The 144,179-nt window shown below is 44.1% G+C and overlaps 1 protein-coding gene and 1 non-coding gene across 2 annotated transcripts; both read left to right on the top strand.

Moving 5' to 3' along the window:
* The first annotated feature begins 59,004 nt into the window (after positions 1–59,004).
* PMEPA1 (prostate transmembrane protein, androgen induced 1) lies at positions 59,005–129,907 on the top strand. The gene is given in 5 exon segments (XM_038750309.1): positions 59,005–59,400; positions 121,818–121,972; positions 129,045–129,098; positions 129,300–129,533; positions 129,535–129,907. Coding segments are annotated over 5 exon segments (864 nt in total). The 5' UTR covers positions 59,005–59,291; the 3' UTR covers positions 129,847–129,907.
* A 7,042-nt stretch (positions 129,908–136,949) lies between these two features.
* On the top strand, positions 136,950–137,087 carry LOC119931920. The gene has a single exon (XR_005452221.1). It is a non-coding gene; the product is annotated as a small nucleolar RNA SNORA7 (small nucleolar RNA).
* Positions 137,088–144,179: the final 7,092 nt, after the last annotated feature.

Below are 144,179 nucleotides of genomic sequence, written 5' to 3'. Positions count from 1 at the left end.
AATCCAATCGTATTTGTTGAGCGCTTACTGTGTGCAGAGCACTGTACTAAGCGCTTGCAGCAAAAACGACTCAAGCTGTCAGATCTACTTTTCCTTTCGTAACCACTGGTACCCGAGCAGTGCTTACCCAAAAGACAAGGGGCCAGAAGGGGTGCAACTGCTGTATTTTCTTGGAGCCTGTGTGCAAGGGATCATCTCTGTGACACTCCCACCCAAGAGTCTAGTCTCACCCCATCAGCGGTGTCATCTTCAAATGGAAGGATAACTTTACATTTAAAGCATCGCAGTGTTTATTCCTAAATAGTCCTCTAGTGGTCAGAAAGTTAATACATCTTTAAAAGGCACATAACTGATTACCAAAGGAGCAGTTAAAGCACAGAAAGACCCCTTGCAGGAGGTTTTGCTAAAGCTGGGAAAGCACGGCCCAGTTTCTGCTAAAAAAGCAAAGCAGAAAATTTTGGCCACTAACGGAGAAAAGGTCATAAATATCTCCCTTGTGCTCCAGTTGCCCATGACGTTCAGCAAAAGGCGACTTTTAATAATAATGATGGCATTTATTAAGCGCTTACTATATGCAAAGCACTGTTCTAAGTGCTGGGGAGATAACAAGGTGATCAGGTTGTCCCACGGGGGGGCTCCCAGTCTTTTGTGGGAGAGGAGGCTTCCATGTTAAACTACCTCAATCTCTGCTTTATCTTCCTGACAGCCTGCTCTGATTAAGGCTGAGAAGAAGAGAAGCAGCATGGACTAGTGGATAGATCCTGAGCCTGGGAATCAGAAGGACCTGGCTTCTAATCCCGGCTCCACTTGGGCAAGTCACTTAACTTCTCTGTGCCTCAGTTACCTCATCTGTATAATGGGGATTAAGACTGCGAGCCCCATGTGGAACATCTACTGTGTCCAACCTGATTATCTTGTATCTACCCCAGGACTTAGTACAGTGTTTGGCCCAGAGTAGCCACTTAAAAAATGCTATTAAAATTTAAAACAAAAGCCTGAAACCAAAGAGCAGTGGGGAAATTCTGACTCCATTGAGTTTGGAGTAATTGAGTCTTGGGATTTCCATTGCTCCCTTTTCTTCTGTTGCTCCCTCCTCCCGCTTCCCCCAGCAGCTCCCCTGTGCTTCTCCTGAGCTGATCTTACCACGAGCCTGCTCGGCAAGCTGCTGTGACTGCCAGGACCCCGTGGGTGTGGATGGAATGAAGCAGAACTTGGAGGATGAGGGACAAGTTCCAGAGCCAGCCCTGGGTGCCCTCTGGGAATGCTGAGCTGTAAATGTGGCCTAGTGGAAAAAGCACGGACCCGGGAATCAGAAGACGGGGGTTCTAAATCCCAGCTCCGCCACTTGTCAGCTATGTGACCTTAGGAAAGTCACTTCACTTCTCTGGGCCTCAATTACCCCATCTGTAAAATGGGGAGTAAGACTATGAGCCCCATGTGGGAAAGGGACTGTGTCCAACCTGATTACCTTATATCTATCCCAGTGCTTAGAACAGCGCTTGGCACATAGTAAGCATGTGGCTTAGTTGAAAGAGTCCGGGCTTGGGAGTCTCAGAGGTTGTGGGTTCTAATCCAGGTTCTGCCACTTATCAGCTGTGTGACTTTGGGTAAGTCACTTAACTTCTCTGAGCCTCAGTTCCCTCATCTGTAAAATGGGGATGAAGCCTGTGAGCCCTACATGGGACATCCTGATTAGTTGGTATCTACCCCAGCACTTAGAACAGTGCTTTGCACATAGTAAGCACTTAACAAATGCCATCATTTTTATAAATACCACAATTATTGTTATAATTACACCCAATGCACAACCTGCTTGGAACTCTGCTGTGGTCAAATGCCCCAGAAAGGTTAGCACACATTCTGCTCCTTTCGGGAAACGGCACTTTCCTCCAGAGACGATGAGGTCGTCGGCCCAAAGCCCACTCTGGAAAGACCTCGGGCTACACGGCCCCTCGCCAACTAATCCTCTCAAATCAAGCCCTGGAGAATCTGCTGTTCATAGCCAAAGAGGCCACTACCAAGCCAGGAATAAAACTTACGGCATTCTTAGCCAGCCAAGCAGCAAGCATTTATCAAGCTGCCTTGGGGTAGCTCAACCCCAAGCTACCCTCTATGAGGGTAGAGGGCCCTCGTAGAGGCCCTTGGGGTCCATGTCAAAGAAAGGAGCGCAGGCCTGATCCCTGAAGGACTTATAGTTTCAGAGGGGTGATAGGGCAGACGGATGTGTGGTCTATAAAATATAGACAGATGGGTGGTCGATACGATATGTACAAATGGGTACAGTGATTAAATTCTTGAATTGAGCGAAGGAGTGAGTTAGGGAGGGTGCAGGTGTTTTGAAAATGGGAGCTATTAAGCAAGGCCAGTTTTCTGGAGGAATTCTTGTCTTTTTTGGAAGGACCAACAGGCTAGAAATCCCCTCCATGTGCTCTGCTTGTCATCCAGGAGTCATTTTGACTCTCCCGCATTTTTCAAATAAGACACTTGTTTCAGGAAGGAGAGGGATTTTCAAAACCTTTTGTCTCTCTTCTAGGATCCCATGAAAGACATTCAAGCACTGGGGAATGTACGCACATGCAAAAGAAAATAAATGGTAGAATAAATGAATGAGTAAAGAGGATTACTCTTTACATTTGAAAGGTAAATGAAGGCTTACAAGTTTAGAAAATTTAATATATTCCTCATTCAATCTTCTTTTTAATCACAAAAGGAACAGAATATAACAGTAATAATAATATTTGTGGTATTTGTAAAGTGCTTACTTATGCTAAGAACTGTGCTACACACTGGGAGTAGACACATTATAATAGTAATAAGAGTGTCTGTTAAGCATTTACTATATGCCAGGCACTTAAGCACTGAGGTAGATACATGATAATCAAGTTGGATATTGTCCCTAACCCACATGGGGCTCGCAGTCTAAGTAGGAGGGAGAACAGGTATTTAATCCCCATTTTACAGATGAGGAAGCTGAGGCCCAGAGAAGCTTAGTGACTTGCCCAGTTTCATACAGCCAGCAAGTGGCAGAGATGGGATTAGAACCCAGATCCCCTGACTCCCAAGCCTGTGTTCTTTCAACCAGACTACACTGCCCCACTATAACCAGACTGTGTGGGATTTGCTTTAATTTCTCTGTTAATATATACATAGGTTGGCTTTTGTGGGGACTATGTAATTGTTTAGCATGTTGCTCCTAGAAAATTTTGATGGAACAATGAGTGAAAGCTGAGAAGGGGTAGCCTCTTCCAGCATTCAAAACTCCTTAGAGGAATTATACAGCAAAGTGCATTCCAATTACACCCACTCAGGGTAGGAGTCTGGCCCTGGAAATCAGGCAGGCCCACCCCTGAACCTTTCCATTATAATTTAGATTCTGAGCTCCTAAATGAAGGGGGCCATGTCTGTTTAGCTCACACTGTACAGTGCCCTACATGCTTCCAGCACAAAGGGGTATTTGCTCAAGGCTTTTGATTATGACTGTCCACCCCGGGAACAAGTCTTCCCAACAAGGAGGCAGTGAACAATGCTCTCCCAGTTTCATATTGGCTTAGGTTTCAATGGTCAAATTCAAATGCCTCCCTGAGGTTCTTCCAGAGAAGGCATGTGGGAAGCAGTATGCCTAGCGGATAGAGCAGGCACCTGGGAGTCAGAAGGGACTGGGTTCTAATCCCGGCTCCACCATTTGTCTGCTGGGTGACCTTGGGCAAGTCACTTAACTTCTCTGTGCCTGTGCCTCACCTGTAAAATGGGGGCTAAGACTGTGAGCCCCATGTGGGCCATTTACTATTGAAAAGAGCACGGGCTTTGGAGTCCGAGGTCATGGGTTCAAATCCTGACTCCTCCACTTGTCAGCTGTGTGACTTTGGGCAAGTCACTTAACTTCTCTGGGCCTCAGTCACCTCATCTGTAAAATGGGGATTAAGACTGTGAGCCCCCCGAGAGTCAACCTGATCACCTTGTAACCTCCCCAGTGCATAGAACAGCGCTTTGCACATAGTAAGTGCTTAATAAATGCTATCATCATCATATCCAATCTGATTACCTCATATCTACCCCGGCACTTAGACCAGTGCCTGGCACATAGTAAGCACTCAACAAATACCATTAAAAAAAGACTCCATTACAGCTCCAACAATCTGTCAATGAGCAGCTCACTAAGCCTCATGGCTTCCAACCTTTCTAGGGCTCTCCCCACTTCCCGATGCAGACACTTCTGAGAGCAAGGGAGGAGGGAAGTCCAAAGCTGGAGGTGGAGCCAGCCAAAAAGAGAACGCCTTCTCCTCAGCTAGTCAAATCCCTGTCCGTAATTCCAGGCCCTTGTCTTTCTAGGGCTTTCCTCAATCTTTCCCCCTGGTGGCCTCCCTGCTGATGCTTATGTCCCACCCTAAGGAGCCTGTCCCAGTTGGAACTGGGAGTAATGAAAGAAGCGATGGAACAGATAGATGGGAAGAGAGAAAATTTTCCTTAAGGCAACAAAATCAATACCCCTTGAAGGTAGTGAGCCAAACCCTAAAAGGGTGACAAACCCCAACCCCTCCCTCCCCTACTAGTTTTACCCTGTTCCTTCCCTCAAATGCCTTTTCTACACAATGGGTCCCTAATTCCATATTCCCTAGCCGGAGGAATTTACACCCAGAATCCTGGGAAAGATCATATTGGCAGGGGCCTGACCCCTGCTCCTCAGAGTATGCAAAACCTAAATTTTTCATCTGAACAGGAAATCAAAGGCTCACGGTGAAATCCAGGACTTGAGGCCAGAAGTGCAAGCTTCCGTCTCTGTCCCAATCCAACGCTCCCTGTTAAGTATATTTACTTTCTTCTTAATTTTAAATCACTCTCAGTGTTTTAGAGGTTGTTCTGCTCACTGCCAGGAGCAAAGAGCATTTATTAAAGGAGGCATTCCAAGTGTCAGCAAAGTCTTCGATCCTCAGGACTTCACAGAGCCCAGATAAAGCAGCTCTGCTTGGTTTTTAATGGTCACTGCGCATAGGTGCTGCATAATTCTTCAAGCTTTTGTGAGGCCTGAAGAATGGGAATGTCCTTATCATGGCCCCTCCCTTCCCTTCCTTTCCAGCTCTAGGGCAATAGTTCCTTCACCAGGACAATAATTTGTAGATCTGTTTCACTTACGGCTTTACGCTGAAGGGCAAATCAATATTCCGAACCATTTTCATTCTGTTAAACCTGTGCCACTTGAGATCTCTTTCCCAAAGGTTTGATGAGTTTTGTTTTTTTCTCTCAATTTTTTTTGGTAAAGATTTTTATTTACAGTCACCGTCTCATGAATGCTGCCCCAAATCTAGACACCATCATCCAAGGTCTCCCAGCCCTTACCCCGGCGCTTTAAATCAGACTGAAGCAGGCCTTTGGGTGTCTATACAATCAATCAATGAACCAATGGTATATACTGAACACTAACTGTGCACACAGCACTGTACTAAGCTCTTGGTAATGTACAAAACAATAGAGTTGGCAGACATGATCCTTGTCCATGAGGGCCTTACAGTTTACGGGGGCGGGGGGGACAGATATTAAATCATTACAGACAGTGGAAATATAAGGATATGTACTTAAGTGCTCTGGGGGGGTTGGGGTGAGTATTCCAGTGCTTAAGGGGTACACAGCCAACTGCATAGTCATCACAGAGGGGAAGGTGGATAAAAGAAATGAGGGCTTAGTCTGGGAGCTGAGTTTCTCAGTCTGCTGGGAAAACAGATCTCATCAGACTGCCAACCCCAGGGGTCCCGAGCCCAAGCTGATGTGGTGAATCAAAGTACAGGGAAAACCTCCTTGTCTGGAGAAACACACTGCACGCCCGTATTTGCTCAATTAAACTACGTGCTGCTACTCTGGAGAAAAAATGCATGTTCCCTTTCTATTTTCTATCCCCTCCCTTCAGTGCTCTTTGAAAACTGCAAATATTTACATGCACGAATCAGTGAGGCAGACTCCCTCAGCCCTGAAACTACCTTCTGAAGGTGACTGCTCTGGCACTTTCTGCTAAATAAAAAAGCTAAAGACAATCTGGCGTAATGGCTCTCTGGGGAATTCCTCTCGCCGCGCACGGCTAGACACCTTGCAAATGAGCTGGGGGAGAGATCCGTCTGCAGATCTGTCTGCCTCTCCGGGGCAGCAGCCAGGGAAGCTCTCCCGGAGCCCATTCCCCTTTCTTTCTTAGAAAGGTGAGAAGGTTATCTTTTCTGTCCTCTTCCTCCTCCTGGGCCCCAGTCCTTCTTCCTGGCTGCCCACTGCTAACTCTGCCTAACCCTGAGTTCATACCAGGCTGTGCTTTGTAGCTGCGTGTAGAAGAGCATTTTCAATTCTCATTCTAGACTTTAATCCAGGCCTTGTCAGGTTAGGCTGACCGAGACGGTATAAATATTAATTCTGGGTATCAACAGAGATGTTGGGAGGTTTAATTAGCTGTGGCCTATGGAGGGATACACTCCACGTTTGAAAGGGGCTTTCATCTGAGGTTCGCCAAACACTTAATACAAATTAATTCCATCAATCCTGGTGACAATCTTGCAAGCATAATGAAGCATGAGAGACCGAGGTTCAGAGGGTTTTAAGAGTGACAAATTTGAAGCTGGTGGCTTTTAAAGCTTTGGAGATGAAATTTCTCTCATTGCGTGAGGCGGCAGGACAGAAGATGGAGGTAGGAGGAGGCACTGTTTTCCCTGAGAGAATGGAATCACCTCTAACACTAGCTGGCAGCATGCTTATTGTGGACAGCTGAAGTACAGACCTTGTCCCCTCTCCTCGGAGAGAAGCCTGCTCAACTCCAACACCGAGATGCAGAAATGCAAGAATTTTGCTTGTCTCTGATCCAAAAAGAGACTCTCTTTTGCAATGTCTCCTTCTCCATGCCCTCCTTGGTGTCTTTCAAGATGAAGAACACTCTCAATTCAGAATCCTGTCTTAAAGGGTCACACTCAACCCTGGTTCTTTCAGTTTCCCACTTAGCAGTACCAGCTGTTGAAACCACAAAACTTGAACTGGGAAACTTGAGCATCCAAAAATGCTTTCCCCTGCAAGGAGATGAAGCCCAAATGATCCAAATTTATCAGCACCACTATTCTTCTCATGTTAATAATAATAATGGTATTTGTTAAGCGCTTACTGTGTGCAAAGCACTGTTCTAAGCGCTGGGGGGGATACAAGGTAATCAGGTTGTCCCAAGTGGGGCTCACAATGTCAATCCCCATTTTACAGATGAGGTAACTGAGGCACAGAGAAGTTAAGTGACTTGCCCGAAGTCACACAGCTGATAAGTGGCGGAGCCGGAATTTGAACCCAGGATCTCTGACTCCCAAGCCCAGGCTCTTTCCACTGAGCCACACTGCTTTTCATGCTCCCAGCTCTCTCTAGCCATGTGCCTTCTTATTTATTTACTTGTTTATTGCCACAACTCCCTGACCTTGCCTCTGAATGAGAAGAAATAGAATAGTGTCAGGGTTCTGCCCTCTCTGGGCAGCCAGGCAGAAATGAGAAATAGGAGAAGAGAACTGTCCAAGCCCCATTCCTCGCCACCAGTATCTCTGACCTCTAACCCTGACAAACTGAAATCCTGGGATTTTAAGCAAAAAGCTACAGTAAAGGTGCTGAAAGAGAAAGGCAATTACTGGAGCAACTGGATTTGCCAAGGTCTCAAGGTCACTGAGATTTTCTATTCATTAAATAAGGCTTGATAATGCACCTTGCATTCCTTGGAAGAAAACAGTGACACATTTCAGTCCACTCCCTGTTTTCTATGGCAATCAACGGAGGCAGGTAGAGCACGGAGAACTGAAGTCTTCAAAGAGTCCAATAGCTTTACATCAATCAATCATTTCAATCCCTTCTCCACCAAAGAAGGAGCCAAACTGACTGCAAGAGTTCTATTCACTTTCATTTCCCCATCCACCCTCCAATGACTAGGCTAATATGCAGTGAAGTGGTCAGAATCTAGGTAGATTTAATGTGAAAAAGAGAAAAAGATGAGAAAATTGGATAATCTGAATTGAATATAGAATTATTCTACAATCGATCAATGACATTTATCGAGAGCTTACTGCAACAAATAATGAGCCCAATTTTCCCAAATGAAGCTCTCCAAGGGGCCAGGACAAATCTTTGGGACCTCCAGAATGGAAAGGAAGCTCATCTGTTTCCCCACTTATTCTCTGCTTGAAGCAGGTGTAGGGCTGTGCCCAACAGAGAACTGCATCCTGGGCAATAGCGCTCTCTGTTCCACCTCCCAATCTGCCCCTTCCCAATGCAGTTTATTAACCTGCAGTAAAAAGGTGTTGGAAACAGCCTCCTGCTGATGGAGAACTGTCCCAGGCCCTAAGCACCAAAATCTCTTTGGGGTGGGGAGTTGGGGGGCAGAGGGGAGGGGGAAAGGGAGGGAGTGAAGGGAGAAAAACATCGCAACGAGAATATCTACCACAACACTTCACAGAGTATCCATTCCCAGGTCCCCGAGGGAGAGGAAACATGTCCCTTCCCTGATCTCTTTGGTCCATGGAGGCATCCTTTCATGCTCTCCTCCTTCTACTCCAAAATTGGGAGACTAGGTCACAACAAATTAATAGGCCATTTAGAAAAGAGAGGATTAGGCAGGCTATAACAAATTCCTCCAAGTATAAGATGGAGAGCAGCGGCCATCCATTTCCATCCAGTAAGAATGGTATAGGAGCCAATAGGTCTAACTCAGAAAGGTGGGTTGAAGGAAAATAATTTTCTGAACTCTATGATTTGTGAGAACCTGAGATAGGTCATCAAGGAATCACCTTCTATTGACATGTTTTAGATCGGGTAATCAGCTCTCTGGATACATTTAGGCACAGAGCATAACGGAAAGAGCATGGGCGAGGGAGTTAGAGGACCTGGGTTCTAATTTCCTGTCCATCTCTGCCTGGTCTATGACCTTGGGCAACTCACTTAACTTGGTGCCTCAGTTTCTTCTACCGTAAAAATGGGTATTCAATACCTATTCTCCCTCCTACTTGGACTTTCAGCCCCATTGTGTGTGACCTGATTGTCTTGAATCTACCTCAGTGCCTAGAAAAGTGACTGACACACAGTCAATACTGAATAAATACCACTGTCATTATTATTTGTACGATTATTATGAAAGCGCTGCAAATGCCAGGATCAGGACACCCCTACTCCCAGCTGGTTGGGGAGAGGACTGAGAGATAGTGAAGAGCAGGACAGAAGTGAATTTTATTGGTTATAAATGATTTGTTTATATTATATGTTCAGCTCCCCCCTCTGGACTGTAAGCCCTTTGTTGGCAGAGGACACGTCTGCCAATTCTGCGGCCTTATACTGTCCCAAGAGCTTAGCGTGGTGCTCTGCATATAGGAGGCACTCAAGAAATGCCACTGACGATGATGAGTGGGCACACCTGGCCATGTGAGGCTAGCAAAGTTTCCTGCTGCTCCAGCTTAGTGAAGGGAGCACGCAGCTGTCCAGCTGGATGGCACTGGATGGTAGTGCTAAAATGCAATACCCGTGGCAGAATACAGTCAGGGCCAAGTCACCAACACTACAAATCCCCTAAGCCTTTTTTGGTTCTCCCTGAAACAGGGCACAGCATTGCTCTGGAGGCTCCTCAGCTGGTCCTGCACTAAACCACTGTGGATTGGAATTAAGGCTTTTTTTCCTTTGTTCTCACACATTTTCTCTGAGTCTTCGTGACTTGATCGTCACCTTCCCAAGAAAAAATAAATCACCCAGACTGAATCATCATGTTAATCAAGCAAGGACATTTAGAATGTTTTCCTGATTATTCTATCAACGTGATAAAAGCCTCCGAAACTTGGATGGATTTGAGAAAATTTGATGAGATTAAGTGTGTTCAAAGCACAAAATATTTCATTTGGATCCATTCGATATCAGGTTTTTGAGGGTTCTTTAAGAAAAATAGGAAGTGAGTTCAGTTTTTCAAAGCAGAAGTCTTGAAAGCACATTTTCTCAAACCCTTCCACCTCATCTAAAGGCTTTTTAACCCAATGGAGATTTGAATATCATCTCGTACACCTCTAAAAGGGCCAGTTGTGACAACAAGGCCAGAGTCAGTCATTTCCTCTTTCCTCCTACAGCCATGGAGAAAAAGAAACAGACTTCTGGAAGCCTGAAGAGTGATGCAGCTTAGAAACTAATACACTCAGGAAAACACTGGTCCAAAATTGGATTGAAAATTTTTAAAAAGCACCAATAAAACAGCCCTAACATTTTAGACTCTGTGTACTTATCAGGGCCAAGAATGTAGTTTAAGGAATTTGAGCCACACACCAAATACCACCATTTCTTCTGAATATACGCTGAGGGATTCTGTAGCTAATTACACTCTGTCCACAACCCCAGTCTCTCAGTGTTTATAGTTGCCCTGCCATTCAGCCCAGTTTCCAAGAGCCCCTGTGGTTGACGCAAAAATGCTGTACTGGTGTTGTATTGGTTTGGTTATTTTTTTACTGTAACTGTATTGTGTACAGATTTTTTGGCATTTTTTTCAGCCTGTTGCTGACAGATCTAAAGCGACCATATTTTTCAAAGGGCAAGAGTGTGATGGGGTGAGACCTCTGGCAGTCAGACCTCTAGAGGCAGGGTTAAGGAAGACAGAAAATGAAAAGAGTGAGAGAGGGAAAGTGAGTGAGAGAGAGAGGGAGAGTGAGAGAGAGAGGGAGAGCGAGAGGGAGAGAAAGGGGAATAGAGAGGAAGTCAGAGAAAATGAGAATGGGTTGACAGTAGTAGAGATGGGGAGTCCTGTCCCCTAAGCAAACAGTTTGTTTGGACTCCAGGAAAGGCCCAGAGGCAACTCAGGGCAGCAGAGAAGTGGAGGGAGCAGGCCGAGGAGGGGAAAGTCTGAAGTGCCGCTTGTCAGTCTGGCAGATTGGCAGATGTGCTGACATCAGGGTTCCTGAGGCAGGACCAGTGTGATGTAGTTCCAAAAATACTGGTCCTGTCTGCACATCGCAGTCCCAACTGATGTTAGCTTTGGCACTTCAGATTAGGTTTCCCCATGCAAATTATGGTGAAACTATGACTTGTCCACAAATATTTTGCCCACATGCAACTCTCTGCCACTGAAAAGTGCTTTAAGATTTTCAGCATTTATTCCTAGCAATGGCTATATCAATGGTGGGTCTATGTTTTTCTCTCATTTGGGTTCCTAGGTATCTTTTCATGTCTCTGATTCCATCATTAGTATTTATGTTTGTTTGTAGGTTTGGTCCTCTCTCACCTCCAACAGATGCTAAACTTGTCTAAAGCAGAGTCTGTGTCTTCTTTCCCTAACTTCTCCTCAGCCGCCACCATGTTTCCACCCAATGAGCATGGAAAAAACCTTGTTCATTGACTGTCTTTAGAAGAAAGGTTCTTTAGAAGAAGTAGACTCCAGCCTATACCTTCTAGGTAGAGTATTGCAAGTTGAGTAAACAGAAGCTGAAGTGCACTAGTCTTAGTTTTAGCATAGTACGAAAGCTTATTCCTTAACAGGAAGAACTCAATAGTACAGCATCCACTCATGCAAAGGCCCAGGAAAGTAAGTGTAGGTTAATTTCTCACCAGCTGCTCTGCCAAATTCATTCCATCGTATTTATTGAGCACCAACTGTGTGCAGATCACTGTACTAAGTGCTTGGAAGGGTACAATACAACAATAAACATATACATTCCCTGCCCACAATGACCTTACAGTCTAGAGGGGGAGGAGAGAGACATTAATATAAAACATAAATTACAAATATGTATATAAGTGCTGTGGGACAACTGGGAAGGGAGGAAGAACAGAGGGAGCAAGACAGGGTAATGCAGAAGGGAGTGGAGAAGAGGAAAGGGCAGGGGGCTTAGTCAGAGAGGCCTCCTGGAGGAGACATGCCTTCAGTAGGGTTTTGAAGAGGGGGAGAGTAACTCTCTTTGATGTGCAAACTTCTGCAGGTACAAAGTATATCTCACAGAGTAGAGACTGTCAGTCAAAAGCAAGGGAACACCATTACAACCAGGCTAGGACAGTCATAGGGAGAGGGTGAGGATTGATGACACACTCAGCTCGTTTTAACCAGTCAGTTAGGGATTAATTTGTGCCAGAGTCTTGTTGGGTCTCAGCCTTGGTCCCTGTGGGCAAAGCCCTAGCATTCTTGCCCCAGGCTGGAAAGATTATTGCTGGGGGGAGGGTCTCCTAGCTCTCTCTAGTCTTCTACCCTCTTCCCTTTTTCTTCTTCCCCTGCAGTCTGTGCCCAGCATTTTGGGATCCAACCCTCTGCCAGGGCACATGAAGTGCTGTCACAAGGGAAAGGGCAAAGTTAGACCCTTCACTGTGGCTCACGGTACATGAGAAAGGTTCTGATGCCATCTTTCTGCCCTCCTACTCCCCACCACCTTGGAGATTAATTTTTCCAAAATTTTTGCTCAGCCACATCAGTGGACAATGTTATAAAGTTCACCTACACACACACACACACACAAACAAAAGTACTAGCGAGACAGTGGTGAGGTGGTTTGTTTGTGTAAGATGAGGAAAGGCAGAGTTGGCTTTCATCTTAGATGTCAACCCAGAAAAATTCCAGTATTTTTTCCCAAAGTGCTGAGGAACTTGGAGTTCCAAGGCTAAAATTATGGGACACCTCAATCCTAGCCTTTCAACTGCCTCTGTAAATCCAAAATACAAGGCTGTATTGTTTTTCTCCTCAGCATCTTCCCAGCACACTGAAGATATGACAACTCATCTTATTCGACAGCTGGAACAGAGAACAAAGCATGCCAACAATTTGCATTTAGATCTGCAGGTGGTCCTTTAATGGCACTTGGCACTCCCCCCCTATCAGCCTTTACCTTTTCAAAGGCTGTGGTCAATGGAGAGGCAGTGCTTGCTACATTCTCAGATAAAGACGCAAGGTTGGGTGAAGCATTCGGTTTACACGTGGGTCAGAATACAGGGTTAATTCTGGGGCAAGTCAGTTCAGGGTTCTTGTTTTTAATGTTAACCAGGTGCAGATTTCGGGAGGCAACTTTGCCTTATAATGGGAAAGCGGTTACAGAAATTCCAATAAACCAGACACCCTAGGGAATCTCCCAGTTGGCTTGTACTAACACGTTTAAACATCCCAATTTCCCACATTGCTGCCCTGGCAAGGGAGAAGTGGAAAAATCCCAATGCCTGAGGTCATTTTCACTTCCACAAGGAAGGTTTGCGGAAAAGCCCTGCTCCTCCGGGAGGCTCGGCCTTACTGGCTCTGGGCATCCCTGGATACGGGAAGAGCGTGTTTGGGAGTCAGGCTAGCTGGGCACTCCTCTGAAGGTCTACTCCCTAACCCTTCACCCGATTGCCAGTCCTAAGGGGAGAGAATTCTCTGATAAATATTCCTCCTGTCAACTCTTGAATTACAAAAAAGGAGGGGAAAAGGGGGTCAAGGGACTGGAGGTAAAGGACAGAGGAAGTGCAATGAAATCCAATATGTTTGCAATATTTGGGGAGCTTAGTTTGCTCCTGGAATTCAAGGAGAATGCACATTAACTCTTTCAGGCCAACCACGAGGGTCGGGGAACTATTTTGTACCCGGGCCTGAGAGAGTTAAGAGTTAATGCATCTCCCAGTAGAGAGCCATTGGCTTCTTTCACAGGATGAAATTGGCTCATTTGTCTATTGACGACAGAATCACGGCTTGGATTCACATTCAAGGCCTGGCAACATAGTCCCCTTCAGCAGGTTGAATTAACCAAGACCCCTAAGTCACCAGGACCTCGGTTAGTCACTTTCCATTGGCAATCCCCCCATCCAACCCCTAACTGTGAGCTTTTTTCTAATAATTGTGGTGTTTTCCACCCTGATGACAACCAAACTCAAAATGTCCAATACCAAACTCCTTATCTTTCATCATCATCTCCTCTTTCTACCACTCCCATCACTATCATCCAAAGCACCATCCTCCCTGGCTCCCAAACTCACAAATTGGAAATTATCTTTGATTCCTTTCTGTCACTTACTCCCCACATTCAGTTATTCTCTAGATCCTCAACCAACCAATCAGTCATATTTATTTAGAACCATTTATTTAACGATGATGAGGCTGACAATGATGATTATGATGATAATGACCTTGACAACAACCCAGGCACACGTTAATTACTCGCTGCAACACACTGGTCACCATGACTTACAGCGAATTGCCATGAAGAGTCAAAAATAAGTCGCCCCTCCCTCTAGACTATAAGATCCTTGCAGGCAGGGAACATGTCTACAACTCTATTGTATTGTACTCTCCCAAGCGCTTAGTCCAAAGCTCAATGAATGTCATTGATTGATCAAAGTAAGTCAAACCATGAGGTCTACAGGTTATTTAGTCTGGAGAAAAGAAGCATTAGGAGAGACTTTCAATACCTTCCTTTAAGCAGAGGTGCCAATTTTTTTCATTTTGCCAAAAAAGGGGCAGGGATTTTGGAAGGGATGAGGGGAAGGAACAGAAAGGATTCCAAGAGTTGGCAGGCCAGAAAGCCACCATTTTGGACATTTTCAGCCCTGACTAGAAACTCTCTAGATCTAACAGAGCCTGGGGATGAGGGTGCCTGGAAGCCCAACTCAACATTCTGTTCCATCAGGACCCTTGTGGTCCCATGGGGCTGCATGTACTTGAAGACATCGGTGCCAGCTCCGCTGGTGTCTTCAAGTACAAGAAGAATTTCATGAGGAAGATGCTGATGGACCAGTTATTCTCCTTGTCCACCAAAGACCAATCACGATATGTACTTCAGTTGCTGCAAGACATATTTTGGTTGGGAGAACCTTTTGACTACTAGGATTACTAAACACTGCCTTGATAAATTCTGTTGAAGGGAGAAATTGGTGAAATCTTTATCTCTGGGGATTTTAAGAAATAGAATAGATAACCACATGCCCTGGGTGTTTTAAACTTTCTGCAGGAAAACTGAAAGCTACTTGAGGATATGGATCATATTTCTTCTAAGTCTACTGTACTCTACCATGTGCTTAGTTCAGTGCTCTGCACACAGTGGGTGTTCAATAAATACTAAGGACTGACATTTTATCTGGAGGTGGTAAGTTAGTAGACTAGCTGAATTCTGACTGTTCTTTTAAGTTGTAGAATTCTGATTCTAGAACAGTGTTCTCTGGGCTGAGGGTCCATATATCTCAACCTTCATCATCTTTTCTCTCTTTTTCCTGTGTCTTTAACCCTCTACCATTCTAAGTTTGAGTAGAGGACTGACTCAATTATAGTGAGTGACTGAGATGAGCAGAGAAGAAAATCATCACAAGCTGACAATCACTGGGAAAGTAATAATAGAAAACAGAGAAGCAGCATGGCCTAGTGGATATAGCACAAGCCTGAGAGTCAGAAGAATCTGGTTCTAATTCCTGCTCCTCCACTTGTCTTCTCTGTGACCTTGGACAAGTCACTTAACTTTTCTGGGCCTCAGGTACCTCATCTGGAGATTAAGACTATGAGCCCCACAAGAGAAGCAGCATGGCCTAGTGGATACAGCATAAGTCTGGGAGTCAGAAGGACCTGGGTTCTAAACCCGACTCCACCACTTGTCTGTTGTGTGACCTTGGGAAAATCACTCAACTTCTCTGTGCCTCATCTGCAAAATGGGAAGTAAGACTGTGAGCCCCATGTGGGACATGGACTGTGTCCAACCAGATTAGCTAGCATCTACCACAGTGCTGATGGGCCAGTTATTTTCCTTGTGTTCTTGGCCCATAGTAAGAGCTTAACAAATTCCATTAAAAATAATCAACTTGAAAACTTCCTAAAAACAGACTGCTCCTGCTAAGTAGGCATACAATAAATTATATGCAAAACTCCTCCTATTGCATAAATTTGGATGTGGCTAGAGGTGTTTCCATGAAACTACATGAGCCAACCAAAGGACATACCCAGGCTGAAATCCAGACATTGTTTTCCCAACCTTAATTTTCCAAAATCTGGGTGGTGTCCAACTCTCTGCTATGTCTCCCTCGGGCCTCTTCACTCTCCCTGTTGGCCAAGTGACAGACAGCAGCTGTTCAGAATCAAAGAACAGCCCGGTGCTCTTTGACAGCAGTTGCTTTAGAGACTCAGAAAGAAGGAAAAATAAAGAGCCAAGCTGCACGGCAGGAAGGGCCAAGCTGCACGGCAGGATGAGTCAAGCTACAAGGCAAAGTCCCTTTCCTGCTCCTAGCCCCAACCAAGCAACCCAGTGACCCTCTCCGCCAGAGAGGCACCCAACAGCTCTCACCCTGTGGGAAAGAAAGGAGGGGATGCACAATTGCAAAGATAATGTCCTATTTTATTTTGCAAAAGGCCTGAATCCTTCATAGATGGCACTTGCATACCACCAACATTAAATTCTCCTCTCTCCAAGGATGTGACTAAGCCCCCCTCCCCAAGCAAGTAGACGAAAGTAATCCAGAAGGCCACAGTTTCATTTACATAAAATGCATTGATTCTCATATTTTGGAAAGTGTCAGTGCGGCTCAATTGTAGGGCAAAGATGAAAAACATAGAGATATCATTGGTATGTTCTAGTTTACCACCCTTTTGCCATACTATGTCCTATGTATATGAACTTTTACACCTGTCCCATATCAGAGAATCCAATCATTTGCATAAAATATGCATCTGCCTACATGCGTTATGTACTTTCATCTCAGGTAGGTTTCCGGTTGCCACACTCATCAATCAATCAATGGTACTTATTATGGTGCTATGGTATTACAATACGATGGCATTTAGAGAAGTAGCATGGCTTACTGGAAAGAGCGAAGGCTGGGAGTCAGAGGATGTGGGTTCTAATCCTGCCTCCACCACTTGTCTGCTGTGTGATAAGCCACTTAACTTCTCTGTGCTTCAGTTACCTCATCTATAAAATGGGGATTAAGACTGTGAGCCCCACGTCAGACAACCTAATTACCTTGTAACTATCCAGTGCTTAGAACAATGCTTGGCACATAGTAAACGCTTAACAAACACCATAATAATTATTATTACTGACAGCTTACTGTGTGCAGAGCATTGTACCGAGCACTTACAAGTTGGTAGACATGTTCCCTGCCCACAACAAGCTTACAGTCTAGAGAGAGACGGACATTACTATGAATAAAAATTTTATAATATATAATTTTAGATATGTACATAAGTGCTGTGGAGTTGAGGGTGGTACAAACAGCAAAAACCCAAAGGTCAAGTTCCAAGTGCATAGATGACACAGAAGGGAGAGGGAGTCAGGGAAAAGGGGGCTTAATTGAGGAAGGCCTGTTGGAGGAGATGTGACCTTAATAAAGCTTTGAAGGTGAAGAGAGTGGTAGTCTGACATATATGGAGGGGGAGGGAGTTCTGGGCTAGGAGAAGGATGTGGAAAAGTGGTTGGTGGTGAGTTAGATGAGATCAGGGCACAGGGAGTAAGTTGGAACTGGAGGAGTGAAATGTGCGGGCTGTGGTATAGTTCAGGAGATCAGTGAGGTAAAGTTGGAGGTGGGACAAGCTGGTTGAGTTATTTAAAGCCAATAGTAAGGACTTTCTGTTGGATGTGGAGGTGGATGGGCAACCACTGGAGATTCTTGAGGAGTGAAGAGATATGGACTAAACCTTTTTTTTAAGAAAAATGATCCGTGCAGCAGGAGTGAAGTATGGACTGGAGTGGGGAGAGACAGGAGGCAAGGAGGTCAGTGAGGAAGCAGATGCAGGAGTGAAGGAGAGACAGGATGGGTGCTTGGATCAGTGTAGTACAGTTTGGATGAAGGAAAAGGCAGATTTTGGCAATGTCATGAAGGCAGAACTGAGAGGATTTGGTGTCAGACTGATTATGTGGGCTGTACGAGAAAAATGTGTTGAGAACAACACCAAGATTATGGGCTGTGAGATATGGAAGATGTGGTATTGTCTACAATGATGGGAAAGACAGGGGGAGGACAGAGCTTGGGTGGGGATATAAATAGTTCTGTTTTGGACATGTTAAGTTTGTGGTGTAGGCAGGACATCCTTGTAGAGACGTCCTGAAGGCAGGGGGAAATGTGAGACTTTGGAGAAGAGAGGTCAGGGCTAGAGATGTAAATTTGGAAATCATCCACTTAGATATGGTAGTTGAAGCCATGGGGGTAACTGAGTTTTCCAAGGGAGTGGGTGTAAAGGGAGAATAGAAGGGCCCCAGAACTGAGCCTTGAGGGACCCCCACTTTCAGAAGGACAGGAGGACAACCAAGAGACCACAGTGTCAGTGAAGCCAAGGTTGGATAATGTTTCAAAGAGAAGGTGCTGGCCCATAGTGTCAAAGGCAGCTGAGAAATCTAAAATAATTAAGATGGAGTAGAGGCTGTCAGATTTAGTGAGAAGAAGGCCATTGGTTACCTTAGAGAGAGCTGTTTCTGTGGAGTGATGGGAGGGGAAATCAGATTGGAGGGGATCAAGGAGAGAGTTGGAGGAGAGGAAGTGGAGAAAGTGGGTGTAAAAACTCTCTCAAGTTTGGAGAAGAATGGTAGGAGGGAGAGGAGATGGGGCAATTACTGGAGGGAGCCATGGCATCAAGGGAGGGTTTTGTGGTGTGGTTTTTTTTTAGGATAGGGATACATAAGCATGTTTGAAAGCAGTAGGGAAGAAGCTGCTGGAAAGTGAACAACTGAAGATGGCAATCAAGGAGGGGAGAAGAGAGAGGGCAGGTGTTTTAACAAGATATGACAAACACTAATGTTTGTTTTTTGTTTTTATTTTTCTCTTACTCTTCTCCCACTCATTCAATAGACTTTGGTCCCCAGTACCAAAAACTTAAATGTCAGACACTGGGGAAAATATGCAACACTTTGGGACAGTGAAAGTACAAGAAATTTCCATTAGCCCATCAAGAGCATTCAAAGAAATGCTGTTTAAAAACACTGGTCTAGGAGTTAAAGCTTCTTAGACTGGATGAAATACTGAGTAATTGAACTTTCTCTTTCAAACAAGGGAAACCAGGTTTGGAAAGTGAAGAAAGAGAGCTAGAGGACCCACTAGAATTTATGTGTGAAACTTTTACCACTCTGTTCTTATCTCCTTTGAACCTCTCCAGTCTTTATAATACCACCAAATAGGACTTGACCCTTGACTCTGAGACAATGCCACCTCCCCTTGATTATGCAGTCTATTTCCATGAGGTATGACATCCTTCCTATTTTCTCTCATAGCTTCTGTGGTCCACCCTTCAGACACAATAGGCTAAAAAATGGGTGGTTGGAAAGGCACAGGATCAGAGCATATACCTGCAGGACCTTGCTGTCTAGCAGCTAGATTTCACAGGGGCTGAATTCACGCTTATCGATGAGAAGTCCAATGCTTTACTGGTTAACTACTCATCATCTCCTCAATCAGAAATGTGAAATGCAACCAATTAATAATAGCCCACCGTGAACTTCTCTGGCAACTCATGGCAACTCAATTCAATTAACATTTCTTGAATGCCCACAGAGAGCACAATGATGCGCATTATAACTCTGTACTAGTTGCAGGAAAAATCTGTAGCCATTTTCACATTGGCGAATGAAGGCGTAGCTTGGGAAGAAGGGAGCTGGAAATTCCCATAGGGGGGATCTTTCAGTTAGAACGGCCTAATGGCATGAGCACAGACTTGGAAGTCTGAAGTCATGGGTTCTAATCCCGGCTCTGCCACTTGTCTGCTGTGTGACCTTGGGGAAGCCACTTAACTTCTCTACCTCAGCTACCTCATGAGATTGAGACTGTGAGCCCCATGTGGGACTGGGACTGTGTCCAACCTGATTGCCCTGTATCTTCCCCAGTGCTTAGAACAGTGCCTGGCACATAATAAGCACTTAGATACCATAATTATTATTATTAGTTAGGTCAAACAAAGATTTCAGTTTCTCCCTCCAGCCCAAAGCCCATCAGAGCAATGCTGGAACTCAATAGGTCAATCCCTCATTTGGAATGAAAACAGATGAGGCTTCAGCAGAGAAGTGAGCCACAGAGTTCAGAGCTGACGTAACCAGCCCATTATGAAATATTCACCAGTTATTTGGGTTTACTTAGAGTTAAGTGAACACCCACAGCAGGCGTCTATCACGTTGAGGCAGGTCTCGCTCTTCTAACTTCTACCATTCCACAAAGCAGATTCCAAGGAAGCTCTGATTAACATCTTTGATTCCTGGCACAGCAGCTGCAGGATGTGCCTCACTGGTTTTTCCAAACCCACAAACTCAGGGTCTGGAGTTTTTCCTAGTACTTCTTCTGCCCAGCTTTCTGCTTCCATCTTTAAGTTAGGGGAACACCACAAGCTCCATTCTCCTTCTTCTTCCCTGCTTGGGGCAGCTCTAAAATTGACGTGAACTTGGCCTGGGGAGAGAGAAGGGGGTAAGAAGAAGTGCCATCTGTGGTGATGGGCAAAGCAAACATGTCTTGACTTTCTAGACTGTGAGCCCGTTGTTAGGTAGGGACCATCGCTATATGTTGCCAACTTGTACTTCCCAAGCGCTTAGTACAGTGTTCTGCACACAGTAAGCGTTCAATAAATACAATTGAATGAATTGAATGAATGAATGTGAGCCCATTGTTGGGTAGGGATTGTCTCTGTTGCTGAATTGTATTTTCCAAGCGCTTAGTACAGTGCTCTGCACACAGTAAGCACTCAAATACGATTGAATGAGTGAATGAAAGCCTAGGACTAAATGCCTAGTTAGCTCCCCATCTGCATCAATTTCCCTGCTGAGGGCCCTGCCAGCTCTCCAAGCATTTTAACCTATTATAGTAATAATAGTAATTATGGTATTTGTTAAGCTCACTGTGGTAAGCATAAGTGGAGAATTGGTACCAAACCCCCATTTTGCAGATGAAGAAACTGAGGCACAGAGAAGTTCAGTGACTTACCCAAGGTCATTCAGCAGGCAAGTGGTAGAACCAGAAAGAGAATGCGAGATAACCTGCCTCTCAGTTTTGTACTATTTCCACTAGGGCCACACCACTTTCTCTAACCTCTCAACTTCTTCCTTTTGTCTCTCTCCCGGACCCACCTCCAACTCTCATGCTTGAGGGTGGGATGTTCAAAGGTGTTATTGCCACTTAGTGTTGCAGTTTGGCTAGCCTCAGCCTTGACAGAGGGTTGTCAAATGGAAGAAGAATCCAACTGGGTATTATTCTAGACTGTGTGCCCACTGTTTCTAGGCTGTGAGCCCACTGTTGGGTAGGGACCGTCTCTATATGTTGCCAACTTGTACTTCCCAAGAGCTTAGTACAGTGCTCTGCACACAGGAAGCGCTCAATAAATACGATTGAATGACTGAATGAATGAATGAATCAGCCCGTACCTGTCATCTTTGCTCACCCTAGGATGTCAGTTGGTTTTTGACAAATTACAACACAAACTCAGTAAGGATGCTGTGTAATAAAAATAAGAATAATAATGATGGCATTTATTAAGCGCTTACTATGTGCAAAGCACTGTACTAAGCGCTGGGGAGGTTACAAGGTTATCAGGTTGTCCCACGGGGGGCTCACAGTCTTAATCCCCATTTTACAGATGAGGTAACTGAGGCCCAGAGAAGTTAAGTGACTTGCCCAAAGTCCCACAGCTGACAATTGGTGGAGCCGGGATTTGAACCCCTGACCTCTGACTCCAAAGCCCAGGCTCTTTCCTCAGAGCCATGCTGCTTCTTACTTCTTGCCGGTTCTATATGGCACATCAACACATCGTGGGTGTTCAGTCGTTATCCACTACTTAATAATGCATTGCAAATATTTACCAAAGACGAATATTAAACACTTCATCGTTATCACTATTGATTTCACACCCACAGCATACTAATGCTGGTACAGAGCAGGACACAGAGGCCCCATTACAGCACAGGGTGGCACAATGAAATGAAGACACAATAAGCCGATCCCACTTCCTTCTGAGTTGCCCTTGAATTTGGATTTGCATCCTTTATTCACCCCTCCCTCAGCCCCACAGCACCTATTTACATGTCCATCATTTATTTGATTATATTAACGCCTGTCTCCCTCCTGCCCGGACTATAAACTCTCTGTGGGCTAGAAATGTGTCTATCAACTCTCTTAAATTGTACTCTCCCAAGTGTTTAGTACAGTGCTCTGCCCACAGTAAGCACTCAATCAATACAACTGATTGACATGGAAGGAGCCCCTGGTTTACTGTTACTCTCCCAACACTTTTTGAGGTTGGTCTAAAGCTGTGCTGAAAAGGTCTGTCCCCACAGGTGAAGAACCCAAGGGGTTCCCACCTGCTCTGTCAGGTGCCACAAACCAAGAAACCCAGGGATTCAGGGTTGGTCCATTCTCTATCAACCGTTTGGGTCTCTTTTGTATAGAGTGAGGGCCTGAACCAGGCCAGGCTGGGTCTTTCCACGGTGGTATATGAAGTGACAGTAACACTGCTTTTTCAAAAGGACCTGTGGACCTGTGACCAAGGATAGAGAACGAGCTTCTTTAGAAAAGTGCCAAGGGATATAGAGCTGAAATGGATTTAAACTGCATTTGTTCATTTAGTTGATGGCAATAAAATTGCCCAGCCTTAAATTAACGCCTGTTGATCATAGAAACCTATAGGATAACAAACACTCTGAGGCTCATCAAGAGGACAGGTCTTAAGTGGTTATTGTAGACTTTCAAGTGGCTGATTGTGCAGCCTGGCCCACCGCCCCCAAGCCGCCACAAATACTCTGGACTGTTTCTTGCTAAATGGAAGTTTGAAGAGTTCAGAATAAAAGGGCCCGGATGGAGCCTCGTGAGCATTTCCCAGGGTGAGATCAGCCAGTCTTGCGGGTCTGCGGTTCCCAGGAGGGGGTGGACGGCGGAGGGAAAGAACATCCTCAAGAGGAGGGAATCAAGGGACTGCCCATGGGAAAGAATGAGGGAGGGATGGGGGACGTGAGCAGATATTTTGAAAGGAAAAAAGAGAGACGGTAAACTTTATGTTGAAGAGAGGAGGGAAAAGCAAAACAATGAAACACTGTTGTGAAAAGCAAAACAATGAAACTCTCAGCTGTGGAGCAGAGAGGGAGATGAAGCAGGGGGATAAAGCTTGAAGCAGCTTCCAGACTAGGCTGATAACACTGGTGTTGATTCAAGGAGAATTAAGCCATGCCCTTAGATGGCCCAGATTTATGAAACGTCCTTAGCTGGTGTTACTAGGGCATTTCTGACCCAGGCTAGAGAGCAGGCAAGCAAAGATCTGCACAAGTCCCAGAATGAATTATTGGTCCGATATGTTTTTGACTATGTACTCTCCAGTGCTTTTCTACACACTCGCTTCCTGGAGGGGGCATTCCCAGCCTAACTCCACTTCACCCATTCACGTTTGAGGTTCCAACTTCCCCAATATCAGCTACAGTTACTCCAAAGATGTCGCATCAAATACATCAAATTGTCCTTGGGAGTCAAAGATGGCACTCATGATGCTGAAATCTTATCCATGTGTGGCTGAAAAGACCTACACTGGATTAACACTCCAGCAGGTAAGTGGCATAGCCAAAACGGGAACTGAGTTCTTCTGATTACCTGTCCTACTAAAATCATATCTCCTCCAGGAAGTTTGCCCTGACTAACCTTTCATCTCCTCACCCTACTCTCCCTCTCTTCTGCGTCACCTGTGTACTTGCATCCATACCTAAAGCACTTTAATATTAATGGTATTTGGTAAGCACTTACTATGTGCCAAGCACTGTACTAAGTGCTGAAGCACTGTACTAATATTCACCCCATTCCCACCACTCAACATTTATGTACATACCCTTATACTCTGGTGCTTCCCCTATCTGTAATTAAAGTTAATGTCCATCTCCCCCACTACACTGTTAGCTCCTTGTGGGCAGGGATCGTGTCAATCAAGTCCACTGTAGTCTCCCAAGCACTCTGTATACTGCTCTGCACAGGGTAAGTACTCAATAACTTTTATTGATTGATTGATTGGTCCCGTGTTCTTTCCATTAGACACTGACTTGGTCAAATTACGAGGAGGGTCTGGATTCAGTGTCAGAGGGAGTGTAATGAGGGGTAGGGAGGTTTGTATGCAAAGAAGAAAATTCAACTCTTTTCTACACACCTTTCCCCAAACACAGACACAATCAATCGTATTTATTGAGCACTTACTGTGTGCACAGCACTGTACTAAGCGCTTGGGAAGTACAAGTTGGCAACGTATAGAGACGGTCCCGACCCAACAGTGGGCTCATAGTCTAGAAGAGACAGAATTTTAGAGCATGGACTTGGGAGTCGGAAGGGCATTGGTTCTAATCCAGGCTCTGCCACTTGTCTTCTGTGTGGCCTTGGGCAAGTCACTTAACTTCTCTGTGCTTCAGTTCCCTCATCTCTAAAATGGGGATTAAGACTGAAAGTCCTAATTGGGACATGGACTGTGTCCAACCCAATTAACATTTATCTACCCCAGCATTTAGTATAGTGTCTGGCAATCAATCATTTATGGATCGTTATGTGCAGAGCACTGTACTAAGCACTTGGGAGAGTACACTACAACAGAATTAGCAGACATGTTCGCTGCCCATAATGAGCTTACGGTCTAGAAGGGGAGACAGACATATTTGGTACATGGTAAGCGCTTAACAAATACCATAAAAAACAGATTAAAAAATTAATTTTTCCAGGGGCCATCAAAATTCTAATGTGAGCCCCTAAGAAGGATCTAATGATTCACTTTGGAAGATGGAGGCAGGAAGTTGATAGAATCTAGTGACTCACAGTAGAAAATGGAGACGGGAAGTTGGAAGACTCTTGTGATTCATTATGGAAGATGAAGGCAGGGAAGTCAGGAAATTGAAAGCTTCAGCATTCCCACGGTCAAGAAAAACAATGACATACATCCTTTATTTTTTTAGCTGGTTAATTATCAACATAAACTGTTTTAAAAGCAGGACTTGCTTTCGCTAGTGCAATTCTGTGGTGGGCCAGATCAAGACTAGACCAATATCTTAACTCTGAGTCCCAAAAGTCACTCTGCTAGGTATACTTCAGAGTGCTAATAGCAAAATGACTAACACCCAAACAACATCACTAATGTCCATTCATTCATTCAATTGTATTTATTGAGCGCTTACTGTGTGCAGAGCACTGTACTAAGTGCTTGGGAAGTACAAGTTGGCAACATATAGAGACAGTCCCTACCCAACAGTGGGCTCACAGTCTAGAAGGGGGAGACAGAACAAAACAAAACATATTAACAAAATAAATTAAATAGAATAAATATGTACAAATAAAATAGAGTAATAGATACATACAAACAAATATACATATATACAGGTGCTGTAGGGAGGGGAAGGAGGTAAGGCGGGGAGGATGGGGAGGGTGAGGAGGGGGAGAGGAAGGAGGGGGCTCAGTCTGGAAAGGCCTCCTTGAGGAGGTGAGCTCTCAATAGGGCCTTGAAGGGACGAAGAGAGCTAGCTGGGCGGATGGGCAGAGGGAGGGCATTCCGGGCCAGGGGGATGACGTGGGCCGGGGGTCGATGGCAGGACAGGTGAGAACGAGGCACGGTGAGGAGATTAGCGGCAGAGGACCAGAGGGTGCGGGCTGGGCTCTAGAAGGAGAGAAGGGAGGTGAGGTAGGAGGGGGTGAGGTGATGGAGAGCCTTGAAGCCGAGGGTGAGGAGTTTCTGCCTGATGCGTAGGTTGATTGGTAGCCACTGGAGATTTTTGAGGAGGGGAGTAACACACCCAGAGCATTTCTGGACAAAGACAATCCGGGCAGCAGCGTGAAGTATGGATTGAAGTGACGAAAAACAGGAGGATGGGAGATTGGAGAGGAGGCTGATACAGTAATCCAGATGGGCTAGGATGAGAGCTTGAATGCGCAGGGTAGCGGTTTGGATGGAGAGGAAAGGGCAGATCTTGGCAATGTTGCGGAGGTGAAACCGGTAGGTTTTGGTGACGGCTTGGATGTGAGGGGTGACCGAGAGAGCGGAGTCGAGGATGACACCACGGTTGCGGGCTTGTGAGGTAAATATCCTTAGCTTTATTCTCAGAGCTAAGTGAAGCAGAGAATCAAGGGAATGGTTACGGACAACTAATTGGCATTGAGTTATTTGTTAGTGATTGAAGAAAAGGGCCTGATACTACCAACCCAGCATGTTAAACAAATGCAGATTGTTGGGGGAATTATAAAATTTCTAAACAGCTTGGATTAACTTGCTTGCTTAGCTTTACATCAGATCCACCCCTACCACTAAAACAAATTTCTGTTGGTATATACAGCAAGAAAAAGTAACTTGAGAAGCAGCGTTGCCTAGCGGTTAGAGTGTGGGCCTGGGAGTCAGAAGGACCTGGGTTCTAATCCAGCTCCGTCATTTGTCTGCTGTGTCACCCTGGGCAAGTCACTTAAATTCTCTGTGCCTCAGTTACCTCACCTGTAAAATGGGGAGTAAGACTGTGTACCTCATGTGAGATGTGACTGCATCCAACCGGATAAGCTTGTACTTACCCTAACATTCAGTGTAGTGCCAGCACATAGTAAGCACTAAATACCATAAAACATTAAAAAAAAAATAGACTGCAGGATCTCCATGCAGAATTGGACAATTACCACTAGACAACGAAGAAGAATCAGTGGTATTTATTGAGTACTTACTGTGTGCAAAGGACTACACTAAATGCTTTAATAGCAAAAAGAATGCACAAAATAACCAAATAAAGAGCTGCTTTTTCTATAAATGCTCTTTTGTTATTGTGCTCCAGAATGAGCTTCCCTGATCTTTCCATCCTGCAATTATAGCAATTACAAGGTACCATTTACAGAAGGTGAAGCAAGAATAAAATGCAGGACAGTGTGAACCCAGAGAATTTGGACAAATCTTCATCTTGCTCCATTTCCACCACCCACTCTCCAAAACTGAGCCAGGTTGCAGTGCCTTGATGACACTTCGCTTTCTCTGTATTACAGGTACTCTTTCACTTTGGGATCGGACTCTGGTCCACTCGCAACATGCTGACACATTTCGCTACTATTTTTTAATGGAATTATCACTTCAATCCTTGGAGAAACCATAAAATATTAAAGAGGAGGCCTAATCAATCAAATAATCAATGATATTTATTGGGAGTTTACTGTTTTCAGAGCACTGTACTAAGTACTTGGGAGAGTACAATATAACAGAGTTGGCAGACACATTCCCTGCCAACACTGAGCTTACAGCCTATAGATGAACAATTGGATACTTCCAGCACACTATCAGTTAATCAATGAGAATTATTCAGTGTTTATTGTGTTCAGGGCATGGTACTAAATGCTTGGGAGAGTACTCAATACAATAGAGTTTGTAGATAAGATCCCTGCCTTCAAGGATCTTATAATCTAATGGAGGAGACAGATATATGAGCTGTGTTGCCAACCAGAGTTGTGGCATTTGACTCTATAGAAACTTATACTACAAGTTTGCTTTGGTCTCTGTGCTCAGTACATCTTCTCCACAAGGCTCCACATATTGCATCACCACTTTCCACCCAGGGCGTAGCAGCAGTTCATGGAGTCAAGTTGTATGCATGGGGCCTGGAATGAACTCTGGGCTGTCCAGAGCTGAGTCCCTGAACCATGCAACAGTCCTCCCCTAAATACCCCATTTTCAAGTTTCGTGTCCAGAATCCGAGTACCCTGAAGAGGACAGCACATTCTGGAGAAAGTATATACATGGAGTCACTATGAATTGGAAACCACTCAATGGCACTTAATAACAATAATAAACCTGAAGCAAAGATGAGGCAATATGACAGTGATGACTGAAGAGAATTCTTTTGGGCAGTAACTAAAAAGGTTAGGAGCAGATAACCTTTTGAACACACTTGAGTGTTTTGTGGTATTTCAGTCCTGGCCACCCTTCTCATTACCACATCCAAAGATATCTCTGCCTTTGGCCAACGTACTGCTTCTTTCCTAAAAAGGGGAAATGAAAATTCACATGGAGCATAAGCCATATAAGCATAAGCCTTTCTCCTCCCCAAGTCATTTGGACTCCTTTCCTATTCTGCTGGGGCCTAGGGGAACACCACTATTAAGGAACCCAACACCTCCTGCGCAGTGACTCTAACACCCTTCAACCTAACCCATTGGCTCAGGAAGCTGATTAGCTCATCAGTGCGTGTGACTTAGTGGAAAGAGCACAGGTCTGGGAACCAGGTCTCCTTGTTACTTATACACCCTACTATTTAAGCACTTGCTCATCTATATATCCATTTTTCCCTTTCTCCTCTTCTAAATCTAAATTATTTTGTGTTTGTCTCCCCTACTAGAAAAGCAGTGAAGCAGTGTGCTTTAATGGAAAAAACACAAGCCTGGGATCAAGATGACCTGTGTTCTAAGCCGGCTCTGCCAGTTGTGACCTTGGGCAAGCTTCTTAACTTCTCTGTGCCTCAATTCTCTCATCTGTAAAATGGGAATTAAAACTGTGAGACCCATGTGGGACAATCTGATTACCTTGTCTACCCCAGCACTTAGAACAGTGCTTGGCAAATAATAAGCCCTTAACAAATACCATAGTTATTATTACTAGACTGTAAGCTCCTTGAGGGCAGGAGTTGTGTCTTCTAACTACTGTACTCTCCATAGCACTTAATACAGTGCTCTGTACACAGTAGGCATTCAGTAAATGCTGATTGATTGATTAGCTGGGCTACCAGCATCCTTGTGGCTCCCCACACCCACTGTGAAATTCACTGGCATTCATATTTTTATTGCTCCCTGAGAGAAAGGGCAGTCTGCTTCCACAAACACACTCCCATTTTCACCCCTTACCAGGCCATGAAATCACTTTTTTATCGATACTGTCAACAGCCAAAAGGACTGTAGAAAACAGCTGAATTGATCAATGGCATTTGAGTGCTATGTGCAAAGCACTGTACTAAGCACTTGGAAGAGTACAACAGAGTTGGCAGACTTGTTGCCAGCTTGCAATGAGTTTACAGTCTAGAGGATGAGTTTACAATCTAGACGACTAACAGCTCCGTGTAGGCAGGAAGTACGTCTACTAGCTCTGTTGTATTGTACTTTCCCAAGGGCTTAGTATGGTGCTCTGCACACAATAAGCACTTAATAAATAACACTGATTGACTAATACCTGAAAAATATTATAGAAGAGGCTTCAACTGGATTGCTGGGTTTTTGCACAATTCCAATGACTGGTATTTGTTTCTCTATTAAATCTGGAGCTATGATTCATCAGAGGAATGAATGTCAGACAGGATCCTCCAGCTACAAACTCTAGATATAAATCTTGGAGACCAAGAAACAGTGGCCCATTGTAACGTTAGGTTACACACTCTTACAGGAGGAGTTTCACTACTTCTCTAAATTCCTGGAGAAGTCTCAGGTGGATTCCATCCAGCTCCAGTTTACACCCAGATCACTAATTTGGCCTAAACAAGCCCTCCCTGCCCCCAACAATCCATTATCATCATCACTGATATTTATTGAGTGCTTACTGTGTGCAAAGAACTGTAATAGGCGCTTGGGAAAGTTCTATACAACGTAGTTGGAAGACAGGTTCCCTGCCCACAATGAGCTTACAGTCTAGAAGGGGAGAGAGACAGTAATGTAAATAATTTATAGCTATGTACATGTGTTGTGTGTTAAGGACGGGTCAAATATCAAATGCCCAAAGGTCATAGATCCAAGTGCACAGACAACCGAGAAGAAAAGAGGACTTAATTGGGGAAGGCTTCTTTGAAGAGATATGACCTTAATAAGGCTTTGAAGGTGAAGAGAGTGGTGATCTAATGTATTTGGAGGGAATTCCAGGCTAGAGGGAGGATGCGGGAAGGGACTTAGCGGCAAAATAAATGAGATCAGGGCACTGTGAGTAAACTGGAATGAAAGAAGAGAGACAGTGGAAGTCAAAGAGGAGTGAAGTGTGCAGGCTAGGCTGTAGTAAGAGATCTATGAAGTAAGATAGGAGGGGGACAACTGATTGAGTATTTCAGAGCCAATGGTATGGAGCTTCTTTTTGACGCAAAGGTGGATGGCTCTATTGGAGGTATCCAGGGTGTGATCCCTCTGGGCCTGCCTGCTACAAAAAATAAATTTCCTAATCAACAGAGACTGATATTAAAAATTCACTGTGCCTCTCAGTGATCTCTGTGTGGATCACCAAGTGGTCTCACTGATTCCCTAGCCAGAGCCCTCCTTTTCTTAATTTAAGGACTATTTTGTTAATAGCTCAATTGTCATTTGCAGGGGGTTTTCAAACTTCTTCTTCAGCTTCCTTATTTCCTGATTGCACCTGTCCACTCATTCTTTATGGATTTTCCTATTCCTCTCAATCAGGGGGAGGGTTCAATTTTTTTTAAAGATAACCTTTCCCCCTCCAGGAACTTCTCTGATCTTGCCAATTAGCCATGCTGGGTTCTGTTTGGTAACTTTTCAGGGGAGACATATTTTATCTGTGTCCCTAAAACAGTGTTTTTATGCTGTCTCCCAGCTTCTAGAAATTCAGTTTTCTAGGTATCTCTTTCAGCTTTGCATAAACTAGATCCCTCTCCCTGCAAGACTACTGAATTTGATCAAGTTAGGTTCACCAATTTGGAGTAGCTCTCTCAGATGTGTCATCCACTGCTTAGAACTAAAATAGTCCACCATCTTTCCCGGTAGGTTTTTGGACCACCTTTCTAGGAATAACAATAACAACTAGTATTACTATTATTATTATAGTAGGTATTATACTGAATCAATTGTTTAGTCTTTTCAAACCCTCTCCCTCCCCTTTTCATTCTGATAAGTTACTCAACCATTCCATACGAGGATAATCAAAGACTTTCCACTATTACCAGCTCTAACTGCAGTTTCCTAAGCTCATCAAATACATTTCCTGATGTTCATCTTGGGCCGGTGGTCTATAAAACATGCCTACTATGTTATTTTTGTTTATGTGTGGAATGTGAATTTAAAGGAATTTCAGGGTACCTTCGTTATTTAAGATTTTTATATTACTTGAGTATGTTGTCATTCATTCAATTGTATTTATTGAGCACTGGGTGCAAAGCACTGTACTAAGTACTTGGGAAACTACAACATAATAAGCAGACATATTCCCTTCCCACAGTGATCTTACAGGCTCTCTCATATAGTGCCCCATCCCACCCATGGACCCATCTAGACCTTTCCTTTAGTGTTTATAACCTGGCATCACTGTATCCTATTGATTTTCCTCCCAACACCAAGAGTCAGAGATGCCAATTATGCCAAGGTCCTTTTGCTAAGCCACTCAGAACTCTGTTTCACCCAATTGGCTGTTTAGACTCCAAGTGATAGTATCAAGTGTCTGTGTAATTTGGCTTTGGGTTTTTGCCAGTTTCTACATCTGCCAGATCTTCCATCTGAAGGGCAATCTAATCTGCCTGCATCATTTTCCCCAACTCTCCCATTTGATTGTCCTCAAACGCTCCTTGCCCTCTCTCGACTTTGAACCACTTCTCTCCTGGGAGTTGTGAGAACTTGGGTCTTAGTTCAAGGTAGAGGTGGGCAGTAGTTCGAATAGCAGAAGCTCCTTTGTTGTGGTACTGAGTGTAGCAGACACAGCTGGGATATGTGACCTCATGGGCTTGCTACAGCACTTGGCTCCAGGAGTGAGACTGAGGTGGCTCCAGTCACCCCAGGAATCTTTCTTTTTGAGGAACCTGCACCTAAACCTGCTTCTTCCTACGACACGGTGTGCTGTATCCAAACAGGCCCGTGTTGATGAAGGAATGCTCTCACATTCCCTTACAATGTTCTAGCCAAAACATGGAGTGAAAACACATACTATGGGAGAGCTGTGGGCATCATTCCCAGCCTCCTGTAGAAATCAAATGACTGCCAGGTGCAAGGTGGGGGATTTTCCTTGGAAGCCAGTTCACTTCATTTACTCAAAAGTAGTTTACCTTTCCCCTCTATGTGTAGGGACAAGGCACTAAGAACAGTGGGAAATTTCAAGGAAAAAGTAAAGCCTCATCTCTGTCCTCAGGGTGCCTCCAATCTAATGGGGGAAAAACAGAACAGACATAGGCACATAAACTTACTATTTCTGAAAACAATGCATCTACCCCGGCACTTAGCATATTGTAAGTGCTTAATAAATGGCACAATTACTAGTTATATTACTACCCTTTACTGTTAAGAGCAAGTGATGGAGGCTTAGATCATAAAAGAATAAAGGGTATTAACAAAGGAAGTCAACTTACAATTTTAAGTGTTGGTGGTTGCTGGGGAGAGACTGAAGTCAGAAGGGGTTTTTAGGGAAGCCTTCATGAAGGAACATGAATGGGGATGAACAGAAAGAAGCCTTCTCATTTACAAGAATTAAGCTACTGTCAAGGCTTAATGCTTCCAAACCATTTCTGGTAAAGAAATTATTTTCCTGTATTTTCATTACAGTATGTACCCAAAGCATGTCACTGATGCTGTCTGCATTCGTCACCCTGAAGCTATGGGCAACAAAATCCAAAGTCACATGGATTTGATTTCTAAGTTCATGTGTTGCTCATTAGAAAGATTGTCTCTCTTATTTGCTGCATCCCTGCTGCTAGAAATTCATTAGTGGAGACATATTCCAAATATCCCTAACATTGACAATGTAGATGACTATATGTACTACTGGTAGCTGTTTCTGAGAAAGAACTGGTGCAAAAGGCACCAGAACAGCATCCTTATACCTTTGTTAGTGAGATAGGTGAAAAGCACTGAGTAGGGGTTCAAAAAAATAAATAATTAAAAATATACCTGGCAGAGGAGAAAACCCTTAGACAGAGGATAGATGAATATCTTGAGGCAGTGCAGGGGTAAGACTTTGAGGCACAAAACTGGGGTAGGGGGATTGTCAGGAAAGGAGGGAGAGTGGACTGCAAGCTCTTTGAGGGCAGGAATCTTTGCCTTTGAATGCTTTTCTAGTCTCCCAAGTGTTTAGCACTGTGCTCTATACACTAAATAAATGCTACTGATTGACAAAGGAAAAGAGCAAGTGAAGAAAGGGAGAAGGGAAAAGAAGAAATGGAAGGGGAAAGAAAAGAGATGAAGAGGAGGGAAGTGGAGAAGGGGAAAAGGAAGAGGGAGGAAAGAAAATATTCATCTTCTGCTGTTGGGTTATCAGCACCACCGTTGCCCCTGCTGCTTCTAGCCACTGAACAGGGCAGAGTGCCAGGACAGGACAGTCAGCTGAACTGGGACTGCTCTCCTTGAAGTAACAGCTAAAAAAGGAGAGTAGCCTAGCTTCAGAAATCATCCAGTGGCTCAGCAGGCCCTGCAGGTTTCCAAAGCAGCAGCAGCAGCTCCCCCTGAAGCTAAGCACAGTTTGCCCAGACCATCCCAACAGACTCTCTGGGCTGGTTGGGGGTGAGGCAACAGGCTAGGGGCTTGGCTTCAGGGGAACCCCTGACCTGGCCTGAATCTAGTCTTGGAGAAAGTGACCCAAAGACTCTGGGACTCGGTAGAGCCACTGTGGCCTGTTGGCCAAGGGCTCCACTTCCAGCCTCCATTGCCTCCAAGAAGCCCCATTAGCTGTTTTAGGGCCATCTCCTTGTCCCCTTCAAGATGGGGCCCCTGATCTCTCATTAACAAGGAATCCAGAACATAAATCCCAGCCCCCCACACCGTTAATCCAGCACTGAATGGAGGAGGTGTATTTTTTAAGAGACTTCCTGTCCCTACCATCTCCAAATGTAATACTCTCCAGCTCCTGCTTCTAGGACCAACATTATTGAACAGAAATCTTACCCCAAACCTGCTCTCAGAGTCAGTGTCAGACTCCGAAGTTAACAGTCTTGGCCTGCTGTATTTCTGTAGGAAAAAAGCAGCGGATCTGTAAATGCTAATTGATTTAAACATTTTGGATTGCTTTTTCATAGATCTTGTCAGGGTAGACATGTGGTAAATGAAACAGATGTATATCTCCATATATTTAAATACATATATATGCATTACATTTTCAAATTGGCATTTCTTCTGGGGGAAATGTACTTAAAGGCTCCGTTGGAGAGATCCTTCCAGAGACGCTTAAACTAAAATTGAGCCTCAAATGTAGGTCCGTTAAACAGTCGCGAGTGCAAAGACTGTCTCTCCATGTCTTTCAATAGCGTGCAACAGTTCAGAAAGTAAAGGTGGACTGGATTTTGCAAGTGGTAAAGTTTACATGAAACAAAAACATACCAGTTTCATCGTTACCAAGGAAAGTATATCTGAATTCATTTTTTTTAATGACTGAAATACATTAGCAGAGGAATCTGTCTCTGGAAATGTTTTTAGGGGGTAGATAACTATCTCTCTTGAATGGTTTAAGTGCAATTCTGCCCAGAGGCTGGGGGACGAACTAAACGTCCCCTTAAGGTCTCTTCCAACCCTGGGATTCTTTTAACATGCTAACAGTGTGTTAATGTTTCCCGTTAACTATTTCCCTGAATTTAAAACAACTAATGTTCACACTAGAATCAACACTTGACTAGTCAGGGGCTGATTCTCCAATCTGTAGATTATCCAGTTCTCTTGCTTCTTCCGTTCCTATCTCCTCTGGCCTTTCAGCTATTTCATGGCTTATTAGCACCCCTCCAGAGGGAGGGCAGGGAAAGGAAAGGAAGTGAAACTCAAATGATTTTATTTTAGTCCTGTTAACCCCTCTGATGTACATTTGATGGGGGAAGAGGTTAAAGCAGCGTGGTTCAGTGGAAAGCGCACGGGCTTTGGAGTCAGAGCTCAGGGGTTCAAATCCCAGCTCCACCAATTGTCAGCTGTATGACTTTGGGCAAGTCACTTAACTTCTCTGTGCCTCATTTACCTCATCTGTTAAATGGGGATTAAGACTGTGAGCCCCCTGTGGGACAACCTGATCATCATCAATAGTATTTATTGAGCGCTGTGTGCAGAGCACTGTACTAAGCGCTTGGGAAGTACAAATTGGCAACATATAGAGACAGTCCCTACCCAACAGTGGGCTCACAGTCTAAAAGGGGCTCACAGTCTAAAACCTGATCACCCTTTAACCTCCCCAGTGCTTTGCACATAGTAAGTGCTTTATAAATGCCATCATTATTATTAAAGCTATTGACAAAATTCTGTTTGGAGGTTGTCCGAGAATGGCATTTCTCCCTGGCCTGCCTGCATGTCTTTCAGGGCTGACTTTGGACAGTACACGGGGTAAGCAGGACCTTCTGAAGAGGGCTGCCACATGACCCTTCTCAAAGAGGGCCCCGATGCAGTTTCTTTCAGAGATTATGGTTGATCGATTGATTACCGCTTGCTGTCCTTCTAAAATATGGTGGTGGGATAGAAGTGATTGGTTGGGGGGGATAGGGAGTGTCAAAGAGACAAGCCAGATGGGGAGCTCAGCTGAGAGGTGGCTGTTCCACAGATGTTGCGAATGATGTCACAGTGTTATGGTGCATGTGCTCAGTGTGACGTGATGGGGTGAGGCGGGACATAATAGGCGTGGAATGTCAGGAGCCGACCCTGACACCTTTACTGACAAAAATTTTGAGAGGCAGCATGGCTCAGTAGAAAACAACACGGGCTTTGGAGTCAGGGACCATGGGTTCAAATCCCAGCTCTACCACTTCTTGGCTGTGTGACTTTGGGCAAGTCACTTAACTTCTCTGGGCCTCAGTTACCTCATCTGTAAAATGGGGGTTAAGACTGTGAGCCCCACCGTGGGACAACCTGATCACCTTGTAACCTCCCCAGCGCTTAGAACAGTGGTTTGCACATAGTAAGCGCTTAATAAATGCCATCAAAAAAAATTAAGAGTTGTCACCCAGTACTGTTATAAAGTCTGCAGTTCATGAAATACCCCGTTTTCCATAAACCAGTTTAGTACTCAGTTTGTTGTTTATACCAACAAAACCTATCTAGAAGGTACTGCTTTTGTTTAATCCTACACACTCTTTCATGCTGCACGATTTTTTATTTTACAAATAACACTGAGTTTTAAACTCATTACCAGCAGATGGCTAGAAGTCTTCAGGGATGAGTTGAAGATGCAATTGATTTATCATGTCCTGTCTTAACCAAATGACTTGTTTCTTAAAGAGTTTTTGAAAATGCATTTTTGTTATTAATGAATGATCTGCTGGAGTGTACTTATTCCCCAAAGAAATGGCACACAATGTATACTAGGTATATGTGTGTGTGCGCATGTACATATACCTATATATGTTTGTTAGTCACATTTTGAATTAAAATGTATAAAATGATACAATAGCTATAAAATGAAGACCTCAAATTAGCTTTCTAATTGTTTTAGAATTAAGATTTGGTACAGTCTGCACAGCATGCCGGTTTCCTAGGAAACATTGGCAATGTATTAGCTGCATAAAATAAAAGATTTGCAAAAGTAAAGCCCCGGGTCTTAACTGATGCTGTAACTCTTTTCATTTCAAAATCAGATTGATGTGAGGCTCCTGGGAAGGAGGATTTTTTTTTTTCCTCCTTCCTTTTGTTCTTTTTAACCACTAAAATGAATCATTTAACAAATTACCAATACTGTTTCATTAAAAAATGAATTCAAAATGAATATCACAATCCTGATCATGTGTTTTATATAAATCTACTTTTACAGAATGCACATTTCAGATAACAAGCAAGCAGGGATTTGCTAGGCAGAGACTATGCTGGCCTGGGGTGATTATTTTCCACATATTAGAACACTACCCAGTGCATTCTGTTACTGTCCTCAAGTAGCTTAAATTTTTAAAAAACAGTAAAATCTTGGCATCCAATTATATGAAATAAATAGCACTTCTGTTTATTATTTATTCACTACTATCTTTTGAATATTTACCGTGGACAGGGCATATGTACTAGACACTTGGGTAAAAACCAAACACCCGTCTACATGTTTCGTCACCTGTCTACATGTTTTGTTTTGTTTTCTGTCTCCCCCTTCTAGACTGTGAACCCGTTCATTCATTCATTCATTCAGTCGTATTTATTGAGTGCTTACTGTGTGCTAAGTGCTTGGGAAGTACAAGTTAGCAACATATAGAGGCAGTCCCTACCCAACAGTGGCCTCACAGTCTAGAAGGGGGAGACAGAACAAAACATATTAACACAATAAAATAAATAGAATAAGTATGTACAAATAAATAGAGTAATAAATACATACATACATATATAAAGGTGCTGTTGGGAGGAGAAGGAGGTAAGGTGGGGGGAATGGAGGGGGGAGGAGGGGGAGAGGAAGGAGTGGGCTCGGTCTGGGAAGGCCTCCTGGAGGAGGTGAGGTCTCAGAAGGGCTTTGAAGGGAGGAAGAGAGCTAGCTTGGCGGATGTGCAGAGGGAGGGCATTCCAGGCCAGGGGGATGACATGGACCGGGGGTCGACGGCAGGACAGGAGAGAACGAGGCACGGTGAGGAGATTAGCGGCAGAGGAGCGGAGGGTGCAGGGTGGGCTGTAGAAGGAGAGAAGGGAGGTGAGGTAGGAGGGGGTGAGGTGATGGACAGCCTTAAAGCCGAGGGTGAGGAGTTTCTGCCTGAAGCGTAGGTTGATTGGTAGCCACTGGAGATTTTTGAGGAGGAGAGTAACATGCCCAGAGCGTTTCTAGACAAAGACAATCCGGGCAGCGGCGTGAAGTATGGATGGAAGAGGGGAGAGACAGGAGGATGGGAGATCAGAGAGGAGGCTGATACAGTAGTCCAGACGGGATAGGATGAGAGCTTGAACAAGCAGGGTAGCAGTTTGGATGGAGTGGAAAGGGTGGATCTTGGCAAAATTGCAGAGGTGAGACCGGCAGGTTTTGGTGACGGCTTGGATGTGAGGGGTGAACGAGAGAGCGGAGTCGAGGATGACACCAAGGTTACGGGCTTGTGCTGTCACCCAACCTGTAGTCATGGCCACCTGGGTCCACTGCCCCTGGGGTCCATGTTGGAATCCTCTATCTTGGTCTCTCCATTTCCACGTGGCCGGGGTCCGGGTCCTGAGGGCTGGGGAGAAGAGAGGGGCCGGGGTGAGCTTCCCACAGGACTCCAACGTGCCGGGGGGGCCAGCTCCTATTCCCCGCGCCCACCTGGGTGATCTCTGGGTAGGGTTGTTGGGTTGTTGTTGGGTAGGGACCGTCATGTTGCCAACTTGTACTCCCAAGCACTCAGTACAGTGCTCTGCACACAGTAAGCATTCAATAAATATGACTGAATGAATGAATAAAAACAATACAACTAAAAGATCCCATCTCTCTATTGATAAGCTTTCAGTTTAATGGGTAAAATAGAGACACACACAAATGGTAGATGCACAGTGGGAGCAAAAGAAAACTATCATACAACTGGCGTTCATATGTAAAAATGAATAGAAAAATGAATAGGTAAATCAATATAGGGGTACAGTAGCAAAATTGTGACTTTTTGGAGAAGGTGGGTTTTCAAGAACAGATGCAGAATTGAGGGGAGAGAGAGAGACAGACAGACAGACAGACACAGTGTTCCAGGCAGAGCAACTGACTCTGAAACAGGAGAATCAAAAACAAGATACAAGAAAGGTGGTTAATTTGGGAGAAGTGCAGAGTATAAGCTGGGGTCTAGTGCTTGATGAGAGGAGAGTTGTACAACGGCAAAAGTTGGTAGGGAGCTTGAAGACTATGGCCAGCAGTTTCTCCTTGATGCAGACGGGCTTGGGTGACCATGGGGGGTAATTATAAGGATGCTTTTCAAACTCTTTTAAGAATAAAAAATATTATTCTTAATAATAGTAGTAGCAACAGTACTTATTAAGTGCTTACTGTGTGCAGAGCAATGTACTAAGCGCTGGGAGAAAACAAACAGGTGGGACGGCTTAGTGGAAAGAGCACGGGCTAGGAGTCAGAGGTCATGGGTTCTAATCCCGCCTCCACCACTTGTCAACTGTGTGACTTTGGGCAAGTCACTTAACTTCTCGGTGCCTCAGTTACTTCATCTGTAAAATAGGGATTGAGACTGTGAGCCCTACATGGGACAACCTGATTACCCTGTATCTACCCCAGCTCTTAGAACAATGCTCTAGACTGTGAGCCCGTTGTTGGGTAGGGACCGTCTCTATATGTTGCCAACTTGTACTTCCCAAGCGCTTAGTACAGTGCTCTGCACACAGTAAGTGCTCAATAAATATGATTGAATGAATGAATGCTCGACATAGTAAGAGCTTAACAAAAATCAACATTATTATTATTATTATTATTATACAGTCTCTGTCCTTTGTGGGGGTTTACTATCTATTACTTCTACTAATACTAATGCTAATAGTATTTGTTAAGTGCTTACTTTGAGCCAAGCACTGAACTAAGTGATGCGGTAGATACAAGAAAATCAACTGCACCCCAAAGTCAGAAACTGGTTTTAGAGAAGTACCTTAAGGGTCTGCCCAATTTGGGCTAACTTCCCCCACCACTCAGAGGTCTTAGGGGCAGCCCACATAAAGAAAAGGGCCAGCGAATCTGATAACCTCCTGTATGGCGACCCCAAGGACTGGCTCTGTGGGAGTGAATACTGGCACCTGTCCTCTGCTGCCACTCCCAGCCCCAGGCTTGGGTGGGAGAGGAAAGTGGGAATGAATAGTGAAGCTACTTGAGCTCCTTAAACTGCCCCACCCAGGTCGGGGTGGTTCAAGAAACCATACCAGTGCTCCTACACACACACACACACACACACACACACACACACACACACACACACACACACACACACACACACACACACACACACTCTACCCACCCCGCCCCTAGACTGGGACCACGAATTGCAAGGGTATCTTTGGGAGCCAAACTACTAGCGCCAACCCTGCCTGTGGTCTCCAAGTTCTTCTAAAAAAAAAACCCTGATCACATACAAACCTCTGAAGTAATATGCCCCTCCCTACTTCCAGCCCCTATTCGCACCCAGACCCACATAAAACTTCACAATCCATGAACCCATCAATCTAGCTTTTTATCAACCACCCACCATGAGCAAAGTATCGGACTAAGCACTTGGCAGAGTACAACAGAAGCAGAACACATTCCCTTCCCTCAAAGAGTTCACAGTTTGGAGGGGCAGGGCAAGGGGGGAAGAGACAGAAGACCACAAATGGTTTACAACACAAAATGGCTCCCAGGAGCCATTCTTCTTTCTGAGAGCAGCAGCAGAAGTAGCAGCAACAAATAGAGCAGGGCCTTGCAATCTCAGGGCACTGATGAGCAAGAGACTTCTCACATGTTCTTGCAGCTGTTACTTCTTTCTGGTCATTCCCAGCTTCTATTACCTTTCCTATGCACTGTAATTCTTCAACCCTCTTCAGTACTTTTAATACTCTCAAAGGTTAGACTGAGCTGTATTAAGCTGGTAAAAAAAAATGGCAGTTCCCCTTCCACAACCCCACTGTTTCTGCAGTCCCCCCCACGAGCCACGGAGGAGTTGGGGAGGGAAGACCTGACAGCAGCTCTCTCACCCATCATCCAGTCCTTCCCTCCATTACAACATTACATTAGAAAAGCAGTGTGGATCAATAGAAAGAGCACGGGCTTTGGAGTCAGAGGTCATGGATTCAAAGTCCGGCTCTGCCAATTGTCAGCTGTGTGACTTTGGGCAAGTCACTTAACTTCTCTAGGCCTCAGTTACCTCATCTGTAAACTGGGGATTAAGACTGTGAGCCCCCCGGGGGACACCCTGATCACCTTGTAACCTTCCCAGCGCTTAGAACACTGCTTTGCATATAATAAACACTTAATAAATGTCATTATTATTATTATCTGCAGCTGTCCTAAAAAGACCCCTGGCTAAGAGAGGAGGAGGTGAATGCATATTCCCGGGTGGACTGGGATGAACTTTAATCAAGGGAGTGAGGCCAGCCTACAGATCACCTCTGCTGCCTGGGGCTCACTACCTGACACAGAAAAGATTTGCTTCAAAAGTTCTTTGCATGTGACTAGGCTGTAAGCACCCTGAAGGATTGTGTCTATCAGCTTGCATTATACTCTCCCATGTGTTTAGTACAGTGCACAGCACTGTAAGTGCTTTAAAATATCACTGATTGATCCTAAATCCTTTCCCCCTGAATCTGTCCTCCCTCATTTATAATGCAAACCACATGAGGGGCAGGGGCAGGGACAGGGCCTGAACAATTTTGCATGTGTTTTCCCCAGTGTTTAGCACGGTGCATATTCAATCTATCATTAACTGAGAAAACCTCATACAATGAACTCATAATGATTTCTAAGAGAAGAAGCAAAGGAAGATGAGACAGGACAATCCTGCAGAGATCAAGCAGGAAAATGGTGAATGGGTAAGGAGGAGGTAGAGAAAGGAAGGAACTAATTTGCTTTTGAGGTTTTCCTGAGTTTTTCTCAGCACAAGGAAAGTCCTGGGCTCTTTCAATCACCACCTCTCCCCCAAGGACTGTTTGAACAAATAAACCATCAGGGGCATGCCTCTCTCCATGATGTAGCTCATATCTTAGTGCATACATGAAAGAGGACATCCCCAACCAGCATTCTGCTGAGTGTAAACTGTGTGGTTGCCATCAGGTTCACTTACCAAGCCCAGCATGTGGTCTGGATGTCGGGGGCTTTGGCCATGAATGAAATTTGTAATTATTAAGTAATCAAATGAAAGAAGTAACTGGAAATGGTAGAGCTCAGCCATGCTGGGAGCACATCTGACAAGACAGTTGATTTTTCAAAATGGTTAAGGTTTATAGATATCAAACCCAAAGCACATTTAGTCAACAACTTCCTCCCTAAATGTTTAAACCCCAGTGCATTTTAAAAGAAATTTAATCTCCACTTTTCAGAGCATCTTTGAAGTGATTGAAGTGTGGCTAGGTAAAGACACTTGATGTCTACGAAGCCTTATGAGCCCTTCTTTTAAAAAACCATTTCCCTCAAAAACAAGATGTTGCATTTGCCAGGAGTAAATGAAATCCAATACTACAAGTTTTGATTTCAGCTTGGAGCTGGGATTGGCTTTTTAACATGGCGAAATGTCTTCTCACAAGTTCCTCCTTTCCAATAAACACAGCAAGAAAAAGTTTCAAAGCCAAAAAAAAAAAAGTAACAGGGCAATGGGAAAGCAGTGAGAAAATGGAATTTTAGGTTGCCCTTCTGGGCCCTATGTATATATTGCAGTCTCAGGCAGAATATTTTGCTCATTCTGGAAATGTAGATCTGCCCTCATGACAGGTTTTGCCAAAGTACCACCCTTCATTTGATAATTACTTAAGATAAATGCATTATGTCAACATGATTTTTTCATTCATAGCATCTAAAAATAAATTATGGGAAAACCCAAAAACTTACTTCCATGGGTATAGATGTAAAATAAGACACCAGTCAGTGCCCTCAGGGACCTTAGGACACAAAACAAGTCCTTCAAATCCCCTGCGTTTTGTTTTTGAGAATATAAAATGATTGCGTACAACAATAATAACCACCATTGTGGGATTTGCTAAACGTTGACTATATGCAGCACTGTGGGCTAAGGGCTACTGCAGATACAAGAAGATCAGATCAAGCAACAGCCCTGTCCCAAAGGGGGCTAACAAGTTTAGAGAGAGGGAAAACTGCTACTGAATCCTTATTTTACAGATGAGGAAGCTGAAATACAGACTTTAATCATTTAATCTAAGCATCTAACCTATCCCACTTCGATTACTACATCAACTTCCTGGCTGACCTTCCTAATTCTCCCCACTTCAGTCCATACTTCACTTTGCTGCCCAGAAACTAGAGAGGGAAGTGATGTTTATGAGGTTCATATTATCTTGGATTGTCAAAGACTGGCTATCTAATTAAGGAAATTCTTGCTCAGGAACATGCAATTTTATTTATACTGGGACATCAAACAAGCAAGCAGCTTGACTTGGATACAGCCCAGGCCTGGGAGTCAGAAGGATCTGGGTTCTAATCCCAGCTCTGCCATTTGTCTGCTGTGTGACCTTGGGAAAGTCACTTCACTTCTCTGTGCCTCAATTACCTCATCTATAAAATAGGGATTAAGACTGTGAGTCCTATGTGGGACAAGGACTCTGTCCAGCTTGATTTGCTTGTATCTATCCCATTGCGTAATACAGTGCCTGGCACATAGTTAGCTCTTAACAAATACCACAGTTATCACTATTATTTTTCTACAAAACCATTCAGTCCAGATTTCCCCATTCCTCAAGGATCTCCAGTGGTTGTCCATCAACCTCTGCGTCAAACAGAAACTCCTTACCACAACCTTTAAAACATTCGATTTATTTTATTGGTATGTTTGGTTCTGTTCTCTGTCTCCCCCTTTTAGACTGTGAGCCCACTGTTGGGTAGGGACTGTCTCTATGTGTTGCCAATTTGTACTTCCCAAGCGCTTAGTACAGTGCTCTGCACATAGTAAGCGCTCAATAAATACGATTGATTGATTGATTGATTTGATCACCTTGCCTCCTCCTACCTTTCCTCCCTGATTTCTTACTACAATCCACACTTCATCCTCTACCTATAGTCTACACTCTGTTCCTCAATCTTGTCTATCTCTCTGCTAACCCTTCTCCCATGCCCCATCTCTGGCCTGGAACTCCCTCCCTCTTCCTATCCAACAGACAATCACTCTCCCTATCTTCAAGGCCTTATTAAAAGCGCATCTCCTCCAAGAGGCCTTCCCTGACTAAACCTTCACTTCAGCTTCTCCCTCTCCTGGATTATCATTGCACTTGGATTTGCACCCTTCACCCACCCCTCCCTCAGCCCCATAATACTTATGTACATATCCGTAATTTATTTATATTAATGTCTGTCTCCTTCCTCTGGACTGTAAGCTCATTGTGGGCAGGGAACTTGTCTACCAACTCCATTACAGTACACTCTCCCAAGCGTTTAGCACAGTGCTCCACTCATAGGAGACACTCAATAGATATGATTGATTTGCCCAAGGTCACACAGCAGGTAAGTGGCAGAACCAGAATTGGAAACCAGGTCTCCTGACTTCCAGCCCCAAACTTTCCACTAGGCCATGCTGCTTCTCTAACAGAATCAAACAACTGGCATCTGTGACCTAGACTGTGACTCCCCCTTCTAGACTGTGAACCCGTTGTTGGGTAGGGACCATCTCTATATGCTGATGATTTGTACTTCCTAAGCGCTTAATATAGTACTCTGCACACAGTAAGCACTCAATAAATGAGATTGAATGAATGAATGAATTACTGGGCTGGAATAGACGAGAAGTAGCCATTTTCCTTTTCTCCCTCATCATCTGAAGCGATGTCAGACACTTTCCTCGGTTGCTAATGAAATACTCTCTTTACATGAACAGAAAGTGGTCTCAAGGCTAAGCAGTAAATTTGAATTCAGAAACACACATGGATGGGCCCTTAATTTAAAAAAAAGTGATGATAATAATAATAGAGGTATTTATTAAGTGCCTACTATGTGTTAAGCACTGTACTGACTGATGAGGTAGACACAAAATAATCTAGTCCCACATGGGGCTCACAGTCTAAGAAGGAGGCCTTCCCTTTTCCCTTCCCCTCCCCACAGCACCTGTATATATGTTTGTACAGATTTATTACTCTATTCTACTTGTACACATTTACTATTCTATTTATTTTGTTAATGACATGATCTAGCTTTACTTCTATTTATTCTGATGACTTGATACCTGTCCACATGTTTTGTTTTGTTGTCTGTCTCCCCCTTCTAGACTGTGAACCTGTTGTTGGGTAGGGACCGTCTCTATATGTTGCCAACTTGTACTTCCCAAGCACTTAGTACAGTGCTCTGCACACAGTAAGCACTCAATAAACACGATTCAATGAATGAATGAACGAACAAGTACTGACTCTCCATTTTGCAGATGAGGAAACTGAGGCACAGAGAAGTTAAGTGACTTTTCCCAAGGTTACATAGCAGACAAGTGGCAGTGCAGGATTAGAACTCAGGTCCTCTGATTCCCAGGCCCCTGCTCTCTCCGCTTGGCCACACTGTAATGTTGAGCATGGGACTGGGAAGTCGGTAAACCTTGAGTCCCAGCTTCATCACTTGCCTAACTTTGGGACTTAGGGAAAGTTACTTAACTTCGCCGTACCTAAGTTTCCTCACCTATAGAGCGGGACTAAAATGCCCGTTCTTCCATGTGGGACGGGGACTGTGTCCAATTTGATTATTTTATGTCTACTCCAGTGCTTGGACCATAGCACTTAATACCATTATCATTTTTCTGAAGATGACACAAAAAGAAGCTCTGAAATAAAAATAAAATATGACCCAATTCACAAGGTAGTCACCCAGTTTCAGTCGTGTTCTTGCATAATGAGCATACATTATTTTAGATCTGATGTGCCTCTGGGCACCCCCCCTGCTTTCAAATCCTCATTGCCAAGGGCAGCAGCCACCCTGCCTAACCTACAGGGCTCCCTGAGCTTTGAAACGAAAGAAGTCACCAAACGGGAAGGAGACAAATGGTTCTATATGTGCAGAGTGTAAATACAACCCAACAGGAGGAGGCCCCATAATACCTTCCAGACGGGAAGTCTGGTGATATATAGCACATGGGAACTAAAGCATTTCAGATTTTTGCTTTTACTGCTTTAAAACGAAGGGAACAGACAGAAGACCGACCATCCGAGCTGTTCCTCCACCAAATTCAGATTGTCCAAACACCACACACTGCCTGGGTGGGAAAGTTCTGTAGACAGACAGCTCAAACCTGACCCTTTTGCGAGGCGGGAAGAGAAAAAAGGAAAGGGGTTTTGGCAGGTTGGTGATTCCAAGTGGTACTGGTTTACTGGGTGAGGATGTGACAGTCAAATACATCACTTGGTGATCTCCAAGAACCAGAGACTATACAGGGGCAAACTCTGGGCTACAGCAAGTAGAGAGGGAGCTGTACTCTCCAAATGCAGACAATGGACCTCGGCTGGTGAGTTTGTGTAGGCCATAGCGGGCTTGGCTGATTGTCTACTGAGGCCACGCGTGATCGGTCAAAGAAGAACCCAGCACCTGCAGGACAACCTCCCCAACTCCTGGCCCCCTTCTTCATTATTTCCCCTTTCCTCTGCTGTAGCTCCCTTCACTTCAGCACCCCCCTTCCTTTCTTGCTAGGGGCCTGCACCCAACCAGGCTGGGGGTTTAAGAGGCAAGCGGGAGAAAAATATGAAGGAGAAAGGCTGCTTGGCACAGTTCTGGGACCCTGTCTCCCTTCCCCATCACTACCCCCATCCCCATATCAACCCTACACGCAGCCACCCCAATCCAGAGTATCTTTCCTCCCCTTTACAGAGTGGTTTATCGACATTAAAGAGCATTTCAGGACTTTAAAAGCAACTGCATTGTTTTAAAGGGGAGTTGGCTTAGTGGAAAGAGTGCGGGCTTTAGAGTCAGAGGTCATGGGTTCAAATCCCGGCTCTGCCACTTGTCGGCTGTGTGACTTTGGGCAAGTCACTTAACTTCTCTGGGCCTCAGTTACCGCATCTGTAAAATGGGGATTAAGACTGTGAGCCCCACGTGGGACAACCTGATCACCTTGTAAACCCCCCAGGGCTTAGAACAGTGCTTTGCACATAGTAAGTGCTTAATAAATGTCATCATTATTATTATTATCATCATCAATCGTATTTATTGAGCGCTTACTGTGTGCAGAGCACTGTACTAAGCGCTTGGGAAGTACAAGTTGGCAACATATAGAGACGGTCCCTACCCAACAGTGGGCTCACAGTCTATTATTATTCAATAGCGCTGGTTAGAAGAAAGATTGAGTCCCCCGGGGCTAGTACATTCTTTCTGGGCACTGGTGGACTACAGTAGCCTACTTGTCCGTCCTAGTGAAGATGAGATAGCGCAGTTTAGTCATTGGGAGTGAAAGTGGGGCGAGGAGGCGCCCAGTCAGATTGTATTTACTCACTTTTTGAACGATCCCGCTCAGTGCAGCTTGGAGGGGGAGGCGGGGGGGGCGTCTGCCTGGGGGAGCTTACCTCGGATTCGCCTCGGCTGCCTGAATGCAGCTTGGCCAGAGGTGGTAACAAAGGGGATTCTGTGTCTTTAACGCGCCTGGTGGAGGGTGAAGGAGAAGCTGTTTATGCCTTTGTGATAGGCCTGGGTCAAGCTGAGGTTACCCTCTTTTACAACAGCCCTAATTGCCAGGGTAATGAATTGTGTCTGGGTCTAGAGACGCCCGCCCGCCACCACGTGGATTTAAAACCCACATGGAGAGCGGGGGCTCCTTCCGCCTCGTCTGTCATTGGCTCCCGCCGGGTTGACTGGCGACCAATAAAAACGGCCCCTTCCTCCATCTCGATCTGCGATTGGTCAATTGGAGATGCCGTTTCAATGTACAGCCCTGGGGATGTCTTCGGAAAGTGTTTAGAAACCCTCACCGCCCCCCATCCTCCTGGGGGGCTGCACACATTTAAAGGGGAAGATGTCATTTACTGCCAAATAACCATGGTGATATTGAAGTATATATACATATATATATAATTATAGTAATTATATATACTTCAATATCATCATCATCATCAATCGTATTTATTGAGCGCTTACCATGTGCAGAGCACTGTACTAAGCGCTTGGGAAGTACAAATTGGCAACATCTAGAGACAGTCCCTACCCAACAGTGGGCTCACAGTCTAAAAGGGGGAGACAGAGAACAAAGCCAAACATGCTAACAAAATAAAATAAATAGAATAGACTAAAATAGAATAAAATAAATAGAATATACTTCAATATATGAAGTATATATATACTTCAATATATGTATATATATTCAATATGTATACTTCAATATATGTATATGAATATATGTATTCATATATATGTATACATATACATATACATATATATGAATAGATATATATGTATGTATATATACATATATATGTACATATATATGTATATATATACATATACATATATGTGAATAAATAGAATAGAATAAAATAGAATAAAATAAATAGAATATACTTCAATATATAAGTATATATATATACTTCAATATATGTATATATATTCAATATGTATACTTCAATATATGTATATGAATATATGTATTCATATATATGTATACATATACATATACACTATGGTGATATTGAAGTATATATACATATATAATTATAGTAACTATATATACTTCAGTATATGAAGTATATATATACTTCAATATATGTATATATATTCAATATGTATACTTCAATATATGTATACATATACATATATACTATATCCAGTGCTTAGAACAGTGCTTGGCACATAGTAAGCGCTTAACAAATACCATTATTATTATTATACATACTTTATATATATATAAGTATATGATGATGATGATGGTATTTGTTAAGCGCTTACTATGTGCAAAGCACTGTTCTAAGCACTGGGGGGATACAAGGTGATCAGGTTGTCCCACGTGGGGCTCACAGTCTTAATCCCCATTTTACTGATGAGGGAACTGAGGCACAGAGAAGTTAAATGACTTGCCCAAAGTCACACAGCTGACAGTTGGAGGAGCTGGGATTTGAACCCTTGACCTCTGACTCCAAAGCCCATTCTCTTTCCACTGAGCCACGCTGCTTCTCAATATATATAGACATGTATATATGTCTATACATTTTTAAATCGAATTCCTCAGGTCTTTAATTAGATGTTAAAACATAAACCTCTGCACAACATTATCATTTGCTTTGAGAAAAGGTAATCAAGCATACTTACATTCCACTTACATCCAGGAAATAGCACACATTCTGCTCCTATTATAGATCAGCGCTCAGAACAGTGCTTCAGCGCTTAGAACAGTGCTCCAGCACTTAGAACAGTGCTTTGCACATAGTAAGTGCTTAATAAGTGCCATTATTATTATTATTTTATGTAAATCAATCAATCAATCGTATTTATTGAGCACTTACTGTGTGCAGAGCACTGTACTAAGCGCTTGGGAAGTACAAGTTGGTAACATATGGGGACAGTCCCTACCCAACAGTGGGCTCACAGTCTAGAAGGGGGAGACAGAGAACAAAACCAAACGCACTAAGAAAATAAAATAAATAGAAAAGATATGTACACGTAAAATAAATAAATAGAGTAATAAATATGTATATCATCATCAATCGTATTTATTGAGTGCTTACTGTGTGCAGAGCACTGTACTAAGCGCTTGGGAAGTGCAAATTGGCAACATATAGAGACAGTCCCTACCCAACAGTGGGCTCACAGTCTAAAAATATACAGGTGCTGTGGGTAAGGGAAGGAGGTAAGATGGGGGGATGGAGAGGGGGATGAGGGGGAGAGGAAGGAAGGGGCTCAGTCTGGGAAGGCCTTCTGGAGGAGGTGAGCTTTCAGTAGGGCCTTGAAGGGAGGAAGAGAGGTAGCTTGGCGGATTATTATACATACTTTATATATATATATATATATATATATATATATATATACATAAGTATATATATAGACATGTGTATATGTCTATACATTTTTAAATCAAATTCCTCAGGTCTTTAATTAGATGTTAAAACATAAACCTCTGCACAACATTATCATTTGCTTTGAGAAAAGGTAATCGAGCATACTTACATTCCACTTAAATCCAGGAAATAGCACACATTCTGCTCCTATTATAGATTTTATGTAACATAAAGGGTTTACTTACAGCAAAGTGAATAATTGAAAAAGATGTCCTTTAAGGAAGCATAATTTTACCACTCCCCTACCTCCTTTTTTAAAAAAATGATTATTTAAAATTCATTCATTCATTCATTCAATCGTATTTATTGAGCGCTTACTGTTTGCACAACACCATACTAGGTGCTTGGGAAGTACAAGTTGGCAACATATAGAGACGGTCCCTACCCAACAACGGGCTCACAGTCTAGAAGAGGGAGACAGACAACAAAACATATTAACAAAATAAAATGAATAGAGTAGTAAATATGTACAAGATATGGGCATAGAGTACTCAGAGGTGAATGGCGTAGTAGATAGAGCACGGGCCTGAAAGTCAGAGGGTCGTGGGTTCAAATCCTGGCTCCGCCACTTGTCTGCTCTGTGACCTTAGGCAAGTCACTTCCACTTCTCTGGGCCTCAGTTACCTCGTCTGTAAAATAGGAATTAAGACTGTGAGCTCCATGTGGGACAGGAACTGTGTCCAACCTGATTTGCTTGTATCCACCCCAGCACTTAAAACAGTGCCTGCCATCGTGTAAGTGCTTAACAAATATCATAGGTGCTTAGTACAGTGCTCTGCACATGATAAGCACTCAATAAACATGACTGAATGAATGAATGAACTGTATGATTAGGAAGAGACTAGGAGAATTGTTCCTGGGTTGTTCTTATGTTAGGCAAGTTTTTTTAACTGTTAGTTTCTCAATCTACATCATCTACCCAGAAAAAATAGAAACAATGATCTAACCAAAATACTTTCAAACAAGGAATTTTGAGAAAATATGATAAAAGGTGCTGAAGGAGAGCAAAGCATCCTTGCTCCATACTGGGCATGAAAATCGCATACTGACCTGTCAACAGCTACTACAAGCCATGCATCAAGAGGCACCCGCATTGACTGTTGATGATGATGATAATGATGATGATGATGATGTCATTAGAATTGGAAATGATATTCCTACACTAGAAACAGCTATTTTAAAAAAATGAGAAAGGAAAAGTAATATCATTACTGTCCCTTAGTTGGGTGAAGCTTTGATAGTGACACAAAGGGGACAAGTCAATAGTGACAAGAAATAAAAGGTACTGGATCTAGGATCTCGTGGAATTAATTTTAAATAAAACTGTGTTCCAATCAAATAATATAATCATTCTAAAAGTCTTGCAACTGAAATGCCACTGACAATTTTAATTAAATATTATTTTATGAGAAATAATTCATTTTCTAACCTAAACATTTTCAACAATTTTTAGTAATGCATTTTGTTAGAACACTTTATTTTTCCAAATTTCTTTGTACTCACCACATCCCAGTGGAACAGGAAGAAGGTAATATTATCCCCATTTTATAGGTAATGGAACTGAGGCACAGAAAAATTAAGTCATTTGCCCAAGGTCATAAAACAGGTTTGATAAAGCCAGGACTATCAATCAATCAATCATGTTTATTGAGCTCACTGGAGGCAGGGCACTAGATTAAGGACTTGGAGGAATACAATATAACAGATACATTCCTTGCCCACAGCAAGCCTATAGTCTAGAAGGGGCTTATAATTTAACCCAGATCTTCTGCTTCCACTAGACCAATGAATGTCCACATTCTACTAGACCACATTTCTGGAAGCATTCAAGAAATTATATGACCATCTGGAATCTCCAAAATATTTCTGAGATAGTCTGCAGAACCAAGCCTCATCTTTGCGCATACCATATTTCAGTCATAAGATAAAATAAATCATATATGATATTGTTAGAGATCAGATTTACTTGAAAAAAATACAGAATTATTCACCATGGTAACTATTTCTCTGTTGTGTTCCTAAAGATCTAAATCATTTAACAGTAATACAAGGTCTAATCTAACGTATGATTAGCAAATACTATTTTGTAAAGAAATATTTTGGTGTTTTATTTTTAAACTTTCTCCTCTTGGTTGCTCGAGATATAGAATTTGAGTTACTTCGGTTGACTGTTTACTTTTTTTTCCTGGTGCTTCGTCCTGTACTATAGTTGGAAAGTGAGATGAGAGCCCCATATATTTACTGAAAGGGAAGGATTGTGAACAGGAATGAAAGACATAGTTAAAAATATAACTGGAAAAAATGCTAAAAATAGGGCTGACCTCCCAGACTTTTCCTTACAGAATGTTCTTATTCATTCATAAATCACAAAACAGAAATGAGTTCTTTAAATCCACATAACTCAGCTGACGTTAAATATGGGTCATTGTAAATACTACATTTTTTTTAACTAGCATGAACTTGCAAAGGTTGATGAGAGGTGACTAAAATGTGAAAACTTTCATAAGCCTACATCTGAAAATGGGGCTTTTATTCATAAAGTTCAGCAGAGCTTGTTAGAATTCTCCCTAAAGGAAGAAATAAAAGTGGAGGGGGATTTAGAAGAGGAGGCTGTTCTCCAGGGGTGTTCTCAACGAATTCCACATTAAGAATAACTCACACATGCCTCGACTGACCCTGCATGCATGAACGGAACCATTTCTCCTACCATCGCATTCTGTCCAGATAGAGTTACGCTGTCACAAGAACCATTCCCTAACGGTGTTCTAGCCAATAGATGTGGTGAAAACATGGATTATGGAAGAATTGGATATGTTGGAAAAATTGAGTTTCCCTCTATCACTGTCCATCAGAGAATCCCATCATCCACCCATTTAGTTTTCTCCTGCCAACTCGCTGGTGCCCAGAACCCACTAGAAAATAGTATGCAGCTGGCCCTGTTTTAGCCAGAAGCTAAGCTGGCTTCAACTGTACTCAGAATTGGCTGTCACTGCCTTGCTTGGCAAGTTTTCCTACAAGACTATACAGTTGGTAAGCATAGTTCCCCTGACAGTTCGAACCAGGTCTTCCTCTTTAAGATATATCCACTACCCATCATCGACACATATACCGTGTAAGTTATGCACAGTTTTTCTCTTATAGTTCTAATTCAGCTTACAATGGAGTTGTTGAGCTCAGGCACAAACTATTTCACAACTGCGTCTGGCTCGGATCATATGGGGAAACGATGCTCAAAACTCCCTATCAAGGCCTCAGTGAGAAAAATCCATATCTTTTATCTTCACATCTACTAATTATTCATTCACTCTGACATTTAAAACACCCTCTGGGGTGTAGGTGGTAATAAGTGACCATTTTAAGGGCATGGAAAAGAAAGAGTTCAATAGTCACTGGGCATTCATTCATCTACTCATTCAATCGTATTTATAGAGCACAATGTGTGCAGAACACTGTACTAAGCACTTGGGAGAGTACAACAATAAACAGACACATTCCCGGACCAGGATGGTCAGTGCTAAGTGACATATTATTGATGGTTTTGTCATCAGCATCAGTAGATGTTTCAAAAGAGTTAACATGAATTCATTACTACATTACTTACCCATAATAAAACAGATGCAGCTCTTTGAAATTTTGAGGTCTCCTTTTCAAAAGGTCAACGCAACAGCTTTTTTTCACTTTGACAGAATTCTGAAATAATTCATATCCTTTCAGGAAGGGATCGCTTCTGAAGTGACTTTGCCCTTCCCAACTGCTCACCTCGGATTGGATCCACTCCACAATACTCTGTGTCCTTCCCTTGAGTCACGTATTCAGGTAGACACATTAAACATTGAATAAATTGAATCCATTGAATAAATTGGTTTGGGAACCCTGCTGTTCTTCAAGAGAACAAATCTTGATTTAGACCCAATTTCTAATTAGTTAAAGGAATCTCATTCTCCATGGAAGACTAGTAAAGAATGGACTCAGGAACAGTGAAAGAGATGCCATTCTTGGCTTTTGTGATTCCTGCCATTATGGCAAGTAGGTAAACTATTTCAGGATCGTATGGACTATATTCAGCGAGCCTTGGCTTAATCGAAGATCCTTTAGCAACCACAGAATACATCAAAAATGATGAGAAATAGCCCTTTCCTAGAAATGTCTTTATCTGTCTTCACTTCAGGACGAACCAAATATTTCAGGACTTGGCTTAAGTTAAGCTTGATTGGGCGTTTTCACAAGAAGGACCCACTTTTCACAGTGTACTAATAACCTTTAAAATAGAAGACTATTCAAGGGTCAAGGCTGGGTGCTTGTGTCTTCATTTTAAATGGGTATGCCTTTTTAAAAAAATTTACCTTTCCCACTACCATCAACCTTTTCCTGGCAAGGAGGCTGAATTTTTATTTCGCATATGGAGGAGGGAAGAGGGCTGGGTTTTTAGGAAAGAACAAGTGGGATGGGATTTGGAAGCGGCCAGGGGGCAGGTTTAATCATTCAATCATTCAATCAATCGTATTTATGGAGCACTTACTGTGTGCAGAGCACTGGACTAAGCGCTTGGGAAGTACAAGTCGGTAACATATAGAGATAGTCCCTACCCAACAATGGGCTCAATCAATGTATTTACTAGGCACTTACTGTGTACAGAGCAGTACACTTAAATGCTTGGAACAGTTCAAAGCAACAGATTTGGTAGACACGATTCCTGCCCTCTAGGAGATTACAGTCCAATGGGTTTAAAAAAGCTACCGTGTAAGAAAGATGCCATTTTGAGTCTTCTCAGAGTTGCTTAAAAACTCTCATGTCTTCTCACAGACCTGGGATGACTGAGACAGGGAGTCCAGCCCAAAAAGCTATGGGGGTCACAGCAATGGTCCCCATGGAGTTGACACCTGTGCTTCTGGCTCTTTCTCCTCGTGGGTAGGAGGGAGTGTGCCTACCAACGCTTGCACTGCACTCTCCCAAGCGCTTAGTACAGTGTTCTTCATGCAGTAAGTGCTCAATAAAATAAGTTGATTGATTGGTCTCCCACAAAAGTCAAATCTAACTCTGGTTCTCAGTCAATCAATCAGTGGTATTTATGGAGCACTTATTATAGGTAGAGCACTGTACTAAGCGCTCGGGAGAAAATAATACAACAGAATTAGCAGACACGGTCCCTGACCACGACATTCATTCATTCAATCGTATTCACTGACCGCCAACTGTGTGTAGAGCACTGTACTAAGCGCTTGGGAAGTACAACATCTGATAGTCGCTTGCACTGTGGAAAAGGAAAATTGAACTTGTTATTCAAATGCAGGTATTAATCAATCAATCGTATTTATTGAGCGCTTACTGTGTGCAGAGCACTGTACTAAGCGCTTGGGAAGTACAAGTTGGCAACATATAGAGACAGTCCCTACCCAACAGTGGGATTAGAAAGCAGATGGGGGAGCATGCCCGCTTAGTAAGACTCGGACTAGATTTACTCTTTCAGTTCTTTATGTTGCAACCTGAATGCCCACTTTTCTTCCACTGAACTTGCTTTCATTAAACGTATTAACTTTTCAAATGCCTTTCGCTTCGGTGCCGCTTCGCCTGTCCTGTTTCAGAGTCTGTCTCGTCTCTTTTTCCGCGTCGGTTGTTTTTTTTTTAAATAATACCTCCACGTGAAGGAACGTTCTGCATTCCCGTTCTGTAGACCCCTGCAAAGCCTCACAGGCGTAAATAAAAATGATGCCTTTCCAAACGTCCCTCGAGTGTTATTCTTTCCTCGGCAGTAATGAACGATGGGGCAGTCAGTTCAATCAATCAATCAATCAATCATATTTATTGAGCGCTTACTATGTGCAGAGCACTGTACTAAGCGCTTGGGAAGTACAAATTGGCAACATATAGAGACAGTCCCTACCCAACATTGGGCTCACAGTCTAAAAGTTCACCCCATGATAACCTGTCTGGTCAGCTTGGATCTGGAACGTGTAAGATTTGGGTCACTCCCGTTCTCCCAGGGGAGACTCGGTGGAGGGGGGGACGGGAGAGATGCCCACCCTTAGGAGGAGGGCGGGAGGGGTGCAGGGGGTTCTGTTCTCTGTCTCCCCCTTTTAGACTGTGAGTCCACAGTTGGGTAGGGACTGTCTCTATATGTTGCCAACTTGTACTTCCCAAGCGCTTAGTACAGTGCTCTGCACACAGTAAGCGCTCAATAAATACGATTGATGAAGCCCCCGGCCCACGTCATCCCCCGGGCCTGGAATGCCCTCCCTCTGCCCCTCCGCCAAGCTAGCTCTCTTCCTCCCTTCAAGGCCCTGCTGAGAGCTCACCTCCTCCAGGAGGCCTTCCCAGACTGAGCCCCTTCCTTCCTCTCCCCCTCATCCCCCTCTCCATCCCCCCATCTTACCTCCTTCCCTTCCCCACAGCACCTGTATATATGTATATATGGTTGTACATATTTATTACTCTATTTATTTATTTTTTTATTTATTCTACTTGTACATTTCTATCCTATTTATTTTATTTTGTTGGTATGTTTGGTTCTGCTCTCTGTCTCCCCCTTTTAGACTGTGAGCCCACTGTTGGGTAGGGACTGTCTCTATGTGTTGCCAATTTGTACTTCCCAAGCGCTTAGTACAGTGCTCTGCACATAGTAAGCGCTCAATAAATACGATTGATTGATTGATTGATTGATGATGATGATGAAGGAAGGCAAGGAGAGGGGGAGATGAGCCTAGTGGGGAAAGGTGGGCGGAGGAGGGAGAAAGGCCCCTCCTCCGAGCGGGCACCTGAGACAGTCGGGGGACAAAGGGGGAGAGTAGGCCGGCCTACGTTTTGGTGGGGAAATCGAGACAGCGAAAGCCCCATCATTCATTCATTCATTCATTCATTCATTCATTCATTCAATCGTATTTATTGAGCGCTTACTGTGCGCAGAGCCCCGGACTAAGCGGTTGGGAAGTCGGCAACATCTAGAGGCGGTCCCTACCCAGCAATGGGCCCAGCAAAACAAAACAGATCGTCCTCCGGGATTTTGCAAAAGCGGACAAGCAGTGTGGCCTAGTGGAAAGAGCCCGGGCTTTGGAGTCAGAGGTCATGGGTTCAAGTCCCGGCTCTGCCCATTGTCAGCTGTGTGACTTTGGGCAAGTCACTTCTCTGGGCCTCAGTGACCTCATCTGTAACATGGGGATTAAGACTGTGACCCCCCCACCGTGGGACAACCTGATCACCTTGGAATCTCCCCAGCGCTTAGAACAGTGCTTGGCACATAGTAAGCGCTTAATAAATGCTGTTGTTTTTCAGAGCAGCAGTGTGGCTCATTGGAAAGAGCACGGGTTTTGGAGTCAGAGGTCATGGGTTCGAGGCCCGACTCCGCCACATGTCCGCTGTGTGACCTTGGGCAAGTCACTTAACTTCTCTGAGCCTCAGTTCCCTCATCTGTAAAATGGGGATTAAGACTGAGCCCCACGTGGGACAACTTGATCACCTTGTAGCCCCCCCAGCGCTTAGGACAGTGCTCTGCACATAGTAAGCGCTTAACAAATGCCATGATTATTATTATTATTACTATGGGTTCAAATCTCGGCTCCGCCAATTGTCAGCTGTGTGACTTTGGGCAAGTCACTTAACTTCTCTGTGCCGCAGTTCCCTCATCTGTAAAATGGGGATTCATTCATTCATTCATTCAATCGTATTTATTGAGCGCTTTTCATTCATTCATTTATTCAATCGCATTTATTGAGTGCCGACTGTGTGCAGGGCACTGTACTGAGCGCTTGGGAAGTGCAAGTTGGCAACATATAGAGACGGTCTCTACACGACAACGGGGATGAAGACTGTGAGCCGACCTGATCACCTTGTAACTTCCCCAGCGCTTAGAACAGTGCTTTGCACATAGTAAGTGCTTAATAAATGCCATTAAAGAAAAAAAGTGGGCGATGGGCGAGAACGTGCTGGCGTGGGCCTGCCAACTTGATCACCTTGTAACCTCCCCAGCGCTTAGAACAGTGCTTTGCACATGGTAAGTGCTTAATAAATCAATCAATCGTATTTATTGAGCGCTTACTGTGTGCAGAGCACTGTACTAAGCGCTTGGGACGTACAAGTTGGCAACATATAGAGACAGTCCCTACCCAACAGTGGGCTCACAGTCTAAAAGGGGGAGACAGAGAACAAAACCAAACATACTACCAAAATAAAATAGAATAGATATGTACAAGTAAAATAAATAAATAGAGTAATAAATATGTACATACACATATACAGGTGCTGTGGGGAAGGGAAGGAGGTAAGATGGGGGGATGGAGAGGGGGACGAGGGGGAGAGGAAGGGGCTCAGTCTGGGAAGGCCATTAACGAAAAAAAACGGGCGACGGGTGAGAACGTGCCAACCTGATCACCTTGTAACCTCCCCAGCGCTTAGCACAGTGCGTTGCACACGGTAAGTGCTTAATAAATGCCATTCAAGAAAAAAAGCGGGCGACGGGCGAGAACGTGCAGGCGTGGGCCTGCCAACCTGATCACCTTGTAACCTCCCCAGCGCTTAGAACAGTGCTTTGCACATGGTAAGTGCTTAATAAATGCCTTTAAAGAAAAAAAGGGGGCGACGGGAGAGAACGTGCAGGCGTGGGCCTGCCAACCTGATCACCTTGTAACCTCCCCAGCGCTTAGCACAGTGCTTTGCACATGGTAAGTGCTTAATAAATCAATCAATCGTATTTATTGAGCGCTTACTGTGTGCAGAGCACTGTACTAAGCGCTTGGGAAGTACAAGTTGGCAACATGTAGAGACAGTCCCTACCCAACAGTGGGCTCACGGTCTAAAAGGGGGAAACAGAGAACAAAACCAAACATACTAACAAAATAAAATAAATAGAATAGATATGTACTAGTAAAATAAATAAATAGAGAGTAATAAATATGTACATACATATATACAGGTGCTGTGGGGAAGGGAAGGAGGTAAGATGGGGGGATGGAGAGGGGGGCGAGGGGGAGAGGAAGGGGCTCAGTCTGGGAAGGCCATTAAAGAAAGAAAGCGGGCGACGGGCGAAAACGTGCCAACCTGATCACCTTGTAACCTTCCCAGCGCTTAGCACAGTGCTTTGCACATGGTAAGTGCTTAATAAATGCCATTAAAGAAAAAAAGCGGGCGACGGGCGAGAACGTGCAGGCCCTCCGGGCCCGAGTGCTTAGTCCAGTGCTCTGCACACAGTAAGCGCTCAATAAATACGATTGATGATTGATTGATTGAGTTCGGGACCGGGTTTGCAGCGGGGGTCGGGGGGCGCGGGGCCTTTAAGAGCCCCCCACCCGTAAACCCCGCTTTCCTTCTCCCATCCCGCCCTTTTTCGGGGCCGGAGAAAGGGCGGTCCTCGTTGGAACGGGGGGGGGGGAGGAGAGGGGACGGCCCGGGGACACTCAAAGCCTGGGATTGGTGCAGTCGGGAAGGGGGCTCCTCCCTCCCCGCCTCTCCCTTCTCCCCCCACCACTTTTTCTTTTTTTTCCTTTTTTTTTCCCTTTTTCCCTTCCCTCTCCCCCGCCTCCCCCCCCCCCCCCCCCGGTGCGGTGGAAAAGGGCAGTCCCGTCTAGCGCTGACGTCAGGCCGTCTGCCTGCTTCAGACTCGTATCTTCGGATGAAACCCAATCTCCTTGGACTTGAATGAGGAGGAGGAGGAGGAGGAGGAGGAGGAGGCGGCGGAGGGGTGGGGGAAGCCGCTCGGAATCGGCCCGGCAAGCGGAGCAACAAAGTAGCAAGTCGACCGCCACCGGCGCTTCTGCAGAGAAACTTAAAAGGCTGGAGAGAGGGAGACGAGGGGGGGGAAGAGAAGCAGCACCCTAGCTTCCTCCCGTTCCGTTGCTTCCCCCCCCCATTTTTTTTTGCATTTTAATTTTTGTAATAAGAATTTTTTTTTTTAAAGCTAGTCCTCTTCCTCCTTCCTGTTCCGCGGCGACAGGCAGAACTGTCCTTTATGTTGTGCTTCCCGCAGCCCCCTCCGCGCTACTCCAAGCCCCCCGTCTTCCTCTCTTTTTTAAATGTATAACTTGATGGGTCTGAACAGCACCGCCGCCGCCGCCGCCGGTCAGCCCAATGTCTCCTGCACATGCAACTGCAAACGGTCTTTGTTTCAGAGTATGGAGATCAGTAAGTATCCCTCGGGTTCGGTCTCCCCTTCTCCCCGCCTCCCTTCCCGGGGAAGATGCCCCATCCTTGTCCCCCTTTCCCTCCCAGGGCGGGGGACCGCTTTCTTGGCGGGCTTGGCTTTTCAGCGGCCCGAGGGTTTCCTCGGCCCCCCGGCAACGGGGGTGCGGGCCCGGGACGCTTTGGGCTGCGCTTCTTGGAAAGCAAAGCAGCAAAAAAAGTTTGGGTTGCCGCCCTCCCTGCCTCCTTCCCCGCCTCCTCCTTCCCCACCTCCTCCTGCCGCCGCTGCAGAGACTGGGAGCCCACTGTTGGGTAGGGACCGTCTCTCTAATGTTGCCAACTTGGACTTCCCAAGCGCTTAGTACGGTGCTCTGCACACTAAGCGCCCAATAAATACGATTGATTGACTGAGCGGACCCAGGAGTCCGGGAGGCCGCAGTATCCCCCGACAACGGGTTCCTAAATTGTGCCCGGGGAAAGGGCGGAGGAGCCAAGTTGCCCTGCAGCAGCTCCGGCTTTGCTCCCAGGCTCGGCCCTGCCCTGCCTCGACCTCCCCTCGGTGGCTAGTGGCCACCGGGGACCGGTGAGCGGACAGGCAGCCGCGATTCCCGCCGGTCCTTCCCGGCTTTGTCCCGCATCCCACCGGGGTGGGAGGTGAGGATGCGGAGGGGACCCAGGAGTTCCCGGACACCCCAACCTCTTTACCTCGACTGTGAGCCCACTGCTGGGTAGGGACCGTCTCTATATGTTGCCAACTTGTACTTCCCAAGCGCTTAGTACAGTGCTGTGCACACAGTAAGCGCTCAATATATACGATTGATTGATTTACCTTTCCCGGCCCATTCCGGGAAAACCGCCTGGACCCTCCGAGGGACCTTCTGGGTTGCGTTGACCCCAATCCCTGACCTTCCCTGCTCCCCGGGGGCCGGAGGACAGAGGCTCTCGCCCCCTCGGATTCCCCTCCCCCTCGAACAATTGGGAGAATCAATCAATCAATCGTATTTATTGAGCCTTTACTGTGTGCAGAGCACTGTACTAAGCGCTTGGGAAGTACAAGTCGGCAACAGTTAGAGACAGGCCCTACCCAACAGTGTGAAGGGCCGGAGGCCGGGGAATTAAATCAGTGAAGTTTCAGTTTTCCTTCCCAAGGGACGGTCGTGATCGAGCAACTCGACGGCTTCCAGCTCTGCTTTGCTGGTCAAAATACCCTCCCACCCGTGCGTGTTCGCCTATGTGTGTATACGCGTGTGTGCGCTTATAAATAGTCTGGGGTTGGGCAGGATTGGCCTGTGTCTAGCCAGGGCAGTGGTTAAATGAGTCAAAGTTGGGTCTCCTCCCCCGCCTTCAAATGCTGGGAGAGAGGCGGAGGAAGGGAATACCAGGATGAACGTACACACTGGCCAAGTTGATGCTAGGAAATTTTCTGTCCGATTCAAGACCTCCCAAATGAGTTGGAGGCCAATCCAGTTATTTCGGTCAGCAATGTTTGCTTTGAGTTAGCCAGGTCCTCGCCCCCATTTCCCCACGTTTCGTGGCAGTGTAGACACTACCATTGCCATCTTGGCAGGTCCCTCTCTCTCTGCTCAACCAGCTGCTTACATGGCCATGCCTGTTTAATAGTGAGCGTTGGAAAGAGAACAATGGGCTAAACTCAAGGAAATTTGACCGGGTGGGTGCCATCCCCATTTTCCACCTGGAAAATCATACTAGGTTTGTGATTGGGTGGGAGTTTTTTGGTCCACAGAGCCATCTAGGATGTTAGTCACAACCCAACGATTGCATGGAGATGCTCGTTCCATGTTTGTGAACATCCAAGAAGGATCATGGTAATGTGTGACTCATTAGCCAGTTTAACATAGGCTCTTGCTACACATTAGGTTGAGCGGTTGACCAGCATTTAAACATCACTGCACTGTGGCAAATGTAAAATAACAGATGACCCCGTCTTTTGAGATTGGGGAGCAGGAGTTGCGAGGGATGGTGCTTTGCTGTGGTTACTGGAGCGTAGGCAGGCATTCAATTCCAAGCTCTCCAGATCATTTGAAGTTGTTAATGAATACTATTCTGCCTCCTTTTTATTTAAAAAAAATGCTAGAACAAAATTTCCCCATTTTTCTCTCTTGCTATCCAAGGTTGCCTTTTGAACTCTTAGGGGATAAGTCAGTGCATCTGAGTATTATGGAAATAATATAGACATTCAAGATCTGAAATGAAACAGTGTACCAACAAATAAGGAGAAGGTCCAGTAGCATTTTGGGGTATAGTTAAAAAAGAAAGCGTATTGATCAAGGAGGTCAAAATTACTTTTAACACCATATTATGATCAATCTTGTAACGGAGTAGTTTGCACAAAGTGGTATTTTTACCTTTTTTTCCTCATTCATTTTAGGAATTTTTTTCCAAATTCATTTTTATTTCTGTCCCTTCCTCTCAACTAATCAGCTATAATGATGTTTTGGCTGACACCCAGACAGCCTTGTTAATTTAGTTGTCTGCTCTAACTGTCTGTTCTTCCAAATAGACTGCATTTCTCACTTCTGATGAAGTGGTGCTGTGGAGAGTCTGACCCACAAGGTTAGCATTGTTAACACTTTTGCTGGAGAGTCTGGTTTTTAGGTGTCCTAATTAGCCTCTGCATTCAATGTATTTTTTAAACAAGGCCCTTAATTATTTGGGAAGGGAGGAAACCTAGAAGAAGAAGAAGAAGAAGAAGACGAAGAAGGTGGAGAAGATACATTTTGAAAATGTGTGTTTATTGAAAAAAATAATGAAGATTTTCCTAAATGGTTATGTCACAATTAGGAAATCTTTTGACCCAGTGGGTTTAAGTCTATCCTTACACTGGAAGAAATGGAAATCTGATCCCATTTGATTGAATCAGAAAGCTCATTTCACATGAATTTTTCAACAGTGCTTTAAAGTTTGGTTGAGGATTGAGTTATTTAAAACACTAAGCTTTAAGATTGTCATTATTATTGCTATTTTTAACATTTAACAAGGTCCCCAGTGTGCTTAGGTGCTTCCAGAACACAACTGGTATATAGGCAAAGTCACAGCCCTCAAAGGAGTTTACACGCTGAGAGGAGTTGTTAAAAGTTGATTTTCAGACATATTGTTCCAATGTGATTACACCAGGGTTTTCAGGGTGAAATGTTGTTCGTTACTGGGCACTCCCAACACATCTTAGATTGCGATTTAGTTATGTGAATTTTGAAAAAAGGACTGGCCTTTGTAGATTGGATTCCAAAATACAACCACCTCGAATTTTAAAATACAACATAACCTATTGCACTATATGCAGATTTAATCTCATCCATGTTCAGACAGAACTTACTAGGATTTTCTCGATTTTATTAACACTACCCTCTCTGAGTAGATCATTACTCTTCCTTGACTCTAATAACCTATTAAATGAGATGTTCAAGGTTCAAGGTTTCCCATCACATGCACTGTGATACTTGAATATGAGTTCAGTGCCACAGAATATATCAAAATGAAAGCATCTCTTTTCCCTGAAATATGGGCACTGTGATTAAAAGCTACCACGTTGAAGTGCTAGAGATTTAAGATCATAGAATTCATTCCTTACTTTTGAAGAAGGGATTGTCCATCCATTCACTGTCATATACTTGTTGGCTCCCTTTTCACTTTTAGTTCTAATCTGAAGAAATGATCATTCTTTATATTAGTTAACTCGCTTCCAGCCTCATCATTGGAAACATAAATAGTTTGCATCCTCTGATGCAGTTCTAATCAAGTTTTTTCTTCTATTTCCATTGACCCGATTTTACAATGAGACCAATTTCATCTTGGAAATCTAGTAATGTAGGTCTTTGGATTGATTTACTTTGTGAATGATTGTCTCCATAAAAGACAAAGCAGTGAATCATATCAATAAATATTACTCCCTCAATCCCCCATTGACCTTCAGGGAATGGTTTAGCCCTGACATCCCAGAGAGAGAGAGAGAGAGAGAGAGAGAGAGAGTGTGTGTGTGTGTTTAAAAAAAACAAAACAACTTCATTTCAAATAACAAGTTATAGATTACGGAAAGATAAGGCTACTGGCCCCTGCAGGGAAATCTTTGATTAAGGATTCAGAAGTCAGCATTAAATGGAATAGTTCTTCTAGGCTTAGAAAACATCTGACTACTGTACCGATTTGAAGGGAGGAATCCATTCTGCTCCATAGTGGTTCAGTGCCAGCCTTCAGAAAGTCAGGTTAAGCCAGCCAGACAACTCCAGTACAGTCCTAATCAGTCAGGCAAGGTGACTGAAGGTCAGAGGTGAGTGTAGGGCTTGCAAGTCTGTAAATAACTAATTATTCTTCTCAACAAACAGAGTAATGCTACACCCATCTTCCTTCAAAAGCCAGCTTTCCAACATACTGGAAACAGTTAAACCTCCTTTTTGGCAAAATTACTCCTACGGATAAACTAAGTGAATCTGTGCAATCTCATTTCCAAATAAAAAGAGCCCTTGCAAAGTTGTCTCAAACTCGTGCCAGCAACAGCTTTTTCTCAGGGCTGGACTCTGATAGTCTCAGGGAACTTGAAGACTGGTGCAGGCTGAAAAAACTGTTTTGGGGGGGATGTTCCTGCGGTGGGGAGGGGGGAGAATATTAGGGAGTCGATTCGGACTGAGGATGGAAAATCATGGAAAATCTGCCTTCAGCTTTTAATTATAGAGGTAGGTTGTGCCCTGGTGCTTATAGAAGTGATGCATATTTTTAAAGTAAATGCATACTTTTAGATACTTTCAGGACTTCAGGCCCAGCCATTCAGAGTCATCACACGGAGTTTTCTTTTGATAAGACAGGACGTTCACTAGCATTTTCAGATGGAAGTTGTTTTTAAACAATCTGTTGGCTTTAAATGATAAGGAGCCAATCTTGAGCGGTGTTCTCCTAAAAAGGCCAGGTCTGCGTAGCTTTCCGCATTCAGGCATTGCCTATCTAACAAGCAAGATTTTTAGATCACTCAGGTGGGAATCATGGTAGCTGAAAAGCTTTCCATTCAATTCGATTTCCTGCTTCAAGATTTCCACCATCAGTTTTTGATAATGCAGGGCTGTGATTCTTTGAAGGAATGAGACTGACTAGGAGCCAACTTTTCCCCCTGAACTTTATATGGGTTTTTGTATATGTGAAATACACACCTCAGAAAATCAGTTCAGGTTGTGCATTCTTCTGACTCCCAACTGAATGGAAATATGGTTTCCACCAATAATTTTCAGGTGGCTTTAGCCCACCTTTGATTGAAACCAAAGACAGATTAGCAGACCTTAGCTACCCTCGTTGTGCCCCCCCTTTAAATTGTGACTTTTTCTCAGGGGAAAACAGTAGCCGCTTTAGGTTCTTTTGGCAAAACATTCAAATAAGAAAAGAGGAATTTTTGTTCCTATGCTCATCATCCTCTCTTTATTATCTGGCTTCTTGGGTACCAGATTTTATCCCCATCCCCCTTTTCCTTCAAGGTGCATCAAAATTTAGAGGTCTGCGTTGAAATGTGCAGCCTGAAATAATTTACCATGCAAAGCAGCGCCGACAAGCTTGATTCAACTTTTCCTTTCAGTGTGACATTAATAAGCAAATTTTAGACACTTCTTATCTTGTCATTTTGTAGTAAGGAGGTGTTTGGTACAAACCAGAATAACTTATTTTAGAAAAATGTCAGAAGTTACCGAGCAGTAGCCAGGCTTTAGATGTGGGTGGTGTTCAAAGCGCACAAAGTATTTGACACAGAGATTCTGGTTTTCCGAAGCTTCCTAAGTAGAACAGGTTTATTCCTCTTCCAGTTTCCAGAGATTTTTTTTTTAAAGGGAGTTCGAAGGTACTGAAAACTCAAACCTTTTGCTTACAAGGACTGTCAGCATGTAACCGAGTTCTTTCTTTCCTAAGAAGAGGCAAAACCAAAATTTCCACTGTTTTGTTGACAGTTTGCCTAAAATTAAAATCCAGAACTGGGATCTTATGACAAACACCTTTCCCTAAAGCTGAATCAATAAAGAGCTAGAAATCAAATGCCCTGATTCTAATGAAAAGTCCCAATCTTAAAACACATAGGGGTTTTCCTCCCTCCCCAGGAAGGCTGTGGGGTTTAGGTAGTTCATTCTTAGGTAACTCTAATTTGAATTGGTGTGAATAACAAAATCAAGAGAAAATAGGTTTTCAGCAGGGAAACTTTACTGGTTTCAATACTGCTGAAGGGCACAGTTCTCTCCACAGGTATTAACCACCCACCAATCCATTACAGCTAATTTCTTGGCATAGGTATTGCCAGCAATATTTATTGCAGAAAGAATAGTCACCTCCCAGCGTGAGGCAATGAGATGAATATTATATGACTGAAGGCTTTGTTCAGTTTGAAAATTTTCCTCTGTGTGCAGTTGTTACTATTCAAAATGATGTAAATTAGACGCAGGTTAATCTTATCTATTATATCTTACTGGGTGTGACCCACAAACCTGAAGGGAAAACTTGAGTTTGGGATACTCTGGGGCATTTAAAGAGTTAACTTAGCATGGCCATACTGAATGAATATGAACTATTTTTGCATTCGACTTAATTATTTGCAGGGCTCAAAGTCTTTAGAATATTGTGATAATGTGTTTCACTACTTTCAAAAAACTGTAATTTCCTTTTTTTAAAAAAACAAGGTCAGTTGGCTTAGAACACCAGAAACATACCTTAAAATTAATTAGAATTTCAGAAGAATCAGACAGCTCAGAAAGGCAGCCTTCCTTTACAGGCACATTTAAATTAAAGTTGTTCATCATTAGTGTTCACAAATGGGTTTTCAGAACTACCTTACTGACGGCTTTAATTATTTGATAACAAGAACGGCTTCCAGTTCAGTGTGGGGATCAGAAAATTTTAACAGAAGTTACTCAGTCGTCTCTGAAGATTGGCTTTTTAGGATTCCAGTTTTCTTCCAACATCCCTCATTCATTCTTATCCACCTAGGACCCAGAAAGGTGATACCGTTTTTCAATTTCCTCACATTGCATACGTTTTGAGCAAATTGAAAATTTCCACCAGTCCAGGAAGGATCAATCACACTGTAGTCACTAATGATGAAAGTTTTAAATTTCTCAAAGTAGATCAATTTCCTTAAGTGAATAACTTCAATTTTTGACTACTTATTCAATTTATCTTTTCTGGTAATAATATAGATCCCTCTGGTTTTGATTTCAGCCCCTTTCTTTTATTCTACTAACATTTTTATGAGAAAAAATAGACACTGTGTATTTCCTGTCAGTGACCGTAATTTTAAACCATCTTCTGAAGTTTTTTTTTTTAGAGATGGCTTCCTTGAAGAATTACTTAACAATAAGAAGGTACTGAGAATTTGTAGTGTCTCAGTTTTTAAAGTGGTGTTTTAAGTAAGACCTTTCACCAGCTGCTTGACAGTATCAGGAGAGAAAAATACGATTTGGTAGACTAAATAAAACTAGGCTTATTCCAGTCACTCTTGTGCTTGTTCGTTCTCAGAGAATGGCCATGGATTCTACTGCAACAAGAAAGAGAAAATGTTTGAAAAATAACCTTTTCCCTTTCCCACCCAGAAAAAGCAACCTGCATACATCATGGTGGTATTTTCTGAATGCAGTTAATTTTCAAGGGCATTATTAGAAAGTTTGTGCGGAATATCTCTGTGGGTAGATGCAGTATCATCGGGTTCCTGGCACAGTGAACAAAGGAAGAGGAAAACTGGCAAGATGACATTTCTAATAGATAAGGAAAAGTTAACCCACAAAGCTTGAAGTCTAACCATTTTCAGTGCCTAAGGGGCACCTAAAACCCTGGTCAGTTCATTATGAAAAATCAGCAATCCTTTACTCCTTTAGTTTTGGATCTCCCCTGAGGTCTAAATCTGTTTCAGTATATGGGAATTGTGTACTGTGCACAGGATTATCCTGGGAATCAGGTAAAGCCATTAGCTTTCCTTCCTCCTGGGATTTGACAACAGGAGGAATCCAGGTCTCTAAAGCAGTGCACTCAACCCTCTTGTGATGCAGAGGCTAACATTCCTGACAGACCCCTCAGGTGTTACGGAAATGGTGCACGTCTGTTTCTTCTGACATACCATTGCTTCCTCTCCAGTGAGATGTGAGTACTGTCGGAAGAACACTCCCTAATTTTCAAACAGTGTTCTGTCCCCAAAGTATAGTGAGCACACATTTTGTGGCAGAACTGAGATTGTATGTCACCAGGTGGAGTAATCGGGAAAGTCGTGGATAACTCAGGTCAGAAGAACCAGATAAGTTAAAGGCCCAAGCACAATCACTCTGCACAAGTAGGCACTCAGTAAATACACTTGGTGATGAAAACGAGCTTTTTCTTAAAGCTGGAAATATTCATATCAGTCACTTACATTGATCAAAATCTCTGGAAAATTGATTACCGTTCCATTTAATAATAATAATAATGGCATTTATTAAGCACTTACTATGTGCAAAGCACTGTTCTAAGCTCTGTATAGACCAAATATGCAATACCACTTCTGCTTTCAATCCCAAATGAAATGCTTCTAAATAAATAAAGCAGAGATTACACATATTCAGAACAAAATCTCTGCATAAAAATTACTCTTTGTTCTCTTCTATGTGTCTGTGTTTCTCTTACCCTTGAAGTATATCTTGACATCAGGGAACTTGAAGTCTAATCTTGACATCAGGTCAGTGAGTGTGCCTCATAGAGGAGGAGATGTCATTAAATAGACCAGGGTTGTGACTATTTTCCTGGAGAACAGGGGGCAGTTTACCTGAGACAAAATTGTGGTGCTTGGGTAGGTTTCTGGTTTAAAGCATAAGGGAAGTTTTTCAGCCCTCACAGATTTGCCAGGTTAAGAAAAAAAATTCTAAATGTTTTTTAGCAGAATGCTTATAAGAGATTGATGGGAACTCCATTTTGATCATTTGCGTTGTAGTCCTTATTTTAGAGGATGTTTCGATCAATCGATCAATCAATCAATGGTATTTATCAAGCGCTTGCTGTGTGCAGAGCACTGTCACGCTTAAGAGAGTACAACAGAGGTGGGAGACCCGACCCATGTTCTCAAGGAACTTACCGTCTGATGTTTCTGTTATTTTCTTTTCGGTTCTGAAACAGGCTATTTCTTTCCCTCCAACACTTGAAAAAAGTAATTCCTCTTAAGGAATCGACAAAACCTAGGGGTATATTTAATCCCCAAGCCCTTGACAGGACATATTCCATTAACAGAGTCTACCCAGCGGTAATGAAGTTCTTTTACTCAACTGTATTTTCAAAAAACAGCAAAACGTGAAATGAAACATTTAAATTACTTGGAGCTCTGAAAGAGTCTGGGCCCGCACTTGAGTCTCATATACTCTTCTCTGGGTGATATGTCAGAGCAGGTTTGTTACTCCAGCACCTGAAAACGATTTAGTCAGTAATAATTCTGTAAACCTATGAATCAACTTTGCATGACTTTGTGCAAACACACTGAGTAATTTCTTTGTTCTTTTCTTTTTACTTTGTAATTGGTGTCTGTAAAAGCCCAAAGGTTTGGTCTTGCGGAAAGCATGATTCATTTATTGGTGTCTGTGCCGCCTAGTTATCGTTCAGTAATTCCAGAGTGCTACTGCAGCCAAGAATGATTCATACATGGCTAAGCATACAAACAAATGGGGTCATGGCCATCTGCAGAAACTTTTCTAATCTATTTATGGTATGGGAGAAAGAAGTGGGTGTATTAAGGATGATGGAATAGGTGTCAATTACATCGGTGGAATATAACCGACTAAGTAATCCTAACCATCACTTAAAAACTGCTTTCTGGCCATCGCTGGGAATCATTACAATAGATCATAGCTAAATGCTCTCATATCTGTTTAGTGGATCAAATGCAAGTGTGTTTGGATGGTGATTTCTGTAATGGACAAACATGATACCGTTGACACTTGTCCCCACAAAACCTGGGTGTAAACATGAGTTGCAGTTGCGGATCATGTCTTCAGAGTTATATCATCGTGAATTGGGCTCACATTCCATTTTTTTCCCTTCTTCTATAAGCCTGGGGGCTATTCTTTAGGAAAAGTGTGACAGCATTTTGAAAGACTTGGGGACTCTGCATTTGTCTGGTGGAGAGGAGGGGGGCTACTTCCTGTTTCTACCTGTTGCCCTTGAAGTAGCATGACCTAGTGAAAAGAGCACAAGCCTGGGAGTCGGAGGCCCTGGGTTCTAATCCCAACTCCACCTTACCTGCTGTGTGATCTTGAAAAGTCACTTAACTTCTCTTTGTTTCAGTTCCCTCAACTCAAAATAGGGACTCAATATCTATTCTCCTTCCTACTTACTCTGTGAGCTCCATGTGGGACCTTATTTTCCTGTATCTACTAGAGAGTTTAGTACAGTGCGCGGCATATAATAAGCGCCACAAATAACAAATGCTACAATTATTGTATGTGACCTAGGCTCTTTCCAACCTGCTGCAAGACAAAATGTGTAGCGTACTGATTGAATTTAATTGTAAAAATATGTTTAAATATGTTTCAGCTTCCTCCTATTTGGTTGTAAGAGGAGAAGGAAAGGGGTGAGTTAAAGTTTGTTTCCAGTTTGTCCTGAGATGCATACAGCCAAGCAGTTGCTAAAGAGGGGTCTCTTGCCTTGATCTTTCAACCAGTAAAGAAGGCTAAGGAGAAAGATAGTATTTGTAACAGTCATAGATGTTTTTCAGCCCTGAGCTACCTTGTGTACTTTCTTTGTATGGCTTCCGTGCCATATTGAATGGATCTTTTAAATACCATTGGTGAGTATGTTTTTTTTTTAATGGCATTTGTTAAGCACTTACTATGGTCCAGGCACTATACTAACACTGGGGTAGTTACTGACTTTCCCCCACTTCAAAACCTCAATGAAGGCACACTCCTCCAAGAGGCCTTCCCTGACTAAGTCCTCCTTTCCTCTTCTCCCACTTCCTCCTGCATTGCCCTGACTTGCTCCCGTTATTCATCCCCCCTCCCAACCCCACAGCACTTACATACATACCTCCCAACCCCGCAGCACTTACGTACATACCTGTAATTTATTTAATGTCTGTCTTCCCTTCTAGACTGTGAGCTCGTTGACAGGGAATGTGTCTGCTTATTGTTGTACTGTACTCTCCCAAGCACTTAGTACAGTGCTCTGCACACAGGAAGCACTCAATAAATACAACTGACTGATACAGATAATCGGATTGTACACCGTCCCTGTCTTACATAAGGCTCACAGTCTTAATCCCCATTTTATAGGTGGGGTAACTGAGACACAGATAAGGTAAGTACCTAAGGTCACAAAGCAGCCAAATGGTGGAGCCAGGATTAGAACCCAGGTCTTCTGTTTTGCAGGCCCGTGCTCATTCCACTAGGCCTTGTTGCTTAACAGGCTCAGCTAGCCTCAGATGGAGGGCTCATCTAGATCCTCTTTGTAGATCTGTGATTATTGTGGAAGATCTAGTCTGGTGCCCTTGGTCTTAAATTCAAACCAAGCATTATCAGAATTATTTCATCACATTGTTGTGTAAAGAGCTGTTTTCTCAGTCATTGCCATGTCAAGAGCTTGAGAGCTTCATGCATATTAATTATTGAAACTCCAAAATACCTCTGTGAGGTTGGAGTTAACTCTCATTGTACTTTGCCTCCCTGAGGCTTTGTTTACCTTTCTATAAAGTGACTTCATGACCTCTTAGCAGAACTGGATAAAGAAGAGAAACTGTAACTCCAGGGTATCTTATATTGAGAAGTACAATTCAGTTTTTCTCTCAAATGTTCTGGCATTTGTCTTCAGACTCTCTCTTCATCATCGACTTATGTCCCCATTTATTTCTTTCTGTTCATTTCTTTCTGTTAGAGAAGCAACATGGCTTAGGGGAAAGAACATGGGCTTGGGAGACAGAGGGCGGGCGTTCTGATCCCAGCTCTGCCACCTGTCTGCTGTGTGACCTTGGCAAGTCACTTCACTTCTCTGTGCCTCAGTTCCCTCATCTGTAAAATGGGGATTAAGACTGTGAGTCCCATGTGGGACAACCTGATTACCTTGTATTTACCCCAGCGAATAGAGTAGTTCTTGGCACATAATAAATGCTTAACAAATATCATAATTATTATTGTTATCATTATTATTGTCATGTTCATAAGAAGCAACTGTTTTCTTCCCAAAAAGAGAGAAGTGAAAGGAGTTTCTGAGTGAAGACAAAATTATCTGACCACTGTCACAGTCAGCAGAAGAAATTTTAGACTCTTCACAATCTACCTCCTAGAGGAAACTGAGAGTGTGATACTCCTGAAGCCGTGACAGTTTCTTGATAGGCCTAAGGTAGCAAGGGTTGAGGGGAAGGAGGTAGCAGGTTTTCAGCAGAAAAAAAAGTCCATTTTGATATGATAATAATTGTGGCATTTGTTAAGAATTTACTATTTTCAAGGCCCTGTGCTAAGCACTGGGGTAGATAAAGTACAGTCAGATGAGCCACAGCCTCTGTCCCACATGGAATTCACGTGAGGAGCCTATGCATATGTTTTCAATTGCAATTATTATTTTTAATAGTACTTGTTAAGTGCTCACTATGTGCCAAGAACCATACTAAGTGCTGGGATAGGAGATAATTAGGTGAGGTACAATCCCTGTCCCAAATGGGGATCACAGTGTAAGTAGGAGGAAGTAGGAATTAATCCCCATTTTACAAAGGAGGAAACTGAGGCAAAGAGAAGTTAAGTGACTTAACTAGGGTCACATAGCAGACAAGTGGCAGAGCGGGGATTAGAACCCAGTTCCACTTGACTCCCAGACTCTCTTTCCACTAGGCCGCAGTGAGCACCCTACAAAGCAAACAATGTGGTGGTGTTCCTTGAGAGGCAATGTGGCCTAGTGGAAAGATCACAGGACTGGGAGTTAGAAGGCCCAGGTTCGAATCCCCATTCTACTTGCCTGCCATGTGACTTCTGAGAAGGCACTTGGCGTGTCTTTGCCCTCAACTCCTCATCTGTTCTCCCTCTCAAGGTGTGAGCCCCATGTGACTGTGTCTTATCTAAGTACCTTGCATCTTACCCAGAGTGTAGCACAGTGCTTGGCACATAATAAGCGCATAACAAATGCAATCATTATTTAATTATATACCCTATGACCGTGGAGGCCTGGAAACGAGCTTTCTCAAGTGGTGCAGTTGGTTGAGTACAAGTGGAAGACTGCCCATTTTCTTATTCTTTTTTTGCTCTTTATTTTAATAACAAGTGGCCGAAGAAAGGTTGATTGTGGCTCAGTGTACAAAATTAGCTGAAGTCGGTGCACTGCTTTGAAACCGGCATCAGCCTTCTACAAGACCATTAGTTCCGTAGCCGAAAGGAAGTCAGTGTGCTGGGCTGTGCCCATTTCAAAGTAAGTTCATAATATGACGTCTCTATTTTTATAATAATAATTTCATAATTAAACCTTTATAATTAAACTAGGGGGCGGCAATAAACTTAATGTGTAGGGATGGCGAAATCATCGCTCTGCTCCTATTCACAAGTTCCGGTGAATTAAGTAGACATTATATGTGAGCCCGTCAGATACTCTGTTCAACTCTTGTACTCTCTCGAGCGCTTAGTACAGTGCTCTGCACACAGTAAGCGCTCGATAAGTATGATTGGTTGATTGATTGGATATCTTGTTGTGGTGGCCTCCCCTAGGCTGTATGCTTCTAAAGGGCAGCAAACATGTCTACCAACTCTACCGTATTCTACTCTCTCAAGCGCTTATTACAGTGCTGTGCACTCAATAAGCACTAAACACCATTGATTGATTGGTTGATATGATGAAGCTCTGTGCAAGAATCATTTCCCTGAAAGACCAAGGAAACTGGGAAGGGAGTATGTTTAGATCTAATTCATCCCAAAAGGCCTTAACTTGTTCAATTTCAGAGGTATTTGGAGCCAGTGTTGACCCAGGAACCAGTGTTATTATTTCTCCTCCTTTAGCTCCCGAGGATGCTGCCTTGCAGCCTCAGAAACTAGAGCAAGGAGAAGAACCTGATTTCCTCTCCTGAATTCTCGACAGGAAGTGGAGGGAATCTTTGTCGGAGAATTGCTCATTGGGTGGCCCTGTTTGGTCCTCCCAATTCTGTTTTTTTCAAGTGCACCAAAAGATGTTGGGATAAAAAGGGAGGGGAGCAGCTGAATTAGTTGCAGGAAGGACAAGCCCACCCCCCCAGTTCTAGCGCTGCTGTCTCTCACTGCTGTTGTACTCCATCTTTAGGGCACCCACTCAGAACTGTGATCACTGCAGGGCGTGAGGTGAGAAACCTTTTCTCCTCTCCTCCCCAGTCCAGTTAACTTATCCATTCCTATGCCTGTTCTCCCTTGATGCAGGAAGAGAATCTGATTAATAGTGCATTAGTTGGTAGCGCATAAACCTATTGATTTGTCATCAGTCCTGCTGGCATTATGAACAAAAGGATTGTCCGTAAGCCAGGTCTGCACTAGTATAATTGAAGCAGTTTTCCTGATAATTCAGGGCCCTGGGTTTATACTGTCTGGATATTTCTGGAAAAAGCAGGTTTATAAAATCCAGATAAATTGCCTCAACACCCTGCTTCATTTGACTAATGCAAAAGAAAATAAAGAGGAAGTGAAACAAACAAGCATATTTTTTGTTTGCTAGATGGCATTTCAGAGCTGAATGCTGTCCTCTTAAAATGTATAAACTTCCTGGGTTTTGGAAGGTAAAATACAATTCCTAATTTACCTCTTAATGGAGTAGTCATACACATTTCACTCATCTATTCCATTATCTATTCCAATTTCTTTTCAATTGTATTTTTGGAGCACTCAGATTTTATCCTTTGAAGTGGCATATTTGCTGAAAAACTTGGGGTCTTTAGACTAATATGTAGGTACTGTATTAACAACGGTAGTATTCGTTAAACACTTTCAATGTGCTAACCACTGTACTAAGTGCTGGGGTAAATGTAGCATATGCAGATTGGGGGATATGAGTCGCTTTAAAGCTTTTTAATTGGTCACGTTCATTAAAAGTGTTTCCTAGCCTCTATTTTATATTCACTGATCAGCCCCACTGCAGAACAAAGTGTGTACAGAGAGATTGGTCAAAGATGGTAAAAATTAGATAATTTTGCCCCCACCCATATTCAGTTCTGCAGGTGACTCTTTCTCACTCCCTCATTTTCCTTAGTCTGTAATCTGCGTTTTGCCTGAACTAAGGCTCCTCACTCGTCTGTAAACCAAATTTTCTATAATTTGACTGAAGGATTTCAATGCCAAGAGCCAGGGTGCCAATTCCCCCCACCAAAGTTATCACTCCCATTGACCCTAGGATTTTGGAGTGTGAACCAGTGAGGCCTGTTAGGGGACACCCCCCCCCCCAACCCCCCAGGGACTATAGCAAGCTGATGTTTCTGCCTTCTGTGGATGTACATGAAAAAGTTGTGGGAAAGAAGAACCTTTTGTGGGTCTTAAGGCACCTCCAAACCCTCCCCAACCTAGGAGTTCGCAGAAAGAACCCAGGACTGGGAGTCAGGAGCCCTGGGTCCCAATTCCAGCTCTACCACTTATCTGCCCTTATGACCTGGCATAAGTTGTCTTCCCTGTGCCTCCATTTCCTGAACTGTAAAATGATAATTCAATCCCTGTTCTCCCTCCCCCTTAGACTGTGAGCCCCATCTACTCTATCTACTCTGGCTCTTAGCACAGTGCCTGGCAAATAATAATAATAATAATAGTATTTGTTAAACACTTACTATGTGCCAGGCACTGTACTAAGCGCTGGGGTGGATACAAGCAAATCCGTTTGGACACAGTCCCTGTCCCGCATAGGGCTTGCAGTCTTAATCCCCTTTTTCGGGTGAGGTAACTGAGGCACAGAGAAGTGAAGCGATTTGCCCAAGGCCACCCAGCAGAGACATGGCGGAGCTGGTATTAGAACCCGTGACCTCCTGACACCCAAGCCTGTACTATGCCATTCAAAGCACTTAACAAATAAATGGTAGTTCTAACCAAGAAATTTTTTCTTGCAGAGAGCTGGGGTCAAGGGAAGGGAAGCGGCATGGCCTAGTGGAAAGAGCACAGGACTGGGAGTCAGAGGACCTGGGTTCTAATCCTGTCTCTGCCACTTTTCTTCTGTTTGACCTTGGGCAAGACACTGAACTTCTCTGTGCTTCAGTCACCTCATCTGTAAAATAGGGATTTCGACTATGAGCCCCATGTGGGACATGGACTGTGTCCAACCTGTTTAACTTGTTTGTACCCCAGAGCTTAATACTGTTCCTGGCACATAGTAAGCGCTTAACAGATACCACAATTACTATTACTACTACACCACTCTGCCTCCCCTGCTTATATGGCTTATAACTCATGGGTTTTAAACCTTTCTTGTTAATTTGTGACAGAAAGTACTAGCAGCAAATTTCCGTCCGGTTTGGTTGAAAACAAGGCTACCACTTTCAAGAAACAAGAAGATTTTCTCACTGCTCTATAGAGTCTTGTTTATCTGCATTCAGATTCAGGGCTAGACAGTGTCTCTGATGCAGATTAAGGCTGGAAAAAGATTTCCAGAGAGGCTCAGAGAGCTAGCTCATGCTTCACACCTTTGCAACTTCCCACATTCCTCACCTGGCCCGCATTCCTTTACTGCCAGAGAGGATGTAGGTGATCCTAGACAAGCATGAATAATGTCTTCTGGAGTTATTCCCATTAGTCAACTGAGCCCTGCACAATGCAGGGGATTCTTGGCCAGGATCCCTCGCTGAACACAGTGACGTGAAACACTAAAAATTCCCAAGGGCACCTTGCTTCTGAACTCTAGTTCTAATCCCCTCCCGGACCCACTGGCCATTGATGGCCATATCTTCCTCCACCCCAAATCTAATGCATTTATTTTACTTTTAAGTAGTTTGCAGTCCTTGTTCCTCCCAGATCTTCAAGTAGGCTTGGATTTGGGGGGATTTTTGTGTAAAAAAAAAAAAAAAAGTAAAATAAAGATTGTTTCTCCTTTCCCAAGTTGAATCCAATCTATTTTCATCCATAGAAACAGTGTTTATGTGATGCTTTGGATGGGCCTTTTTATGATTTAGGAAGCAAACTGCAGCTTTTCTGCTCAAACAAAATCTGAGCATTTTAACAAGCTCAACGGGCCAAATTTCCCGAGATGAAACCAACCTAGTCCAGCAGCCTCCGACAGTGTCAAGTGGGAGATGTCCTGGATGAAGGCCGTGGGCCCCAATATAAGGTTCTTTACTTGTTCTGCTCTAGCAGGTTATCTTGTGCTAGTCACTTAACATCTCTGTGCCACAGTGTCCTCATCTGTAAAATGGGGATAAAGTACCTGTTTTCCCTACCCCATAGATTGTGAGCCCCATCTGGAACAAGGGACTATGTCTAATTCTGTTTATACTGTAGCTATCCCAGTGTTTAGCATGAACAAAACTACATTTATTATTATCATCATTATCATCATCCTTTGATTCCAATATTACAAAGAAAAATGAAAAGGAAGACCATCCCTAGGAATAAATTGTGCACATCCAATTTGGTTGGCCCTCTGGTGTTGCTTTGAATGCAGTCACATCTATTTCCAGAAGGTGACAAAAATATTGCTTCTAGAAGAAGAGCTAAGTGAAGGTACTGAAGGAAATTAAAATGCTACATCTATAGGTGGGTGGGAGGGGGAATGTTCTGCTTTTGGCCAGATAGTGGAGCTATTAGAACCAGTCAATTAGTGGTATTTGTTGAGCATTTACTATGTTCAGTGCATTGAAGTAAGCTCTTGGTAGAGTACAGTACAAAGAAAGAAGTTGAGGCTTCTAAACCTTTGCTACAGTGCCAAGAAACTGGGCCTACACCTGCAAACTAGCTGGGTACCTCAGGTCTAAAAAATTCACTGTGGCCCTGGCTTGTAGTGCTGTTTCAGGCAAATGGTATTTTTTGATCTGCATTAACAGGACAATTCAAGCCAGAGTGTAGTTTTAGACTTGTCAAGGATGACACCCGTGGTGTCATCCTTGACTCCACTCTCTCATTCACCCCACATATCCAATCTGTCACCAAAGCCTGTTGGTCTCAACCTTTACAACATCACCAAATTCTGCTTTCCTCTCCATCCAAACCGCTATCACATTAGTACAATCACTCGTCCTACCCTGATTGGATTACTGAATCAGCCTCCTTTCTGACCTCCCGACCTCCAGTCTCTCCCCACTTCAGTCCATACTTCACTCTGCTGCCTGGGTTGTCATTCTACATAAACGTTCTGGGCATGTTACCCGCATCCTGAAAAATCTCCAGTGGTTGCCTATCAACCTTCGTATTAAACAAAAACAGCGTGGCGTAGTGGAAAGAGCACGGGCTTGGGAGTCAGAGGTCTTGGGTTCTAATCCCAGATCTGCCACTTTTCAGCTGTGTGACTTTGGGCAAGTCACTTAACTTCCCTGTGCCTCAGTTACCTCATCTGTAAAATGGAAATTAAGACTGTGAGCCCCACGTGGGACAACCCAATAACCCTGTATCTATCCCAGTGCTTAGAACAATGTTCGGCACATAAGCGCTTAACAAATACCATTATTATTGTTAATAAAAACTCCTCACTAGTGGCTTCAAAGCTTTCCATCACCGTACCCCTTCTTACCTCTTTTCCCTTCTCTCCTACATCCCAGCCCGCACACTTTGCTTCTCTGGTGCCACCTTTTCACTGTGCCTCGTTCTCACCTGTCCCACCGTTGACCCGTGGCCCACGTCCTCCCTCTGGCCTGGAACACCCTCCCTCCCCAAATCTGCCAAACAGTCACATTTCCCCCCTTCAAAGCCCTACTGAAGGCTAACCTCCTCCAAGAGGCCTTACCAGACTAAGCCCCCCTTTTTCTCAGTTCCCTCTCCCTTCTGTGTCACCTCGACTTGCTCCCTGTGCTCCACCCCCTCTCCCCCCCCCCCACAGCACTTGTGTTTATATGTACGAATCTATAATTCTATTTATTTATATTGATTCCTATTTAAATGTTTTGATATGTATATATTATTCTAGGTATTTATATTAATGCCTGTTTACTTGTTTTGATGTCTGTCTCCCCCGCTCTAGACTGTAAGCCGGTATGGGCAGGGATTATGTCTCTCTATTGTTGAATTGTACTTTCCAAGCACGTAGTACAGTGCTCTGCACACAGTAAGGGCTCAACAAGTACAATTGAATGAATGAATGACTTTAATTAGCTGGAAAATTTGCACCAAAATCATGGGTAGAGGAGCTGAGGTAGGAGAGCTGAGGAGAATAACATGCCATCTTTCTATCTTTGCTGCTGGTGAAGGTAAGATCAGAAGGCCGGCTTTCCCTTTCCCTCTCCTCCCTGTGGTGAACCGGTGACTCTTTGCTGACTACCTGTCTAGGAATTTTTATTGCCGCTTCAGTAGCTTTAGGTGGACCTGGAATGCACTTCTCCAGGATTCCCAGCTATGACCCAGCCAGCATTAGCAGAGCTTCCTGCCACAGGTGGTTGAGTCTGCTCTGGGAACACTGGTGGCTGCAGGCCTGCCTGGGGACGGGAAGTATTTCAGGCTTTTCAGCCCCTCTCCCCTGCCCCTCCTCCCCCACCACATTCACTCACACACACACACACACACACACACACACACACACACACACACACACACCCTGCCCCCCCACCCCCCCATCCCCTTACTCAGATGCCATCCCGGGTGGCTTCAAGACAGTCATCAGAATCCAGGCAGGCTGATTGCCGGGTGGGGCCGGGTGCTGGTCTGGGACAGCAGCTGTTAGGTTTCCCCATCAGACTTATCCCCTGCAGACAGGAGTACTCACTCACTCACTCACTCACACTCACAAAAGCACACACATGTATTATAAAAAGCGACCATTCCCCAAGGGGGATTTTTTTTTTTTTTACCACTTGTCATTTGGTAAGAGTCAGTGAGGTGTGGAGCATCGTCTATGTGCAGCTAACTCAGATCACTAAATCAGTGGTATTTACTCAGCACATACTGTGTGCAGAATACTGTACTAAGCACTTAGGAGAGAGCAATGTGCAGAGCGCCATACTGGATACTTGGGAGAGTTCAGTTTGGTTGAGTTGGTAGACACAATCCCTTCCCCCAAGGAGGTTACAGTCTAGTGGCGGAGACAGATGTTAAAATAAATTATGGCTAGGGGAAGTCGCGATAGTGTAAGGATTTGTACACAAGTGTTGTATTAAAGTGCAGCTGGAGTTCAACAATATTCCCAGAGATTTGAAAGAACCTAATAGGCACCTGAGTAACTGGATGGTGTGGTGTTAATCTTGCCTGGACTCTGGGGGCTGGATTAAATGACCCTTTCAAGTTCCTTCCAGGGCAGTGATTCTAGGAGGGCACCAGGAAATGGAAGAGAACAGGCATTGTCCTAAAACAGCAGTGCTGGTTGGGAGTTTGCTAATCCAAACACATATGTGCTGCACCTGGAAGTGTTTTTGTTTTTCATAATAAAAAGAAATGATTATGATCTATATTAAGTGCTTACTAGGTCCCAAGCGCTGCATTAAGCAAGGGAGTAGTTACACGATCAGATTACATATGATCACTGCCCCGTGTGGGCTCACAATCTAAGAGGTAAGAAGTCCAGGTCTCAACTCCATTTTACAGATGGAGAAACTGAGGTAGGGAAAAGTTAAGTGCCTTACCTAAGGTCACACAGCAGAACAATGGCAGAGCTAGGACTAGACTGAGAAGTTATTTTCTTCCTTAACTTGGAGCTGAGTGGTGGCGGGGCCAAGAATTTGGTGACTCATTCCTCTTAGGATCTGATTTTGTCTTGTTCCAAGATGGTCTGGAAGAAGGAAAAAGAGCTGGTAGCCTGGAAAGATGGAGCATGGGAAACAACTAGGCCAAAATGGTTTCCCAGGCTGTGGATAAGAATAATAATTGTGGTATTTGTTCATTCATTCCTTCAATCTTATTTATTGAGTGTTTTCTGTGTGCAAAGCCCTGTACTAAGCGCTTTCTATATACCCAGCACTGGTATAGATACAAGGTAATCGAGGCAGACACAGTCCCAGTCCCAAATGGGGCCCCAAGTTTAAGGAGGAGGAAGAACAAGAAATTTAATCCCGGTTTTACAGGTAAAGAAACAGGCACAGAGAAGTCAGGTAACTTTCCCAAGGTCACACAACAGGCAAGTGACAGAGTCAGAATTAAAACTCAGGTCCTCGGACTCCTAGGCTCATGCTCTTACCAGGAGGAGGTCACGTTGCTTCTCAGTACTGTTTTTGTTTCTGCTTTTCCCCTCCCTCCATCCTCAACTCAAATCTCTGGGCGTTTGTACTTCTGGATTCTTCCCACGTGATCTCACCAACACGTGGCGTTTGGGGAAGGAGAAACAGTGGAGTTTCCATAGACTGCGTCTATGGGCAGGAGGTAAAGGGGTCCTTTGAAGAAGAGTTTCAGAGAAACGTTTGAGTTGAAAGTGGGTGTTTTTCATAATAAAGTGGTGCTAATACTTGGCTACTTCTGTATGTAATTATAGTACGTACTAACTGAAGGTTTAGTGCATGATAAGCGCAGTGTGTCTCAGTGGAAAGAGCAGGGGCTTTGGAGTCAGAGGTTGTGGGTTCAAATCCCGGCTCTGCCACTTGTCAGCTGTGTGACTTTGGGCAAGTCACTTAACTTTTCTGTGCCTGTTACCTCATCTGAAAAATGGGGATTAAGACTGTGAGCCCCCCATGGGACAACTTGATCACCTTGTATTCCCCCCCAGCGCTTAGAACAGTGCTTTGCACATAGTAAGTGCTTAATAAATGCCATTATTATTAATAAATGACCAGTGTTCCAAAGGTCCAGAGTTTGAAGCAAGCAGGTAGCCACTCTGAGACCAGCCCAGCCTGCCTGCCCCCCTGTAGCCCAGGCTGTGCTCTATCAGGTCAGGTGAAGTGTCCTTAAATTCTAGCATAATGAATTAAGGGCCAAGTCCAGCCCACAGTGGCCATGTTGTGAATGTGTGTTGAATGAATGAAATGGAAAGGTCAGGCTTTCTTTACCACCCAATGCATGTCCATATAGGATCTGTTTCAAGTAATAGTTCTGGTCTGGCATGCATTTGTTTCCTGATGCCAATCCAGAACAGCCAGTTATAGGTTGTAATTATAGCTACAATATTTGTTAATTGCTCACTATATGTCAAGCACTTTTCTAAGCGCTGGGGTTGATGGAAGTGAATCAGGTCTGACACAGTCCTTGTCCCACACGGGGCTCACGGTCTAAGTAGGAGGGAAAGCAAGTAATAATGATAATAATTGTGGTATCTGTTAAGTGCTTATTATGTGCCAGGCACTGTACTAAATGCTGGGATAGGTGCAAATTTATCAGGTTGGACACAGCCCCTCTCATATGAGGCTCACATCTCAATCCCCATTTTACAGATGAGGTAACTGAAGCACAGAGAAATGAAGTGACTTGCCCAAGGTTACAGCAGACAAGTGGTGGAGTCAGGATTAGAACCCATGACCTTCTGACTCCCAGGCCCGTATTCTATCCACTAGGCCATGCTGCTTCTCTCTTACATAGTTGGAGATGTGAGGTCATTAATGGTGTGAATTCTAATGCGATTTCATTTTGTTAGTCTATGCCAGTGGAGCACAGTAAACTTTGCCCCTCCTTGCCCCAGTCCACAAATAAGATATGTATTAAATATGGCTTAAAAATGTTTTTTTTCTACTTCCTCCATACAGAAAGAGTTGACTTTCAGTAAGGTTGAACTTGTCTCTTAATGTCAAAACGGCCCTGCTCCCACAATCCCTAAATTATCAGCCATGGCAACAATGTATTGTGGAGTTCTGACCCTTCCTCCCCGTCAATCAAGAAATAACTGCCTGGCTTTGTCCTCCGTGACGTAAACCGAGAATAATCTTCCAAGTTGCACTTGAAAGCTTGTAGGATATGTTGGTATAACGTCATGCAAACTGCCCGTCTGAAATGCTCTTGTGCACTCATTACCAGCTTGCTGAAAGAGGATTGTTCTAACATAGTCTGAACACGCCCCTGAGGAGAAGTTTGTTTGGCAATTCAGTGATTATTAGTAGCCTTGAGAGAGAGAGAGAGAAAGAGAAAGTGTGTGTGTGTGTGTGTGTGTGTGTGTGTGTGTAGAGAGAGAGACTTGCAGAGCACTCAAACCCCACTTTGCTTTTTTAGTTTCCTATTTCACTGTGTTCTTCTTGTAATGATACTTTGCTCCCCCTAACTCTCGCATTTTTACTTTGAGTGGCCCTAGTTCAAACCTCACTATGCCCTTCGAACGACCAACCTACCTCAAGGAAAATCAAAGTTAGTGTCTAGGTCTGCATGGGCCAAGCCTACCTTCAATTTAAAAAAATAATCCTGAACCCCAGGGCTTCTGAATAGTGCAAACGTGTCCTTGTCTGTTTTCAGTAGCTTTGAAAAGGAACGGGAAAGAGTAAATTTTGCATTGATATTTTGGAAAAGGCCAAGGAGGCTCCTGATCCATAGCTGTAGCCCCTCAGAGTTGACCCCCTCACCCCACTGTCAGTCTGGCTGGGCTCTGGTTCTGTCCAAGGTGCCCATGGAGTGGTGAGACAGGGCTGGGAGTTGGAAAAGCCCAGAGTGTTCTGCACCAATCTGGCAGTGCTGTGTGGAGAGCCAAGGCGTAGGCTTTGGAGCCAAACTAATATTTCATGGCTCCAGAAACAGGCCTCGCTGGCATTCTCTCAGCAATCCTTGGATCCATGCCGAGGATCTGACTGCTTGGGCATTCTCATCCTTGAGAATCTTTCACCAGAAACACATCTCCAAAAAATATAGGTGGCCCTCTGCTTCATTTTTGGGAAGAGGAAACCAAATAATACTAACTGTGGTAGGTAGACTGTAAGCTCCTTGTGGGCAGGAATCATGTCTGCAAACTCTATTGTTTTCTATTTTCCCAAACAGTACAGTGTTCTGAACACAGTAAACACTCAAGAATTTGTTAAGTGCTTACTATGTGCTGAGTTCTATGGTAGATAAATGCAGCAGTCTCTGTCTAATGGGGAAGGAGAACAGGTATTTTAATCACCATTTTACAGGTGAGAAAACAGAGGCTTAGGGGAAGTCAGGTAATGTGCCCCAACACCCACAGGAGGCAAGTGTCTGAGCCAGTATTAGAACCAAGGTCTCCTGACTCCCCTCTCTTTGCTCTTTCCACTAGGTCATTCTGCCTAAGCGGGGAGATCCTTTAGGTAGGGAGTCCTGTAAGTAGACTGCTAGAGTAATGCAGCCAGAAGGTTATGAGAGGTTGAACAAGGGTGGTAAGAGGAAGTAGCAGATCGGTGAAATAGTAAAAGGGAAGAACCCAAAGGATTTAAAGACTCTGAATGTGAGAGATAAGTGGTAGAGAGAAGTTAAAAATGACACCGAGGTTGTGAACTTCTGGGGCAGGGTAGGTTGTGGTAATGCCAACTGATGGAAAAATTAGGAGGAAGTGAGGAGTTCAGTTTTGACCACTCATTTTATGGTGCCAGTGTGTCATACAGGTGGCAGTGACAGGGAGGCAGGAAGAGATGGGAGGTTTTTAAGCAGGTGAAACACCCAAGATGGAGATGGAAACTTGAGAGGTGTCTTTGCAGAAGAGGTAGCTGAAACCATGTGAACCAATGGAAACCATGTGAACTTCCTTAGAGAATGAATGTGCTGCAAGAAGAGCAGGGAACCCAGACTGGCTCAGCATGTAGGGAGCCGTAATTATTGGGTGAGCACAGAATGAAAAACCGGCAAAGGAAACTGGGGAGCCATCAGAAAGGTAGGAAGGAGAATAAGTTGTTAATCGAACCTAGCCTGGAGAGAGTGTCAGTCAATCATTAGTATTTATTTATTTATCAATCACTTCACTGAGCATGCAGAGTACGATACTAAACTCTTGGGAGAGTATAATACAATAGAGTTGGTCAGCATAATCCCTGCCCTCCAGGAGCTTACAGTCTAGAAGGAGGAGGAGGTGATTAGTGGAGTCAGAAGAGGTCTAGAACGATTAGGACTGAAGGAGGTTATTGGAAAATAGCGAACACAGTCTCAGTACTGTGGAGAGGGCAAAATTCAGATTACAAGGGGTTAAGAGAGTTGGAAAGGAAGTGGAGGCAGTGGCAATTTTCAGCCATTCCAGGAGGGTTTTTTAGGCAGGAACTGGAGGAAGGAAACTAAAAATAATAATGATGATGCTGGTTTTTGTTAAGCACTTACTATGTGCCAAGTATTATACTAAGCATTGGAGTAGATACATGATAATCAGGTTAGACACAGTCCTTATGTCTAAGTAGGAGTGAGAACAGGTATTGAATCCCCATTTTACAGATGAGGAAACTGAGGCATAGAGGAGTTAAATGACTTGCCCAAGGCCATACAGCAGGCAAGTGACAGAGCTGGGATTAGAACCCGGGCCTTGTGTTTCCCAGGCCTGCGCTCTTTCCACTAGGCTACACTGCTCTACAACAAGCTGCAGTGTTCAGTGGATTTAAGAGTTTTCTTTGTCAAGATGGGGAGACGTGGACATGTTTGGTAGCAGAGGAGTGTGAGAGGCTGCTGGTAGCAATAAGGCAGGGGAGGATGCTTGTAGGTATTTTTAGGAGGGGAGAGGGAGAGGAGTCTCCCCCTCTAGACTGTAAACTCCCTGTGGGCAGGGAACATGCCTACCAAGTCTATTATATTATACTCTCCCAAGCACTTAGGATTGTGCTCTGCACACAGTAAGTGCTCAGTAAATATGATTGGTTGGTTGGTTGATTGGATCCAAGACAAAAGTCACGTTTTCAGATATGACAAGCAGCAAGGCTTAGTAGAAAGAGCACGGGCTTGGGAGTCAGAGATCATGGATTCTAATCCCGGCTCCACCACTTGTCCACTGTGTGACTTTGGGCAAGTCATTTAATGTGACTTTGGGCAAGTCATTTAACTTCTCTGTGCCTCAGTTGCCTCATCTGTAAAATGGGGATGAAGACTGTGAGCCCCATGTGAGACAACCTGATTTCCTTGTATCTACCCCAGCACTTAGAACAGTGCTTGGCACACAGTAAGCACTTAACAAATGCCATCATCATTATTATTATTTGACTTTAAGAGTGTTGTGACTCCACAGGATATTTAGACCAAATTGTTACCTAGATAAGAACAAATCATCAGGAATGGGTGGCATCTACCCAAGAGTTCTGAGGGAACTTGGAGAGGAAGTTGTAGAACTCTTGGCAAGAATGTTCGTCCTATTGTTACAGACAGCCAACTAAGTATATGGGAGGACTGGCAAATCCCTGCTATTAAGAAGGCTGTAGCCCAGGGAATCTCACTTCTGAACTTGGTAAATAGGAGAATTTATCATTAACCATAGGATTGGTGAGCACTTAGAGAAATGGAATCTGTTGAGAGGAAAGACAGTGGTTTCTGTAAGAGGAAATCACACTTCATTCATCTGTTAGAATTCTTCAAAGGGGGTCAAAAAATGGCGGGTAGAAGGGAACCTGTGGACAGTGCTATGTTCTGTTATTTCACAAGGTACCACATCAAAACTTTCTTCAGAGGAGAGAAAACTGGCTGGACAGAAATAAAGCCTAGGGAATAAAAGATCACTTTCTGGACTGCAGAAGTCCCTCAAAAACCAGTTTGGTTTAGCCTCTTAATCTGAAAGAGAGAGAATACAGTGAAATCTCCAAGTTTGCAGTTGACACTGAGCTCATCCACATGGTGAAATGTCACACAGATGGGGCTGAACTATAGGAAAACATCACAAAGCTGAGTGAGTAGGCTGAAAAATGGCTGATGAGCTTTGAGGTGAGGTAATGAATATGCAAGATAATGAATTTAGGAAGAAAATCATGCAGATTTGAACTACAAAGTGATGAGCGCTTAGCTACCAGTCATGACTCAGGAAAGAAATCTCAGAGGTATTAGCTGTTCTTTTAAGTCACTGGTCCAATGTGTTGCTATGGGTTGGCAGTAGGAAGCAGACACCTCATCGAACTGCAGGAATTATGGGACTCTTGAAGCCAGTTTAGCTCCCCCAGCTGTAGCAAGACATGGTATCTTTGCTAGCCATAAATTCCATGTCTGGCTAGGAGGGGAATTTGCAATCAAGATTCATCATAGTCCCTGCCCCAGGTTCCAGTTGCCCTCCGGAATCAGATCTGCTCCCCCAGATCAAGTTTGCCCTCATGTGAATGGCAGTCTCCCAGATTCCCTCTGGCTCCGACCACGTGAAGATACACAACAGGACAAACGAAAGCCTTGCAGGGTGGAGTTCGGTGATAATAATAATAATTTTGGAATCTGTTAAGCACTTACTGTGTACCAAGCACTGTACAAAGAACTGGGGGAGAATCAAGATCATCAGCACTGACGTAGATACCGGATCATCAGGTCCCACATGGGGCTCACAGTCTAAGTAGGAAGGAGAACAGGTATTGAATCCTCATTTTGCAGAGCTGAGGCAAGTTTGTGAAGTAGCCAATCCCCTGGCTAGCAGCCTGGCCCTTTTCTCAGTTCCATATCTCTTAGGCCGTTTCATTGCTTTGGGGCACCTCCAGCAGAAAGTGGACTGGGATAGGGAGAAGTTAGAAAATAACTTTTTATCTTCTCATTTCACCAGTCTTTCTCCCATTCCTCTTTCACTGGAAAAAAGTTTGTATGAGTCTAGCTTCTCTGGCCACAAAAAGTGAAGCAGATCAAGTGTTGTGCCGTGGAAATCAGCTGGCTTCTCTCATTTGCTCCTCTGATTTCCAATTGCATTGCAGCGACACATTCTACTGGAGAGAGAGAAAATGCTCAGACCATCGAAACGGTTTCTCTTTAGAGTTCAGACCAGAAAGGTAGACTGCTTTTGCCTTGTTCATTCTCCTCTTCGTGTTTAAATAGATTTTCCAGGAATGGAGAGACCACATTTGAGAGCAAAGAAAAAAAAATGACTTCTGAGGGATTCAAAAGCCGCAGTGTGCAAGGCAAAAATCCCCCAGATCAGATGTCTGTTCTCAGTGCCTTTGTGTCTGGGATTCAGTCTGCAGCAGCAGCAACAGCAGCAGTGTGCCTAGATGCTGCAGAAATTTTAGGACCCCCCTATTGCGGTATTCTCCAGTTTTCACTGTATCTTAATTTCATTTCTGTCCCCACCCTCTTCCTCCTTCAAGGCTCCGAGGATTGCTTAGCCTCTTTCACTCCTTGCAGAAGGATCCTGGCAATCAGCCTCTGCTCCGGCATGCCTGGGCTTCGGGAACCAGGAGACTAGATACAAGCTCCGCATTGAAGACAACATGATACCACCTCTTAGAGGAGCATTCCTCCTCATGGGAACCCCCTCCTCCCTACCCCCTCCATTCCATTCCCTCAAGGGGCCCTGTGATAGGCTCCGCAGGAAGGCCCATGTTAGGGGTCCAGCTAGCAAGGGACCACCATGGAGGCATTTTTCTCCCTCCTTCTGTCTCCCCACTACCTTCCCACCCTGTCTGCTCCTTTACTGATGCTACTAGACTGGAAGGGCAGAATACAGCATCATTCCTCTTCAATGTGGGGAAAGTCTCTCCTAGTATTCGGCATAGGAAGTAGGCAAGAAAACTCTGTCAACCAAGCTTGAGCTAGTCTTTTTCTTCTGTTGTGAAGCAGCATGGCCTACTGGCACAGTACTCAGAGCCAGGAGACCTGGGTTCTAATTCATTCAATTGTATTTATTGAGCGCTTACTGTGTGCAGAGCACTGTACTAAGCGCTTGGGAAGTACAAGTCAGCAACATATAGAGATGGTCCCTACCCAACAACGGGCACACAGTCTAGAAGATTCTAATCCCAGCTTCACCTAACTTCTTTCTCTGTACCTCAGTTTCCTCACCTGCAAAATGGAGAATAAATGCTGTTCCTCCTCTTCGGTTTTTTAATGCTATTTGTTAAGCTCTTACTATCTGTCAAGCTCTGGGATAGATACAAGATAATCAGGATGGACACAGTCAGTCCATGTCCCACTTGGGGCTCACAGTCTCAATCCCCGTTTTACAGGTGAATTAACTGAGTCAAGGAGAAGTGACTTGTCCAGGGGCACACAGCAGACGTGGCAGAGCCAGAATTAGAACCCAGGTCCTCAGACTCCCGGGCCTGTGCTCTTTCCATTAGGTCACACTACTTGTCTCTAGCCCTGTGCTTGGCATATAATCAGTGCTTAAGAAATACCACATTTATTATTATTATTATTATTGTTCCAAATAGGTTCTGCAGAAAGAATCCAAGAATCCTTACTGTCCATCTCAGTGTCAAATTCAGGGATAAGGCCACTAAATTTTGCACCCACCCAAATCATACCCATCTGCTGTTTATCTCTGTCTTGACTCCCCTGTCTCATTTCTGGTAACCCTGGGGCTTCTTGTTGGGCTGGGGCAGAGGGAGGGTTAATTTCTTTGGGGAAAGACCCCTACTAGGGATTGATGACTCACTCTCCCCATCAGCCTAGCAAACCTAGGCAATGAGAAAACTGGGGAGAATTCCACTAGACTAAGCTCCTTGAAGGCAGGGTTCAGGTCTAGGCAGTCTGTGGTATTGTACCCTCCTGAGTGCTTAGTAAGGTGCCCTTCCCACATACCTATATTGTACATATTTATTACTCTTTATTTATTTATTTTACTTGTACGTATCTATTCTATTTATTTTATTTCGTTAGTATGCTTGCTTTTGTTCTCTGTCTCCCCCTTCTAGACTGTGAGCCCACTGTTGGGTAGGGACTGTCTCTATATGTTGCCAACTTGTACTTCCCAAGCGCTTAGTACAGTGCTCTGCACACTGTAAGCGCTCAATAAATGCGATTGATTGATTGATTGATAAGTGCTCAATAAATACCATTGATTGATGGGCCGATTGACACAAACAATGCATGCGTTCTACCTCCCTTTGCCAAAATATGAGGCTGACTGAGTGCTTTCCCTCCTCACCCCCCCATGAGTTCTCCTCCCCTCGCCCCCCACTCCTCAGCGTGCTCACTAGCCTCTCCCGTTGTTTAAGCAACCTGCGCAATGCCAGAACACAATACACGCCTTCTCCCATTCAGACGGAAGGTCTAGACACTTTTTCTACCTTTTGTTAGCCAGGGTCAGAGGTTAAGGAGTGTTCCCAGCCTGTGTGCTCTTTTTCCCTGAGTCGGGAATGCCTCTCAAAATAGGGAGCTTTTTCTTGGGAAAGGAAAGAGGTCATCCCTATGTGGCGAGTAACCCCCACTATTGAAACATGTTCAGATTTATAATTATCACAGCAGATCCCAAACTGAAATGTGCTTTTGAAATACAGTCAAGATTACTCCCACTCCAGTTCTTACATGCACAGATGCTCAGCTGACACCATCTAAATAAAAACCTTTTAGCCCGTGCCAATAAGTCTAGAGCAGTCTGCCAAAAAGAATCCAAGACCAAGATACAAAACAGAGTCAGGTCTGAGCGAAGCACTTGTGTATAAAGGTACACCTGACACACTCTTCCTTCCCACGTGCTACATGTACCTAACAAGTTAGTCACAATATTTCCACCCTTTTGGATGGGCAAAGGGTGAAGGAACTAAATGTTTGGAGCAAAACAAATCAATTCCCCTACTCTTCAGGAGAGTTTGAACTGCAGATTTGGGGTGGGGGAGGGTGCTAAATAGTCAGTTTGTAAAATAGTGCAAGAGCAGAAGTCATTGGCAGAGAAAATGGCCAAATTTCCAGTTTTGTCCCTTAGGTAATTTTGTTTGGACCTGAATGTCATTTAGTCTAGGCGTCAAACCTTTTCCTTTAACACAATCTCGGTAGTCCTTACATTTGTAAGGACTAGACTGTGACCTTCTAGACTGTGATCCCGTTGTTGGGTAGGGACCATCTCTGTATGTTGCCAACTTGTACTTCCCAAGCACTTAGTACAGTGCTCTGCACCCAGTAAGCGCTCAATAAATACGATTGAATGAATGAATGATTGTAAGCTAAATTGATAACAACCTGTTCAATCAATGGCTCAATGGAAAGAGCCCGGGCTTTGGAGTCAGAGGTCATGGGTTCAAATCCCAGCTCCGCCAATTGTCAGCTGTGTGACTTTGGGCAAGTCACTTAACTTTTCTGGGCCTCAGTTACCTCATCTGTAAAATGGGGATGAAGTTTGTGAGCCCCCCGTGGGACAACCTGATCACCTTGTAACCTCCCCAGCGCTTAGAACAGTGCTTTGCACATAGTAAGCGCTTAATAAATGTCATCATTATTATTATTATTATTTATTGAGTGCTTTCTGTGTGCAGCACACTGCACTGAGTGCGTGAGAGAGTACAACATAACAGAGTTGGTCGATGTGTTCACAGAGCTTATAGTCTAGAGGGAGCGTACAGTCTGTTAGTAGTTTTTGGCAGGAAAAGAAGCAGCAAACGGACCTGTTTTCTAATCCTGGCCTCTGCCACTTGTTTGCTGTGTGACCTTGGGCAAGTAACTTAACTTCTGTTCCTCAGTTCCCTCATCTGTAAAATGGGGATTAAGACTGTGAGCCCCATGTGGGACATGGATTTTGTTCAACCTGATTAGCTTGTATCTACCCCAGCACTTAGTATAGTGCCTGGTATTCACTAAGCCCTTAAAAAAATACCATAATAAAAAAAAATTGGCCTATTGCTGTAGAAAAAGCTAAAGGATAGGTTGAAGTCAAAGTATTTTAACAATGACGTATCAGACCAAAGCGTGACAGGGAGAGGTGGAAGGAGAGGATGGTAAAATTGCAATTGAGTGCCTTTATTAATAATAATAATAATAATAATAATAACAGTGATCTTTGTTAAGCACTTACTATGTGCCAGGCACTGTACTAATAGAAATACCAATTGCAGGTAAAGTTGTATTTGCCCACAGACCTAAGGCTATTATAATTCCAGCTCTCCCCAACCTGAATTAATCCTCGTCACACACAAAAAAACCCATAGCCAGCACAACAGCTGCTCAACTGGGGCAGGTTTCAGAGCCTGATTGTAGTTGAGCAGAAGTGATGACACTTCTATTGTCAGGCTCTCCCTGTTGATTTACGTCAGGGGAAAACAGAGGGACAAATGAATCTGATAAACCGACTTCTTCTTCGTGGAGTGCTAGCTTGGTATGAGGTCAAAAAGCGCAAAATTTAGAGATGGCGACCAGAGTTGTGTTAGAGAAGAGGTCTCAGGAATCTGAGCCACTAAGATTTACGTTCAAATCTCAAACCCCAAATGGAAACTTCTGTATGCAGTTATTACAGTTTAATATCTGATACCTAGGTTGCCCCTCTGACCTGTCCATACTAGGTTTCTCACTCCACCACATCCTCAAATCATTAAAAGCTTTCATTGGAAGGCCTCTCCCCATATTAAGACCCACATTTCTTAAATTAATGTTGCATAAATTGACATTGAAGGGGTTTGCACTGGTTCCCAGCCCATAAGTTACTACAGCAACCACCAGGATACACATGCAAGCAGCTGGTCTTTATGGAAAGAGTTAGGCTTCAAAAGCTGAAGTACATTGGCACATTGACCCAGAGATGGTGACAGGGTCTGTGCTGACTAAAGCAGCTGTCCTGGAAAAGAAATAAACCCAAATCCCAGAGACCATTAGGGCTAACCAATCCTCAAAGGAACGTAATATTTCAAGCCAACACCCCCATCAAGAAAAACCCACTGAACACCCCGAATGAGTACTTGATAGGACTTCCAAGCTGACCTAAGAATCTTATTTAGAGACCTCTTAACGTTCTTTGCAGAGGGTGAAATGAAAGGTCTCTGGTCTTCTTAGTTCCTTCTGCCTTTAGATATTCTATGCTGCTTTGGCCTCAGACTGTATCACTGATCAGAAAGTAAGTTTTCTGGACTTCTATAAGGGCTGGAGATAGTAATAATATTTTGCTTTTTGTGTGGTGCTTTTATTTTTCCAAAGTGCTTTCACAGCAGTTATCTGATTTTGTCCTCACAACAGCCCTGTGAAGTACAGGCAAGTATTTTCCCATTTTAGAGACGAGGAAACTGAGGTCGAAAGTCACACAGCGACAGAACCATACCTAGAACCGGGTCTTCTGACTCCTCACCACCTGCTCTTCCTCTCTATCTTATGCTGCCTTTCTCCACAAAAGATAACTTCTGCACACTGCTTCATATAATCCTGGTTTCAAATGATGATGGAAATGGATTTAGCAATAACTGACTTTCTTTGATGCTTTCTAAATACTGATACATGCTGTCGCATCTATCCCTTTCCGTAATACATTCGGTATCTCAGTTCCTTTTTGGAAAGTAAGGCAAAGAAAGACAGTTAGCTTATGAGGGGTTGTAAGGTGGAATGGGAGAGAGGCCTCCAATGGGTGGGGCTTATGAAATGGAGCAGTGACAAGAGTGAGGGAAGAAAAATAGGGAGAGGGAAGGCTAGAAAGAATAGAGAAGAAGGAAAGGGAATCAGTCAATTAACCAGTGGCATTTTTGAGGGCTTACTGTGTGCAGAGCACTGCACTAAGCACTTGGGAGAATATAGTAGAGTAAAAGTAGAGACGACAAGGAAGAAAACAAGGCAGTATCAGGGAGAAGCAGTGTGGCCTTTAGAGCTTGGTCTGGGAGTCAGAGGTCCTGGATTCTAATCCCAGCTCTGCCTTTCTCCTGCTTTGTGACCTTGGGCAAGTCATTTAACTTCACTGAGTTTCCACCTTCGTAAAATGAGGATTCAATACCTGATCTCCCTCACCCATGTTATTATTATTTTAAAAATTATTAAAATATAATTTTAGAAAGGGTAGATATGCTCAAGGTAGCGACAAGGTAAGGCAAGGTAAAGTAACTCCCTTTCCTCCCTCTAGACCATAAGCTGCCTGTAGGCAGGTAACTCTGTTATATTGTACTCTCCCAAGCTTTTAGTAGAGTGCTCTATACACAGTAAGCGTTCAATAAATATGATTGATTGATTCCTCTCCTGTAACCCATTCTTTGCAATTGGCGTCATCACCTAACTCCTAAAGAGCCAAGAGTCTGGGCCACCATCCGGCTGTGCCAAAACTAACCTTTCTGGGTTTTGGCATTGACGATGGGAACCACAGTTGCTGCTTTTGAAGAAGAGGGATACAGATGGATCCTGACTGACCCTAATGGGTGCGGCCGGAGGCCTTTCAGAAAGCTGGACAGAACCCCAAAAAGTGAGACATCTGGAGCGCCTTGCAGTGCAGGTGCCCTGGGCACTACCACAGAAACTATTATTGAATAATTTTGTCTTTCTAATGCAAAGTCTTCAGCATGCTGCTGAGTCTGGAGAAACATACAATACCTGGAATGAAACTCTTCATGTAGAAGGGAAATCCTCTAACTCTCCATTTTCATTGCTTGAATTAGTAATTTCTTCCAGATAACCTACACATCTGTGTCACTGCAATTAAACAGAAATTCGCTCCAATAAACATTTGTAGCCCTTAGGCTACTGTTGCATGAGCAGTAAAGTTGGGAACAATCTTATTAAAATAATAATTAAGAATAAGGGTGGGGGCAGAAAAGAGAAAAGTATTATATGGCATCACAGAGAGTAACTGTAGTCATTCCTATGAACTTCAGACCAGTGTCCCTTTTGAAATTGGTAAGTGGAACAAATTGAACAGAAAATGATTCCGCTGGGTATTGTGTACGAGACTGACAGATCTGCCTTCCTCTGCAAAGATGCCAAGAAGCAGCATGGTCTAGTGGACAGAGCATGGACCTGGGGGTAAGAAAGACCTGGGTTCCAATCCCAGCTATGCCACTTGTCCGCTGTGTGACCTTGGACAAGTCACTTCACTTCTCTGTGCCTCAATTATCCTATCTGTAAAATGGGGTTAAAACTGAGGGACTGTGTCCAACTTAATTATCTTGTAGCTACTTGGCATTTAGTACAGTGCCTGGCACATAGTAAGCACTAAACAAATACCATAAAGAGATGCCTGGGTGTCTTTCAGGATGAGAGATAAGTTACTGGAGTTGACAAACACACAAGATACCTCTACAGGTCATGGCCCCCATTTTTTCATCATCCCTGAGTCTGAGATTCTGGGGATCCCTGAGTTCAGTTTAAGCAAGATCAGACATTTCACGACTGCTTTATAAATATTTTAGCTTTTAAACATCTGAAAAAACTGGTAAGGGGAAAAGGTGTTTCTTGTACTGGTTGGACTTAGAGCCGTCTTTTGATTTTTCCAGAGAATTGTCCTTGGTTAGCAAGTCTCGTCTAGACACCCCCTCGGTCTACATGAACTTTAATTTTACTGCAAGAGAGAATGGTAGATATTCATAGTTGCATTGTTCCCCTGTGGAAATATGACTACTGCCCAGTAAATGAAAAGTTGGCTTTAACATTAAATTCTTCTTTGGTGTTTATTTTTAACTAGAGCAGGTGAAAGTCAAGTTTTAAATTTCTGAATGCGTTCAGCATTAACCCTTTCAGCATTGGCTCAGCAGTGCAGAAGGCTGGAAATGGACATGGTCAGGTGATGGGGGAAATTTTTTGAGTTGGTATCATCATGGGTGGGGTTGGGGGGAATCGAATAGATAATCAAGTAATCCTCTCTTAAGACAGGAACCAACATAGGGTGTGTTTTATATTTCCCTCAAATGGCTCCCCCTCCCTTGTGAACTAAGAACCTGACTGATAACTTATCATTTTCATTTAACTTCGTCTGACAAATCGTTTTAGGCAGAGAAAGCAATACTGCATCTTTAAATGGCTACTTTGTCAGTACGTCTCTTGGTGCTGTAAAAGCCCTTTGTTATCTCTGTCTAGACAGGACGCAGCCGGAATATTGGTGTGGAGAAAGCAGAGATTTGACAAGGTTGAATTAATTTGCTGGCTTATTTAAAAACTGAATTTCAAAACATTTTCTCATAAACTGCACCCCCCCCCCCCCACCCTTCACCACCTTCGAGGGGAAGTTAGTGCAGTGTTTAAACTGCTTATACTCCAAAAAAGGAGGCATTAGCTTACTGCAGCTTGCAGTACTTTAATTACCCTTTTTATGACTGTCTAGACATCATGCAGATGCATGTTTGTAGTGAAATGGCTTTTCCCTGTGGTTATATCATAGTAAATGTGAAGGTTTCAGGCGGTTTTCTTTCCCTTCCATCTTCCCCCAACCCAACACCTTGTTGTACTGTGCCTCAAAATGTTCCCTTGGTTTTTTTGAATAAAGGCACTTAGCCTGTTTGTTTTTATTTTCTTTGTGTTTATAACACATTTAGTTGACTGTGCTAATTTTATCCCCCCAAAAGTGCAATAAAGCTCTACGGCCTGAACTGAGCATCCCCACCCCCCCAACCCTTCTCTTATATCTCCTTTCCCCCTGCATTCATTTTGTGGCAAGAATAGACTAATAAAGCCCCTTAGGTTGAGTTTAAGAATGAAAATATCACCAGGATTTGAATGGGTTCAGGGTTTTAGTTATGCGAATTAGATGCATTAATTAACCCCGTTGCCATAGCTACTTGGTGATTGTTAAACAGAGTGAAAAGGGGACAAGCTGTGTTTGTGCTAATCTCCCCCGCCCCTCCCCAGCCCCCCATCCTCCAGCCCCTACACTTTTCAACTCCTACCAGAGCCACCCTGCAAAGTCAAAAAATACTCTGACCCACTGGCCAGGGCCTGTAGAAGACCAGGAATTCTGTATTTGAGGTAATGGGCAGGGGAGTAAGAAAGAGAAGGGCCCTTTAACACATGGGAATTTAGAAAAAGAAGAGAAATTAACTAGCTCCAAAAGATGGAAAGAAACTTGGGATTCTTTCAAAGTTGGTTAGAAGCAGAACCTAAATTATATCGGGAAAAGTGGTTAGATTCATTCATTCATTCAATCGTATTTGTTGAGCGCTTACTGTGTGCAGAGCACTGTACTAAGCGCTTGGGAAGTACTAGTTGGCAGCATATGGAGACGGTCCCTACTCAGCAATGGGCTCACAGTCTAGAAGGGGGAGACAGACAACAAAACATGAAGACAGGTGTCAAAAGTCGTCAGAACAAATAGAATTAAAGCTATATGCACATCATTAACAAAATAAATAGAATAGTAAATATGTAGAAGTGAAATAAATAGAGTAATAAATCTGTACAAATATATATATATACAAGTGCTGTGGGGAGGGGAAGGAGGTAGGGTGGGGAGGATGGGGAGTAGGAGAGGAAAAAGGGGGCTCAGTCTGAGAAGGCCTCTTGGAGGTGGTGAGCTCTTAGTAGGGCCTTGATGGGAGGAAGAGAGCTAGCCTCGCAGATGTGCAGAGGGAGGGCATTCCAGGCCAGGGGAAGGACATCTGCCTGCCATCTAAAACTCAATATGTCCAAGACTGAACTCCTTATTTTCCCTCCCAAACCCTGCCCTCTCCCTGACTTTCCCATCACTGTGGACGGCACTACCATCCTTCCCGTCTCACAAGCCCACAACCTTGGTGTCATCCTCAACTCTGCTGTCTCGTTCACCCTTCACATCCGATCCGTCACCAAAAATTGCTGGTCTCACCTCTGCAACATCGCCAAGATCCGCCCTTTCCTCTCCATCCAAACCGCTACCCTGCTGGTTCAATCCCTCATCCTATCGTGACTGGATTACTGCATCAGCCTCCTCTCTGATCTCCCATCCTCCTGTCTCTCCCCACTTCAATCTATACTTCACACTGCTGCCCAGATCATCTTTGTGCAGAAACGCTCTGGGCATGTTACTCCCCTCCTCAAAAATCTCCAGTGGTTACCAGTCAACCTATGCATCAGGCAAAAACACATTGTTGGCTTCAAGGCTCTCCATCATCTCGCCCCCTCCTATCTCACCTCCCTTCTTTCCTTATACAGCCCAGCCTGCACTCTCTGCTCCTCTGCCACTAACCTCTTCACTGTGCCTCATTCTCGCCTGTCCCACGGTCGACCCCCGGCCCACATCCTCCACCTGGCCTGGAATGCCCTCCCTCCGCACATCCGCCAAGCTTTCTCTCTTCCTCCCTTCAAAGCCCTACTGAGAGCTCACCTCCTCCAGGAGGCCTTCCCAGACTGAGCCCCCTCCTTCCTCTCCCCCTCCCCATCCCCCCCCACCCTACCTCCTTCCCTTCCCCACAGCACCTGTATATATGTTTGAACAGATTTATTACTCCATTTTACTTGTACATATTTACATAATCTATTTATTTTATTTTGTTAATATATTTTGTTTTGTTATCTGTCTCCCCCTTCTAGACTGTGAGCCCGCTGTTGGGTAGGGACTGTCTCTATATGTTGCCAACTTCTACTTCCCAAGCACTTAGTACAGGGCTCTGCACACAGTAAGCACTCAATAAATATGATTGAATGAATGAATGAATGAATGAATGAATAACGTGGGCTGGGGGTCGACGGGCTGGACAGATGAGAAAGAGGTACAGTGAGTAGGTTAGCGGCAGAGGAGCGGAGGGTGCGGGCTGGGCTGTTGAAGGAGACAATGGGGAATGAGGAGATGGGGTATGAGCAATGGCTTCCTTCTAGGGAGGATGGGGAGTGAGAGATTGGGAGCCCGTCGAGATTCAGGGTCCCTATCTAATTCCCGCCTGTGTAAGTCTTTCCAAGTGCTTAGTATAGTGCTGTGCACATAGTAAATGCTTAGTAAATGCTGTTACTACTATTGTTTGCCCTGCCCTCCTCTCTTCTCCACTTCCTCCTTCCCACTCTAAAACTTATTGTCATTGATGTCAACCTTAGTGAAAACCCAAATATTTCCAACTGTAATGTGGTCAATCAGTCTGCCAGATGGTTTTATTCCCATGGCTTGAGAGGACTTTTCTGAAAAGGGTATGAAGACTGAAGAGGGGAAAGAGAGAAGTTGGGAGTGGAGACTTTTGTTTCCTGACTTTTTTAAAAACAGAAGCATTTCTCCCCACACCAAGCAAAAAGAGACAGAACCAAAAAGCACCATGGCCTAGTGGAAGGAGCATGGGCCTGGGAATCAGAGGACCCACGTTCTAATTCCAGTCCCACCATTTGTCTGCTGTGTGACTTTGGGCAAGTCACTTAACTTCTCTGTTCCTCAGTTACCTCATCTGGAGAATAGGGATTAAAACTGTGAGCCCCGTATTGGACATGTGTCCAACTTGATTAGCTTGTACCTACCCCAGCGCTTAATACAGTGATTGGCATACAGTAAGCGCTTAACAATTACCTTTTTTAAAAAAATAATTCTACATATTTTCAGAAAAAAATATTTAAAGTTTCCCAGGCCTCTGAAGTGTAGAAAGGGAAACAAACTTGATGGAGAAAAAGGGATTTTCTGTTAGAGAATTAGCAAAAACAACCCAATTAAGCAGTAGCCACCTCCACGCCAACAGGTACTAAACCCTTATTCTCAACTGCTATGGAAATGTATTTTATTTTCCTGTCCAGTGTAAATATACGAGCTATTAAGTCAAGCCAGTATAGATTTGAAGACACCTATACTGTCTTCCAATACTACAGCTCCTACAACTGGGACAGCAAGCTATCATTTTAAAGGTGAAGATACTGTGCACGTGATACAAGTTACAGTGGCTTGTCTTTAAAAATATACATTTAGACCATGAATTTATAATACTTATGACTATAAATGGGAATCTTAATAGAAGTAATTCCAAACCTGATGCATCTTGGGTTGCTTGGTTAATTCTGTCAAGTGAAAAGGGTGAAAATAATAAGAGTTTGACTAGTAAAGAAATTGAAGGTAATTACAGTGATGGGTTAATGGGAATTGTGCAATAAGTATTACCTGTTGCATTGTACATAGTTATGGTTGCCACATCTTAAGTAAGAAGTAATAGCACTGGAAAAGCTTAGAACGGTGCATGACATATAACATGACATGTTATAACATGACATATAGAGAAGCAGCGCAGCTCAGTGGAAAGAGCCCAGGCTTTGGAGTTAGAGGTCATGGGTTCAAATCCCGGCCATGCCAACTGTCAGCTGTGTGACTTTGGGGAAGTCATTTCACTTCTCTGGGCCTCAGTTACCTAATCTGTAAAATGGGGATGAAGACTGTGAGCCCCACGTGGGACAACCTGATGACCATGTATCCTCCCCCAGCACTTAGAACAGGGCTTTGCACATAGTGAGTGCTTAATAAATGCCATTAGTATTATTATTATTAATAAGTGTTTAACAAATACCATAAAAAATGGAATCAGGAAGGGCACCCAGGATGATCAGGGGAATGGAGAAAATTCCTTGTCTTTGTAACGGAAAAAACTCTTCTAACTGACTCATCAACTGGGAAATGATTGAACCATACAAAATCGTGAAGAATGTGGAGTCCTCTAAACACCAGTCAGGGGACACCTAGTCAAGCTTGAAGTTGATGGGCCCAGAACAAACCCAAAAAAGCATCTCTTCACATCACTCGTGGTTATCATATGGAATTCGCTACCGTGGGTAGAAAACAGCAATAAGCCAAAGATCAGTTTGGGTAAATAACAGATGCCCAGTCCATAATGGGTTGCTAGAGAGATAGGCCTGTAAAGAGGGAAAGTTAGGGATTTTGAGTGGTCCATCACTAAATGTTCAGATTCATGTCCAGAAGGTTCTCCTCTGGCCCTACTTGGTTTTAATGTAGTCTTCCCCTGTAGGCTGTAAGCTCCTTGTAGGCAGGAGTTGCATTTGCCAACTGTATTGTTTTCCCAGTAAGTGCTCAGTAAATACCATTGATTGATCGATCAATCCTCTGCTTTGTCCAAGAATTATTTTGCCAGTTATAGACAGACTATTGGGTGGTCCATTGGTTTGACCCAATAATGACATTTTGAATGTTCTTACATTTTCAAAACCTTCTGTTTATAATATTAAAAATCTGGTGATGTTTCTCCAATGCTTTCTTAATTCCTGAAAATATTCTGTCTATATCTTCTCTGGAGCCCTGATCTGCAAGATCATAAAGCTGGGGTGTGAGATCAAAAGTGTCCTTGATGGATTATTAAAAATTAGATTATCGACTGGCAGACACAGCTACATGGTAATTGGCTTTGGATGAAGGCAATTAAGGGAAAGTAATTATATTAAAACAGACTCCAGGACAGCATACATGGATGTACTATATATAACGGTGTTTTTCCCTCCAAGAATGAAAATTTTCTACCCAGAAAAACTGCATCATTTCTGACAGGTTTGCATTTGAGCCCTGTGTGGGATGGGGACTGTGTCCAAGCTGTGTCCAGTACCCACTGCTTAGTCCAGTTCTTGAAGCAATAGTAAGCATTTAACAAATAATGCAATTATTATCATTATTACTATTGTCATTGGAACTAATCATATTTTTACTTATTTTCAGTTGTGGTTTATCTGTTGTTGCCTAAAATGTGAAGAGTTATCTTTGAGAGAAATCTAAACTTTCAAAAACCTTTAAGAGAACAATCTGAGCTTTCAAAACTAGATTTAAGAAGCCATAGGCTGCATATGTTGCAAGCATCAAGCAGCTGAGTTGAAATTGAAAAGAAGTTTAAATAAACCTCAGCTCTGGCTGCCTTGATTTTTCTGGAAAGTTGAAGAAGCTTGGACTTGAAGTTTACTTTGTACGCTTCCATATTTAGGCAGCTCAGAGCTGATCATTTGTCTGGCAAAACAGATGTGGGCAGCAACAAACATCTATTTTCATAACTTGAAGCAAATTGGGTTAGTGCTGTCTTTTCAACACAGCCTGCTCATGCAGAAAACCCAAATTCCAAAACAGCATTTAGCAAAAATATTTATAGCCTATCCGTTGAACTTGCTTTCTTTCCTTGTGAGCCGTTTCTGCTGGTAGAACAGGACTTATGAATATGTCTTTGTTTAGTAAGAGCTGTTAAGGGGTACATGGGACATATTTTAAAATAGAAATGGAAAATTAGTCATGGGACGACACACCATTTGGGTTCCACTGCTCTTTCTCAACCTCAGGGTACTAAGTAGATTGTAAGCTCCTTATGGGCAGGGATCATGTCTACCAACACTTTTATCCTTGGGGGCAGGGATCCTGTCTGCCAAATCTATTGTCCTTGTGGACAGGGATCATTCCAACCAATTTTGTTGCCTTTGGGGAGATCCTGTCTATCAACTCTTGATTATACTTTCCCAAGCGCGATATACAATGCTCTGCACCCCATAGGTGCTCAAGAAATACCATTGATTGATTGATTGATGTATTCACTGATGAGCTTGTTAGAGAAACATTTACTTGTGACAGTCAATTGGTGGTATTTATTGGATTTCACGTGAAACTTGGACCTTTGCATATCTGGTAGTCCCCCCACCCTCAGTCCCAAAGCACTTCTGAACATATCAAAAATTATATATTATAAATTATATATTCTCTCTCCCCCTCTAGACTTTAAGCTTGTTGTGTGCCAGAAATGTGTCTACTAACTCTATTGCACTTAACAAATACCATCATTATTATTATTATTATTACTGTCCCAAGCCCTTAGTACAGTGCTTTGCACACAGTAAGTGCTCAATAAATGCGATTGATTGATTGATTGATTGAGTGCTTACTGTGAGCCAAGTAAGCACTTGAGAGTGCAGTAAATTGGTAGACATGATCCCTGCCCTCAAGGAGTTTGCAATCTATTGGAGGAGCTTATAATCATGTTACAAATGGGAGAGAACTGATCCTTCAAGTCTTAAAAAAATGTGGTCAGAGAACACAGAACTGCTATTGAATTTTGGAACAATGCCCTTCTTATACAGTCTATGTCTGTCACCTTCAAGTCCCTGTCTGTAAAATGGGTCCAACCATATCCTTTCCTCTTAATTTCTCGAAGATGCTATAAAGATGAATGAGACCAGGCCCTTGGGTCTCCCGGCGCAAAAGCACTTTCCGCATTGTACCGTTGGATCATAATGTATGGTAGGGATGGTGAGTTCTGGCCACGTTTACCTGTCCACAAGTGTTGAACTTGAACAGAACTGTAAATAAAAATCCCAAGTGGTAGTAGAGACTCGGTTAACTCACTGGTGTGGGCTCTGACTGTGGGTTTATTCTCTCCGGAGACCCTGCTTATGTTCGCTTAAGAAATAAGAATGCAAGCCCTATAAGAGCCCTTTCCCTCTAGACTGTAAGATCACTGTGGGCAGGGAACAAGTCTATCAACTCTGTTACATTGTACTTAGTAAAGTGCTTAAGCTCTCAGTAAATTCCATTGACTGACTTTTCCTGTGTCTAACATTCTGAATCTTACTTGCTCCTAGTGGTCAGGCCTTCCTCCCTTCTGCAAAGCAGGATTTGTATTTGCAAAAGCAGGGCCTTAGGGAATGCCAACCTCCTTTGTCTCCCCAACATTAGTTCATGGGACAATCTCTCTCAGCACATGAGGGGAACAAAGAGAAGAGTTCAGCGATTTGTTGTTACCAGTTGCTTTATTAGCACTTGTCTTCTCATTTTGTGTTCTCCTCTAAACTAGGAATACCACTTCTTTTCTATAACCGGCTCATTCTTTGACTTAGGGTGGAACTGGAGTTGATGTATTTCCCTCAAGGAACCTCAGTCCTGCTTCTCTCCAGTGAACTGGGAAGTAAAGAGTCTAACCAGCCTTTGCTCTTACTAGCTGGCAAGAGGGGACTTGAAAGAAGGAATTGGAAAGAGCTTCAAGGGGCTTAGCAACTAGTACTTGTGTCCTTATCTAATTGTGATGCCTTTGAGGGAACCACAAAGGTTAATGAAATGCCTCCTTCCTACTTTGTCAGAAATGGGGGAGTTCTTTTCACTTTTGTGTAGCCCAGACCTGAATATATAGGGAGAGGAATGGGGACCTGTGGAAAGGAGAGACATTTATCCAGTCAAAACCACCTCCAGACTACTGATTATAGTCTTTAAAGCTTATTCCTCATCTTGTGATGTTAAATGAGATGCCTTTCATTACCTTGAGGGTTTGAAAAGTCCATGAGGGAAATGCCAGTACATTCAAATAGGTCTATCCTTGAGTGTAAAGCCATGGAGACTGCCTTTGCTGTGAGCATCTAAGGGAAATTCTTGGCCAGTACCATCTACATTTATGGGCCATTTAGGGTAATTCCCCCCAGGCCTAGGCCATATCTCCCTGAAGCAACATTTCTTATAATACTTGTTCTGTTTGGGGTCCATATCAGCAAGTGGCAAATTTCACACTAAGTGCAAACTTAAGCCAGAGGCCCTGAAAAGGGCAACCAAGCCTATGTGAGAGAGCCTTTGTTCCACCCTCCCATCCTGGAGCCCCGCATCAGGAATCAATCGATTAATCAGTAGTATTTATTGAAAGCTTACTATGGGCAGAACACTGCACTGAATACTTGGGAGAGTATCCTTGCCCTCAATGAGCTTGCAGTCTTCCAGCTGGAACACTGAAATATGCTTGCCTACGTGATTGAAAGAATATCTCCGACTTTTCCACCCACTCTTTCTTTTGTATTTTCCCTTCCCTCTCCCTCCCCTCAATCTCTCCATCTACCCTGACCCTCTCCACCCTGCTAGGAGCCTGGGGACTCTTGAGCAGATCCCAGAATCCAGGCAGGCTAACAGCAGGGTAGCAAGAGAAGCATGAGCCTTCCAGCAGCTGTCAATTAAACCCACTCCTAGCCTATTAGAGAGCATGCATGTTGGCACAGTCGAAATCGCAAACTGCCCTGACATTATGAATCCAGCCTCCTCATTTCTGCTTGACCGGACTGAATTGCAACAAAAATCGCTAAGACCAAAGTCATGTTCCATCAGGTATACCAGTTGGTTGCTGTTGCTGTTATACTGTGGTTGCAGTTAAGACCCAAGCTAATTTTTAAAAATGGTATTGATTATTGATAATAATAATAATAATAATTATTATGTTATTTGGTAAGCACTTACAATGTGCCAAGCGCAGGGATAGATACAAAGTAATCAGGTTGTCCCACATGGGGCTCACAGTCTTAATCTCCATTTTACAGATGAGGTAAGTGAGGCACAGAGAAGTGAAGTGACTTGCCCAAGGTCACACAGCAGACGAGTGGCGGAGCTGGGATTAGAAACCATGTCTTCTGACTCCGAAGCCTGTGCTCTTTCCACTAAGCCATGCACTTACTGTATGCCATGTACTAAGTGTTGGAGTATATACAAGGTAATCAGGTTGGACAGAGTCCATGTCCCAAATAGGGCTCACAGTATTAATCCCCATTTTACAGATGAGGTAACTGAGGCACAGAGAAGTGAAGTGACTTGCTCAAGGTCACACAGCAGACAAGTGGCAGATCCAGGATAACTAACTCCCTGGACTGTGCTCTATCCACTGGGCCATGCTGCTTCTCTTTGCTTTGCTTCCTTTAATTTCATTCATTCATTCAATCGTATTTATTGAGCACTTACTGTGTGCAGAGCACTGGACTAAGCGCTTGGGAAGTACAAGTCAGCAACATATAGAGATGTTTCCTACCCAACAACGGGCTTTACTTCCAGGAAAGGTTTTAAATATGTTGCAAGAATTTCTCAGTGCAGACCATTAAGGTGTGTATTCCATGAACTATCTTTCCTGCATATTCAAGTCAGTGGTACTAAGAGTGAGATTTCATTTCTGTAGGGATTGAAGCCAAATAAAGTTTCTTCCACACTGTACCCTCGAAAAGGTAGGGAAAATTCTATTTAACAAAGTGGCTACTTGGCTACTTGGTCTGTAGGGCAAAGAAGGCACTGAGAAAACAAGATGTTTTTTAGCTACTTTTCCCAGAAAATCCTGGTCCGCAGAGTTAACTGCAGGTTTCATTTGAACAGCTTAGTTCAGTCAAAGGTCTTAAAGCCATTCATCAATTCTGAAGTCCTTGGTTGTGTGGCTTTTTAATTTATTTTTTTGAGATCGTCAAGAAAATGAAGCCCAGAGAGGGCATGCTTTTGGTTCAAAGTCACACAGAGGCTAGGTTTTCACAGTTCCAAATCAAGGGGAGGATTGAGCCTTTATCTGATTGACTCATTTCTTGTCATACAGCCCCACTGGATGTTTGAGGCAAAAATATCCACTTTGGTGTCCAAATTATCCATTTACATAGGCAGTTTTGCATGAAGCAGTTCACCTGTATGGTTGCTGAATCCTCCATAGCCAATAAGTCCTTACTGGAGCCAAGATTCTTTTCCCTCCAAAACCTGATCTCTGCATGTTAAATGCTATTTTTTACCATGTTCTTTGTGAACAAATGCAACGGGTGAAAGAAACCTCATCTTCCAGTTTTCTAGGTGGATGCTTGGCTCAGATGGTCAAAAGGCTTGTGTTTTATTCCCTGTCCTCGCTTTTTATCACTCTTTACTGAAAACCTAATGGGAATGCCATACACAAAACTGGATTCCAGCTGAAATGTGCCGCTCTCCTTATCCCAAGGCCATGGTTATTTTCAAACAGGCAAGGTTTCTTCACTGCTGCTTTCAGGTGATTCAAGGGTCAGTAATTTTTTTACAGCCTCATTGCAGCAGTTGTTTACTGCTATCAGTATACTGAAATGCCTTGGTTAATGTGGGGAAACTCTTATGTAGTGAATGTGGTGGTGTTTTGGTTCAGCTCCTTATTTCATTTGACTGGAGTTTTTCTCTCTTGGTTTGACAGGATGATTGGTTGGGTGTCTGGGTTATTGATACCTGAGGGTTGAATTTGTCATGTTTGGTGGTAGCCATCGAAGAAAATGGCCACTTGGGCTGACAGGACGGTGACCTAGTGAAAATTGATGCACGTACGGAAATTGTAGCTGACTGCACATGTGCTGAAGGCTTCATTTTCTGCTCCACGATAGTTTTTCCCATATCCAATCGGATGAACATAACAGTCTGACACAGCTAACTATGACCGCAATGGGTCACTTGTTTGATTGGTTTTACACAGGCAGATCACGGAGGGTTTGGGGAACTCAAAGACATTCGTGTAAATATTCCCCACTCATTTAGTTTTTTCATTAAGTTCTTGTCCTGGCTACTGACATCTTAGTGAAAGGTGAGAGGCTGAGTTGCCCTGTTGGCTTCCATGTGGGTCATGGGTTCCCCTCGGAGAAGAGGGAGCCATATCAGTGACTGCTGCCCCTTTGCTATTGCCTCTGGGCTCACAGGACTCACAGTAACCTTCTGGAAAGGATTGCAGTGTTCAAAGGGATGAGTAGATTGTGAGTTTTTTGAGGCGGGGATCAGGTCTACTATCAGACTCTCTCAATTTCTTAGTACAGTGCTCTACACTGTAAGCGCTCAATAAATATCCTTGACCGATTGATGAGTGAAATGTTATCCAAGCACCCTTGAGCAATTTTTCTGGGAAACTTCATGAAAAAATTCTCAAGGGAAGGTTCACCAGAATACTACATGCCTACTAATACTAGTAGCCTGCATAGTTCTCAAATTGATATTTGTAGCTTATATGAAATATAGGGTTCCAAAATACAGGTGCAGCCTAAAAAAGGTTTTGTCAATAGTTATTTGCTCAGACTATTTAAGATGTTTTAAGTTTTTAAAAAAATCTACAAAGTGATATGTCCATAACACATCTGTTGTGTGCAGGAGCTGTTTCTTAGGCATTGCTAGTGTACGGCACTAGCAATTATGACAGATCTTGGTTCCTACTCTAGCAGATGGTCCTTGACTTTGAGGAATCTTGAGTCTCTTCAAAGAGGTGTGGGTTGTTCAAAGATATTCTTGAAGGACTTTGGATCTTTCTGTGAATTAGGGATTGCCACTTCAAAGAGAGATAGAAAAATAATCCAACTAGGTTCTTTGACAAAGCTATCCACCACAACGTTTACATCTGTTCTTAGAAAAATTGGGGTTTCTTTTGAGGGCCTAAAGGGGTAGAGGGATAGATAGAGGATTGGGAAAAGCAGGGGAGTTGTTTGTTTTTTCCTTTTAAATGGAGTGCCTAGAATTTAATCTCTCAGTCCCTGGTGAGTGCATAAAATAAGCCAGCCCTAAAGTTGAAAGATGACAGAAAAGAGATTGTTTTGTTTGGCTGGTATTGATAGCCAGATGGTAAATGCTGAGAAGGAAAGAGGGATTTGACTCTGAATCGCTTCCCCTTCCCCTTCAGGACATCTTGCTGAAGGATCTTCTCAAGTAACTAGCCTAGTATGATAGATTTTCCCTCCATTCAAAGATGGGCCAGGGTAGTGAGCATGCCAAGTAGTCACTTGAGTTTGCCTACTTCTGGACCAGAAGAGGAGTTGTGTCAGAGTTTGTTCTGAGCTGACTCCTTTAAGCTCTTTTTTCTTTTATGTTCACGCTCTCTTTTTCTCTCTCTCTCTCTTCCTCCTTCCCCCTCCTTTTTCAGTCAGTTGTTTTTTTATCAGTCAGTCATATTTATAGAGAAGCAGCATTGCTCATTGGAAAGAGCATGGGCTTTGGAGTCAGAGTTCATGGGTTCAAATCCCAGCTCCGCCAGTTGTCAGCTGTGTGACTTTAGGCAAGTCGCTTAACTTCTCTGTGCCTCAGTTACCTCATCTGGAAAATGGGGATGAAGACTGTGAGCCCCCCGTGGGACAACATGATTACCTTGTAACCTCCACAGCACTTAGAACAGTGCTTTGCACATAGTAAGCGCTTAATAAATGCCATCATTATAATTTATATTTATTGAATCCTGACTGTTTGCAAAACACTGTACTAGGCACTCCAGAGAGTACAATACAACAGACTGCAAGGAGCTCACAGTCTATCAGAAGAGATTACAGTCTAGTGGAGGAGCTTTCTTTCTCCCTCTTGCCCTACTTTTCCCACTCCTCCCCCCTCCTCTTTTTTCCCCAGCTTCCCCCCCCACCCTTTCGCCCTTCTCTTTCCCTCTTTTCCTCTCTCTCCCTATCTTTCCTGCCCTCTTGTCAGCTTTCCTTGTGTCTCTCAATCTCTCTTCCCCTTCCCTTCTTGGGCTGAACCTGGAAAGAGGAATTAGAGTGCTGCTAGGAGTAAGAGTTGGGGAATAGCTGAAAGCTTCTCTTGGGTGCAGCAGGTGACCTTAGGTCAACCCTGCTAAGAACAGGGCTTTTTTCTCAGTGCTTTTCAAACACCGGTGCTCGTGGCAATAGTAGGACTCCACAGAACACTAGCTGGAAGTTGACCTAAGTCCGTTGGGTCAGCTGTGATGGTTTACTTTCCTGTGGGCTGATGTGAGTCCTCTTGTCTTAGATATCTTCTGGATCTCTGTAGTTTGCTCTATCCCCACCATACCCCATTCCTCTGTCTCTCCCAGGGTGGTCAGTCATCTGGTTTTATCCAGGATCTTCTGGTTTTCAGCCGGGCCAACCCTGTCTAATCCGGCTATTGTTCTGGATGTCTTTGTTTCTAGGATTTCAACTTGGGGCATCCATCCTTTCTGCTCCATGGCTCTTGCTGACAAGTTCTGCAGCTTGGCTTCAGCACCCATGTTCAGAGGAAGCTGGGAGGGAAACACCGGGGCTCTGCAATACATGTGGGGGCCGGGGGACCCCTGAAGAAACACTTTAGGATCACCCGAACATGGGCTACATCTCCAAAGTGGTGTATGTGTGACATCGTCACGTGAGATGGGTGCTTGGTGTACCTCTTACAGTGTCCTGAATGCCTCATTCATCCATTCAGTTGTATTTATTGAGCACTTACTGTATGCAGAGCACTGTACTAAGCACTTGGGAAGTACAAGGGGCAACATATAGAGATGGTCCCTATCCAACAACAGGCTCACAGCCTTATCCAGGATTTGAGGGGGCCATTGGAGGTCAGCCCTTCTCTCTCCCAAGGACCCCTGATGTTCAGGGAGGAAGTGAGGTAGACTGGAAAGAACATGGGACTGGGACTCAGGCAATTCCAATTTAAGTCCCAGCTCCTCCACAGCTCTGTGGATAGAGTACAGGCCTAGGAGTCAGAAGGACCTAGGTTCTAATCCCAGCTCTGCCACTTTTGGCCCTGTGACCTTAGGCAGTCACTTAACTTCTCTGTGCCCCAGTTACCTCATCTGTAAAATGGGGGTCAATACTGTGAGCCCCATGTGACTTTCCAACTTGATTACCTTGAATCTACCCTTGCATTTAGAACAGTGCTTGGCACATAATAAGTGCTCAAAAATATATTCTCTGCTCAAAAATCAGAGGATGCCGTGCAGTGAAGGCAGTTCTCTTGATGAATATGGTATGTGGCTGAGCTAAAAAGTGGAAGCCTTTTGAGGGTGGGCCTGCAGCTTCTCATTATAACACCGCTGCCATCTTGCTGACACTTTGAAGTGGGATTGGAGTGGAGTGAAGCAAATGGACTGAGGCCATCATTTCTTCCTGTAGCTGAGCCTTGGAATTTGTTGTTTTCGAGTGGGACTCTGCCTTTGCAGTGTCCAGGGTTTTAGTTGTTGGTCTACCTATGGGAGTGTCCTGGTAGGATGATGGAGAGAAGAGTCTATACCCGTGCATTCAGGACATGTGTGCTCAGGCTTGGTTCATGGTAAACATCCAAAAGGACAGTAATTGTAAAAATATTAACTGCAGAAATCCACCCAAGCTTTCCTTTTTGCTATCTCTGAACACATTCTGCCTCTTAGCCTTTTCTTTTGGTTCAATTGTGAGACATAATGCAAACATATTTGCTAGTCCTTCTGAAGGGCTCTTCTGCAAAGAGATTACAAAACAAACCCTCAGCAAGAAATATCTAATATGCATAACAATAATATTTTCCAGGATCTCTTCCAAAGTAATATGTAAACGTGATTATCTCTAATATAGTAGGGAACAAAACCCTACTGCTTAGTGGAGATTCATTTAGATACACAATTGCTAGAGCCTAAGTGTTAAAACAAATTTAGCATTTCATTTGAATGGAAGATGCTTTGATTCTCTGTGCTGCACAGATATTCTTTTGTGACCAGCTAAAATTTGCCAGGGACTTGGTTGAACCCTAGGAGATTAGAAGCGACAAGAAAGAAATTAATAGTGGAATTAGAAATCAGGATTGCAAACTGAGCTTCTGGGGTTTTTTTATTCTGCTGAGTTTGACTTAGATACTAAGTGTTTGTTTTGCAGAACCTAGAACAGAAAGTCTAGAAATTACATATAGCCAGGTGAACTAGGTGAACTTTAAAGCGCCTTAATGTCACTCGTTAATTAAGAAGAACCAATACCAATAGGTGAGGATGAATATAATCTGAGACCCAAAGAAACACATTTTTAAGCATCTGAAACTGTAAAATACTCAGAATCTAAGTTTTAAATTTACTTAGAGGGAAAATGTATGTGCTAAAATAATGGTACTTCTTACTTGAATGCCAGGACAGTCCCATTGAACAATTTACGAGAAGCAGCATGGCCTAGTGGATAGAGCACAAGCCTGAGAGTCAGAAGGACCCATGTTCTAATTCCGCCTCTGCCACTTGTCTGCTGTGTGATCTTGGGCAAGTCATTTAACTCCTCTGTGCTTCAGTTACCTCATCTGTAAAGTGGGGATTAATACTGTGAGCCCCGTTTGGGACGTGGACTCTGTCCAACCTGATTAGCTTGTATGTACCCCAGTGCTTAGGACAGTGCTTGGTATGTAGTAAGTGCTTAACAAATACTATTAAAAAAAATTATAGACTCTAGTTAACTAACACTCTGCTTTTTGGTAATGGACAATTGAGTCATAGTTTCTAGTCTAGTTTCAATACCTAGTTTTATTCCATTCATCCTACATCTTCCTATTGAGAGAATGCAGGGTCAGCTTCCAGTTACACAGTCAGTGTGCATAGCCTCGACTTCACTTTACAAAAGCATGACCTTTCAAAAGAATCTCCAGGATTTACTTCCCTGCCTTCCAGCAGAACCACAAACCATTCCTGAGTGATAAGAATTTCTCCAGTGCAGGAGATTCCTCAAGGTTTCCATTCTAATGTTGAAGAACCTTCGTTGTCAGACAGGTCTTCCTTAGAGTGAATTTAGGCCTTTCTGGACTTGCTTAAGATGGTTTCTTTGTACAGGCCATATGGTAGCATAGTCATTTGAGGAATAGAAAATTGAAATCCGTAAATCAGTGAAAACAGCCCCCTGCAAATCACCAGAAATGGAGACACCCCAGTTATTCCTAGGAGGAAGGCTATAATAGAATCTTCGTTTAAACTCTAAGATTCTCTTCCTCTAGACTGTAAGCTCTTTGTGGGCAGGGAATGTCTTCCATAACTGTGACATTGCATTCTCTGAAGCACTTAATATAGTGCCCTGCACATAGTAAGCTCTCAACAATTGATTGATTGATTGTGAGCCCCCCAAGGGAGAGGAGCCATGTCTAATTCCCACTAGTGTATTCTTTCCCAGCACTTAGTGCAGTGCTTTGCAAACAGGGAGTGCTTAATAAATATTATTGCTACCATCACCATTGCTACTAGTAGGGAAACTGAATCAGCAACCTGTGGTTACATGGCTAGATAGGCCAGACCAGAAAGATTGAGAAATTTTTATCAATTCAGGGAAGCTAGACAGAGGTAGAGGGGAGAGTGTGTTCTGGAGGGGGTTGGAGGAGGGGGAGGGCAGAGAGGAGGAAAAGGCTTGAAGAGCTTGCTAGAAAACCTTGGGCAGTCCCTGGCTAGACTAGCCCCGCAGCCATTCTCCTAAATTGGTGGGGCTAAGTCTTACCAGCATTTTCATTGAGCAGGATTTACCAGGGTATGCTCAATTGGAACTAATGGCTCCAGAAACAGATCTTACTGCATTTTTATCTCTAAAGTAATCTGCTTGCCACATTCGTCTTCTCTCTTTGAATTTATATATGTAATTCCAGCCCGCACCATGATCGACAGCTATGGAGAGTTGAAAATAAAAGAACATAGCTCTGCCTTTTCTTCCTTTTGAGGAATGCAAAGAAATGAATGGCGAAGGCGGGAAAACTCAGTAAGCTTTAGCAGCACCCCTAGCCTGAAAAGTGTAGTGAAGGCTTGGGCTTCCCTATTCCAGAGGGTTTTTAGAGGCCTCTCCCCAACCTCTCACCCCAAAATGAGGATAGTAAATGTAGACATGGATAACTGGTTAAAGTTTCTTAGTAGAAAATGTATAGGTGGTGCCTGGGAAGGGAGGGATTTTGGTCACATCTGATCATTGGCTAAGAAGAGAGTGATATCAGGTGAAAAGAGGCAGGCTTTAGCCTGTCTGCTTTGTTCTCCCTCCCTTCCACAATAACTTTTTACGAATGAGAGATTTTTACCTAAGAAAATAAATGATCAGAAATATTTTTCTTTAATGTGGAATACAGTTTGATTTGAAATTCTAAAGAGTGGGGAATCCTTAGTCAAATGAGGGGAAAGCTGGGCTCAGCCACTTCAGAGTCTAGATAAATTAACCGCCTGCAAGTTGAAAGTCACTCACTAGGGGCCTGCTAGTTGGAATGACAATGAACCTTCCTCCTGCCTTGTCACATCCTCCACTGCGGCTAACAAGATTAGATTTTCATAAATTTCAGACAGTTTCCATTCCTATTACCTTAGTGGGGCAGCCAAGAGCCCAGACTGGACTAAATTTGTGCATGTTGCTTGTTAACCAGAAAATACGCACTTTGCTTCATTCCAGCTCTCCAATGTCCACCCAAGGAAAGCATATTTCCTTTTTTTTTTTCCTGCATTTGAGTTTTAAGATTAAGAAAACCCAAGAGGAGTTTAATATCAGATGCCAGGCAGCCCCAGCCTTGCGATGCTTTGGCCAGCCCAGCAGTTTGAAAGATCAAAATACAATCTACCAAAACACATCGACGTCAACTTGTATCCTCCTGGGGAGGTGACCAGAATTTGCCTTCTACTTGACGTCAATAAAAGCCTTAAATAATCCACCTGTTGTATTCACCCTGCAGTTGTAGAGGGAGGATGATCAGACGTCCCTAGTGTAGCTTTGCTTACTTCTGTGTGGCCCTTGGAACATACCATAGAAATGTCATTATTTGAACTAATTGGGATTGCCCCCCCGATCGAATAGAGCAATCTTTCAAGTCCAAATACTCAGTAAAATTTTTCCACAGTTCACAGGGATCAAATTGGGGTAAATAATGCTCAGGTCTTGACCCCTGCCCCCAACCGGCTTTGAGGAATTGAAATAATTTCATTGTGCAGGCAGTGAGAAGTTGGGGTTTTGGCAATTTATGGAAGTGTTGACTAGAAAAAGAACATGAAAATGCATACATAACTTGCCAAGTGACTTTTTGGATTGTTTCTCAGAAGCAGTGCTTTGCTGCTCAAATATGATAACAGTCTGTCCATTTGAAATTATCCATAAGTAAAAATGATACTAAATTAAATTCATATGGCTTTATTTTGCATTAGGAATGCTGGCATAACTGCTCCTTCAGGAAAAAGTACTAACTGAAATTGAAAGATTTTTACAATTGTGTAAATTTTGTAAATTTGTACTTACAGTACAAAATTTGTAGATTTTGTAAATTTACAATTTACAAAAGTGACAGTGATTAGCACCATCGTATTAAATGTGAAGAATCTAACTGTGTTCTCCAGAGACTTCTATTTGCATCCAAGCTCCTATGATATTGACAGAATCAATCAATGGTACTGCGCTAAGACTTTGGGAAAGTGCAGTAAAACAAGTAGGCACAATCCCAGCTCTCAAGGACCTTACAGTTTAGTGGGAGGAGCTTCCAGGCTAGTAGGTAATAGTGAGATTTGATTTTGCAAGAATTTGCTACCCTACATCCTGAGCTTCACTCGATCGTATTTATTGAGTGCTTATTGTGTGCATGGATGAAACCCCAACTTCCTTACAGCAGAGATCAATTTCTAAAAATAAAGGACAGAGGTTAGATGAAGGAGAATTGTGATTCTGGAACACAGAGGTAGTTATTTTAACTGACAGCACAGCACATATGTATATATCTGTAATTTATTTATTTATATAAATGTCTGTCTCCCCCTCTAGACTGTGAGCTCGTTGTGGGCAGGAATTTGTCTGTTTGTTGTTATATTGTACTCTCCCTCACAGTAAGCACTCAGTAAATACCACTGAATGAATGAACTGACTGTCTCAATTGAAGTCAGCATATTCAAAGTGCATGAAACTTTGTGAAAGGCTAATCCTAAACAAAGCATATTTCAATCAATCTGTCGTATTTATTGAGTGCTTATTTTGTGCAGAGCACTGTATTAAGCACTGAGGGGAGTACAATATAGTTGGCAGACAGGATTCCTGCCCTCAAACAGCTTAGTCTAGCAGATCTACCTGATGTGACTGAAATCTGAGTGTTCCATGAATGTCTCTCAGGTGATTCCACCCGTGACTCTTCCCCAAATCTCCTGAGCAACTAATTTTGGGGAACAAACTTTTCTCCTTTAAGCCAGTTCCCCTTTTAAGGACAAGGTAGCTTTTATAGTTTGAGTCTAGTGCTACCAGATATAAGGATTTGGGATTTCCCATTCTTTATCTGCCTCTGAGTCACACCTTCCCTGCCCTCTGCCCTTAAAAGAATTGGCTTGTGTCACCAAACTCCACCCTCTCATTTATTCCTGCAGCATACTGGTCTTATCCAAAAAGCAGCACTGAACTGCTATGTGATCCCAATTCACGGACCCTGCGGAAACGACAAATTCGGTGTACGAGTGAGTGTCCATAAGGCCCACTGTTGTAGAAACTGGGAGTTCCCTGCACCATGTTTTATGGAGTGGTTCAAAGATCTGCCAAAATGGAGTCACTGAGTAACTTGGGCATGTTGACAGGGGCCAGGTCATTAGAGGAGGAATGTGCTTTAGCAGTACACCAGTAAGCCCCCGTGCCAAGTGCTCGTTACAGAATAAACACTTAACTGTTTCTGCTCAGTGGCCAGTGGGGAGGTGGGGGAAAACAAGGAGCTACAGTAAGAACTTGCTGCTCATTGAGAAAGTAGAGCCAGGCTGTGGTGTAAAACCCCAGGTTTCTGCTGGGCAGGTTCTTTCTATTTGCTGTAGTCCCGGTGTGTGTGGTTGGCTGACTTTATAATTGGGTGAGGGCAAACCCTGATCAATCCAAGTGGCAGGGCAGCTTTCAGGGCGGTCCAGAGAGGCAGCTGGTGCCACTGCTTCAGTAGCTTACCTCGGATGCCCTGCACTTGAAAATTGGCTATCAGTTGAGGCAATTAAACCCAGGGCCCTGTGGACTTTAGCGGTGATGGTGATGGGCAGAAATGAGGAGTCGGAGGAGAGAAACAGACGAGACTGCCAGAACTTCCCAGAGGCGAGGCTCTAGTGTAGCCAAGGGTCTGGCCGGAAGACACCTTGGGTTTATGCAGGGGACTGTGGTTTATTATCTCTGGTCACTTTCAATCATGAACTTGGTGACCCATGCCGAAATCTCTCACTATCTCTCTCTCTCACGCATGCTCAATACTCCTGGATCTGAATTTCTCAGGGGAGTGTCTTAATGGGGGTAGTTTCTCAGTGAATAGGATTATCTTACTTCCTTTATGAAACTTCATATTCGTCTCCCTTACTCACCATCTCCCAGACCCACCTCATTTATCACAGAGTGCTGTTCCTTTTCAGAACACACACACACACACACACACACACTCACTCACTCACTCACTCCCCACACACCCCTCCCCCTCCGGCTTCCTCCGGCCCCCTGCACACACACCCACCAGCCAGCCAGAAATCCAATCCTCTTGTGGATGGAAATAGATAGAAGGGGACTGTGAGAATCCCTCCCTCTGCACCCCTACTGTAAGTGTGACTAGTAAAATCCATCACTTCCTGTGCCAAGCTTCCTTGCCTGGCCCCGGTCAACCCCACCAGGCAAGGCTGAGGCTTGTGATGTACATGACCCGCCTGCCCAATGCCCGCTTGCCCTAGCTCCACCCAGCACCCTCGGCTCCCTGCCTGCCCGGGCACCTAGAGCCGTTTTGGAAGCAGTCATACGTGTTCCGGGAAGTGCTGGTAAACACAAGGGGGACAAGAGGATTGCCCTTTCTGCTAGGCTCTGGTACCTTTAACCTTTCTTGGCAGGAGGAAGACAAAAGCCGCCTCCCTATCCCTCCCCAGAAACACATGCAGCTCAACTCCCAACAAAAGGCTTGAGTCAGAATGAAAAATAGTTTACTGAGGCCCATGGCTGACTTGGTCCCTTGACATGTACCTCATTGAGATGAAGAGGTCATAATTCTTTTTGCGTCACCCCCCATTTTTTCCCTGTTGATTGGATTTAAAAGTCTCCGTGGATCTATAGGTCCTCCCAAAAACTTCGCTAGGTACAGACAGGCTGTGGTGCATGGTGTGGTGTGGGGGAACAATGCAGGTCCTGTGTGCCCCCCGGCTGAGTGGAGAGTATAATAATAATGATGATGATATTTATTAAGTGCTTATTATGTGCAAAGCACTGTTCTAAGCACTGGAGAGGTTATAAGGTGATCAGGTTGTCCCACAGGGGCCTCACAGTCTTAATCCCAATTTTACAGATGGGGTAACTGAGGCCTAGAGAAGTTAAGTGACTTGCCCAAAGTCACACAGCTGACAAGGGGCAGAGCCAGGATTTGAATCCATGACCTCTGACTCCAAAGCCCGTGCTCTTTCCACTGAGCCACGCTGCTTCTCGTGGAGATACTGAGAGGACTGCCCAAAGCCGGAAATGAGACCCTCCCTCCCCTCCACTTCCCACCCCTATTTGCTGTTGCTGGGCAAATTAGGAGCCCTCCTTGGGCCCCTCACCCACAAGCATTGGGCGTCTAGAAATTGTTATCTCTCCAAGAGCCTGGGATTCTCACCAGGTTTACAGGGGAAGAGGCAAGGGCCCTCTGTGGCTAAGCTGACTTTGCCGAACACTGCTTTTCTTGTATGGCCAGGAGGGTCAGTTGAGAAGAAGTTAAATGAGGTTTTAAACCTGCTCTAGCTGCTTCCTCTGAGGGTTTGAGGAGTTCTGCCTCAGAGCCAGCCCTGACCAGGGACTTGGCACATAGTAAGCGCTTAACAAATACCATCATTATTATTATTAAAACAATTAATCATTTCTAAGCACTTTACCCTGGCTAATTCCCACCTGTGTACCCTCTCCCAGCACTCAGCACAGTGTTCTGCATCCAGTAAGTACTTAATAGCAACTATTACTGCTTCTGCTACTACTTTACAACCTCTGATATAGTTAGTCCACCTCATCCCCAGAAGGTGGGGAAACTTTGTATTGCCAGGAAGCCTGACACCGGGATTCAGTGATGAAACCATAAGGCCCTGCCTCAGGGACAAAGGGAGGAGGAGAGGAAGCCTCAGCCCTCATTCCCTGCCTGTTTTGTCCCTAAGGAGGCTCAGTCTTCCTGTGGCCTATTGGAGGAGAGTCCCAAATAACATGTAAGAAAACCTCTCCAGACTGAATCATTGACGACTTAAAGCAGTTTTCTAATAGAGGAGATAAGAGCAACTGGCCTTTGTGAGTGAGACTGGGACGAGAGCTTAAATTGCAGCAAGAGTGATTTAAATGAGGCATTTAAAATGACTTTCCGGCTGTTCGTTTCCAAGACACTGGAATAATTAATCAATCTATGGAATTTATTGAGCAGTTTCTGTGTACAGAGCACTGCACTAAGCGCGTAGGGAAATAGAGTTGGTCGATGTACTCCATGCCCATAAGGAGCTTACAGTCTATAAGAGGAGACAGATGTTAAAGTACAGATATGGAAAATAGTATATAAGGATATATATGCACAAGAGTACTGTGGGGCTGGGGCAAGGGGGACATTTGTCCAATTTGCTACAGGACAGTCCAGTTTTCTGCCTCGTTTCTGAACTGATGTGGCAGAAGATGCCTTCACATCTGACATTTTTGTTTGAAACGCGCGGTCTTCCTCCATCTCAGTTCCTGCTGTCAAGTTCTACATCTTGGAAGCAACATCCCTCTTCTTGGGGACCCAGAATGAAAGTGAGCGGGATTTGACTTGAAAGCCAAGGTCAGGGGTCTGGCTCCCCCACTTCTCCCTGTCCCCCCCAGCGACAACACACTCCAAGTTTTTGAATTCTGTAAAAAGTTCTGTGTGACAGCATCATGTTATTATGTGAAACCCACCAAGGCCTGTAGCATGGGCCTAATGCTTCCAGGTTGGCCAAGGCACATCCCATATCTGTGAGGGGAATCGACGAATGCTGTCAGTGGTCTCCCCAACACAGAATGTGTCGATAAAGGAAGGTTATGGAATCTGTCTCTAAAGAGTTATGAAAAGAGGAAGAAACTATCTTTCTGGCAGTGCAGAAAGTGCAGTTCTGCCTTAACACAGGAGATTGGACTCGATGACCTCTCACAATGTCTTCTATTTCTGAGATTTTATTATTCTCTTCTCGCATATCCTGTGTTTTTAGGCCCCAGCTGAAATCATTCTCCCCCTCACTTGGGTTATCTGCCTTGGGAGGATGCAGGCTTGTGTCAGTGAGGAGGGGCCTGGACTCGGTAGCCCTGGGGAGTCAGTTTCAAGGCTTCTGTTTACTAGGCCACATAGATCTTCCCTGCAAAGAACAATGGATCAAAGATTTTTTTACCAAACTTCCTGTAGAAAATCCATTCTTTGGCATAACCCATTATGCAGAGTAACTTTTCCTTCTCAGAGGTATTTAGTTATAGGTCGAAGGAAGGTTGGAAGCTTTGGGTTTTTTCTGTTTTTTTGTTTTCCTTTTTAAATTTAACACTTGTACAATGGTGGCTGCTTAGCAGAATTAACTCCGAGGTACTGTGTAACTGGCAGGGATTGCCATCCGGAACCATTTGCCTGTCGTTTTGTGTTTTTGCTGGCACTTAACAACCGCCAGCTGTCAGGAGGAAAACTCCCCATTTAAACCCGCCTGAGTCAGCAGAAACTGTCCCATCTCCTGCAGGATCAAAATAACATTCTTCCTTTTTTTAGGTACTTGATTTTTTTTAATGGAAATTGCAGCATCTGCGGTATTTGAGAACACAGCTCTGCGAGTGTGGTTTCTGTGGCCTTCCCTCTGAAAAGCGGGTTACTTATACATCCCTGTCCTGCCGTGGCAGGGGTAGAGGGAGGCAGTGTGTGTGAGTGTGTGGGTGGGAGCGTGTCCCCCTTTATGACCCTTGGAACAGCCCCAGCAGGAGAGTCCCCTTTTGATGAAAATTACAGCCACTACTTCCACAAACACCAAATCCCTCCCTCTACTTCATACAAAAGGTTATACCTTTCACCACACCTTCCCTTGCCTCACTAGTGAAACAGGTGAGAGAGCCTTCTGCTCTCACTGACAATTACACAGCCATTTCTTGGCCAGCTAACAGGAAGCAGAGGCACAGAGGGGTGGCTTTCAGGCTCTTCCTGGATGTGGAAGACATCCTTTTGAGCTCAAAGAACACACGGAAATATTTATCAAGCTATTATGTGCCGCCTCCAATCAGAAATTCTATTCATCTCCCGCCAACCCCAGTCAGAGTGAGTCAGGAGGAGAAGGGAAACCCTTTCTTGGAGTCTGGTGTGCATTTCTCACCAGACTTAATCTAATTTCTCTTCTGACCCCCATCTAGTGGCAATGGGTTTTGTTTTTCTTTTGGCTGGCTCTCCAGGACAGAGTGGGCTGTTTGGGCCCAAGACTGTTTCTGCATTGACCCTGATGTAAAAAACCAAAAAAACAACAGGTTTTGAGGAGCAGTGTGGCCTTTTGGAAAGACTGGGAGCCAGGAGAAGCTTTTTCTAATCCCAAATCCTTCACTTCCTTGCTGTGTCATCTTGGGCAAATCACTTAATTTATTTGGGCATCAGTTTCACATATCAGTTATTATTATTATTAATAGTAATAATAATAATAATAATTGTTAGCACTTACTATGGGCCATACACTACACTAAGCCCTGGGGTAGATACATGATAATCAGAGTCGACATAGTCCCTGTTCCACAAGGGTCTCACAGTTCAAATAGGAGGGAGAACTGATAATTCAATCCTCATTTTACAAATGAGGAAACTGAGGCACGGAGCAGATAAGTGACTTACCCAAGATCACAGTGCAGGCAAATGGCAGACCCAGGCCCTCTGGCTCCCAGGACCATGCTCTTTCCACTAGGCCACTGCTTTCTATAAATACCTGTTAAACACCTTTATTCTGTCCCACCACTTAGACTATTATTCCCATATATCTATCTTGTATCTACCCCAGTACTTTCTTTTAATGGTATATGTTATGCGCTTACTAAGTGCAGTAACAAATATCACACTTTTTATTAATATCAGTATTGTTATTATGCTTTGTCATGAACTGTCCCCTAGTTCAGAAGTACTCCTTGACCTCTCCTCTGGGCTGGAAAGGACTTGCAGAGGTCTTTTAGTCCATCCCTCTGCATTGAAGCAGAACAACAAAGCAGTCTAAGCAGCTGAAGCACCCCAATTTTTAGCAGTTTGTGTGTCCAGGCCTTCTTCCCCTGCGGGCTCAGATAGTGTTCTCCCAAACATGCTATTGTCCCCAGCAGAAGCTGCCAGCTGATTCATCAAAAGGAACCCGCACAGGAAGAAGCAGTGCCTGGGTTTCTGTCTGTTTTGAGTCAGCAGATATTCTTCACTCATTGCCCTGCGGGGTGGATGACCCCCAGGAACAGAGGACAAGGAAAGCCCGGGCTGATCCTTTGCTGCCTTCCTTCTCCCATTCTAACCTTGCACTTTACTCTGGAGAACAGCTCGTGGCTGTCTTCAGCTTCGTGTTGCCCTTAGGGCAGTGGGACCCATTCAGGAGGGATCAGGATGGGCAAGATACTCAAGACATTTTTTTACAAAGGATGATTTATGTCATGAAGGGTTTTTCTCGATCATGTGTTCGTTACCTTACTGAACTTGCTATTTGTTCATTGTGGCTTTTGGATTCTTTCAAACCCCAAATAGTCCTAGCAGCAGAAGGGGAAGTTTGATGAGGGAGTGGGACTGACTTGGAGTTTACCTCTGCCCGGTCAGGGCAGGGAGGCCGCCTCCGATGACTGGGAGGCTAATCCTTTTTACCTCAGAGCATGGAATTTGTATCGACACGTGGCTGGCTTCGCCTCAGTATAGTGGGATGGGACTGCTGTTTATGGTTGGTATGCGATGAGCCTGTATGTTGGCGGATGTGGGTGTGAGCCTGTCCCTGAGCTACCGGGACTACTCACGGGAACTTCTGCCCTGCAGTATCACACGGTCCCAGGAGCAATCCAGCCTCTGGCTTGACCCAAAGCTACAGCCTGACCTGGTACCAAACAGGGGTCAGTGGTTTAACCCACTTAGCCCTAAGCTCTACTAGCCTGACTGTGGCCTGACCCAGATCCACACAGAGCTCTGCCTGAAGGCTTTGCTTATATTTGTACAGCTTTCCCACCACATTCTACCAAGCCGCTTCTTGGAGGTCTGCTGTCTGTCTCCATAATGCACGTCCCCCTCCTCCCCGACCCCCCCAAACAAAACCACATCTGCCCCCAGCAGTAGAAACACTGAAACCGCGGCCATTCTTGCAAACCTGAGTGTCCTCTGAACATGGTCCTTGAATTAATGGATCATTAATTACCCAATCTGATAACCTTTTATCTGCCCCGGCACTGAGCACGTAGCTTAATAAATGTTACCATTATCGTTGTTATTATTATGCAGTGCACTTTCCAGGATCTCAAGCTGTGTTTTTTTTTTTTTTGTCTTGACAGCGGAGTTGGAGTTTGTACAGATAATCATAATTGTGGTGGTGATGATGGTTATGGTGGTCGTCATCACTTGCCTGCTGAACCACTACAAGCTCTCTGCACGCTCCTTCATCAACCGGCACAGCCAAGGGCGGAGAAGAGATGAGAACCTCTCCTCGGTAAGCCATCTTGTGCCTGACTCATGTGGGGCTACGGCCAATGAGACCCTCAGAAGACCGGCGGTGGCCAGGACCCTCCTGCCCCTCCAGACCCCCTCCAGATTCCCTTGGTGGGGTGCCTGGGCCATGGGGTGGGAGTAGAGAAGAAAGTTAGGGTGGGGGGGTGGGAATTTGGTACTTTCCACTTTGAGCTCCTCTCTAGGATAGAGCAGTGACAGAGAGGATGCCAATGTGACAACGAAATTGTGCTTTGAGGCTGCAGGTAGTCCTCGAGTTTGTTTATGGCCTTGTCCATGGACACATCTCCGGCATTACCCAAGAATTGCTGCCTGGGACTACTAGAAGTAAACCCATGAGCAGGGGGCTACACTGATAATAACAATGATGGTATTTATTAAGCACTTACCATGTGCCAAGCACTGGGGCAGTTACAAGGTGATCAGATTGGACACAGTCCCACACAGGGCTCACAGCCTAAGAGTGGAAGAGAACAGATATCTTTTCTCCATTTTACGGATGATAAACTGAGGCACAGAGAGGTTAAGTAACTCACTCTAGGTCACACGGCAGGCAAGAGGTGGAGCCGACTGGAACCCGGGTCACCTGACTCCCAAGCCTGAGCTCTTTCTGTGAGGCCACTCTGCCTTCCTCTGCCCTGTGATCTGTCCTCTTCAAACACTTGATATTCTCCCCACCCACAGCACTTACATACATATCCATAATTTATTTTAACATATTATCTCCCCCTCTAAACTGTAAGCTCCTTGTGGGCAGGGGATCGTGAGTACCAACTCTGTTGCACTGTACAAAATGCTAGTACGGTGTTCTGCACACAGTAAGCGCTCAATAAATGCCATTGAATGACAGATTGCAAGAATGTTTGAGAAGCTTTGTCACTCTAAATAGGTTTGGGGTATCAACTCTTCCCTCCCATGCTTGGGATCGGCCCAACAGAGAGTGAAACCGAGACCATATAATCTAGGCTAGAGGGAAAGGAAAATTGGTCGTTTGTTGCACTTGGTACTAGAATGCAGCCACCTCTTGGGTGGGATAGAGCAGTTTCACCATGCCCAGCAACAGACCCACCCCCATTTTGGGGCCGTGCTCATCCCTCAACACAGATTCATATCTCAGATTCAGCTCAGCCAAGAGAGCGACCTGGCTGGTCCTTAGATTGTTTCCAGATTGAGCATCTGGGATCTATAATTTCATAATTTAAGGCAGGAAGTGAGGACATATAATGGGTCTAATTGAAATTACAAGGGAAAATTGAGGTAGATTGTAAGGCCTGAGGGCAGGGCTGGGGCATTTGCCTCTGCTGCACACCTAGCACACTGATGGCACTCAACAACTAATCATACAGTAGGCTGGCTCTAATTGCCTAAATTGACCCGAGGCCAGAACACTTAAGCCAGGCCCCAGTTCTTTGGAACTGCTTGGGGATCTTGAGAAAACCAGGCAACTCTGTCTTAGGGGGCAATGGAATGGGGGTGAAGGGGCCTGGCTGTTCCCAAATGTCAACCGTCTGAAAAGCAGGATCTCCTGAAAGGGTCCCTCATTGCTGAAGCCAGAGGCAAAGCGTGGATTTATTGCCAGCAGGTAGAGGAACAGGTGGTCAGGAGGATTGAGCAAACAGACTTTCTCCCCAGCAGGTTTGGGCACCTCCTAGAGCAGAACCCTGAAACTATGCATCAGCATTCTGGGGTCAGGATCCACCAGCTTGGGAAGGTAATCATCACCAGCCAAGCCAGCAGAAAACAGGGCCCTGGGGTGGGAGTAGTGGGGAGGAATAGGGGAAGACTTGTGGCAGCCTAGGAGCGGGTGGGTTTTCTGCTCCTCCTCCCTATTTCCCACCTGCCCACCTAGTGGAATGTAGTGATCAGCCACTAGTGCAGTCACTCTCACGAGCATCCGCCACCTCTCAGCTAGCAGGTCTTGGAAGACATGGCCTTCCTAGACCTGTGTTAAAACCAGTTCGGAATCTTCTTCACAGTTCCTTTGGATGGAGTTGAAGAACAGGCATTGTGTACCCATTTTCCAAGCTGGAAAACTAAGGCAGAGGGAGACCAGACATCAGAATTTTCTTAGCGTCACCAAGTCTATTAACCTAGGCTCCCCTGGGGCAGGAGGATAAGAAAGAAGGGGAAAGGCAGACACAGCCCCCATGACCAGTAACTATAAATTGAATCACTTGTTTAGGGACAGATATTGTCTGATGAGGAGAACTGAGAGACAATGCAGTCGCCAACCTAACCCTCTCTCCTCCCTAGCCTATGGTAGAACACCAGCCTTCAGGACAGTTCGAAACTCTCCCTCCCACTTGGAGCTTTCCAGGGACGTACACCTCCATCTGAGGGAGAAGTAACAGCCCCGTGTAGGGGAGAATTTATCAACAGTCGGTCAACCACAGAATTTATTGAGCACCTCCTAAGCACAGGGCCCTGTTCTTGGTCCCGTGGAAAGAGCTCCAATCAAGGCCTTGGGAAACCTAGGTTCTAGCCTCAGCTCTATCTGTAGCTGTCTGGCATGGGTCAAGGTGCACTTTACATCCTTTCCCGCCTTCTTGTCCGTTGCACTCCATCTGCAGTAAGCTGCGTCCCTGCCCGCCTCCACGCCCATTGGCACTTTGGGCCCCAGTAGGACCGTGACTGGAGGGAAGAGAGTGCGAGTGGTGCTGGCCAACCACTATCACTGTAATCAATTCCTTTGCGCAGGTTCTCGGTCCTGAAGTCTCAGGACCGAGATTCATCCATCGTTCCTGACGGGAGACTCCAACATCATCATCATCATCGTCATCACCATCACTAGGTACGGAGCCCCGTAACAGGCCCCGAGGGAGATTTCAGAGGAATGATAAGGTTCTGGCCTTGAGGTGTTTACAGTCTGAAAGGGTAAACAGGAAAAGCCCAAATAAAAAGTTATCCAGAGCACAAAAGATCAAAACGGGTAAAAAGATACACACAAACCGGCCAGTTTGGCACCAAAAATTCCAGAGCATGGGAGTGCTGGAAGTTTCTGAGGCTTGTTGGAGCCAGATCCTCCATTCAGACCGGAGGAAACGTGTTGTCGGTGTGAGCACCACACACAAGCTTTTGGCTTACAGACTCTCATTTTATCAGGTCAGACTCACACCGTGTGGGTGAGTCTGTGTTGGGAACGTTGGTGTTTGTTTTAGAGCTGTCACTGGGGCTTTGAACTTTGCTTTCACTTGATAGTTTCACAAGAAAAAAATCCTATTTTTAATTTCCTCTCTATGCAGCTTTTGTTTTTCCAGGTGTCTTTGTATGTGAAATGGCTGTGGATGCTTCCTCAGCCAGTCTTTCAGAATGTGCAGTATTTTAGATGAAACCACCCCCCTTTCCCATTCCCCTCATGGCACAGGGCAGACATCGCCTAGCCTGTCAGTAAATGGAGTGCCCAGCTGCAGACCTGTGAGTCTCTTGGAATTTCGGGTTTCTGAAGTTGCTCCAATGGGAATTTTTGTTGATGACCTTTGCGAGGTTGGTAGCTCATTGAAGGCAGGGATCATATCTACTAACTCTCCTGTATTCTCCCAAGCTCGCTTTGCCCCAAGTGCTCAGTCAGTGCTATTGATTGACTGATAATCTTGAAGTTGAGCAGAAGGGCACCTCTGAAGTTAATGAGGATGGTCTCCCGGTCACAAACCTGATGACACTGTAGCTTTCTCCCCACCATTTCCAGGCATATTCCGATCTGGCTTTCACTCCCTGTGAGCTGAGGGGAGGTGATGAGTATCATACCCATTTTTCAGATAGGGAGACTGAGGCAGGAGAGGTTCAGTGGCACCTCAGACTTAATCATCCAAGACACTCATCTAGGGTTAAAGCAGTGTAGAGAAAACCTTGATTAGTCAGGGCAGTAATGGCTAGAGTTGAGGACTATTCTTTGAAGACATTCAAATGGGACTACAGTAGCAAATCAGTAAATCTCTACACTCCATGCCCAGAAATATACTTTCACCTTAAGTTTCCATATAGTTTAGGTGCAAATGAGGTTTTTAGCCTCAAATATCCACAGTGTATGTGAGTAGAGTTGGTTCAAAAAAAAAAGATTATCTTCTTAGACAAATTTTTTTCCCCACCAATTCTTCGCCACTCTCCGCCAGGAAGACGTGGAGCTCAGAGTATGAGATCTCTCGTGATGGGTAGGGACTGTGTCTGTTTGTTGTTGTATTATACTCTCCTAAGTGCTTAGTACAGTGCTTTGCACACAGTAAGCATTAAATAAATATGATTACGATTACTAAATACAGAGACCCACAGGGTCTCACTGTCCACTGGGGCCAACTTTGATGGTTTCATGTCCCAGTCATAATGTACCTTCTCACTAAATGTGAGTGCTCAATGGGCACGTATAGACCAGGTGCAGAGAACCATCCTAAGTGCTTGGGAGAGTACTATAGAAATCAGTATACATGAGCTCTGCCTTCAGGGTTCTCACCACCTGCCTGGCCCCTGCATTGCCCTGGGGATCTGCATCTGCACTTCCCCAGAGGAAAAGTGGGTTTAGGGCTCAATCAGCCCATTTGTCCATAGTAGACAGAGATTGGGAGCTGCTATCCACTATGAAAAGTAAAGGGAGGGGAGTCACCAGCTAGGTGCAGGGCCAGAGGAGGCAGTGAGGCCTAGTGGAGATAGCATGGACCTGGGAGCAGAAGGACCTGAGTTCTAATACCGGCTCTGGCACTTTTCTCACTTCAGGCAAGTCCCTTAATTTCTCTGTACCTGTTACTTCATCTGTAAAATGGGTATTAAGATTGTGAACCCCATGTAGGACGTGGACTGTGTCCATCCTGACTAGGCTGTATTGATCCCAGGGCTTAATACACTGCCGGGCACATAGTAAGTGCTTAACAAATACCATAGGAAAAAAACAAACAGTAGGTATATCTTGGCACTATTGCCTGCAGCAGTTGCTGGTGGAATGAGGCGCAGGTTGGCAGTGCCACACACCCCTCACAGCGAAATCTTTCTTTCTGTGTGAGGCCCAGAATAGCCTAGTCCTGTATCTCCAAGCATTTGCAGCGTGGCTCAGTGGAAAGAGCACGGGCTTTAGAGTCAGAGTTCATGGGTTCGAATCCCGGCTCCACCAATTGTCAGCTGTGTGACTTTGGGCAAGTCACTTAACTTCTCTGTGCCTCAGTTACCTCATCTGTAAAATGGGGATTAAGATTGTGAGCCCCCTGTGGGACAACCTGATCAGCTTGTAACCTCCCCAGCGCTTAGAACAGTGCTTTGCACATAGTAAGCACTTAATAAATGCCATCGTTATTATTATTTCTCTTCCTTTATTGGCTTTCTGGTTGCAGGGAAGACACCTTAGTGTGAAACCAAAGGGCTTGAGGGACTTGGTTGTGGGAGAGTTTTTACAGGGTTAATTAAGTTACATAGATTTGCATGGGTCAGTGGAAAACTTAGTTCTGTGGAGGTTGGCTTGAAATAAAGGAGTCTGTGGCAGAGAGGTTTTACTCTACTCTCCAAACTCCCTCAAAGCCGCATCCGCAGCCCTACCGAGCCCGCTGTTTTCATTCTCGTCCCCGGTTCCTCATGTGATGACTGGGATTTGGGCGTAGGGGTTGGATTCGCGAACTGTCAGAGACTCCTGCTCTTGGAGCCGGGGACTGGGTGTCCAGCCCCGCCTTGGCAGCCAGGACCAGCCATGAAGTGTGGTTTGGAATCATCATCTCCCGCCTAGGAGTGATGAGTGTGAGTGGTTTATGAGGTTTGGACTCGGAGAACCACGTGGCTGTCTCCTACGCATATCAGACAGCAGCGCTGCCAAACTGAAACCCACACGCCGTCCCAAGTAACTTCCCTACCGCAGGGTGAGCAGAGGGGCCCCCGTCTGGGGGAGCAGGATGCGGTCGGGGGTGGGGGGACGGGCAGGGGAGGAGGGTACGGTAAGGAGTGCCATGACCCAGGGCTTCCTGGGTAGCTTCTAAGCCCTGGTCTGGTCCCGCCTCAACCCTCCGCTGAGCTTTGGGAGACGACCAGAGCCGCCTACCGCTTCCCACCGTGAAATCCATCTCCCCATTCCCACTCTGTCATGCGTCTCAGGTCTGGGCTCACTGTAGCCTGAAGCTCTGGGTGTCTGCTCCAGACCAAGCTCGGGATGTCTGTGCTCTAGAATGGATGCCATAGTGCATCAGCGCTTAGTGCAGTGTTTGGCATAGAGAAAGCTCTCAAATCCCACAGTTTGTTACCCCAGCATGATGCTCATGTTTCACAGCAAGAGCTTACTCTACCCATCTACTTCCTTTCCCTGCAGATTAAAATGAGGAGCACAAGGAATTCATGGTGTGAGCCCAGAAGGATAGCCTCACCCCTGAGGAGGTTGTGGAGGTTCCTGGGTGGATCCCAGGATTTGAAAGGACAGGCTTACCTCCCCAAACTTAATTTGCCATTTAAATCAAGACGGTAAAGAGGAGAGAGTCTTTCTCTTTGCCTTCCTTTGACAGTATGTTGCCCCCCACCCCGCTCTACCCTAGTCCCTTGCTGGCAGCCTGCACTCTTGAGTTAGAGGGTTATCACTCTCCCAAATGTACACAGTGCTTCAACCTGGCAATCTCTCCCCATTTGCAAGTGAAAGCCCCAGGGAAACTCGGTACTTTTATAAGGTGTATGTGATGGATTGGGTGGCTGATTGATGGACTGACTGATTGTCCACGTGGCCAAAAAACACTGGCACTGAGGGGTGGTTTCGGGTCCCCTGACCTCACGGTTGGTGGACAGAGATCCCGTGACACCCGCTCCCTCCCTCCTTCCCTCTTAGACTATGAGCCTCATGCGGGACAAGGGTGTGTGTCTCATCAGAGAATCTTTTATCTGGCCCAGAGGAAGCACTTCAAAACATCCCATCAGTAATGTGATCCGTATTTAATTCCGTGGCACTAATCTTAATTTCACATGGAGCTGAGCACAGCACTGGACCGACATCAGAGCCCGTCCTTGCCCCTCGGTGGTTCCCGTTCGGTCCGTTGACAGTTTGTAAGTGTGGAGTCTCAAGAATACCTCTCCCCGTTGACCCCCTCACTCTTTCTCCTCCCATTTAGGAAGGAAGCCTCTGGCCGTCGGAAAGCACAATGTCAGGAAATGGAGTCCCAGAGGTGAGAGAGAGACGGCCCCCCTAGGCCCCTCCCATCGCTCTCGCCCTCACCCTCTCCTCTCGCCCTTGCTTGCCCAGTCATCCATCCTCACCCTCTGCCCCTCCTGTCCTCCTCCGCGCCATCTGCCACCCACTCTCCCCCTGCCCCTCCCGCCGCCTCACGTCCCCCTGCCCTCACCTTGCGCTGTCCCTCTCTTTCCAGCCGCAGATCTACGCTCCCCGCTCCACGGACCGCCTGGCTGTGCCCTCCTTCCTGCCGAGGGACCGCTTCAACCGCTTTCAGCCCACGTACCCCTACCTGCAGCACGAGATCGACCTGCCGCCCACCATCTCGCTGTCGGACGGCGAGGAACCTCCCCCTTACCAGGGCCCCTGCACACTTCAGCTCCGCGACCCCGAGCAGCAGATGGAACTCAACCGCGAGTCGGTCCGGGCCCCCCCCCAACAGAACCATCTTCGACAGTGACTTGATCGATAACTCCGTGTATGGAGGGCCCTGCCCCCCGAGTAGTAACTCTGGTATCAGTGCCACGTGCTACGGGGGCCACGGGAGAATGGAAGGCCCCCCGCCGACCTACAGCGAGGTGATCGGGCACTACCCAGGGTCGGCCTTTTACCAACACCAGCAGAACAATGGACCGCCTTCCCTCCTAGAAAACAGCAGACTTCATCATTCACAAATCAATAGCCTTGAGAGCACAATTGCATGGAACAAAGATAAAGAGAAGCAGAAAGGACAGCCCTTTTAAAAAGCCAGAAAGAACGAAAAGAAAAAGTTGAAAAAATTAAAAAAAAAACACTCTGCACTTCTTAGAAGAGAAAAATAAAGGGGTGGGGCGGGGGGGGAGGGGGCGGAGCGGCGGATGGGGGAAGAGATATGAAATTCACCAACCCTTCTCCACCTCTCCGTGTATAAATATTTACTTGTTATGTCTGGTCTGAATGCACAAGCCAAGAAAGCTTGCAAAAACGTTTCTTTGTTGAGCTGTGTCTTGAAGTCAAAAGAAAAGAAATGACAATAGTCTTTGTTTTTGTTTCTAGTTCAGCTGTGTGCGTGAATGCTTTTTTGTTTATGATTATTTCACTTAACTTTAAAGACATATTTGCACAAAACATTTGTTTAAAGATCTGCAATATATATATAAATATATATAAAAATAAGAGAAGCTGTATGTGCGACGGCAGGAGTATTTTTGTATTAGAAGAGGCCTATTAAAAAAAAGTTTTGTTGTTTTCTGAACTAGAAGAAAAAAATGGCAATTTTTTGAGTGCCAACTCAAAAAGTGTGTATTACATTGTAAAAAAAATACAAAGCAGGGGTTTAGAGTTATTTATATAAATGTTGAAATTTTGCACTATTTTTTAATATAAATATGTCAGTGCTTGTGTTGATGGAAGCCTCTATTATGTCTACCACAAACTGTAAGGGATAAATGTCAAAATAAATATTAAACTAGCTGAAGGTGTGGAATATCCGAAACTTAAAAAGTGACAGCCCGATAAGGAACACTGTAATAGAGACTGCTTTTCATGCAAAATTGTAGTTTTCCAAAGTCACCTTTGAATCTCCTGAAATTCACAGTCTGCTAATGGGTAGTTTAGTGATACCCGATTGCTGTTCTATACATTCCCTACTGAGCAAAGACATTCTTCTTTGGGCTATTTAGGATGATCGGAATAAACAAATTTGACAGGAGCTTCTTAACCAAGCGCTTAGTACAGTGCTCTGCACACAGTAAGCGCTCAATAAATAAGATTGAATGAATTGAATGAATTATAAATGAAAACAGGAAGCTTACAGAAGCCCAAATTACCTGTTGTGATTTCTATCTTTTCTGCAATGAGAATAAACTTCTGTTACTGAAGGAACCTAGTTTTTATTTTGTTGTTGTTTCTTAAATTAAATGGATGGAGGTCCCTGTTTTAAGTGATTAAGGAGGTTCTTGTGAGTTCATTGCAATATATAAAATCTGCCTTTTGTGGAAGACCCAACAGTGTGTCCTCTGCAAAGTGTTTTCAGTCAAATTCAACAAATTCTCAAACTTTATGGAAAATAATTAGTGCAATGCTTTGCTGCAGTAATCTAGCTGAAGGTCTTTGGGATGTGATCTCAATCTTGGATTTTCATCGATGGAGTCTTGAGAAACCAACAAAAAAGGCCACAGAGGAAAATAATGAACCCATGTTTGCCCCCGTGATATTTTGAAGGCTAAAAATATCACAATTAATGCTTTAGAAGCGAAACTCTTTACCTCTTCTGTTATTTCTTCACTCAACGGCACCCCCTTCCCATGACTCTATCCCCCACAGAAACAATCATTTTGATGTGTCTTATTTATCTATGTTTCATAAGCATTTTGTCTTACTATGCTATTGTTTACAATTTTATATTATGTAGTTTTCTGATGTGATACCCTTGCGGTGTATTTGTACGTGAGAGAGCAAGCGAGAGAGCCAGAGAGAGAAGGGAAAATGGGGGAAGGAAGAAACTGTTCTTGTTATCTTGCATGCAAATGTTACTTAGATTTGTGACCTTCCTGCCTGCAGTGTAAAGAAACTCTTCCAAGGCAAGGAAGGGTCAGAGAGTGACCCACAAGACTGAGGATTTTTTCCATGGAGGTGATTTTCATTTTACTGCAAGATGCTATCTAGTAGAGTAACATAAATGAAAGATATAAAGGCAATAACTATTGTTTTTAAGCAACTTTTCTATTACTTGAAAGACCTAGAACAGTTTTGAAGTTCTGACCATTTGAACAATATTTATATACATATTTTCAGAAGATGAATAATAGATGAAGTTTGACCATTTGGCTCGTTTGCCTGGCAATAGTTCTGTACCCTCGTGATACCTGAACCCGCTTCTCTACAGCTTCTTCAAATCTTCAATAGCTTTACAAGTATCATCACCTAAATTTCACTTCTCCCTAAAAAGATCTTGCGGAGAAACCAACCCAGTTTGTCGTGAAGGGTACACAGACACATTTATAGAAGTTTTTAAATAAATGTATCTTTCCTTTATGTGACATGTCTATTTAGTGCCTTATTTAAAGAAACAGTAACCCTCCATCACAAAAGGTAAAGGGAACCGGGAGGGAGGTCACACCTGGGAAGGCTGGCATCAGTTCGCCCAGTTCAAAAGGGGTACTGTCTCTTTAAAACATCCCCTTCACCCACTAGTCCCAGTTCAATGTGCCTAGGCCTGTAAGGTGCTCCCTTTTTGTCATTCATGTTCTTGGGCTGTTTGTTAGGTGCTGTGTAGAACTTGAATACGTTTATACACGTCTCCTCTCCGGGAGGTAGAAAACTGTGGTGGATGTTGTAAACAAGTTACCAACCAAAAGACAGACTGAATTTATCTACTGCCCTCTTGAGCCAAAATGCTTCAATCGTATTGTTTCATTCCGTGGTCTAACTAGTGTCCATGTTAGGAAAGCAACAAGAAGCAACAAAAGGGGGCCGGGGGGGCCACTTCAACAGTCGTGGGGCCAGGGACTGCATTGCTGTCTAAAACCAGAGCGTCCATATGCAAGCGTGTTGCAACTTGACGTTGCTAAGCAACCAGATTGTGCTACCCAACGGAGGAAACTTTGCAAACAAGGAGCAAATGGGTCCGTAGAAACAGCACTCGCAAAAGGAAAATACCAAGGTCCTTGGTCATCCAAAGTCAGTGTTTTCTGAGAAAGCAAAGTAAAAAAAAAAAAAAGTCATCCTCTCCCTGGCTGTCTTCCCAAATTCATAATTTTGACATGGGTTCTATGTTGCAGGCCCAATTTGGGAGCAGGAGAGGCTTGAAATTGAATGGCCCTATCAAATCCTCCCCTCCCTCACTGCCAAAAAGGCTCTTTCTCTCAGCCCCGCCCCCCCCCCCCAACCAAACCTAGCCTCATGCAGTGGCCACTGGTACTTGCTCTTGGTTTTGGGTTGGCAGGTTGATGAGGCCCAGCGGGTACTTGAAGTATTAACTGCTGTTGTCCAAAATTGCAAGCAGATTATGGTGATGACCTGGCCCATAAACACTGAAGCATTCTTCTTCTTGACTTCTCCCCACATTTATTTCCCCAGCCCTCACCAGAGCTTTCTGATGATCCCATTTCAAATCCTGTGCCCCTTCTAAGTGGTGGTGAACACCTATCAGCCTCTCATCCCAGTGGGCCTTTTAGGAAGAGAGCAAGTTGCCCCAGCTTTCAGCTTTGGAGTTTCACCCGCTGTACAGTAGTCAAAGAGCACTTGGAGAGGAAGTGCCAACAAAACCTAGTGACTCAGGAAGGGGAGTGTGGATTTTTTTTTTTACATGGCCAGCATGCAGGTGGGGTTCAGTCGGCTTCTTGGGTTTGGACGCCAAAAACAACAAAATGTTTCTTTCTGGACTCTTGGGTTCAAATGATGGGAGATCAGCTCTCCTGATCTAGAGTATCAGTTCTTTAAGTGTTAATCATCATAGTGGAAAGAAAAGCAAGAGCACCAACTTTCCCAGAAGGCCCCTTTCTGTTGGTGTATGGACATGAAATTGCACTAAATGCCGTATTCAAAGGAAGCCCAACATTTTTGCAAAGGGTTGCTAATGACCGAATCCAGATGTGTAGCGTAAACAATGCTAGACGAGAACAGAATTCATTTTTATTCCCTATTGTCTCTGTGAATTGTAGATTTCGGAGATTTTATATGTGCAACACAAAGCTCCAGAAAAAGAAAATGTTTTCCAAAAACTGCGCTTCAAATTTTGCTGTACTATAGAGCTCAAGAAGGACAACATTACAGTCCTAATTTGCCTGCCTTATAGCCACATTTCATTGTATTAATCTTTTCTTCAACTTCCAATTGTGTTGCTTTGGCTTTGGAGTTTGTTATAGGCAGTCCTGTATCCTGAGTTCTGTTCAAGTTAAACTTATGTAACTATTGACAACACATTCAATGCAGTACCTACTCTATATTTTGCTGTTTTAGTATGAATACGTACTCTGATGCCAATTTACAAAAATCTGTTGTAAACGCTTATTGTGTAACGGTAACCAATAGTGGCAATGACGACATTCTAAAAAGCTGCAATACTTATACAATAAATTTTACAATTCTTTGGAAAATTGCCTTCATTTTTCCTTTTTTACCCAAATTCAGAGTTCACCAGCATAAACGTAAGAGGAGGTTGAGAAGGAGTCATAGTAGTGGTGTTACTGAAGGCAGCAGAAGCCTACTCAGGTACATTCCGTGCCCAGGAGGAGACAGACACAAATATTTTTATACTTGATACTGGGGCAGGGGAACAGGAAACCTATATTTTCACTGGGCAGCAAATTCAGTGAGGGACAGTAGCAAGTCATTTAACTTTTAATTTCTCCTCAAATTAATAGAGTCAAGTACTACCTCACCAGGGGGACACAGAGGTTGACAAACTCTTGTAAGTGGAACTGAGTTTCCTAGATGTGTGCAAAATGACCATTTCGGAAGTCTTTCCACGATTTCCAGAAGGAGGCTTTTATTTCCATTTCCTGGTGTTCTCAAATTAAAGTCTACCCTTTCATCATCATCATCATCAATCGTATTTATTGAGCGCTTACTATGTGCAGAGCACTGTACTAAGCGCTTGGGAAGTACAAATTGGCAACATAAAGAGACAGTCCCTACCCAACAGTGGGCTCACAGTCTAAAAGCGGGAGACAGAGAGCAAAACCAAACATACTAACAAAATAAAATAGTTTACAGTGGCCTTTCTTCAGGATCCCATTCTAGATGAATTTGTAGACTCGGTTTCTTTGGAAAAGCAGTGTGGCCTAGTGGAAAGAGCATGGGCCTAGGAGCCAGAGGATCTGGATTCTAATTTCGCTCTGCCAGAGGTCCTGCTGTGTGACCTTGATCAAGTCGCTTAACTTCTCCGTGCCTCAGTTACCGCATCTGTAAATTGGGGATTAATCCTTTTCCCTCCTAGTGAAACTGTGAACCACATGTGGGACATGAACTGTTTCCAACCTGATTAATTTGTATCTATCTACCCCAGCTCTTAGTAGAGTGCTCAGCACCTAGTAAAACCTTAACAAGTACCATCGTTACTAATATTTGAACAATTAGTTGCACTTTTCCTTACGATGTCTTTAGATTTAAGAAAGCACAACCTGCTTTCCTACCTGCCTGGGTTAAATTGGCTCCATGACCCCATCATCAAGTGGGAGTTGGTGCTTTGAATTCCATCAGCCAATGGAAATGCCTTGCAAAGCTGTTTAATCATGTGACCTCAGCCAGAAACTCTAACCATGCAGGCGATTTTTCTTGTCTGGGGCTAGAGTCCAATAGCGGTGATCACATTCAAATAATGATTGAAAATCCAGGTTCCAGGGATTTGCCATTCCTTTTACTTTATTTGGGATTGGTGAAAGACTCTTACCAAGAAAGGAAACACCCTGGCTCCAAACATTTCTTTCAGAATAAATCCCTACGTACTCCTACGTCAGAAGTCACCTAGTCCACTTTCTTTATCCTTTCCAAGACTGTAGTTGCCAAGTTTTTCTTATCAAGAGAGGCTTCCCTCAGACACCTGTTTAAGTGTGCTGTTGACATTTCTGTTTCCATACTGAGCCTTGAGACATTCCTGGACCCCATCCAGGAACCCTGTTTAAAAATGGAAGACCACCCACTCCTGTCCTCCCCAAAGGCGGGAAGAGGAAAATGACATCAGTGTCAAGTCTGACCCATGGCAGAACCTTCAGACTCCAGGCCTACCATCCTGAGCCCCAGGTTGAAGCTTAATCTACTGGGAGCCTAGTCTCAACACAAGGGAGAGCTTGCCGGCAACATTCTCTTACACAAAATTTCATATAAAAATTGCTTCAGCCTCTTCTCCAAACTTTGATGCCTGTCAAAAGCATGGAACTATGAAAACTTTAGACACTTAACTGGCCCTCAAGGGATTTCTCTTTACTTTGCAAACTCCTGCAGGTGGTGACATCGCAGTCCAGGTCACGAAGCCACTGGCCTCCCTTGGGCATAGGAAGGAGCCATACAGGGAAGGTGAAATGTGAAAGGGAGCAGACTAGTGATGCCAACATCAACCCAGGACCAGCTTTGGTCTCTGGCAACGAAGCAGGCAAGTTGTTGAATTTGTTGCTATTGGTATGTAGCTGGCCCTCAATAAAGGTTCCATTGCCATAATCTTAATGGCTCTGATTTATATAAAACTACAGTCCTGTCGGAAGTTTGATACTGCAAGGGCCTCTCTGTTCCACTTCTGTCTTTATAAAAAAGATGTAGAACACTCTGTGGGTTCTAGTTGCCACAACTGAAGAAGGCAGTAAGAGTGCTGGAGAAGGCAATAAAATTGTGAAGGGGGTCGGGGAGCACACGGCAAGCACTTAAAAAATATCACCATCATTATTACTAACATATAATTGTTTAACAAATTCCATACCCCCCAAACTTGGGGGCACCCACTAAACCTGAGGTGATAGGTTCAGAAAAACAAGACCACCAATGAATAATAACTACATGGAATTTGTTAACTAATGAAGGTGATAGAAAGCGGGTTAATAAGGGTTGGAAACAGTGAGGGATGAAAGGTCCATAATTGGTTATTAGGAATGTTTGAGGGAAAAGGTAAGGATATTCAGGGATCCAAGAAGGGTTACATAGATTTATGAGAAAAGGAGTTCCTGGCAGATTATTAGAGGGAAAAGTTAGGGATTTGGGATTGGGGAAGGTTGAAAGGAGATAGCCATGATCAGAGGCAGAATCTAGGGTTGAATGGGCCATTTACACTCTTTGACCCTTCCTTGATACATTGTGAGGGATGGCCTCTAGAAAATAATGAATATTTACCAATAACAGCTGGAAACGCTGAATGACCATGGGGCAAAGGATCATTCCCCTCTCAGGATCTCACCTGGAAAGTTTCCAGTACTCTACCAGTCTTGGCTACAGAAGGAAGAGTTAAGCAGAGGCATATCCATTCCTTTCCTAGCTTGGGCAGTGGCTAGAGAGTGGAAGGCGATCCGCTACAAGTCAAAATTTTCCTGGATTGGGCAGCAGCAGCATGGGAGAGAATGGAGGGCAGAGACTCAAGTTTACTGTGCAGAAGAAGGCAATGGTAAACCACTTCCTTATTTTCACCAAGAAAACTCTGTGGCTACACTACTAGAATGATTGCAGATGGAGGTGGGACATTCTGGGAAAGATGACTATCGGAAATAGGTAGGAAATGACAGCATAAGACAAGACAAAGGATCATTGAAACCCCAGGTGATTCCAAAACTTCATTTTAGACTTTGGTGGCAACCTTCCCTTTCCAAAGCGGCTCACCCTGCAAAGCTCTGCCCCAAATCTGTCCCTCAACAAGAAACACTCCCAATCTGGGAACTGGCCTGAAAGCAGGCAACTGAAAGGAGGCAGAAGAGGAGGAGAAACAAGCAGACTGGATATTCCCTACAGTGGATCATCAGCTCCTGAAAAATCGAGATTTGGCTGTATTGGGTGTTTGTTTGACTTTCTCTCAAGAGCCATTCATGTCCATGTGGAAAATTATTTTCAAGAAAAGAGAGGTTGATCTATTTGGCAATGATTTTCATTCATATTACCTGATGCCGGGCTAAATCTTCTGACCTCTTTCCCCATCCTCACATAGACTGCCTCACCCTCTCCAAAATGCCTTTGGCAGAAGACATCTTCCAGAGGAGAGATTCCTATTTTATAGCCCGTGGAAGTCTGCAGCCAGTGAACCCAGGACAAATCTGATTTGCAAATACCTTGGAAGGAACCCACCCTGTCAGGGATATGATGTATAGTTTGAAATTACCAGGAGGAAGACAAATTACCCTGAATCATTATGTTGGGAAACTAGGTCAGAGCTCCAGGCTGTGATAACCTGAGAAAAATGAGGCTGAAGTCACCTAGAGCTGTTTGGGGCCACAAGGTCTCTTTCTACCAAGGTGAAGGGAGGGAGGGAGAGAGAGGGAGAGAAAGAAAGAGAGAGAGAGTTCACCAAAGCCCAGTGACTTACGACTAAATGCTCAGAGACCCTCGGCCTACAAAGGAGGGGTCCGATTAGGAGGAGTGAAAGAAACAGAGCAGATGGCTCAATTCTGGGGGTGGTGGATGCCAAACCGACCCCTGACCCGTAACTCTTAGTTCCACATTGTTGCATGGACACTTGTGGGCTGCTCACCCTATTCTGGCAACTGAAGCGGAGGAAGCTGATTTAGTGTCTTCAGATCCTTCCTGAAAACAGCAGCTCTGGTAGAGAGGGAGAAATCTAATCCTAAGTGTTTGCAAAGCCCTCATTCTTTTTTTGTCTGAACCCAGGTCCCTGTTCCTCTCTGCTGTCTTCACCATCCTTGCTCCACAGCTCCCTGCTCTGCCCACGTCTTCTTCCCACCACCTCAATAACAGTAAAATCTAGAAGATCCAGTGTTAAAGGAAGGTTTTTTATGGCATTTGTTAAGTGTTTACTATATGTCAAATGCTGTTCTAAAAGTGAGGTAGGTACAAGTTAAGTCAGACACAGTCCCTGTCCTAATAGGGGCTTACAGTCTAAGCAGGAGGGAGAACAGGTATTTAATCCCCTTTTTAACAGTTGAGGAAACCGAGGCACAGAGAGGTTAAGTGACTTGCCCAAGGTCACACAGCAAGCAATCAGCAGAGCCTGGCCCATACTCCCAGGGAGAAGTAGCGTGGCTCAGTGGAAAGAGCATGGGCTTTGGAGTCAGTGGTCATGGGTTCAAATCCTGACTCTGCCACTTAGCTGTGTGACTTTGGGCAAGTCACTTAACTTCTCTGTGCCTCAATTACCTCATCTGTAAAATGGTGATTGACTGTGAGCCCCGCGTGGGACAACCTGATCACTTCGTAACCTCCCCTCTCCTAATTGTGCTTAGAACAAAGCTTTGCAAATAGTAAGTACTTAATAAATGCCATTATTATTATTATTATTATTATTATTCCCAGGAAAGGAAGAGGGAGAAGGAAAGGAGGTTGGTGAAAGAGAGGGAGAGGGAAAGGGGTGGGGGGAGAAAGAGAAGAAACTGGGAAATCTAGAAAAGGCAGCTCCAACATATGGTGGACAGTCCAGGACAACTGGGGAGATCCAAGCTATTCTGGCTGTAGGAGGGAGGGGATGGTTATGGGAGATAGAAGTGGAAGGAGGGAGAAGAAAGGAAGGCAACATGTTAGCTATTTAGAGAAAGAAGCAGGAGCACCTGTGGTTCATTTTCTGATATGGACTCTCTGACTCAGAAACTCCATCTAATCTTTATCATCAGAAATGAAACTCTAGGGAGACAGTGGGAGGGAATCAACATAATGTTGAAGATAGATTGCAAATTGCCACTCTAGGTCACAGAGAAAGTAATGTTCCAGCTTGTTGCGAGGTAACCTCCAGGCAAAAAGTACAGAGAGTTTTCCAAGAGTCAGTTTGGAAGTTCTTGCCAGGGTTCTACATATGGTTGTGGAATCTCCAATCAGTCATTCCTGAAGCTCTTTTAAAAAGTGGGTTGGACAGCCATCTTTTCAGGATGGCTATCGATGATGATGATGGTATTTGTTTAGCTCTTATTATGTGTGAAGCACTGTTCTAAGTGCTGAATAAGCATTTACCTATCTAGGAATTTCTGGTTCTCTCAGAGAGGGTCCCCCTCTCTTGATGTTGGCTTAGGGAGAACAAAATATTGTACTCCAGTAATAATAGTAATAATAATAGTATTTGCTATGCACTTATTATGTGCCAAACAATACTAAGCACAAGGGTAGACACAAGACAATTATATGAGACGCTGTTCCTTCCCACATGGGGCTCGTGGCCTAAGGAAGAGGGAGAACAGGCACTAAATCCCCATTTTACAGATGAGGAAACTGAAGGACAGAGCAGTTAAGTGACTTGCTCTAGCATATGCAGTGACTTGCTGCATAGAGAAGCAGCATGGCTCAGTGGAAAGAGCATGGGCTTTGGGGTCAGAGGTCATGGGTTCTTATCCCGGCTCCGCCAACTGTCGGCTGTGTGACATTAGGCAAGTCACTTAACTTCTCTGTGCTTCAGTTACCTCATCTGGAAAATGGGGATTAAGACTGTGAGCCCCCTGTGGGACAACCTGTTCACCTTGTAACCTCCCCAGTGCTTAGAACAGTGCTTTGCACATGGTAAACATTGAATAAATGCCGTTATTATATTATATCACATATATTATATTATATATTTCATATTATATTATATATTATATTATATTATGTTATGTTATATTATATATATTATAGAGTAATAACAATGACATTTATTAAGCACTTACCATGTGCAAAGCCCTGTTTTAAGCACTGAGCACTGTTCTATAGCTTATGGCATATGGCAGAGCTGGGAGTAGAGCCCAGATTTGCTGACTCCCAGGTTCAAGCTCCTTCCATTAGGCCCTGCTGCTTCTCCTCTGATGCCAGCAGGAGTGCAAGAAGGACCCGCTTCAGGTGATAAATCAAACCTTGCCTTGGGGCAACCCACAGGAGAGGCAGCCTCGCATTATGCTGGTACATATGCATTTATGTACATATCTGTTATTTATTCATTTCTATTAATGTCTGTCTCCCCATTTAGACTGTAAGCTCATTGTGGGCAGGGAATGTGTCCATTTATCATTATATCGTACTCTCCCAAGGGCTTGGTACAGTGCTCTGCACACAGCAAGCATACAATAAATACTTTTGAATGAATCAAAAGCACCTTCTCACAGATGGCTGCCATGTAGCTTCTCTCATAGATGGTCGAGTGGAAGTGATCTGTTAGTAAAGCAGGTGTTGGTTTCTTGGAGCTAAGCTGAGGACGGTTGTGGGAGCAGCAGCAAAGAAATGATATTCCACAAAATGTCGTATGCACATACATGGCATGGAGGAATGGCATTATGTGAAAGGTGGCAGGCCTCTTTTGCCCCTGCCTCCGGGCAGCCGAATGTCTGAAGCCAGTCCCGAACACAGGAGTCACATTTTTTGCAGATGCTGCATTAAGGCTAACTTGCGTTGTAATATTCACCCCTTGTTCAATGCTGCAGAAACACACTCGGCCGTTTTTCCAAACATGGTGTCTCATCCCACCTAGACAGACGCGCACTGTCAGAAAAGAGTTCCCTAATTCTGCCATGTCATTCTAGCCAAAATACAAAAAGATAACACATATTCTGGTGGAACTGAATGCACTTAAATGGAGAAAGATGATTTAGTATTCTTATTTTATATGGTCCTGAGTGTGCTATATCTCTGTTTCCCAGAGATGATCAAAAGAGAACTGTCAGCCTCACTAATTGCTTCTTAAAACCCACAGGGATGTTTCATCTCAAAAGGCCTCCACTGGGCAGGAAGGACCAACCCAGCTCCAGTTCAGGAGAAGAGTGAGGCCTTAATTAAACTGAGGAAAATGGTACCCAAAATGTAAACTTCATTTCAATGCACAGTATTATTTTATACTATAATAATTATTGTCATGCCATTCACTAAGTGCTTACTACGTATTCAGCGCTGGACTAGACACAAGGTTATGAGATCGGACCCAGTCCCTCTCTCATTCAGAGTTCACAATCTATCTATTGCCCATTTTACAGGCGAGGCCCAAAGATATTATGTGAGTTGCGGAAGTCACATAGTAGGCCAGTGCCATTGCTGGGAATTGAAGAACAATGGTAATTTGGTAAGAGTTTACTATGTGCCAAGCACTGTACCAAATGCTTAGGTAGATACTAATGCTAGGAAAAGTCCAGGGAAAACATGGAAGAGGTAGATCAAAAGCTAGATGGATAGAAACCATAATGATAATGGAAAAACTGTTGGCAAGGTAACGGATTATGGCAGAAGATAGGACGTTCTAGAGAGAATATATCCATACAGTTGCTATGAATCGGCGATGACTCGATGGCACTTGATAATAATAATAATGGTTTCACAATTATCAGGTCGGACACAGTCCTTGTCCAGCATGGAGCTCGCAGTCCCAGGAGCGGGTATTTAATCCCCATTTTACAGATGAGGAAAATGAAGGACAGTGATGGAGCTGGAATTAGAAATCCTGTGTCCTGACTTTGGAACCTGTGCTTTTCCTACTGGGCCATGTTTCCTCAATAGCAGGGAAGCAGTGTGACCTAGTGGATAAGAGCAAGGGCCTGGGGGACAGGGGTCCTGGGTTCTAATCCCAGTTCTGCCACTTACCTGCTGTGTGACCTTGCACAAGTCACTTAACTTCTTTGTGCCTCAGTTTCTTCAACTGTAAAATGGAAATTCAATACCTGATCTCCCTCCTACTTGACTGGGAGCCTCATGTGGGACAGGGACTGTGTCCACCTGATGAGCTTGTATCTACCCCAACACTCAGGTCAGTCCTTGACACTTAGTAAGTGCTTAACAAATACCATTAAAAAAATACACCTGAAACTCCTCGGCTTTAGCATTGCACCAGTAACCATGCGTATCAGCCCACAAGCTCCTGCAGGCTTCCTATTTTTAATAATAGCGAGGAACTAGTGATGTATTTCAGTAGTGTTTATTGCGGGCCTTCTGTTCATAGAGCATTTAGAAGAGTAAAATAGAGTTGACATAGTCCTTGCCTTTCTTGCTTTCATAGTTTTTAAAGTCTCTGAGACATTTTCATCAAACCAATCTCACCTGGCCATTCCTGCATTCATCTTGGCTGTTTGGTCAGTCCTGCACACTAGCTCCTTGTGGGCAGGGATGTAAAGTCCTTACTATGTGCCAAGAACTACATGAAGCACTGGGGTAAACACAGTATAAGCAGATCTGACATAGTCCCTTTCCCATCTGAGGCTCAAAGTCTGTGGGAGAGGAATAACAGGTATTAAATCCCTATTTTATAGACGAGAAACCTGAGGCACAGAGATATTAAATTATTTGCCCAAGGTCACACAATAAGCAGGTGGCACAGCTAGGATTAGAACACAGGTCTCCTGACTCCCAGCCCTGTTCCCTTTCCGCTAGGCGACACTGTGTATTCACCCCATGAAATTTTATTTCATTTTATTCATTCTTAAATTTATAATGGTTTTAAAGGACCCAACCCTTTGGTAAATAGGGGAATCTTGAAGGAAGGAAAGTTTCCCTTTGGAACTGTGCACCAGGGATGGAGGACCCCAAATTTTTCCTATTTGTGCCAGAGGTGGGATGGGTCTGTTTTAGGTGCTGTGGAGAAGGTGATTCCACAGAGTTCAAATGGGTGATCAATTGAACAAGAGATCTTTCAGAGAACAGGTACAGTTTAACCTGGGGGGAACAATCTGAAGTCCTTCTGCAGAGATTGGTCATGGTGTCAACCTCCTGCTGAGGTGCTATGGTGGTCAAATGGTAAAGTGAAGAAAAACACTAGAGACAAATTAAGAGGGTAAATCCGCATCAGGCAAGGAGTTGTAATTTGTGTCCCAGGAGATTTATTCTTGGTCAAGGGGGTTGTCTAAGATGTTGGGTTTCGTTCTAGAGGAGCGGAAATGACCCAAACTTGCTAATGAAATCTGCGATGTCTGGGAGAAATCAAGGCACTGATTCTATAAACACACATTGCATTGGTGCATCCCACACATACACTCACACTAACGTCATCTGTGATTAGAGGAAGAGGGGAAAATAAAATTCTCATTGCAAGCTAAAGTTTGGAGAAACATTCCCCTGCTGCAAGGATGTTGCAAAACAGCTGGCGGTGCCAAGTGAATTTCCCAGGAATGCCTGGGAGAAAAATGGTTGATTTCATAGAGAGCAAAAAAAAAACAAAAAACCCAGTGAGGATTTTCCTGGTAAATGAGAGTTTCTGCTTCAGTTAGGGGAGCATGGTCTTTGGAATACAGGGGACAAAAAGGAGGAGGGGGAGAAAGGGAGGGGGAAGCGGGGAAAAAAACAAAAGTTATCTCTCTCATGTGCACACTCACAAACACACACACACCATTGCTCAGCAGAACATCCTCAGTGGTGGCAGGGCTAGCAGTAGTGGCCGCGGCCGGGGGTCTGACATGAATGACCGATGTCGGCCAGCAGCACAGGGCAGTGGCAATTAAAAGGAAGCACAGCCTCTTCTCCTGCTGCCGTGTTGGCTGCTTGCTACCATTTTGGCTTCTGCCGGGACCGCAGGATGCTC

Source organism: Tachyglossus aculeatus, chromosome 8, assembly GCF_015852505.1.
Source record: "Tachyglossus aculeatus isolate mTacAcu1 chromosome 8, mTacAcu1.pri, whole genome shotgun sequence".
Classification (NCBI taxonomy): Eukaryota; Metazoa; Chordata; class Mammalia; order Monotremata; family Tachyglossidae; genus Tachyglossus; species Tachyglossus aculeatus.
This window is presented reverse-complemented; position numbering and strand designations above follow the sequence as displayed.